Source organism: Oncorhynchus gorbuscha, unplaced genomic scaffold, assembly GCF_021184085.1.
Source record: "Oncorhynchus gorbuscha isolate QuinsamMale2020 ecotype Even-year unplaced genomic scaffold, OgorEven_v1.0 Un_scaffold_745, whole genome shotgun sequence".
Taxonomy (NCBI): domain Eukaryota; kingdom Metazoa; phylum Chordata; class Actinopteri; order Salmoniformes; family Salmonidae; genus Oncorhynchus; species Oncorhynchus gorbuscha.
In genome coordinates, this window is record NW_025745790.1 from 37,160 (window position 1) to 160,822 (window position 123,663).

The following is a 123,663-nucleotide window of genomic DNA, read 5'->3' on the forward strand; positions in this document are numbered from 1 at the left end:
TGTGCATTTACTGTAAAACGGCTTAATCTGTATTTTATGAGTTGTGTGTGTCTTTGTAGCTTGTGTTGCGTGCGTGCGTAAAGGCTCAATTCAGCTCAGGCCGTGGGAGGAAGTTGAGAGCTGCCCAGCCACCGCCGCCCTGTGGCCACAAAGGATATGATGTCACGCCCCCAGACACACTACCCACCTTGTCTCACACACACACTCTTAAGACGTGTGTGTTTTATAATGAGTTCCCTCCTTATGAAAGAAGAGCAATATCATGGAGGAATATTCCACCCACACTCTGGAAGCTGCTCAGCACTTCCTGGTTCCCATGAAGCTCCACCGACATTAACATATAGAGACCAATCCAGTGTCAAATCAAATCAAATTTGATTTGTCACATACACATGGTTAGCAGATGTTAATGCGAGTGTAGCGAAATGCTTGTGCTTCTAGTTCCGACAATGCAGTGATAACCAACAAGTAATCTAACTAACAATTCCAAAACTACTGTCTTATACACAGTGTAAGGGGATAAGGAACATGTACATAAGGATATATGAATGAGTGATGGTACAGAGCAGCATACAGTAGATGGTATCGAGTACAGTATATACATATGAGATGAGTGTGTAGACAAAGTAAACAAAGTGGCATAGTTAAAGTGGCTAGTGATACATGTATTACATAAGGATGCAGTCGATGATGTAGAGTACAGTATATACATATGCATATGAGATTAATAATGTAGGGTAAGTAACATTATATAAGGTAGCATTGTTTAAAGTGGCTAGTGATATATTTACATCATTTCCCATCAATTCCCATTATTAAAATGGCTGGAGTTGGGTCAGTGTCAATGACAGTGTGTTGGCAGCAGCCACTCAATGTTAGTGGTGGCTGTTTAACAGTCTGATGGCCTTGAGATAGAAGCTGTTTTTCAGTCTCTCGGTCCCAGCTTTGATGCACCTGTACTGACCTCGCCTTCTGGATGATAGCGGGGTGAACAGGCAGTGGTTTGGGTGGTTGATGTCCTTGATGATCTTTATGGCCTTCCTGTAACATCGGGTGGTGTAGGTGTCCTGGAGGGCAGGTAGTTTGCCCCCGGTGATGCGTTGTGCAGTCCTCACTACCCTCTGGAGAGCCTTACGGTTGAGGGCGGAGCAGTTGCCGTACCAGGCGGTGATACAGCCCGCCAGGATGCTCTCGATTGTGCATCTGTAGAAGTTCGTGAGTGCTTTTGGTGACAAGCCGAATTTCTTCAGCCTCCTGAGGTTGAAGAGGCGCTGCTGCGCCTTCTTCACGACGCTGTCAGTGTGAGTGGACCAATTCAGTTTGTCTGTGATGTGTATGCCGAGGAACTTAAAGCTTACTACCCTCTCCACTACTGTTCCATCGATGTGGATAGGGGGGTGTTCCCTCTGCTGTTTCCTGAAGTCCACAATCATCTCCTTAGTTTTGTTGACGTTGAGTGCGAGGTTATTTTCCTGACACCACACTCCGAGGGCCCTCACCTCCTCCCTGTAGGCCGTCTCGTCATTGTTGGTAATCAAGCCTACCACTGTTGTGTCGTCCGCAAACTTGATGATTGAGTTGGAGGCGTGCGTGGCCACGCAGTCGTGGGTGAACAGGGAGTACAGGAGAGGGCTCAGAACGCACCCTTGTGGGGCCCCAGTGTTGAGGATCAGCGGGGAGGAGATGTTGTTGCCTACCCTCACCACCTGGGGGCGGCCCGTCAGAAAGTCCAGTACCCAGTTGCACAGGGCGGGGTCGAGACCCAGGGTCTCGAGCTTGATGACGAGCTTGGAGGGTACTATGGTGTTGAATGGCGAGCTGTAGTCGATGAAAAGCATTCTCACATAGGTATTCCTCTTGTCCAGGTGGGTTAGGGCAGTGTGCAGTGTGGTTGAGATTGTATTGTCTGTGGACCTATTTGGGCGGTAAGCAAATTGGAGTGGGTCTAGGGTGTCAGGTAGGGTGGAGGTGATATGGTCCTTGACTAGTCTCTCAAAGCACTTCATGATGACGGAAGTGAGTGCTACGGGGCGGTAGTCGTTTAGCTCAGTTACCTTAGCTTTCTTGGGAACAGGAACAATGGTGGCCCTCTTGAAGCATGTGGGAACAGCAGACTGGTATAGGGACTGATTGAATATGTCCGTAAACACACCGGCCAGCTGGTCTGCGCATGCTCTGAGGGCGCGGCTGGGGATACCGTCTGGGCCTGCAGCCTTGCGAGGGTTAACACGTTTAAATGTCTTACTCACCTCGGCTGCAGTGAAGGAGAGACCGCATGTTTTCGTTGCAGGCCGTGTCAGTGGCACTGTATTGTCCTCAAAGCGGGCAAAAAAGTGATTTAGTCTGCCTGGGAGCAAGACATCCTGGTCCGTGACGGGGCTGGGTTTCTTCTTGTAGTCCGTGATTGACTGTAGACCCTGCCACATGCCTCTTGTGTCTGAGCCATTGAATTGAGATTCTACTTTGTCTCTGTACTGACGCTTAGCTTGTTTAATAGCCTTGCGGAGGGAATAGCTGCATTGTTTATATTCGGACATGTTACCAGACACCTTGCTCTGATTAAAAGCAGTGGTTCGCGCTTTCAGTTTCACGCGAATGCTGCCATCAATCCACGGTTTCTGGTTTGGGAATGTTTTTATCGTTGCTATGGGAACGACATCTTCGACGCACGTTCTAATGAACTCGCACACCGAATCAGCGTATTCGTCAATATTTCCATCTGACGCAATACGAAAAATGTCCCAGTCCACGTGATGGAAGCAGTCTTGGAGTGTAGAGTCAGCTTGGTCTGACCAGCGTTGGACAGACCTCAGCGTGGGAGCCTCTTGTTTTAGTTTCTGCCTGTAGGCAGGGATCAGCAAAATGGAGTCGTGGTCAGCTTTCCCGAAAGGGGGGCGGGGCAGGGCCTTATATGCGTCACGGAAGTTAGAGTAACAATGATCCAAGGTTTTACCACCCCTGGTTGCGCAATCGATATGCTGATAAAATTTAGGGAGTCTTGTTTTCAGATTAGCTTTGTTAAAATCCCCAGCTACAATGAATGCAGCCTCCGGATAAATGGTTTCCAGTTTGCAAAGAGAGTTAAATAAAGTTCGTTCAGAGCCATCGATGTGTCTGCTTGGGGGGGATATATACGGCTGTGATTATAATCGAAGAGAATTCTCTTGGAAGATAATGCGGTCTACATTTGATTGTGAGGAATTCTAAATCAGGTGAACAGAAGGATTTGAGTTCCTGTATGTTTCCTTCATCACACCATGTCTCGTTAGTCATGAGGCATACGCCCCCGCCACTCTTCTTACCAGAGAGATGTATGTTTCTGTCGGCGCGATGCGTGGAGAAACCCGTTGGCTGTACCGCCCTGGATAGCGTCTTCCCAGTAAGCCATGTTTCCGTGAAGCAGAGAACGTTGCAGTCTCTGATGTCCCTCTGGAATGCCACCCTTGCTCGGATTTCGTCAACCTTGTTGTCGAGAGACTGGACATTGGCAAGAAGAATGCTGGGAAGCGGTGCGCGATGTGCCCCTTTTCGGAGTCTGACCAGAACACCGCCGCGTTTCCCTCTTTTTCGGAGTCGTTTCCTTGGGTCGCTGCATGCGATCCATTCCGTTGTCCTGTTTGTAAGGCAGAACACAGGATCCGCGTCGCGGAAAACATATTCTTGGTCGTACTGATGGTGAGTTGACGCTGATCTTATATTCAGTAGTTCTTCTCGACTGTATGTAATGAAACCTAAGATGACCTGGGGTACTAATGTAAGAAATAACACGTAAAAAAAAACAAAAAACTGCATAGTTTCCTAGGAACGCGAAGCGAGGCGGCCATCTCAGTCGGCGCCGGAAGTCGTGTTCAGCCTCCTGTGGTGTGGTGGTATATTCTGTTACTCATCAGCTGCTCAGAGTCGTGTGGTGGTATATTCTGTTACTCATCAGCTGCTCAGAGTCGTGTGGTGGTGGTATATTCTGTTACTCATCAGCTACTCAGAGTGGTGTGGTGTGGTGGTATATTCTGTTACTCATCAGCTGCTCAGAGTCGTGTGGTGGTATATTCTCAGAGTTGTGTCGTGTGGTGGTATATTCTCAGAGTCGTGTGGTGGTATATTCTCAGAGTTATATCATCAGAGTCGTGTGGTGGTATATTCTCAGAGTCGTGTGGTGGTATATTCTCAGAGTCGTGTGGTGGTATATTCTCAGAGTCGTGTGGTGTGGTGGTATATTCTCAGAGTCGTGTGGTGGTATATTCTCAGAGTCGTGTGGTGGTATATTCTCAGAGTCGTGTGGTGGTATATTCTCAGAGTCGTGTGGTGGTATATTCTCAGAGTCGTGTATATTCTCAGAGTCGTGTGGTGGTATATTCTCAGAGTCGTGTGGTGGTATATTCTCAGAGTCGTGTGGTGGTATATTCTCAGAGTCGTGTGGTGTGGTGGTATATTCTCAGAGTCGTGTGGTGTGGTGGTATATTCTCAGAGTCGTGTGGTGGTATATTCTCAGAGTCGTGTGGTGTGGTGGTATATTCTCAGAGTGTGTGTGGTGGTATATTCTCAGAGTCGTGTGGTGGTATATTCTCAGAGTCGTGTGTGGTGGTATATTCTCAGAGTCGTGTGGTGTATATTCTCAGAGTGGTGGTATATTCTCAGAGTCGTGTGGTGTGGTGGTATATTCTCAGAGTCGTGTGGTGGTATATTCTCAGAGTCGTGTGGTGTGGTGGTATATTCTCAGAGTTGTGTGGTGGTATATTCTCAGAGTCGTGTGGTGTGGTGGTATATTCTCAGAGTCGTGTGGTGGTGGTATATTCTCAGAGTCGTGTGGTGTGGTGGTATATTCTCAGAGTCGTGTGGTGTGGTGGTATATTCTCAGAGTTGTGTGGTGTGGTGGTAAATTCTGTTACTCATCAGCTGCTCAGAGTCGTGTGGTGTGGGGGTATATTCTGTGGGGGTCATTGGGGGGTTCTATGCACCATAAATATGTTATTTTAGACTGAAGCTCCAGACAACAACAAAACAGCTGCTAAACGCTATTGATACTGGCCTGTTATTTAGGGTCCAAAAATGTGGTCCAAAAGTTCTGAATTGGTCACTAGGGGTCTGTTTACACTGACCGTGCAGGACTCAACCAGCACAGAGGTTAGTTACTGACCTGGTACGACTCACCTGGTAGAACCTGGTAGAACAGTGGTACTGACCTGGTAGAACTGACCCAGTAGGACTGACCCGATAGGACTGTGGTACTGACCTGGTAGGACAGTGGTACTGACCCGGGAGCACAGTGGTACTGACCCGGTAGGACTGACCCGGTAGGACTGACCCGGTAGCACAGTGGTACTGATCTGGTAGGACTGACACGGTAGGACTGACCCAGTAGGACAGTGGTACTGACCCGGTAGGACTGACCCAGTAGGACAGTGATACTGACCCGGTAGGACTGACCCAGTAGAACTGACCCAGTAGGACAGTGGTACTGACCTGGTAGGACTGACCCGGTAGGACTGACCCAGTAGGACTGACCCAGTAGGACAGTGGTACTGATCTGGTAGGACTGACCTGGTAGCACAGTGGTACTGACCTGGTAGGACTGACCCAGTAGGACTGACCCAGTAGCACAGTGGTACTGACCTGGTAGGACTGACCTGGTAGGACTGACCCAGTAGGACAGTGGTACTGACCTGGTAGGACTGACCCAGTAGGACTGACCCAGGAGGACAGTGGTACTGACCTGGTAGGACAGTGGTACTGACCTGGTAGGACAGTGGTACTGACCCGGTAGGACTGACCCAGTAGGACAGTGATACTGACCCGGTAGGACTGACCCGGTAGGACTGACCCAGTAGGACAGTGGTACTGACCCGGTAGGACTGACCCGGTAGGACTGACCCAGTAGGACAGTGGTACTGACCCGGTAGGACTGACCCAGGTAGGACTGACCCGGTAGGACTGACCCAGTAGGACAGTGGTACTGACCCGGTAGGACTGACCCGGTAGGACAGTGATACTGACCCGGTAGGACTGACCCGGTAGGACAGTGGTACTGACCCGGTAGGACTGACCCGGTAGGACAGTGGTACTGACCTGGTAGGACTGACCCAGTAGGACAGTGGTACTGACCTGGTAGGACTGACCCGGTAGGACTGACCCAGTAGGACAGTGGTACTGACCCAGTAGGACAGTGGTACTGACCCAGTAGGACGGTGGTACTGACCTGGTAGGACTCGACCAGCACGGTGGTACTGACCTGGTAGGACTCGACCAGCACGGTGGTACTGACCTGGTAGGACTCGACCAGCACGGTGGTACTGACCTGGTAGGACTGACCCAGTAGGACAGTGGTACTGACCTGGTAGGACTCGACCAGCACGGTGGTCTCCAGAGCCAGTTTCTGCTCCTGTTCGATGTTGTAACCCACATAGCACAGCTTCTCCTTCATCATCCGCACCGTCTCAAAGTCTGCAGAGTGGTTGAACGCATAGCCCCTCAGCAACAACAGCTGGAGATCAGAGAGGTGTTTCCACCAAGCTTATTAGGGAAAGGGGGATACCGTGTCGGTTGTACAACTGAAATGTGTCTTCCACATTTAACCCAACCCCTCTGAATCACCCTTAATCAACATCCACGTCTTCAGCACCCGGGGAACAGTGGGTTATACTGCCTTGCTCAGTGACAGAATGACAGATTTTTACCATTAGCTTGGGGATTCGATCCAGCAACCTTTCAGTTACTGGTCCAACACTCTAACCACTAGGCTACCTGCTGGTTACTGGCCCAACGCTCTAACCACTAGGCTACCTGCTGGTTACAGGCCCAACACTCTAACCACTAGGCTACCTGCTGGTTACAGGCCCAACACTCTAACCACTAGGCTACCTGCTGGTTACTGGTCCAACACTCTAACCACTAGGCTACCTGCTGGTTACTGGCCCAACGGCTACCTGCTGGTTAACCACCACTAGGCTACCTGCTGGTTACTGGCCCAACGCTCTAACCACTAGGCTACCTGCTGGTTACTGGCCCAACGCTCTAACCACTAGGCTACCTGCTGGTTACTGGCCCAACGCTCTAACCACTAGGCTACCTGCTGGTTACTGGCCCAACGCTCTAACCACTAGGCTACCTGCTGGTTACTGGTCCAACACTAACCACTAGGCTACCTGCTGGTTACTGGTCCAACACTCTAACCACTAGGCTACCTGCCTCCGGTCCTTTTCCACAGGACAGAGAACTGGGACACAGTGAATGAGGACCGTAGATGGATGGAGTACAACTACAGACCAAAAGCTGCATGTTCCAGTCGCATCGGGGACAACCATAACCCAATTCTCCTAACCTGCCGCGTTCCATTCTCCTAACCTGCCGCGTTCCATTCTCCTAACCTGCCGCGTTCCATTCTCCTAACCTGCCGCGTTCCATTCTCCTAACCTGCCGCGTTCCATTCTCCTAACCTGCCGCGTTCCCTTCTCCTAACCTGCCGCGTTCCCTTCTCCTAACCTGCCGCGTTCCCTTCTCCTAACCTGCCACAATCAATGTGTATGAGATCCAGGTGTCAGAGGTGGTCAGAGGTACCTTAATGAGGTAGCGGGTTATGTCCCTCCCAGCGATATCCAGGCGTCGTGTCAGATGGGGCAAGCTGAAGCCCTCGTACACCGGACAGATGTGTGTCACACCGTCCCCAGAGTCCACCACAACACCTGTCAGCAGGCCTGAGGGCAGAAACACACAGAGAGGTCAGACACGCGCACAGAGAAATCAGACACGCACACAGAGAAATCAGACACGCACACAGAGAAATCAGACACGCACACAGAGAAATCAGACACGCACACAGAGAAATCAGACACGCACACAGAGAAATCAGACACGCACACAGAGAAATCAGACACACACACACACACACACACACAGGTCAGACACACACACACACACAGGTCAGACACACACACACACACACACAGAGGTCAGACACACACACACAGACACACACACACACACACACACACACACACACAGGTCAGACACACACACACACACACACACACACACAGGTCAGACACACACACACACACACACACACACACACACACACACACACACACACACACACACACACACACACACACACACACACACACACACACACACACACACACACACACACACACACACACACACACACACACACACACACACACACACACACACACACACACACACAGAGGTCAGACACACACACACACAGAGGTCAGACACACACACACACACAGAGGTCAGACACACACACACAGAGGTCAGACACACACACACACACAGGTCAGACACACAGAGTAACATAATTAACCCCCCCCCTCGATATGTTTCACACACCTCTGAATGGGAGGGAGTAAGCTGTGTTGAGTTGGGGCTTAAAGTGAACCAGAGAGAGTTGAAGAGGCTGTGTGTTCCTCTAGTCTAGTACCTTGGGCGTAGAGCGTCAGCACAGCCTGGATAGCAATGTAGACCCCTGAGAACTGATACGTCTCAAACATCACCTACCAGAGACAGAGAGACAACTTTAAAAGACTGTAATGATGACTAATGATGAAAATGTGTAACACTCACACAGCTTTAGAGCTCTGTTAATGATGAACCCAACTGACCCTCACACAGCTTTAGAGCTCTGTTAATGATGAACCCAACTGACCCTCACATAGCTTAGAGCTCTGTTAATGCTGAACCCAACTGACCCTCACATAGCTTAGAGCTCTGTTAATGCTGACCCTCACACAGCTTTTAGAGCTCTGTTAATGCTGAACCCAACTGACCCTCACACAGCTTTAGAGCTCTGTTAATGCTGACCCTCACACAGCTTTTAGAGCTCTGTTAATGCTGAACCCACTGACCCTCACACAGCTTTAGAGCTCTGTTAATGCTGAACCCAACTGACCCTCACACAGCTTTAGAGCTCTGTTAATGCTGAACACACTGACCCTCACACAGCTTTAGAGCTCTGTTAATGATGAACCAACTGACCCTCACACAGCTTTAGAGCTCTGTTAATGCTGAACACACTGACCCTCACACAGCTTTAGAGCTCTGTTAATGCTGAACACACTGACCCTCACACAGCTTTAGAGCTCTGTTAATGCTGAACACACTGACCCTCACACAGCTTTAGAGCTCTGTTAATGCTGACCCTCACACAGCTTTAGAGCTCTGTTAATGCTGAACACACTGACCCTCACACAGCTTTAGAGCTCTGTTAATGCTGAACACACTGACCCTCACACAGCTTTAGAGCTCTGTTAATGCTGAACACACTGACCCTCACACAGCTTTAGAGCTCTGTTAATGCTGACCCTCACACAGCTTTAGAGCTCTGTTAATGCTGACCCTCACACAGCTTTAGAGCTCTGTTAATGCTGAACCAACTGACCCTCACACAGCTTTAGAGCTCTGTTAATGATGACCCTCACACAGCTTTAGAGCTCTTGTTAATGCTGAACCCAACTGACCCTCACACAGCTTTAGAGCTCTGTTAATGATGAACCAACTGACCCTCACACAGCTTTAGAGCTCTGTTAATGATGAACCCAACTGACCCTCACACAGCTTTTAGAGCTCTGTTAATGATGAACCAACTGACCCTCACACAGCTTTAGAGCTCTGTTAATGCTGAACCCAACTGACCCTCACACAGCTTTAGAGCTCTGTTAATGATGAACCAACTGACCCTCACACAGCTTTAGAGCTCTGTTAATGCTGAACCCAACTGACCCTCACACAGCTTTTAGAGCTCTGTTAATGCTGAACCCACTGACCCTCACACAGCTTTAGAGCTCTGTTAATGCTGACCCTCACACAGCTTTAGAGCTCTGTTAATGCTGACCCTCACACAGCTTTAGAGCTCTGTTAATGCTGACCCTCACACAGCTTTAGAGCTCTGTTAATGCTGAACCCAACTGACCCTCACACAGCTTTAGAGCTCTGTTAATGCTGACCCTCACACAGCTTTATAGCTCTGTTAATGCTGAACCCAACTGACCCTCACACAGCTTTAGAGCTCTGTTAATGCTGACCCTCACACAGCTTTATAGCTGTGTTAATGCTGAACCCACTGACCCTCACACAGCTTTAGAGCTCTGTTAATGCTGACCCTCACACAGCTTTAGAGCTCTGTTAATGCTGACCCTCACACAGCTTTAGAGCTCTGTTAATGCTGAACCCACTGACCCTCACACAGCTTTAGAGCTCTGTTAATGCTGACCCTCACACAGCTTTAGAGCTCTGTTAATGCTGACCCTCACACAGCTTTAGACCTCTTAATGCTAAACCCACTGACCCTCACACAGATGTTCCTACATTAGTTCTCATACGGTAATGAGGTCAGAGTGGTGGCTAGCTGTTGCTATGCACTTGGAGTCAACTTGCTACAACCCCCCCCGACATACACACCTCGATGATTTTCTCTCGGTTCTTGGTGGGGTTCATGGGCGGCTCGGTGAGCAGGATCTTGCAGTTCCTGGAGTCGATGTTGAGCTTCTCAGGCCCGAAGGTGTAGTCCCACAGGTGCTTCATGTCATCCCAGTTCCTGACGATGCCGTTCTCCATGGGGTAGTTGACCTCTAGCATGGAGCGCAGCTCGCTGGCCTCGTCGCCCACCATCAGGTCCTATAGACGTTAAGGGGTTTAAAGGTTCAGATAGACACCCCTGGGTCGTGTTCATTAGCACACGACGTGACAAAGCATTTTGCAACCGTAAACAGAAACAAGCGTTTTTCTTATTGGGAAAAGTTGTGTTGTTCTCCGTGGGATAGTTTGGGTTCGATCGGTGGAGGGTCTTATGAATACGGCCCTGGAGAAATCACCTTTCACCAGCAGTAACAGAGGGGCATGTCAACACTGCCTCCATGACGGCTCCATGAGGGTCTTATGAATACGGCCCTGGAGAAATCACCTTTCACCAGCAGTAACAGAGGGGCATGTCAACACTGCCTCCATGACGGCTCCATGAGGGCCTTATGAATACGGCCCTGGAGAAATCACCTTTCACCAGCAGTAACAGAGGGGCATGTCAACACTGCCTCCATGACGGCTCCATGAGGGCCTTATGAATACGGCCCTGGAGAAATCACCTTTCACCAGCAGTAACAGAGGGGCATGTCAACACTGCCTCCATGACGGCTCCATGAGGGCCTTATGAATACGGCCCTGGAGAAATCACCTTTCACCAGCAGTAACAGAGGGGCATGTCAACACTGCCTCCATGACGGCTCCATGAGGGCCTTATGAAACGGCCCTGGAGAAATCACCTTTCACCAGCAGTAACAGAGGGGCATGTCAACACTGCCTCCATGACGGCTCCATGAGGGCCTTATGAATACGGCCCTGGAGAAATCACCTTTCACCAGCAGTAACAGAGGGGCATGTCAACACTGCCTCCATGACGGCTCCATGAGGGCCTTATGAATACGGCCCTGGAGAAATCACCTTTCACCAGCAGTAACAGAGGGGCATGTCAACACTGCCTCCATGATGGCTCCATGAGGGCCTTATGAATACGGCCCTGGAGAAATCACCTTTCACCAGCAGTAACAGAGGGGCATGTCAACACTGCCTCCATGATGGCTCCATGAGGGCCTTATGAATACGGCCCTGGAGAAATCACCTTTCACCAGCAGTAACAGAGGGGCATGTCAACACTGCCTCCATGACGGCTCCATGAGGGCCTTATGAATACGGCCCTGGAGAAATCACCTTTCACCAGCAGTAACAGAGGGGCATGTCAACACTGCCTCCATGACGGCTCCATGAGGGCCTTATGAATACGGCCCTGGAGAAATCACCTTTCACCAGCAGTAACAGAGGGGCATGTCAACACTGCCTCCATGACGGCTCCATGAGGGCCTTATGAATACGGCCCTGGAGAAATCACCTTTCACCAGCAGTAACAGAGGGGCATGTCAACACTGCCTCCATGACGGCTCCATGAGGGCCTTATGAATACGGCCCTGGAGAAATCACCTTTCACCAGCAGTAACAGAGGGGCATGTCAACACTGCCTCCATGACGGCTCCATGAGGGCCTTATGAATACGGCCCTGGAGAAATCAGACCGTTAGCTTAGCTGTACCGTCACCTTTCACCAGCAGTAACAGAGGGGCATGTCAACACTGCCTCCATGACGGCTCCATGAGGGCCTAAAGAGACACAGTAATGGGATATACACATACGCAGCAGCGCTAAAAAAAAAAGAGGCAAGTCACATCCGTTAGCAATTACCCAGCATGCATTCTTTAAAAAAACAGCATGTTCCCATGCATTCACTCTTAAAACCTGTTCCCTTTCTGACCAGAGCACAGGGCTACAATCCTAAACTTGAGAAACATGCAAGTAACTTACACGGACACCATTGATGTCAATGAGAAGTTTGCCTGACAATCTGCATGCAGGTCAAGTTCGGATTCAGTCTCATTTGAGCAAAGCTCAGTCAGAGTTACATGCAAACCAGGCATTGGGAATCACTACATGATTGGTTAGCCAAGTGTTAGTCACACAGTACAACGTTTCCTATTTCACTGGCAGACACTGAGCCTGACGGTCAGCAGTGCAGACTAGAAAACTGTTGCCCACGGAAGCTACTTGACACGTTTAGAAACCGTAGCCTGGTCCCAGATCTGTTTGTATTGGTTTGACTTGTGCCAACTGCTATGGTCAATGGTTGGGACAAACAGATCTAGGACCAGGTTAGAGAAACAGTTGATACAGTGTGTGTTTAGGCACTGAAGGAACCCCCGTCTGGCAGTGCCATGTGTTTTCAATGAAGACCTGCTGCTTCCATCCTGTCTGTTCTGCCAATCAACAGCTATGTACACACACCATCACACACACCATGTACACACACAACACCATCACACACCATCATCCCACACACACACACACCATCATCACAAACACACACACACCATCATCACAAACACACCATCATCACAAACACACCATCATCACAAACACACCATCATCACAAACACACCATCATCACAAACACACCATCATCACAAACACACCATCATCTCAAACACACCATCACAAACACACCATCATCTCAAACACACCATCACAAACACACCATCATCACAAACACACCATCTCAAACACACCATCATCACAAACACACCATCATCACAAACACACCATCATCTCAAACACACCATCATCTCAAACACACCATCATCTCAAACACACCATCAAACAAACACACCATCACAACTTTCAATTCATGATCTGAAAGCTGATTGACATTTGCTGTACTACTACTGTTGTTAATAAATTCAACTTGTCTTCCTAAACCAAGACAGTTTCAAATCTCCCTCTACTGTTGTATTAAAGGTACCGGTGGGGGACCATAAAACACAATATGACAAGACCCCCAGCTAAAAGTGCACGAGTAGTCTCCCAATAGTCATCTCATTGTCCCTCATTTGTTTGCATGTTCGTCCACCACTTGTAGGTCTTCCACCACTGATGTCACTCAACCCTGATCATCTTCTTCTCTCTCTGCATCAACCTGTCCACTCCAAACATCTTGGAGAGAGTACCGAGGTTTCTAATCTTGGTGAAGGCACCGAGGTTTCTAATCTTGGTGAAGGCACCGAGGTTTCTAATCTTGGCGAAGGCACCGAGGTTTCTAATCTTGGCGAAGGCACCGAGGTTTCTAATCTTGGCGAAGGCACCGAGGTTTCTAATCTTGGCGAAGGCACCGGGGTTTCTAATCTTGGCGAAGGCACCGGGGTTTCTAATCTTGGCGAAGGCACCGGGGTTTCTAATCTTGGCGAAGGCACCGGGGTTTCTAATCTTGGCGAAGGCACCGGGGTTTCTAATCTTGGCGAAGGCACCGGGGTTTCTAATCTTGGCGAAGGCACCGGGGTTTCTAATCTTGGCGAAGGCACCGGGGTTTCTAATCTTGGCGAAGGCACCGGGGTTTCTAATCTTGGCGAAGGCACCGGGGTTTCTAATCTTGGCGAAGGCACCGGGGTTTCTAATCTTGGCGAAGGCACCGGGGTTTCTAATCTTGGCGAAGGCACCGGGGTTTCTAATCTTGGCGAAGGCACCGGGGTTTCTAATCTTGGCGAAGGCACCGAGGTTTCTAATCTTGGCGAAGGCACCGAGGTTTCTAATCTTGGTGAAGGCACCGAGGTTTCTAATCTTGGCGAAGGCACCGAGGTTTCTAATCTTGGTGAAGGCACCGAGGTTTCTAATCTTGGTGAAGGCACCGAGGTTTCTAATCTTGGTGAAGGCACCAGGGTTAGATAAACAATATGCACAACTGTAGTGTTTGTGTTTTAATCAATTTAAAACGACGACAAAAGACAGTTATGCTCATGTTCATTGATTAGGGATATCAATCATTGATTAGGGATATCAATCATTGATTAGGGATATCAATCATTGATTAGGGATATCAATCATTGATTAGGGATATCATCATTGATTAGGGATATCATCATTGATTAGGGATATCATCATTGATTAGGGATATCATCATTGATTAGGGATATCATCATTGATTAGGGATATCATCATTGATTAGGGATATCATCATTGATTAGGGATATCATCATTGATTAGGGATATCAATCATTGATTAGGGATATCAATCATTGATTAGGGATATCATCAACATCCACATGCGTTTCAAAATAAACATACGCTAATTAAAACACCCTGTTTTATGAGAATTCTTTCAAATGATTAGAACATCGAAACACCTTAAAACGCCGTTCCAGGGGTGTGATCTGCACATGAGCTAGCACCAGGGGTGTGATCTGCACATGGGCTAGCACCAGGGGTGTGATCTGCACATGAGCTAGCACCAGGGGTGTGACCTGCACATGAGCTAGCACCAGGGGTGTGATCTGCACATGAGCTAGCACCAGGGGTGTGATCTGCACATGAGCTAGCACCAGGGGTGTGATCTGCACATGAGCTAGCACCAGGGGTGTGATCTGCACATGGGCTAGCACCAGGGGTGTGATCTGCACATGAGCTAGCACCAGGGGTGTGATCTGCACATGGGCTAGCACCAGGGGTGTGATCTGCACATGAGCTAGCACCAGGGGTGTGATCTGCATCTGCACCAGGGGTGTGATCTGCACATGAGCAAGCACCAGGGGTGTGATCTGCACATGAGCTAGCACCAGGGGTGTGATCTGCACATGAGCTAGCACCAGGGTGTGATCTGCACATGGGCTAGCACCAGGGGTGTGATCTGCACATGAGCTAACACCAGCCGGGACAGTCTCCCTCTAGCGCAAGTGAAGTGAGTTGAGAACAGCTGAATGGGTCTTAAGAAGTTGTTCACATACAAAAAAAAAATTTTTTTGTGGTAGAACATTTATATTCATCGCTGATTTTAAATGATTTATACTTTTACTGTTGATACTTGATACTATATTTTAGCAATAACATTTACTTTTGATACTTAAGTATATTTATTTACTCAAGTAGTATTTTACTAGGTGACTTGAGTCATTTTCTATTAAGGTATATTTACTTTTACTCAAGTATGACCATTGAGAACCTTTTCCACAACTGCATGTGCATATAGGCACATTCATTTCTTAATTTTAAATGAAAGTATGATCACTTATCTGAGAAGGTACCAAAAAATGTCTGAACAATTGGTTACCTGAGGGTTGACTCAACACCAACGTTTTTTCTTCAGGTTTGAAATTGGCCACTAATTGCACACAACTCAATAACTTACTAATAAAACATCTGATTGGCTAAGAATAAAAAAAACTGTTATGGATATAACAACCAGATTAATTGGCTGAAACATAAAACAGCGGAAAAAGTTGATTATAAAACTAGTTTTTTATTATACATTTGAATCCAAAGCTGGAAGTGGGCTTAATGGGTACGTGGGCTTAATGGGTACGTGGGCTTAATGGGTACGTGGGCTTAGTGGGCTTAATGGGTACGTGGGCTTAGTGGGCTTAATGGGTACGTGGGCTTAATGGGTACGTGGGCTTAATGGGTATGTGGGCTTAATGGGTACGTGGGCTTAATGGGTGCGTGGGCTTAGTGGGCTTAATGGGTACGTGGGCTTAGTGGGCTTAATGGGTACGTGGGCTTAGTGGGCTTAATGGGTACGTGGGCTTAATGGGTACGTGGGCTTAATGGGTACGTGGGCTTAATGGGTACGTGGGCTTAATGGGTACGTGGGCTTAATGGGTACGTGGGCTTAATGGGTACGTGGGCTTAGTGGGCTTAATGGGTACGTGGGCTTAGTGGGCTTAATGGGTACGTGGGCTTAGTGGGCTTAATGGGTACGTGGGCTTAGTGGGCTTAATGGGTACGTGGGCTTAGTGGGCTTAATGGGTACGTGGGCTTAGTGGGCTTAATGGGTACGTGGGCTTAATGGGTACGTAGGCTTAATGGGTACGTGGGCTTAGTGGGCTCAATGGGTACGTGGGCTCAATGGGTACGTGGGCTCAATGGGTACGTGGGCTCAATGGGTACGTGGGCTCAATGGGTACGTGGGCTCAATGGGTACGTGGGCTCAATGGGTACGTGGGCTCAATGGGTACGTGGGCTTAATGGGTACGTGGGCTCAATGGGTACGTGGGCTTAATGGGTACGTGGGCTTAATGGGTACGTGGGCTTAATGGGTACGTGGGCTTAATGGGTACGTGGGCTTAATGGGTACGTGGGCTTAATGGGTACGTGGGCTTAATGGGTACGTGGGCTTAATGGGTACGTGGGCTTAATGGGTACGTGGGCTTAATGGGTACGTGGGCTTAATGGGTATGTGGGCTTGATGGGCATGCTGACCCTATATAGGGAACAGGATGTCATTTCAGACACAGTCCATGTAGCATTCAAGTTCCTTCTGCTAAACTAACTTGAGATGAAAAACAGGAACAGCAAAACAGTGAAATGAGTGGACTAGATTTCTGTCCGCCTAGTCATTAGGAATCCATTTTTCTCCACAGAAGTACTTAAAATGTTATAATTAGCCAAATATTTAGCCAAATAAAAACACCAATTAGAGACTAATTAAATATAGAAAACAACAAATGCACTCCAAATGTAGTAAAAAACACAGCATCACTCGCTCTCCCCGTTAGGCAACCAGGGAGGGCATGGGCCTGCACACGCCAGCCAGGAACTCACACCACTTACCATCTTCTGAATATTCTACTTCATCATGTGATGACAGGTGAAGGAGGCAGAGCATAAAGTTGAGAGTCAGCCAGTAAAACAAAGAGAGAGGAAGGGATGTCATTTTAAAAATAGGTGTTACTGGACTCAGGGAGTCAGTATGACAGACATACATGAGATTAAGTCTAGTCCATGCTTCTTGGTCCAGGAATAGGGTTGTTGTGTCAGGGTAACTTTTGAACCAACGTTGGAGTGTTGCACAGGAGAGGATAGCTTCGTAGTATTACCTTAATCTCAATGTTGCCCACTTTGGCTGTGGAGCGAATGATTGGCCTGCCCACCAAGGCAGGGAAGATGTGCTCGGGGAAGTTGGAGCCTGCATAGCCACACTTCACAAACTGAGAGAGAGAGAGAGAGAGAGATATTTATATATTTTCTTTAGTTAAAATATTTTACTAGGCAAGTCAGTTAAGAACAAATTCTTATATACAATGTCGGCCTACCAAAAGGCCTCCTGGGGATTAAAAATAAAGATACAGAGAGCGAGAAAGAGATAATATACTCAAATATATATATATATTAACACTGTATATTGCCCTGGCAATACTGGTCTGTTCCTTCCATGTGAATAAATATTGTTTGTATTGGACTGGTTTGAATTAAAAGACAGGAGGAAGAGAGAGTGAGCACGGGTGGAGAGGAGGCAAATGTGGAAGACAAGGGCTTTATTTGAACTCCCCAAAGCAAAATAGCCTAGTTATTATGCCTAATCTCAGTTACCCAGAAGTAACAAGAGATTAAGTTAAAGCAAAATTATAGTCCACACTTCTTCGGGCATCAGAAAGCAATTACTGACAATATTTGTGACGTTCGCTTCAGTAGACTTGAGTAAGGGTCACAAGCTGTAGCCTAGCAGTGAATGTGTGTATATTAGAATCCTCGCTGTGGTTAAGAAACTAGTCTCACTTCCGCTTGACTCATTTCTTCAGCCCTTCACAGTGAGCACTTTTTAGCTGCATACACACTATGCCAGCAACGCTTCAAATCGCTGAGAGTCAGAAGTACAATCCAAAAACAACCACTAAGACCCCTTTGGTGTATCCAGATTTGAAGGATCCAAGTACTGTAAGCTATTTTTACTATCTATGTCCTAAATGACGGAGGGACCTCAGAATCCCTAGAAACAGTTGTCAGGAGGAGCGCAGCCCAGATGCAACTATTTTATAGCCTTCCATAAAAAACATTGGAAATCCTACCGGATATTGCCAGTTAGCTATTAACACACAGGCATGGGTTATGGTTAACGTGAACTAGCTTAACTCATTCTGTCGTTATGACCTGAGGCATAAGGACCAGTAGAAACAAATGTGAATTTACAAAACATTCAAAACATGTCGACATCAACATTGAGTAAAAATGTAGTTAGTTGGCTAACGCTAGTTGGCTGACCTAACTAGACTAGCTAACCAGCTAACTAACTAACTAACACGAAAGCTGGGTCAAACGATTTAATAGGTTTGAATTAACAGGCCGATTTAATTTTTGCACCGTGAAATTGATTTTTAGTGCATGTATTGGGAGATGACAACATAGCTAGCCAGCGGTAGATAATTGTAAAAACGGACAGACATTCCTGCCTAGCGTTTACCCACCGACTTAACTAGCTAACGTTAGAGAGCTAGCAACACATCATCCACTTCCTGTTTCAGATAAAAATGTTCTCCTGCCATTCTGCCTTGGAAAAATATAGCATGAATAGAACTCGATAATATGCAGCTTTCCACTCATAAACTTACCCCGGTTCCATTGTCACAAACCACCACTTTCCTTCCCTGGCTATCCATTTTGCAAAACCCAGGAGCCAGCAAACCTCCCCAGCTCAACTTTCTTCAGCAAGCCGGAAGTCACCACCCAGACTGTCTTGGCATCTTCCGGGGGGGGGGGGGTATTCGAGTACTTTTCGATGGCATTCATCCTTTTTTCCTTCCTAGAAATGCCACAGAACAAAATAAGTATGAAATCCAGGGGCCAAGTAGGCTACTGTGGCTATTTGATCGTAATGTAGACCTACCAGAGTGGCCTACCATAAAACAACAATGGAGAAAATGCATCCCATAACACTTTAATAGCTATTCTATCGTACAGCCGACAGCAGCAGCCGATGTGTTGTGTTCAATGCCTACATTCCATGATACTTTTTGGGGAAAAAATGCAGGGCTTGACATTCAGACAAGGTGACTGAAAATGTTGTGTTGTTTAATGCAAGAAACCACTTTACAAAATAAAATGCATTATTATTCCCATACCATTATTGAATGGATCAGACAAATTAAGCTACCCTCTGCCCATTCAAGCCTGTTTCAAAATACAACACTGCCCCTTTAAGACAAAAAAAGCTCTTTACTTGACTTGCTTTTAGAGATGTATAGAAATGTACATGTTTTGTGCTCTTTTAGGAAACAATCACTCTCCTATTGCTGACTAATAATGATCTATAACTGGGCTAATAACTCACTAACAATCACTCTCCTATTGCTGACTAATAATGATCTATAACTAGGCTAATAACTCACTAACAATCACTCTCCTATTGCTGACTAATAATGATCTATAACTGGGCTAATAACTCACTAACAATCACTCTCCTATTGCTGACTAATAATGATCTATAACTGGGCTAATAACTCACTAACTAGCAAAGGATATGAACAAAATGTACACAAGTGGCTACATGCAGTTCTTTCTTTGATCTCAAAACAAGCGCATCTACTCAGGACCACAGCTGTAAACACAGTCCAGTTCAAAGTAAATGGCATAGATCCATATATGACAATAGTCTATTTGCATATAGACCTACTGCAGATGTGATTGGCTATGACACATTGGTCTGTGTAGATTACGGCTCTGTCATGTGCATGTACTCTGATGAGAGGAAACATTGGTGCCAAAGCACAATCCTAAACAGTAACATAAACATTGATCTCTGACATAGACTCTACAATTATTACTTTAAAAAAAATACCATCCGATGTACTGTACAGGTGGGCTTGAGACCTTTTATTTATTTTTGAAAATGTATTTCACCTTTATTTAACCAGGTAGGCCAGTTGAGAACAAGTTCTCATTTACAACTGCGACATGGTCAAGATAAGCAAAGCAGTGCGACACAAACAACAACACAGAGTTACACATGGAATAAACAAACGTACAGTCAATAACACAATAGGAAAAACATCTATATACAGTGTGTACAAATTAGGTAAGATTAGGGAGGTAAAGGCAATAAATAGGCCGTAGTGGCGGAGTCATTACAATTTAGCAATTAAACACTGCAGTGATAGATGTGCAGAAGATGAATATGCAAGTAGAGATACTGGGGTGCAAAGTAAATAACAATATGGGGATGAGGTAGTTGGATGGGCTATGAACAGATGCAGTGATCTGTGAGCTAAGGTGTGTACCTCCGTGGGTTCAAAACCATGCATAATTGGTTTGAACCCCAACTGCCTAGGTAAGCAAGTGTAAAGAACATCATGTTGCTAGTTTAGCCAATACCACTTCCCCCTGATTCAGCTCATACTGAGACTTGAACCAAGAATCTCTGCCCACCCAAACACACTTGGCTTTTCTCTTGAAACATTCCAGCCCATCAAGCTATTGAAAAAGGCCTTCTTCAACAGCACGAGGGGCGACACTTCAGGCTGAGCAGTGAGTTTCACAGCTCCCCATCTGATACACTGGCTCTGGCCTACCCCAGGAGGATTCACTTTATTACAGCAGTGGCTAATAACAAGTGTGCCTATGGTCTGGGAGACCTACGGTGTATTGCTCTGTCAGAACAGGGAAGGTGTCTGTGAGGCCTTGAACCCCACTAAATGGTCATGTAGCTGGAGAATAAAAAAACAAATGAGAATATTTCATTAGACAAGTCAGTTAAGAACAAATTCTTATTGACAATGACGGCCTAGGCACAGTGGGTTAACTGCCTTGTTCAGAACAACAGATTTTTACCTTGTTAGCTCAGGAATTTGATCTAGCAAACTTTCGGTTAGTGGCCCAACGCTCTAACCACTTAGATACATTTTACATTATTCCCTCTCTTAAGACATATCCTTGAGCACATAGCCCCCAAGTGCTGTGAGATGTTTCCCCAGCACCATGTAAGACCACTGGACATGATCCCATCGCTGCCACTAATGTAGTAGGAGAAAATGAGAGCTGCAGTGGGGACTCGAACTATGACTAAAAAGAGCCTAATGCAGCCTATGCCACAAAGGGAAGATGCAGTACAAACACTAGGTGTTACAGTCTTTTAAAATACGTTCTTTGTCATTACAGACGTTTCAAATACTGTAGTATGCTCACAAACTTAATGAAGACCAGGTCCCATGCCATCCTCATACACTGCAGTAGCATGGCATCATACACTTTATTATAACAAAATAATGTAATTTGACACATTTGTTTACATGGCTTTTTCAAAATGTTCCCTCAAAAACTCACTGGATTATTGATGAACAAGTTCTACCCATACGGTGGGTCGTGAGTATAACTACCGTATACATAATTTTATTGTAGCAACTCAAAGTCAGTACACACACAAAAAAAAAAGTCCATTGCGGATGTTTATGGATTTATGACCGGAAATGATGAGAGAATCTCACTGCGCAAAGCTTGTCGGGATACAGAGACGGCTTGAGCGCCATATTGGAGTGTAACTAACTAGCTATTGTTATAAATAGGGTCGGGGCTGCTGCTGGCTGAGTTTACATGTTTTCTACAAGTTTGTTCTAAGGAAAAGAGAAAGTTATCGGTTGGTCATGAAAGAAATGTCAGCGTAAGTTGCACACATGCTTAAGACATTGTAATCGTGTTCACTCTTCAACATGTGTGATATTCTATCATATTTCTAACGTTAGCTCGCTAGGCTAACACTGCTAGCTAGTTGCTAACGAACGGCTATCATCACAACAATGCGAGGCTGAGGGAGTTAGCGTAGCTAACAAAGGCCTAGCTATTTGGTGCATCTGTTAACTTCGCTAACTTGCTCCCAGACATCATATATATTTCTAAAGTAGATTGATGACTCGATGTGTTTTTAGATGTTGTTGTTTTGTATTTTCATTGTAGCTAACTAACGTTATCTAGCTAATTGTTGATTTAACGGTATTTTGTTTATAATCAGCGCTAGCTAACTTGTTAGCTAACGACGTTAACGTTAGAGCCTTTGAGTTCCTGTTTTATAACTAGATGGTCATATAGATGTATTGTCGTTAACGTGTGCTAGTTACCCGACTTAATAGCCAACGTTGTTGCTAACTAACTTTCTTACAAATGCGCTAACATTAGCTGGCTGGCTTATTTTGTTGTGAACGTCCCTGTCTGTGTAGTGACCTATACCAGGTAATTTGGAGCTGACGCCGGCGTCATGTCCGACAGATACTGACCTCTTTAGTTACCTATTTGTGCTTAATCTATCCAGACCAGCTCAATGAATCGGAAATGAATGAAGCACCATCAAAGTAACTTTAAGTTAGTCCCCGGGGTTGTGTCTTTGTGTGTTTGCTTTTCATCCAGTGTGTGCACTAAACATAGGATGGCTCTTCAAATGTAAATATTGTTTATGGCATGTAGCTCACTATAGAGTAAATGTGATGGCTTGGGGAAACAAAGCAAACAAAAATGATTGCTAACGTTTAGGTAGCTACGTGATAACTAGTAAACAGATTGCTCAAGAAAGTATTGACCTCAGGTGAATCAATGTAGTCAGGGATGAATTTCACAAAGCCTGGTCTGCTCAACTCCTTTGGTGGAGTTAATCAGGAACTACCTTCACTGTTGCGTTTAGTCAGCTAGACTGCAAGACTACTTTGAACAATTCAACAGGGCATCTATCATATCTATAACATACTATTCCTCCTCTCTGTATTCACTTGTACAGGAACAGTAACAGTATGCATGGCGGGCAGCAGCCTCAGAAACACTATGGCATTACCTCATCCATTAGCATGGCCTTCCCCAGGGAGGTGGACCATCAGTACACACACAAGCTCAGCGATGCCATGAAACCCTTTGGCGTGTTTGAGGATGAGGACGAACTCAACCACAGGTGAGATGCTTTTCACATGAAATAACAAAAAATGCCTGCACAGAGATTAATACTCCCATAGTTTATTTGTATTTTTTATTGTGCAATGTTTCCACCTGGAGGTCTTTGTCAGACTTAACCCAACTAAGTTAAAAAATATATATATGTTTACTTACACGCCTGGGCCCGTATTCAAAAAGTGTCTCAGAGGAAGCGTGCTGATCTAGGATCAGCCCCCCACCTCTCCTTATAATCTTATTCATTAAGATCTAAAACATAAAACTGATCCTGTATCAGCCGCACTCGAGACTTTCAGTGAATACAGGCGCTGGTTGAAGTTAAGTGGTATTTGTTCATTTAGATGCCCTTTATTTTGCTGAAATGTTTTCCAGGTTAAAGAGTTACAGGTTTTTCATTCTTTTCATATGCGTGTTTGGGATATGCTGGGTTTCGTAGTGGACAGGTGAATTGATTGACATTATGCTACTTCCCACAGACTCGCAGTTCTTGGGAAGTTGAATACATTTGTCAAGGAATGGATTGCAGAGATCAGTGAAACGAAGGTAGGTTCCTTGAAGAACAACGATGACTGAACGGTGTGTGCATTAGTGGTTGCTTTACAGAGAGCAAATCATTCCTACTCTGCTATGATATCAATGGGAGAATGTGTAATACATGCAGAGTGATATTGACATTAATTCCCCTCAGAACCTCCCACCATCAGCGATAACCAATGTGGGGGGAAAGATCTTCACCTTTGGGTCTTACCGGCTTGGAGTTCACACTAAAGGTAATGTCCTATCCTGACTCTTAAAGAGAACACGTCTGCATGAGACACCTGTTGTGTGCTGTCAAACGTGTAGCTAAGTTTTGTGTGTTTGCGTTGCAGGGGCGGATATTGATGCCTTGTGTGTATCGCCGCGACACGTGGAGAGGACAGATTTCTTCGACTCATTCTTTGCAAAGCTCAAACTGCACGAAGAGATCAAAGACCTACGGGTGAGGTTAAATAAAATAAACATTCTCAGGATAATATTCGGATAGTTAAAAAAGAAAAGAAAGGAATCATATTTTATTGAACAGTGTACGAGAGGATGACAGTGTAGGAAAAATTAAGAGCGATTGTGTCAAAAGGCAGTAGACCGGATTGTAACCTACGTTGACACTGTAAATGTGCTGGAGGCTGAGGCATGACCACTAAAATTGCCAGTCCTCAAGATATTTTCTTAATGTATATTATGGCGATCATCTCTGTTCTGCTTTACCTTTGACTCGGCCTGTCAAATTGCTTTAAACATGACGCACTTCTTCTTTCAGGCGGTGGAGGATGCCTTTGTACCTGTGATCAAATTCAAGTTTGACGGCATCGAGGTAAAGGGGTTTTGCATGTACAAATGGTGTCTATTTCAACACTGTGAGATAGGTATACCATCAGAGTGGATTTTCACCAACCCAAATCTTTAACAGTGGAGCGAACACATTCATTCAACATTCACATCCAACATTCACATCCAACACATTTATGTTCATATTGAACTAGAACAGAACCCAGGTCAGGCTGTAGATCAACCTCAACACAGTCTTGAAGTTAAGAACAGACCCTGGAAATGAGAGGTTTATGATGCACCTCGTTTCTGACCAATTTTTCACATATTTGAACAGAATGCATAGGTAGCTATAGTATACTATTGGCAGAAACATAATTATAACATAATCACTATTTAATCATCACCCAAAATCACAATATCCTGTCGTAGATACAGACTAAATATTGGACCCCAACATTTTATAATTCACAAACCTTCAATAGGAGTACTGATCTAGGATCACGTTTGGCCTCTTTTAAAAAAAAGTCTTACTGAATTAGCGGGTGGTCCCACTTTATCCTAGATCTGTACTTCTTCTGAATTTGAGCCCAGTGTAATTAAAGTGGACCTGCTCTGTCTTGTTGCTGGGCAGATTGACCTGCTGTTTGCGCGGCTGGCTCTGCAGTCCATCCCAGATAACCTGGATCTGAGAGGAGACTCCCACCTGAGGAACCTGGACATCCGCTGTATCCGCAGCCTCAATGGTACGAATGCTCTCTTCCTGGGGTGCGAATGCTCTCTCCCTGGGGTGTGAATGCTCTCTCCCTGGGGTGCGAATGCTCTCTCCCTGGGGTGCGAATGCTCTCTTCCTGGGGTGCGAATGCTCTCTTCCTGGGGTGCGAATGCTCTCTCCTGGGGTGCGAATGCTCTCTTCCTGGGGTGCGAATGCTCTCTTCCTGGGGTGCGAATGCTCTCTTCCTGGGGTGCGAATGCTCTCTTCCTGGGGTGCGAATGCTCTCTTCCTGGGGTGCGAATGCTCTCTTCCTGGGGTGCTAATGCTCTCTTCCTGGGGTGCGAATGCTCTCTTCCTGGGGTGCGAATGCTCCTCTTGCCTGGGGTGCGAATGCTCTCTTCCTGGGGTGCGAATGCTCTCTTCCTGGGGTGCGAATGCTCTCTTCCTGGGGTGCGAATGCTCTCTCCCTGGGGTGCGAATGCTCTCTCCCTGGGGTGCGAATGGGGTGCTCTCTCCCTGGGGTGCGAATGCTCTCTCCCTGGGGTGCGAATGCGGGGTGCGAATGCTCTCTCCCTGGGGTGCGAATGCTCTCTCCCTGGGGTGCGAATGCTCTCTCCCTGGGGTGCGAATGCTCTCTCCCTGGGGTGCGAATGCTCTCTCCCTGGGGTGCGAATGCTCTCTCCTGGGGTGCGAATGCTCTCTCCCTGGGGTGCGAATGCTCTCTCCCTGGGGTGCGAATGCTCTCTCCCTGGGGTGCGAATGCTCTCTCCCTGGGGTGCGAATGCTCTCTCCCTGGGGTGCGAATGCTCTCTCCCTGGGGTGCGAATGCTCTCTCCCTGGGGTGCGAATGCTCTCTCCCTGGGGTGGGGTGCGAATGCTCTCTCCCTGGGGTGCGAATGCTCTCTCCCTGGGGTGGGGCTCCCTCTCCCCTGGGGTGCGAATGCTCTCTCCCTGGGGTGCGAATGCTCTCTCCCTGGGGTGCGAATGCTCTCTCCCTGGGGTGCGAATGCTCTCCCCTGGGGTGCGAATGCTCTCTCCCTGGGGTGCGAATGCTCTCTCCCTGGGGTGCGAATGCTCTCTCTCCCTGGGGTGCGAATGCTCTCTCTCCCTGGGGTGCGAATGCTCTCTCTCCCTGGGGTGCGAATGCTCTCTCTCCCTGGGGTGCGAATGCTCTCTCTCCCTGGGGTGCGAATGCTCTCTCCCTGGGGTGCGAATGCTCTCTCCCTGGGGTGCGAATGCTCTCTCCCTCCCTGGGGTGCGAATGCTCTCTCCCTGGGGTTCTAGTAGTAATAATCATACATGCCATTTAGCTGATGCTTTTATCCAAAGCAACTTATGCAAACATATGTTTTACACTGGAATTGTACCCACAACCCTTGGTGTTCAAACACTATTCTCTACCTACAAAGCCACACAGGACTAGTACATAGGGTTCAGAAAAGAAATGCTATTGCAACCTTTGCAATAAGGAATTGAGACTAAAAGCTCAAGAGAAGTTTCAAGTGCTTTAATACAAAGGATGCCATCAGCTGAGTACATGCATTTAGAAAGATCACAAAAGATCTGGTCTTCCCTCCTTGTAGGTGTCACCTCCACAGCTATACATTTTGTAATCCCAATGAGTTTCCCCTCCTTTCTCCTGTGGAGTGTCCATGGTCCTCTCTTTGTTTAGCTAGATAGTCAGAATCACACCCCCGTCCGTCTTCATTGTCCTGGGTCTGACCCTGCTCTCTGATCATAGGCAATTTCCTCTTATCTGATTAGGTCAACCTTTCTAAATTAGCGTACACACAGTTTCATGTCCTGAACTCCATTAATACTCACAGTAATCATTCACTAAACAGGAGACACACTACAGTTTATCTTGAAACATGTTACACTGTAATAGAATCCATCAACAGTAATATACTGAACAACCAATTAAGAGGGTATGAATACTTTCTGAAGGCAATGTATATATTACATGGTACTACTTAGAACATTGTACTGTACTAGTATGTAGTAATACATGGTACTACTTAGAACATTGTACTGTACTAGTATGTAGTAATACATGGTACTACTTAGAACATTGTACTGTACTAGTATGTAGTAATACATGGTACTACTTAGAACATTGTACTGTACTAGTATGTAGTAATACATGGTACTACTTAGAACATTGTACTGTACTAGTATGTAGTAATACATGGTACTACTTAGTACTAGGACTGTAATACATGGTACTACTTAGAACATTGTACTGTACTAGTATGTAGTAATACATGGTACTACTTAGAACATTGTACTGTACTAGTATGTAGTAATACATGGTACTACTTAGTACTAGGACTGTAATACATGGTACTACTTAGAACATTGTACTGTACTAGTATGTAGTAATACATGGTACTACTTAGAACATTGTACTGTACTAGTATGTAGTAATACATGGTACTACTTAGTACTAGGACATAGTAATACATGGTACTACTTAGAACATTGTACTGTACTAGTATGTAGTAATACATGGTACTACTTAGTACTAGGACATAGTAATACATGGTACTACTTAGTACTAGGACTGTAATACATGGTACTACTTAGAACATTGTACTGTACTAGTATGTAGTAATACATGGTACTACTTAGTACTAGGACATAGTAATACATGGTACTACTTAGAACATTGTACTGTACTAGTATGTAGTAATACATGGTACTACTTAGAACATTGTACTGTACTAGTATGTAGTAATACATGGTACTACTTAGTACTAGGACATAGTAATACATTGGTACTAGTATGTGGGCCAATACGTGAGTCAGCACTAGAACCTGTCATATATTAGCACATGGTACTACATTTTAACCATTGTACTGTACATAGTAATAGTATAACACCATACCTGTAGTCAGGTTAAACTCTGTTATAGTATAACACCATACCTGTAGTCAGGTTAAACTCTGTTATAGTATAACACCATACCTGTAGTCAGGTTAAACTCTGTTACCCAACTACAGCACCAGCTTTGGAATGACATCAGTGTGGAACTAACACCCCTCCCTTTACTCTTGTTGTGAGCAATTAGACTTTTCTGAGACTAGTGATTTCTTCTCTCTCCTCCTCCTCCAGGCTGCAGAGTGACAGATGAGATCCTGTACTTGGTACCAAACAAGGAGAACTAATACATTGGTCCAAACAAGGAGAACTTCATGGCCTACCCTAGGGCCATCAGGACTGTAATACATGGTACTACCTAGAATAGAATGTCATATATTTGTCATTTCATATCTACCATTTTAATATTATAGGCTGTAATGTATGATATTTTACTAGGACTGTTATCCAAAGAGGCTTACTGTAAGTATGTAATGGTACTTGAACATTTTACTAGTATGGTCCTGGGAATGGAACACACTTAGTACTAGACATAGCTGATACATGGTACCACCCTGCATCCCACTGCTGGCTTGCCTCTGAAGCTAAGCAGAGTCTTTCTGGATGGGAGACCAGAAGCTGCTGGATGTGTTGTCGGAGAGCCAATAGTCAGGTTAAACTCTGTTATCTGGTCTAACACCATCCCTGTAGCAGTGAAGGGGACGTTGCCTCTGTGTATAGTATAACACCATACCTTAGTCAGGTGGGACTGTTACCCAACTACAGCACCAGACTTTGGAATGACATCTGTGGAACTAACACCCCTCACCTCGTACACTTGTTGTGAGCAATTAGACTTTTCTGAGACTGATGTGATGGTCATTCTCTCTCCTCCTCTGATAGCTGATGTGTGGTCATCGTGCTCCAGGCTGCAGAGTGACAGATGAGATCCACCTGTCCACTTGGTGTGGTCAAGGAGAACTTCACCTCTCCCTGATAGCTGATGTGGGTCATCGTGCATCACTCCTCTCCTCTCCATAGTGTGTGGTATTTGTCATCACTCCTACCATTTTAATATGATAGCTGATGTGTGATATTTTGCATCACTCCTCACCTCTCCAAAGATAGCTGATGTGTGGTCATCGTGATCATTTTTCCTCTGATAGCTGATGTGTGGTCCTGGGATGGAACATCACTACCTCACCATCTGATAGCTGATGTGTGGTCATCGTGCATCACTCCTCTGGCTCTCCTCTGATAGCTGATGTGAGTCATTCTGGATCACTCCCAGAAGCTCTGGATAGTGTTGTGGTGATCGTGCATCACTCCTCACCTCTCCACTAGAAGATCCCAGCTGGCAGTGATCAGGGGACGTCTCCACTGTGTGGGTGCCATCTTCACTACCTCTCCACTAGTGATGGGATCGTGAAATGGGTGTCCTGACTCTCCACTGTGTGTCATCTAAATCACTCCTCATGGCCACTAGTCACATCAGGGGTGCATCACTCCTCACCTCTCCTCTGATAGCTGATGTGTGGTCATCGTGCATCACTCCTCACCACTGATAGCTGATGTGTGGTGATCGTGCATCACTCCTCACCTCTCCTCTGATAGCTGATGTGTGGTCATCGTGCATCACTCCTCACCTCTCCTCTGATAGCTGATGTGTGGTGATCGTGCATCACTCCTCACCACTCCTCTGATAGCTGATGTGTGGTGATCGTGCATCACTCCTCACCTCTCCTCTGATAGCTGATGTGTGGTGATCGTGCATCACTCCTCACCTCTCCACTAGTGTGTGGTGATCGTGCATCACTCCTCACCTCTCCACTAGTGTGTGGTCATCGTGCATCACTCCTCACCTCTCCACTAGTGTGTGGTCATCGTGCATCACTCCTCACCTCTCCTCTGATAGCTGATGTGTGGTCATCGTGCATCACGCCTCACCCCTCCACTGATAGCTGATGTGTGGTGATCGTGCATCACTCCTCACCTCTCTACTGATAGCTGATGTGTGGTCATCGTGCATCACTCCTCACCTCTCCTCTGATAGCTGATGTGTGGTGATCGTGCATCACTCCTCACCTCTCCACTGATAGCTGATGTGTGGTGATCGTGCATCACTCCTCACCTCTCCACTGATAGCTGATGTGTGGTGATCGTGCATCACTCCTCACCTCTCCACTGGTAGCTGATGTGTGGTCATCGTGCATCACTCCTCACCTCTCCTCTGATAGCTGATGTGTGGTGATCGTGCATCACTCCTCACCTCTCCACTGATAGCTGATGTGTGGTGATCGTGCATCACTCCTCACCTCTCCACTGGTAGCTGATGTGTGGTGATCGTCCATTCTGTGTAAACAGCTGTGACTACATGGGCTGATAGAAAGTCACTATATATGTGGTCCTTCTGTAGCTCAGTTGGTAGAGCATGGCGCTTGTAACGCCAGGGTAGTGGGTTCGATCCCCGGGACCACCCATACGTAGAATGTATGCACACATGACTGTAAGTCGCATTGGATAAAAGCGTCTGCTAAATGGCATATATTATTATTATATATTACTATATAAATCTATTATAACCAGCTGAGTTACAGAGGACCTCTCTATACATCTATTATAACCACCATTGCAGACAGTTGACCCTGACGTGCTGTAGGGTGCTGTGTGGCGTGCTGTAGGGTGCTGTGTGGCGTGCTGTAGGGTGCTGTGTGGCGTGCTGTAGGGTGCTGTGTGGCGTGCTGTAGGGTGCTGTGTGGCGTGCTGTAGGGTGCTGTGTGGCGTGCTGTAGGGTGCTGTGTGGCGTGCTGTAGGGTGCTGTGTGGCGTGCTGTAGGGTGCTGTGTGGCGTGCTGTAGGGTGCCGTGTGGCGTGCTGTAGGGTGCCGTGTGGCGTGCTGTAGGGTGCCGTGTGGCGTGCTGTAGGGTGCCGTGTGGCGTGCTGTAGGGCGCTGTGTGGCGTGCTGTAGGGCGCTGTGTGGCGTGCTGTAGGGCGCTGTGTGACGTGCTGTAGGGCGCTGTGTGACGTGCTGTAGGGCGCTGTGTGACGTGCTGTAGGGCGCTGTGTGACGTGCTGTAGGGCGCTGTGTGACGTGCTGTAGGGCGCTGTGTGACGTGCTGTAGGGCGCTGTGTGACGTGCTGTAGGGCGCTGTGTGACGTGATGTGCTGTAGGGCGCTGTGTGACGTGCTGTAGGGCGCTGTGTGACGCGCTGTAGGGCGCTGTGTGACGCGCTGTAGGGCGCTGTGTGACGCGCTGTAGGGCGCTGTGTGACGCGCTGTAGGGCGCTGTGTGACGTGCTGTAGGGCGCTGTGTGACGTGCGTGCTGTAGGGCGTGCTGTGCGCTGTGTGCTGGCGCTGTGTGGCGCTGTAGGGCGCTGTGTGTGACGCTGTGTGACGTGCTGTAGGGCGCTGTGTGACGTGCTGTAGGGCGCTGTGTGACGTGCTGTAGGGCGCTGTGTGACGTGCTGTGGCGCTGTGTGACGTGCTGTAGGGCGCTGTGTGTGCGCGCTGTGTGACGCGCTGTAGGGCGCTGTGTGACGCGCTGTAGGGCGCTGTGTGACGCGCTGTAGGGCGCTGTGTGACGTGCTGTAGGGCGCTGTGTGACGTGCTGTAGGGCGCTGTGTGACGTGCTGTAGGGCGCTGTGTGACGTGCTGTAGGGCGCTGTGTGACGTGCTGTAGGGCGCTGTGTGACGTGCTGTAGGGCGCTGTGTGACGTGCTGTAGGGCGCTGTGTGACTGCGGGCGCTGTGTGACGTGCTGTAGGGCGCTGTGTGGCGCTGTGTGCGTGGGCGCTGTAGGGCGCTGTGTGACGCGCTGTGTGGGCGCTGTAGGACGCGCTGTGGGGCGCTGTGTGACGGGCGCTGTGTGACGCGCTGTGTGGACTGCTGTGGGGCGCTGTGTCGGGCGCTGTGTGACGCGCTGTAGGGCGCTGTGTGACGCGCTGTAGGGCGCTGTGTGACGCGCTGTAGGGCGCTGTGTGACGCGCTGTAGGGCGCTGTGTGACGCGCTGTGGGCGCGCTGTGACGCTGTAGGGCGCTGTGTGACGCGCTGTGGGGCGCTGTGTGACGCGCTGTGGGCGCTGTGTGACGCGCTGTGGGCGCTGTGTGACGCGCTGTAGGGCGCTGTGGGACGCGCTGTAGGGCGCTGTGGGACGCGCTGTAGGGCGCTGTGGGACGCGCTGTAGGGCGCTGTGGGACGCGCTGTAGGGCGCTGTGGGACGCGCTGTAGGGCGCTGTGGGAAGTGCTGTGGGACACTGTATGTGGGGCACTGTGGGCACTGTGACGTGTTGTTGGGGCACTGTGACGTGCTGTAGGGCGCTGTGGGGCACTGTGTGACGTGCTGTGGGGCACTGTGTGACGTGTTGTGGGGCACTGTGTGACGTGTTGTGGGGCACTGTGTGACGTGTTGTGGGGCACTGTGTGACGTGTTGTGGGGCACTGTGTGACGTGTTGTGGGGCACTGTGTGACGTGTTGTGGGGCACTGTGTGACGTGTTGTGGGGCACTGTGTGACGTGTTGTGGGGCACTGTGTGACGTGTTGTGGGGCACTGTGTACGTGCTGTGGGGCACTGTGACGTGCTGTGGGGCACTGTGACGTGCTGTGGGGCACTGTGACGTGCTGTGGGGCACTGTGACGTGCTGTGGGGCACTGTGACGTGCTGTGGGGCACTGTGTGACGTGTTGTGGGGCACTGTGTGACCTGGGACGTGCTGTGTGACGTACTGTGGGACGTGCTGTAGGGCACTGTGGGACGTGCTGTAGGGCACTGTGGGACGTGCTGTAGGGCGCTGTGTGACCGGGGACGTGCTGTAGGGCACTGTGGGACGTGCTGTAGGGCACTGTGGGACGTGCTGTAGGGCACTGTGGGACGTGCTGTAGGGCGCTGTGGGACGTGCTGTAGGGCGCTGTGGGACGTGCTGTAGGGCACTGTGGGACGTGCTGTAGGGCACTGTGGGACGTGCTGTGGGACTGGGGACGTGCTGTAGGGCGCTGTGGGACGTGCTGTAGGGCGCTGTGGGACGTGCTGTGGGGCGCTGTGGGGGACGTGCTGTAGGGCGCTGTGGGACGTGCTGTAGGGCGCTGTGGGACGTGCTGTAGGGCGCTGTGGGACGTGCTGTAGGGCGCTGTGGGACGTGCTGTAGGGCGCTGTGGGACGTGCTGTAGGGCGCTGTGGGACGTGCTGTGGGGCGTGCTGTAGGGCGCTGTGGGGCGTGCTGTAGGGCGCTGTGGGGCGTGCTGTAGGGCGCTGTGGGGCGTGCTGTAGGGCGCTGTGGGGCGTGCTGTAGGGCGCTGTGGGGCGTGCTGTAGGGCGCTGTGGGGCGTGCTGTAGGGCACTGTGGGGCTTGCTGTGGGGCTTGCTGTAGGGCACTGTGGGGCGTGTTCATTGAGGCACACCTAACATTTCTAGATGTATTTTAAGACTGGGAAACTAAATGTAGCTTTTATTTTGTACTTCCCCTTTTCTGACTGGTCTTTTCTGACTGGTCTTTTCTGGCTGGTCTTTTCTGGCTGGTCTTTTCTGGCTGGTCTTTTCTGACTGGTCTTTTCTGGCTGGTCTTTTCTGGCTGGTCTTTTCTGGCTGGTCTTTTCTGTTTTGAACCTACTGAATATGACCCATTTTGTTAACACATTTTATGCACATGAATGTTAGTTGCTTTGCAATAAAGCATCTGGTAAATGGCATATATGATATGATTCTCCCTGTCCCCCAGGCCGTGGGATCTACTCCAACATGTTGGGCTTCCTGGGTGGAGTCTCCTGGGCCATGCTGGTAGCCAGGACCTGCCAGCTCTACCCCAACGCTGTGGCCGCCACTCTCGTACACAAGTTCTTCCTCGTCTTCTCCAAATGGTACACAAGGAGCCCAATACCCTCAATTTACATTCCACATCCAGGACTCACAAAGCATCTCAGAGCAGGAAAACTCATCTAGGATTGTGCCTTTTTTATTAAATCACAATGTATAATGGAGATCTGACTCTAGATCAGCACTAATCTGAGGCACTGTGTGTATGGGCTCTGATTAGTTTAAATGGGTGATGATGATGTGGGCTCTGATTAGTTTAAATGGGTGATGATGATGTGGGCTCTGATTGGTTTAAATGGGTGATGATGATGTGGGCTCTGATTGGTTTAAATGGGTGATGATGATGTGGGCTCTGATTGGTTTAAATGGGTGATGATGATGTGGGCTCTGATTGGTTTAAATGGGTGATGATGATATGGGCTCTGATTGGTTTAAATGGGTGATGTGGGCTCTGATTGGTTTAAATGGGTGATGATGATATGGGCTCTGATTGGTTTAAATGGGTGATGATGTGGGTAGCCTGTATAGTCGATGACCCGCTATGATAAAGAAACATTGTTGCTTTGAAATCTCCATTGTTTTGAAAGGATATCAATTCACTGAATCTGTTCTGTAGGGAATGGCCAAATCCTGTGCTTTTGAAACAGCCTGAAGACAGCAATCTGAATCTCCCTGTTTGGGATCCACGAGTAGGTGTCTGCTGTTGAGTTTGTGTGTTCAAGTTGCATAAATTCCACAAGAAATATATGGAATGAACAAAACAAATGGATAAAAATGCTTATTTTGAAGATTCTGTGTGTGTGTCTGTGGGAGATGCTGCTCTTGGCCTGATTCAACTCTCCTCTCCACCCGTCTCCAGGTGAATCCGTCAGACCGGTACCACCTGATGCCCATCATCACGCCAGCCTACCCCCAGCAGAACTCTACCTACAACGTCTCCTCTTCCACACGCACCATCATGAACGAGGAGTTCAAATACGGTGGGTACCTAACTCCTGATCTAGGATCAGGTCCTCCCACCACCATCCCTCTGTCCATATTATTGTGTTCATTATGAGCTAAAAGGCACAACTGATCCTGGTTCAGGCCACCAATACATAAATATTTAGGCAGATGTGACTGCGAGTCGCTTTGGATAAATGTGTCGTCTAAATGGCCAAAACAATAAATCAATATTTCTCCCTATATTTGCAGCAGGATTCATCTCAAAATGCTTTCTTTTACATCCTATTATTACACTGTGCAGTGAGGAAGGCTTTGTGCTAATTCTGTATAGTGGTCCTGTATGACTCTGATAGAACAGGTGGTGTTCATTCTAAATGTCTCATCTGGGAAACCTAGAAGTAGAATCTTGTGTAATCGTGTCAGATGTTTGATTATGTTCTGGGGGTATCTGTATGAGAGGAGACCCTAACCAGCCTATAGAATCCCCCCCTCCCCTAAACGGAGACCCTCTCAGGAAAAGCAATGTCCAAATGTCCCTTCCACTTCTGAAATACAGAAGATGTGAAGTCCTGATTTTGTCCAAATGATCAGTGAGGGAGGGGGGGGGGGGTCTGCGCCACCGGAAGGAAGTTCCTCGTTAATCGCTGCATCCCACATTCTGTTGACTGATGCTATGACACCATCCTATGTTACATGCGTCTGTCCACAAGAGATGGCTGAATGTGTTCCACCAACAGGTCTCAGTGTTACAGATGACATCCTTCAGGGGAAAACAGACTGGTCCAAACTGTTCCAGCCACCCAACTTTTTCCTCAAGTACAAGTACGTATTTATATATTTATTTTTTTAATGTTTAAGACTTTAATTGGTTATGAATGTTGTAATAGTTGGTGTTTATTTGCATGCCAATGTGTTTTTGTCTTTAACAGGCATTATATTGTTCTGACTGCCAGTGCATCCACAGAAGAAAATCAATTAGAATGGTAAGTGTTTAGTTTTACACGGGAATGTGGCGCTCCTAAAGTCCTACAAAATATCTGTGTATTTTAACCCGGGCATTTTAACCCCGGGCATTTTAAGCCTGGTTATTTTACCCTGGGCATTTTAACTTTGGTTATTTTACCCCGGGCATTTTACCCCAGGCAAACGAGTCAAAGGGGTAAAAGCAACGCTTTTCTATCATATTGGCGAGATGGTCGAGCGACTGCTCTGACAATGGAAATACTTGTCCTCAAAGATGAAAGGCATTGGGCCTTTATTTTTTATTTCACCTTTATTTAACCAGGTAGGTTATTTGAGAACAAGTTCTCATTTACAAATGCGACCTGGCCAAGATAAATCATAGCAGTGTGAACAGACAACACATGGAGTAAACAATGGAGTAAACAATTAACAAATCAATAACACAGTAGGAAAAAGAGTCTATATACATTGTGCGCAAAAGGCATGAGGAGGTAGGCAAATAATTACAATTTTGCAGGGCCTGAATGAAATTGTTTGTTGTTTCCAGTGTTTGTTTTTTGCCAGGCATAATGTGACACATGTGGCCCAAAAACGTTACTTTTGACTCACCTGTCCATAGAACATTCTTCCTAGATTCTTGATGATCATCCAGGTGTTTTTTTTGCAAAACTTGAGTCAACTTGCTGGATGAGATGGGTTCTATTATGTCTGGCGAAAACCAAACCCTGCATTCCACAGAAAGAACCCCATACCAACGCTCAAGCGTTGTGATGGTTTGGGGTCAGCGTGGTGGTGGTAGTGTGATGGTTTGGGGTCAGCGTGGTGGTGGTAGTGTGATGGTTTGGGGTCAGCGTGGTGGTGGTAGTGTGATGGTTTTGGGGTCAGGTGGTGGTAGTGTGATGGTTTGGGGTCAGTGGTGGTGGTGGTTTGGGGTCAGCGTGGTGGTGGTGGTGATGGTTGGGTGGTGGTAGTGGGTTTGGGGTCAGCGTGGTGGTGGTGTGATGGTTTGGGGTCAGTGTGGTGGTTTGGGGTCAGCGTGTGGTGGTGGTTTGGGGTCATGGTTTGGGGTCAGCGTGGTGGTAGGTGGTTTGGGGTCAGCGTGGTGGTGGTAGTGTGATGGTTTGGGGTCAGCGTGGTGGTGGTAGGTGGTGGTGGTGGTGGTAGTGTGTGATGGTTTGGGGTCAGCGTGGTGGTGGTAGTGTGATGGTTTGGGGTCAGCGTGGGGTCAGCGTGGTGGTGGTAGTGTGATGGTTTGGGGTCAGCGTGGTGGTGGTAGTGGTTTGGGGTCAGCGTGGTGGTGGTAGGTTTGTGGTGGGGTCAGCGTGGTGGTGGTAGTGTGGTGGTTTGGGGTCAGCGTGGTGGTGGTAGTGTGATGGTTTGGGGTCAAGCGTGGTGGTGGTGGTAGTGTGATGGTTTGGGGTCAAGCGTGGTGGTGGTGGATGGTTTGGGGTCAGTGTGATGGTTTGGGGGTCAGCGTGGTGGTGGTAGTGTGATGGTTTGCGTGGTGGTGGTGGTGGTGGTTTGTGATGGTTTTGGGGTCAGGGGTCAGCGTGGTGGTGGTGGTTTGGGGTCAGTGTGATGGTTTGGGGTCAGCGTGGTGGTGGTGGTGAGTGGGGTCAGCGATGGTTTGGGGTCAGCGTGGTGGTGGTAGTGTGATGGTTTGGGGTCAGCGTGGTGGTGGTAGTGTGATGGTTTGGGGTCAGCGTGGTGGTGGTAGTGTGATGGTTTGGGGTCAGCGTGGTGGTGGTAGTGTGATGGTTTGGGGTCAGCATGGGGGTGGTAGTGTGATGGTTTGGCCATACTTTGCTGCCTCAGGACCTGGGCGACTTGCTTTAATAAAAGGAACCATGAATTCTGCTCTGTATCAGAGAATTCTACAGGAGAATATCAGGCCATCCGTCTGAGAGCTGGAGCACATCTGGTTTATGCAATGAGCCAAAACACACAATCAAGACTACATGAAAAGGGCTAAAAAACATCAAATTTGAGGTTTTGGAATGGCCTAGTCAATGTCCAGATCTACTCCCAATTGAAACGAGCAGTTCAGGCTTGAAAACCCACAAATGTTGCTGAGTTAAACCAGTTCTGCATGGAAGAGTGGGCCAAAATTCCTCCACAGCAACGTGAGATACTGATCAACAACTACAGGAAACATTTGGTTGCTGTCATTGCAGCTAAAGGAGGCACAACCAGTTAGGTTAAGGGGGCAATTACTTTTTCACACCTGTGATTTGCATTGCACAATTTTGTTAATTTAATAAATAAGTATATTTTGGGGGGGTTATTTGTAAACTCAGGTTCCCTTTTATATAATATTAGGTTTTGATTGAAGATCTTATAACATTCAGTATCACAAATATACAAAAATAGAGGGAATCAGAAAGGGAGCAAATGCTTTTTCACACCACTATGTATTTGCACCCCTGTGTCACCTCTGGTTGCTATTTACAGCTGTGGGTCTTTCTGGATCTCGAAGAGCTTTGTGCACCGGGATTGTACAATATTTTAACATTCTTTTTAACATTCTTCAAGCTCTGACAAGTTGGTTGTTGATCATTGCTATACAATCGTTGAAGTTTTGCTGTAGATTTAAGACAATTTAACTGTAACTAGGCTACTGAGGAACATTCCATGTCTTTCTTGGCAAACAACTAGTGTATATTTGGCCTTGTTTTAGTTTATTCTCCTGCTGAAAGGGAGTTTGTCTCCCAGTGTATGTAGGTAAGCAGACTAAACCAGGTTTTCCTCTAGGATTTTGCCTGAGCGTAGCTCAATTCGTTTTTTTTTTTATTTTTTTACTCTCCAGTCATTGCCGATTACAAGCATACCCATAACATGATGCAGCCACCACCGTGCTTGAAAGTATGAAAAGTGTGATGTGTTGAATTTGCCCCAAACATAAAGCTTTGTATTCAGAACATACTACAATTTTTTGGGGGCCTAATTTTTGGCAGTTTTATTTTACTGCCTTGTTGCAAACAGGATGCATGTTTTAGAATATTTTAATTCTATACGGGCTTCCTTATCAATTTGTTTAGGTTAGTATTGTGGAGTAACTACATTGTTGATCCATCCTCTTTTCTCCCAATACGGCAATTCAACTCCAGCTGTTTTGGTCACAATTGGCCTCATTGTCAAATCCTTGAGCGGTTTCCTTCCTCTCCAGCAACTGAGTTAGGAAGTATGCCTGTATCTTTGTTAGTGACAGAGTGTTTTGACATGCCATCCAAAGTATAACTTCACCATTCTCAAAGGGATATTGAATCTCTGCTTTAAAAAAAAAAAAAGATCTACAATAGGTGCCCTTCTTTACGAGGCATTGGAAAACTTCCCTTTAATTTGTAAACATTTAAAGAAACAAAATTCACTTAGACATTATGGGTATTGTGTGTAGGCCAGTGACACAAAAACGGAACTTTATCATATTTAAATTCATGCTGTAACTCAATAAAACGTGTAAAAAGTCGAGGAGTGTCAATATTATGCCTTCAGAAAGTATTCAAATAGCCGTTCACAACATTTTCAGAAACATAAACAGTGCTTTGTACAATATTCCACGTTCTCGTCATGACTGGATAAATGGAATGCTCAAAGGCGCTAACAAGGCGTCCATTCTAAAAGGTGGCCCAAACCTAAAGATATGTCTTTGACCCCAGTAATGTTATGAACCTCCTGTCTGTTCCTCTCCCTCTAGGATTGGTCTGGTGGAGTCTAAGATCCGTGTCCTGGTGGGGAACCTGGAGAGGAATGAGTACATCACCCTGGCACACGTCAACCCCACATCCTTCCCCGGGAACAAGGAGAGCTGTAGCGAGTGAGTCTTTAGACTCTACACCTTTTGAAGTTTGAAGGCACCAGAAATATTGGGGTTGTGTTCATTAGGGCACAAGACGGAAGGAAGCCTTTTTTAAAAACCTTTTTGCACTGAGCGAGTTTATATTGCATGGCCTTGTGCCCTGCGTCGGTGGATATTTGAGGTTTTGGCACCGAGGCCCATCTGACGCAGAGTCAGATGAACTCGTGAATATCATTTTGCGTGCAGTTTGAAGGAAGTTGCTAATTAGCGCTAGCGTAATTGCTAACTACAATTAGCACAATGACTGGAAGGCTATGGGGATCTGTTCTGTTACGCTAATGCTAGTTAGCATTTTTACATATACATTTTTAGTAATTTAGCAAACACTCTTATCCATAGCGACTTAGTTATTGGATCGATCTTACGGTAGCTAGGTGAAACAACCACATCTTAGTCATAGTAATTACGTTTTTCCTCAAAGTAGCGACAAGCAAAGTCTGTGCTAGTCGGAGAAGTGCTAGTGCAAAGCAGGCAAGGGTGTTTGTTTTTTAGTGAGACCCCCACAGGGTGAACTGACCCAAGCTACCACCAGGGAGCACATGGAGACTATTTGGATCTTGTCTGTCTTGAATGATCAGATTGAAGCATTTTTAGATGTTTGGTAAATGTCAGACAAATATACCCAGCTGATGTTAGTGGTGGGTCTTCCAACAGAAACCCGTTTATCTCCTTGTACCCAGCTGATATTTTTGTTGTCTTCCAAAAGGAATGAGTTTGTGTCCATGTGGTTCATTGGAATCATCTTCAAGAAAGTGGAGAACGCAGAGAGCGTCAACATCGACCTGACCTACGACATCCAGTCCTTCACAGATACAGGTAATACCACACACGCACTCGCACGGTTATTTCACCCAAATTACAAAATGGCCTATTGGTTTCCTTCGGCTGTAACAGACTGCTGACAACAGTCCTTGCTTTGGTTTAGTGTCCCCGGCACTGTTATCACATTACATTTACATTTAAGTCATTTAGCAGACGCTCTTATCACATGCTCACGTTTTAGCATTTGTGGCACAAATCCCATTCAAGTCATGGGGCTGATATTAGCATTTTTGGCGTGTCATGTTCAAATCATCTATAAGTGATTTCATTGAGCTTCACAATCAATTCTAGATACTTTTGGATGATTTGAATATGAAAAATGCTAATAGCGGTTCCATGACTTGAATGGGATTTGTGCCACAAATGCTAAAACGTTAGCATGTGGTAACCGTGCCAGGGAAACTAAACCAAAGCATGAATTGCTGTCAAATTGTGTCCGTAGAACTGCTTCTATGCTAAAGAAACTCATGTGTAATTTAATAATCCCTTCTACATCTGTCTATGCTGGTAGAGGGAGCTCTAAATGACCCCATGACCCCTTTCTGCAGTTTACAGGCAGGCCAACAACATCAACATGCTGAAGGATGGGATGAAGATCGAAGCGACGCACGTGAAGAAGAAGCAGCTCCACCAGTACCTTCCTGTTGAGCTGGTGCAGAGGAAGAAGAGGGTAGGGTGGATGCTCTCTTCAGGCAGAGGCTCTAGCTTCATTCCTTGTCTCCTTCTCAACCCCTATTTCAAGGGCCCTCCCCTCGCCCTTGTTCTCAATGCGTTTTGAAAAGGGGGCCAGGAGAGGGGATATTGAGGGGAGCTACATTGAGAAAAGCCAATGTGTAGTTTAGACATATATATTTATTTTAGGAAATGCATTTGAACAAATCACCATCATGTGATTGGCTTTGTATTTAAGTTCTCTCTCCTTGTCCCTCTGGCTTCCCCCTCTCCACACCCATCTTTCCCCACTGCCCTCCCTACAGAGCATAGTGGAGCTGAACCGGAACTCCAACGGCGGGAGTTCCAAGCGGTCCTCTCTCGACGGCAGTCAGCTGGACAGTTCCAGAGACACCGACTCCGGGACTCCCTTCAGCTCTCCCACCTCCGCCTGCAAGCCGTCCAGGCCGGCCACCTCAGACACAGACGACAGGTGGGTACTCCTCGCGTAGAACGGTGGGAGAACAAGGGAGACTTGTATAATTAAGCAATAAGTCACGAGTGTGGTATATGGCCAATATACCACGGCTAATGGCCGTTCTTACACACGACGCAAAGTGGAGTGCCTGGATACAGCTCTTACCAGAAACCCCCAATGTGCCTTATTGCTATTATAAACTGGTTACCAACGTAATTACAGCAGTAAAAATACATGTTTTGTCATACCCGTGGTATACAGTCGGATATACCACAGCTGTCAGCCAATCAGCATTCAGGACTCGAGCCACCCAGTTTATAATATGTTCAATGCTACAGCAGAAGATCGGTCACATGTAGGTTATGCTTGTACCTCATCACTACTGAACGTAATGGTACCGTTTGACACTACAAGTTTTAGGATTTTGTTTCCTGAGAAATGTATTATTCCCAGATACAATTTTCTTTCCACAATTTACAAAATAAATGAAATGTGTATTTTTATTATTTCATGTTCCTTGTTTCAGGTCATCATAACATGTTTAACTTAATAACGCAATTATCTTGTTGTTCTGTCCCGTGCAGTTTGACACCCCCCAAGCTGCCAGCCAATCATCTTGTTGTTCTGTCCCGTGCAGTTTGACCCCCCCCCCCCCAAAGCTGCCAGCCAATCATCTTGTTGTTCTGTCCCGTGCAGTTTGACACCCCCCCAAGCTGCCAGCCAATCATCTTGTTGTTCTGTCCCGTGCAGTTTGACACCCCCCAAGCTGCCAGCCTCTCTGTTTGTGGAGAACAGCTCCTCGGGGCCAGACGTCTCTCCACCCAGGGCCGATCAGGAGAAGGGGTTGTCCATCCCCGTCATTGGATCAAGTGAGTGTCCAGCATTCGTCTCTCCTCTCAGATATACATGGTCAACATACTAGTGTTGTTGAAAGTCACTGCTGTGAAAAATGACACTAAAGGAGTGTTGAAATGTGGTTGATTGAGAGGGGAGACTGATTGGGTTATCAACCTCTCTCCCCCTCGCTCTTTTTTTCCCCCTCATTTCTCTCCCCCTCATTTCTCTCACTCCTTTCTGTCTCTTTCTCCCTTGCCTTCTGTTTCTCCTAACCTCCTCTTTCCTCCTGTCTCCCTCTAGAGTCCAAGCCCTCTGCCCCAACGGGCCCAGTCGGTAGCACCATTCCTACAGTAGTGGGTAGGAGCGTGGTCTCTCTCCCTGGCAGTACCAGCACTACAGAGCAGAACCAGAACGGATCCAAGAGACTCCACTCCCCTACGCTGGAGGATCAGTCCAAGAGACTGAAAGACAGCGCAGAGCCGGTGAGTTGAATTTGTATTGTAAAATCGACTCCCCAGAACACCGGTTACATCTAGATTACTCAACAGAACCATGGAAACATATTGCAGGTTTGCTAGAGCTCCCGTAGAAAACGATGACTCCTGTCAGTTTGAACAGAAACGATGTGCACCGGTCATGGTGCACACACTCTTATCGTCTCTGTCCTTTGTGTACAGCTGGCTGATGTCTTGACCTTCAAGGAGCCGTTCCCTCCGTCTGGCGACGGCAGGGAGCAAGGGGACGGAGTCCAAGTGGTGAGAACCCCTGTTTTACCCCCCCCCTGTTAACGCGATTCAAGAAATACACACGACAGCCCCACACAATACCCCATTTAAAAAAAGACAAAATGTCCTTTGTTGGTGTGAATGCCACTTTGTGATTTTGACACAGGACACAATTAGAATGTTCAGTCACTCATTGGGTCTTTTCACCCCCAGGTGAGTCCTCCAGCAGGCAGCACCATTCCTACAGTAGTAGGCAGGAGCGTTGTACCCTGCCTGGGCTCCTCTAGAGATACATCCAGCCCGACAGAGCAGAACCAGAACGGAGCCACCGCTGCAGCCAAGAGACCTCACTCCCCCACACAGGACGGACCCCCCAAGAGGATACGAGACCCTGCAGATCTGGTGAGGAGAGGGAGTGGTCCCTGGATAGATATGTCATATCCAGACTAAATCCTGCCAAATGCTTCGTAGACGAACAGTGAAATGCTTTCTTATGACTTATTTTCCAACCATGCAGAGATAAAGATCAAATATAGTGACATGAGGAATAAATACAAAGTGGATAACAATGAGTAAAAATAACATGGATATATATATATACAGGAAGTAGAGGGTAATAGGGCTGTATACAGGAAGTAGCTATGTATGTATAGGAAGAGGTAAAGTGACTAGGTAACAGGATAGATAATAGACTGTAGCCGAGTCCAGGGTGTGGTCCAAGTTCTCTCGTGCATGGCTCAGTGTTGCTTGCCTTGGAAGCGAGCATACGGCATTTAGCTGCTCTGGTAGGCTCACGTTGCTGGGCAGCTTGCGGCTGGCTTTCCCTTAGTAATTCGTGATTGTCTGCAAGCCCTGCCACATCCGCCGAGCGTCAGAACCAGCGTAGTGGGATTCAATCTTTAGTCCTGTATTGCCGCTTTGCCTGTTTAATGGCTTGTCGGATCATAACGGGTTTTCCTGTAAGCTTCCGGATTAGTGTCCCACTCATTGAAAGCGGCAGCTCTAGTCTTCCGTGTGGATGTTGCCTGTAATCCACTGTTTCTGGTTGGGATATGTACGTACGGTCACTGTGGGGACGACGTCGTCGATCCACTTATTAATCACCCTTTACACTATTGTCTCACTGGAGCTGTATAAATATAAATGAAAATGTTTTTGCACAGGTTAATGAGGTCATGATGTTGTCAAGTCTCTCACTTTCTCTCCCTCTCTCTCTCCAGCTGGTGTCCGGTGATGACTCTGCATTCAAGGAGCCGTTCCCTTTATCTAGCGACGGCCAGGAGCAAGGGGACGGAGTGAACGTCGTGAGTACCCTCCTTTCAACCCACTGCACTCCGAACACCAACTGAACTCTGGAAATACACACCTCACATTATTCAGAGATTTTATGTCAGTTGATTATTGCATTTCATACATTTTTTTTGTTTTGTTTCTCTTAACAGGAAAGTCTTGGTGGGGTAAAGGCTATGCCTATTCCAACTATCGACACATCAAGAACACAGGTACTTTACTGATTTTTATTAGCTAGAATGCATGAAAGCAGTCTTCAAATTAATAGTTGATTTTGAAATCTTATAATGTGTGTGCGTGCGTGCGTGTGTGTGTGTGTGTGTGTGTGTGTGTGTGTGTGTATTCTCCAGAGACTTCCCAGTATGGAGCTGCCGGACGTGACTTCTCCCCTCCCCAGCAGTAACCACCAGCGAGTGGTTAAGAACTCCATCAGACTAGCCCTCAACAGGCACAGGTAACCCCAGGTAACGCCCCCCCCCCCCAAACCCCTTCCTTCACGAGGCCAGGACCTACAACACTGACTAGCTCCAGACCTGAGAGATCCAAAATCAAGACGACTGTGGTAAAAACCTAGTGAGGAAGCCCATTTTTAACTCTCCCGCTCACCCCACCCTGTCACTGGACGATGTGCAACGACAGTCCCTTGTTCCCCCCAAAAAATGTCATCTCTGTTTCTATGGTCCCCTTCCCAGTTGAGCCTGAAGCAGAAATTAAAATGCTGATTTAAGATTGGGTTGGAGAAGAGTTGGATTTATTTATTTATTTTTTTGTACATTTCCCCCCTCTTCCTTTACTGTGTGTAGTTTTAAATGGCCTTAACGTGTCGATGCTTGCTACTACACCTGTCTGTACCACACTGATGTTTTGACAAATGGAGAAGTTCTACAGTAGGTGTAGTTTATTGTACATAGCTCGTCTTTAAAAAATAAAAAAAAAGAATCACAGACGTTTAGTCTAATCCATACAGCTGTTATAGTTTTATGATCTAAAATGAAAAGAAAAAAAAAGTTTAAAAATGTATTGTCCCCCCCACTGTTTGTCAACCACATTACAACGTGACCTTGATAGCCAATCTCAGCCTTCCCACCCAGTAGACTCAGCAACTTGGGTTGTGTTCATTTGGGCCCAACATATGAAAATGTTTTGCAACAGAAACCTGAAATGAGCATTCATTTTTGGATAAGTTCAGATGATACCTCCCTTTTTTCTTCCTGTATATTCCCCCCTCTAGGTTAACAGGACCTCCTGTGTATATCCCCCCTCTAGGTTGGTTAACAGGACCTCCTGTGCGTGTCCCACCCCCTAGGTTGGTTAACAGGACCTCCTGGTTGGTTAACAGGACCTCCCCCCCCCCTAGGTTGGTTAACAGGACCTCCTGTGTGTGTCCCCCCCTAGGTTGGTTAACAGGACCTCCTGTGTGTCCCCCCTAGGTTGGTTAACAGGACCTCCCGTGTGTGTCCCCCCTCTAGGTTGGTTAACAGGACCTCCTGTGTGTCCCCCCTCTTCGTTAAAGGGTCTACTGGCCCCCCTCTAGGTTGGTTAACAGGACCTCCTGTGTGTCTCCACCCCCTCTAGGTTAACAGCACCTCCTGTGTGTCTCCACCCCCTCTAGGTTGGTTAACAGGACCTCCTGTGTATATCCCCCTCTAGGTTAACAGCACCTCCTGTGTGTGCCCCCCCAGTTTGGTTGGCAGGACCTCCTGTGTGTGCCCCCCCCCTAGGTTGGTTAACAGGACCTCCTGTGTGTGTGTCCCCCCCTAGGTTGGTTAACAGGACCTCCTGTGTGTCTGTCCCCCCCTAGGTTGGTTAACAGGACCTCCTGTGTGTGTGTGTCCCCTAGGTTGGTTAACAGGACCTCCTGTGTGTCTCCCCCCCCCCCCTAGGTTGGTTAACAGGAAGTCCTGTGTCCCCCCCCCCCCTAGGTTGGTTAACAGGAACTCCTGTCCCCCCCCAGGTTGGTTAACAGGACCTCCTGTGTATATCCCCCTCTAGGTTAACAGGACCTCCTGTGTGTGTGTGTCCCCCCTAGGTTGGTTAACAGGACCTCCTGTGTGTGCCCCCCCCTAGTTTGGTTGGCAGGACCTCCTGTGTGTGTCCCCCCTAGGTTGGTTAACAGGACCTCCTGTGTGTGTGTGTGTGTGTGTGTGTGTGTGTGTGTCCCTAGGTTGGTTAACAGGACCTCCTCTGTGTGTGTGTGTGTGTCCCCCCAGGTTGGTTAACAGGAACTCCTGTGTGTGTGTGTGTGTGTGTCCCCCTCTAGGTTGGTTAGCAGGACCCCTGTCCCCCCCCCCCCTCTAGTTTGGTTAACAGCACCTCCTGTGTTTCCCCCCCTAGGTTAACAGCACCTCCTGTGTATATCCCCCCTCTAGGTTGGTTAACAGGACCTCCTGTGTATATCCCCCCTCTAGGTTGGTTAACAGGACCTCCTGTGTACGTCCTCCCTCTTCGTTAAAGGGTCTCCTGTATGTTCTCTCTCAAGCTTTGACACCCACTAGAATAGAGAACCAACTCTCCTGGAGATCTACTGGGTATTGTAGGCTTTTGCTCCAGCCCTGCACTAGATTCACACACCTGATACAGCCAACCAGGGTCCTGAGGGGCAGATCATTAGTAGAATCAGGTGTTTTATAGTAGGGCTGGAACACAACCCTGCGTGCGGTAAGCTGCTGTTCCCCAGACAGCTCTAGAACCCAGGGAATGTACTAAACCTGAGGGACTGGATGGTTGTGTTGCGCTAGCAGGGTCATGGTTGTGAAGTGGTTCACAGCTGGATTTGTGTTACGGAAAGGGTTTCAAGCTTTTGCTGGTGTGTGTGTGTGTGAGGATGTTTGTGTACATGAGTTAGTGTGTGTGTTGTAATTCCCTCAGTGTGGGGTGTTGATCCTCTGCACCTCCCGTGGAGGTTCTTAAACATGGCGTCTCCTGGGGTCATCCTGGGCTGAGTCCCAAATAGCACCCTATTCTATATATAGTGTACTACTTTTGACCAGCGCCATAAACGGCCCTGGTCAATAAGGCCCTGGTCAATAGAAGTGTCCTCTGTAGGGAATAGGGTGCAATTTCAGATGCAGTCTGGTCGAGGAGTTGACATCTCAAATCAAATTTCAGGACTCATACTCACAAAATTTCTGAGTACGAGTGCTGATCTAGGATCAGGTCCCCCTTGTCTATATAATGTTTGTTTTAAGCAATCAGGCACGAGCGGGTGTGGTATACGGCCAATATTCTGCGGCTATGGGCTGTTCTTATGCGCAACGAGGAGGGCATGGATACAGCCCTTAGCCGTGGTATACTGTCCATATTCCACAAACCCCCGAGGTGCTTAATTGCTATTATAAACTGATTATCAACGTAATTACAACAGTAAAAAATAAATGTTTTGTCATAACCGTGGTGTACGGTCTGATATACCACGGATGTCAGCCAATCAGCATTCAGGGCTTGAACCACGCAGCTTATCTGATTTTTAAATGTCAAAACTGACTGTAGATCAGCTGTGGTGCTCTGAGGCCCTTTTGAGTACAAGCCCTGCTCTCTGTTAAACAGTGATCTCTCTCTCCATTCTACCCTGGCTCGGTGTACAGAAAGCATCTGTTTGCATCCCAAATGGCACTCTATTCCCTACATGGGGCTCTGGTCAAGAGTAGTGCACTAAATAGGGAATAGGGTGTTATTTGGGACTCGCCCTATGTATTATAACAGGTGTATTCTCTTCATATTTTTTGTTTTCTTATTGCTTTGTGTGTATTTGTACGGTTTTGTATCTGTTCTAACAGCTGAAGGATCTCAATGACTTTTACACCACTCTGTTTTCCAACAACTTTCTCTGTGCTTTTTGAGAAACAATTAAACAGGTCATTTATCAGTTGTTTTTTTTGTAGGGCAACAAGTTGTATTGGAAAAGGTATTTTTGTATGTATTGTCTATCACCTTTAAACGAGACCATTAAATCCATAAAACCCCTAGTTCTCCTTTGTCTTGTTTTGTCATCTCATTGACTGCGTTCCCTGTAGACTCTAGAGAATCATTGTATCACCTAAACTGTTGTGAATTATCTTTCCAATAACCTAAAACTTTGTATTTTCAGCTTTTTGAAACTGAAAGTAAAATGCACAGAACGGATCTACCGCTTACTAGATTGTCTTTAAATGGGAATGACAGGTCTATAACTCACATTTCTATGTGAAGCTGAAATGATTCACAACTACATAATGTTTATGATCATACAGATTCTAATAAGAATCAATGAATTAGGCACCACTAAAATCACCCTGACACTCTTAAGGCTTTCGGTCCAGCGGCACGGAATGTTTGACTGGACTGGTTTTAGATGAATGGTGTACTGGACTGGTTTTAGATGAATGGTGTACTGGACTGGTTTTAGATGAATGTTGAAATGGAACTGGACTGGTTTTAGATGAATGTTGTAATGGGACTGGACTGGTTTTAGATGAATGTTGTAATGGGAATGGACTGGACTGGTTTTAGATGGTTGTAATGGGACTGGACTGGTTTTAGATGAATGTTGTAATGGGACTGGACTGGACTGGTTTTAGATGACTGTTTTAGTAATGGGACTGGACTGGTTTTAGATGACTGTTGTAATGGGACTGGACTGGTTTTAGATGAATGTTGTAATGGGACAGGACTGGTTTTAGATGAATGTTGTAATGGGACTGGACTGGTTTTAGATTAACCTTGTAATTGGACTGGTTTTAGATGAATGTTGTAATGGGACTGGACTGGTTTTAGATGAATGTTGTAATGGGACTGGACTGGTTTTAGATGAATGTTGTAATGGGACTGGACTGGACTGGTTTTAGATGAATGGGACTGGACTGGTTTTAGATTAATGGGACTGGACTGGACTGGTTTTAGATGAATGTTGTAATGGGACTGGACTGGTTTTAGATTAATGTTGTAATGGGACTGGACTGGTTTTAGATGAATGTTGTAATGGGACTGGACTGGTTTTAGATGAATGTTGTACTGGACTGGTTTTAGATGAATGTTGTAATGGGACTGGACTGGTTTTAGATGAATGTTGTAATGGGACAGGACTGGACTGGTTTTAGATGAATGTTGTAATGGGACTGGACTGGTTTTAGATGAATGTTGTAATGGAACTGGACTGGTTTTAGATGAATGTTGTAATGGGACTGGACTGGTTTTAGATGAATGTTGTAATGGAACTGGACTGGTTTTAGATGAAATGTTGTAATGGGACTGGACTGGTTTTAGATTAATGTTGTAATTGGACTGGTTTTAGATGAATGTTGTAATGGGACTGGACTGGTTTTTAGATGAATGTTGTAATGGGACTGGACTGGTTTTAGATGAATGTTGTAATGGGACTGGACTGGTTTTAGATGAATGTTGTAATGGGACTGGACTGGTTTTAGATGAATGTTGTAATGGAACTGGACTGGACTGGTTTAGATGAATGTTGTAATGGAACTGGACTGGTTTTAGATGAATGTTGTAATGGGACTGGACTGGTTTTAGATGAATGTTGTAATGGGACTGGACTGGTTTTAGATGAATGTTGAACTGGACTGGACTGGTTTTAGATGAATGTTGTAATGGAACTGGACTGGTTTTAGATGAATGTTGTAATGGGACTGGACTGGTTTTAGATGAATGTTGTAATGGAACTGGACTGGTTTTAGATGAATGTTGTAATGGAACTGGACTGGTTTTAGATGAATGACTGGACTGGACTGGTTTTAGATGAATGTTGTAATGGAACTGGACTGGTTTTAGATGAATGTTGTAATGGGACTGGACTGGTTTTTAGATGAATGTTGAAATGGACTGGACTTTTTAGATGAATGTTGTAATGGAACTGGACTGGTTTTAGATGAATGTTGTAATGGAACTGGACTGGTTTTAGATGAATGTTGTAATGGGACTGGACTGGTTTTAGATGAATGTGGACTGGTTTTAGATGAATGGTAATGGACTGGACTGGTTTTAGATGAATGTTGTAATGGAACTGGACTGGTTTTAGATGAATGTTGTAATGGAACTGGACTGGTTTTAGATGAATGTTGTAATGGGACTGGACTGGTTTTAGATGAATGTTGTAATGGACTGGACTGGTTTTAGATGAATGTTGTAATGGAACTGGACTGGACTTTTTAGATGAATGTTGTAATGGGACTGGACTGGTTTTAGATGAATGTTGTAATGGAACTGGACTGGACTGGTTTTAGATGAATGTTGTAATGGAACTGGACTGGTTTTAGATGAATGTTGTAATGGGACTGGACTGGTTTTAGATGAATGTTGTAATGGAACTGGACTGGACTGGTTTTAGATGAATGTTGTAATGGAACTGGACTGGACTGGTTTTAGATGAATGTTGTAATGGAACTGGACTGGTTTTTAGATGAATGTTGTAATGGGACTGGACTGGTTTTAGATGAATGTTGTAATGGGACTGGACTGGACTGGTTTTAGATGAATGTTGTAATGGAACTGGACTGGTTTTAGATGAATGTTGTAATGGACTGGACTGGTTTTAGATGAATGTTGTAATGGACTGGACTGGTTTTAGATGAATGTTGTAATGGGACTGGACTGGACTGGTTTTAGATGAATGTTGTAATGGGACTGGACTGGTTTTAGATGAATGTTGTAATGGAACTGGACTGGTTTTAGATGAATGTTGTAATGGGACTGGACTGGACTGGTTTTAGATGAATGTTGTAATGGGACTGGACTGGTTTTAGATGAATGTTGTAATGGAACTGGACTGGTTTTAGATGAATGTTGTAATGGGACTGGACTGGTTTTAGATGAATGTTGTAATGGGACTGGACTGGTTTTAGATGAATGTTGTAATGGAACTGGACTGGTTTTAGATGAATGTTGTAATGGAACTGGACTGGTTTTAGATGAATGTTGTACTGGACTGGACTGGTTTTAGATGAATGTTGTAATGGACTGGACTGGTTTTAGATGAATGTTGTAATGGAACTGGACTGGTTTTAGATGAATGTTGTAATGGACTGGACTGGTTTTAGATTAATGTTGTAATGGGACTGGACTGGACTGTTTTAGATGAATGTTGTAATGGGACTGGACTGGTTTTAGATTAATGTTGTAAGGGACTGGACTGGTTTTAGATGAATGTTGTAATGGGACTGGACTGGTTTTAGATGAATTTGTAATGGGACTGGACTGGACTGGTTTTTAGATGATGAATGTTGTAATGGGACTGGACTGGTTTTAGATGAATGTTGTAATGGAACTGGACTGGTTTTAGATGAATGTTTAATGGGACTGGACTGGACTGGTTTTAGATGAATGTTGTAATGGGACTGGACTGGTTTTAGATTAATGTTTGTTTCATGGAAACTGGACTGGTTTTAGATGAATTCCATGTAAGACTGGACTTTTTAGATGAATGTTGGCAATGGGACTGAAACTGGTTTTAATTGGCAATAAGGTGCCATGGCCTTTTAGATGAAGATGGTGGGATCATCTGGTGGAGCTGGTTTTACAAAATGTTGAGAATGACACAAATATTTTTAGAAAGTTTGCTGCTTGGGAGATGGTTTTGGTCAGATGTTACTATGTTGAAGTAATGGGATTAGTGGAAAGGGTTTTATTGACAATTACATGATGTTGATAAAAGGGTCAATATTTGCAGTGTTGACCCTGGTTTTAAGACCTGTGCAATTCGACCTGGCACTGGTTTTCTGGGCCACATCCTGATTAACAATCAATGCTTGTTATGGGACTGGTTTTAGATGAATGTTGTAATGGGATGGACTGGTTTTAGATGAATGTTGTTCAATGCTTGAACTGAACTGGTCCACCTGGTTGGCCAGATTCTCAATGGGAATGTCTGTAAGTGGGACTGGCCTGGACCCAAAATATTGATGTTTTGTTCCCTGAGCCACTTAGTTATCACTTTTGCCTTATGGCAAGGTGCTCCATCATGCTGGAAAAGGCATTTTAGATTCACCAAACTGTTCCTGGATAGTTAGGAGAAGTTGCTCTCGGGATGTGTTGGTACCATTCTTTATTCATGGCTGTTTTCTTAGGCAAAATTGTGAGTTAGCCAACTCCCTTGGCTGAGAAGAAACCCCACACATGAATGGTCTCAGGTTGCTTTACTGTTGGCATGACACAGTTCTGATGGTGCGCTCACCTTGTCTTCTCCAGACAAGCTGTTTTCCAGATGCCCCAAACAATCGTAAAGGGATTCATCAGAGAAAATGACTTTACCCCAGTCCTCAGCAGTCCAATGTACCTGTATATGTCCCAGATGTTTTTCACTGGACATACCCTCTCCTAGATGAATGTGTAATGGGACTGGACTGGTTTTAGATGAATGTTGTTCTGGACTGGTGATGTTTTAGATGAATGTTGTCCACTGGACTCTTTCAACAAACTGGGATGCAGTTTTCAGATGAATCCGTTTTGTAAAAGCCCCATACATTACCCACCTGGACTGGTTTTAGATGCTCTGTTGTAATGGCCCTGGACTGGTTTTAGATGAATGTTGTACCCACTGGCTACAGGTTTTACAATGTTTCCTCCTGGACTGGACTGGTTTTCCAGTTCTCTGCTGCCACTGACTGGAACGAACTGCAAAATTCTCTGAAGCTGAAGACTCATATCTCCTCACTAATGGTTTAAGCACCAGCTGGAGCAGTTTTACAGATCACTGCACCTGTACACAGCCCATCTATCTACCTGGTTTCCCCATACAGTATTTATTTATTTATCTGGCTGGTTTTAGAGTATCTCTACTTGCACATTCATCTTCTGCACATCTACCACTCCAGTTTTAATTGCTATATTATAATTACTTCACCACCATGGCCTATTTATTGCCTTAACTGGATCTTACTCATTTGCACTCACTGTTGTCACAGGAACTGGACACGTGGTTTTCTTTATTATAAACCAAACTATGAGGGGACATGAAACAGGTATCGGCCAATCAAAAAGGTTCTTTATCAACCATGGTTTGCACCTATGAACAATGGTTGATCCCTGACATCAGTGTTGTTTATTAGTATGGAAATCAAAAGGTCCTTTATTATAAACCAAAGATACTGAGGGGACAGAACAACAGGTTCAGCAAAAAGGTTCTTTATTATAAACCAAACTATGAGGGGACACGAACAACAGGTATCAGCCAATCAAAAAGGTTCTTTATTATAAACCAAACTATGAGGGGACACGAACAACAGGTATCAGCCAATCAAAAAGGTTCTTTATTATAAACCAAACTATGAGGGGACACGAACAACAGGTATCGGCCAATCAAAAAGGTTCTTTATTATAAACCAAACTATGAGGGACACTGAACAACAGGTATCAGCCAATCAAAAAGGTTTTTATTATAAACAAAACTATTAACATTAAACAAAAAAAGGAATCAGGTCTTTAAAAATTTCGTATCATAATGTTACTATGGAAACTGAGGGATAAACAACCTTTCATTGAGTGTCAAAACTTTTATTGAAACAATACATGAAGTTGAACAAAACAGTGTTGATCATACCTGGATGCTGTCAATTAACTTCTGGGCCACATCCTGACTGATTGGCAGAAACAAAACAATGCTTGGAGTTTGAGAGAAGAGTGATTAGAGAAGCCGTTTAAATGCCCTGAGCCCAGGTGACTCCAATCACCAACACACCTCTGCCTGCAGGAGGAACCACCCCTGCACTGCAGAGGAGGAGCCATGACACTGTATATAGACTTTTTGTTTTCTTTTGTTCTACTGTATTATTGACTGTTTTGTTTATTCCATGTGTAACTCTGTGTTGTTGTATGTGTCAAATTGCTATGCTTTATCTTGGCCAGGTCGCAGTTGCAAATGAGAACTTGTTCTCAACTAGCCTGCCTGGTTAAATGAAAGTGAAATAAATTTTTGAAAATAAACATAGTGATCTCCAGCCTTGTCCTCGCCAACTCACACCTGTGTTAACGGAGAATCACTGACATGATGTCAGCTGGTCCTTTTGTTGCAGGGCTGAAATGCATGGAAATGTGATTCAGTTCTCAGGATTTGCTTTTCACTCTTATAACATGATAACACACCTGTGTTAACGAGAGAATCACTGACACAGGAGTAAATGATTTTGGGGATTCAGTTGTTTTCAAAGAAGGACTTTGTTTTGAAATTCATCTGAACACTCTTCATAACATTCACAGAGTAAATGCAAATTGCCATCATACAAACTGAGGCACAGATTAATATTTGTGTCTTCTCAAAACTTTTGGCAATGACTGTACACACAATCACATTAGTGTAAACAGAGGGTGTTCTCAGGGCAGACCTGGTTGTAGCTAGATCCTAACCCATTTCCTAACCTTAACCGAATTCGCCAAACATGCCACTTTAATTATACTACATTTAACATTTACATTTAAGTCATTTAGCAGACGCTCTTATCCAGAGCGACTTACAAATTGGTGCATTCACCTTATGACATCCAGTGGAACAACCACTTTACAATAGTGCATCTAAATATTTTAAGGTCATCTTTACTTTATCCAGTATCCTAGGTGTTCCTTAAAGACTGGGGTTTCAGGTGTCTCCGGAAGGTGAAGACTCATATCTCCCTCACTGGGGTTTCAGCTTTAATTGTCCTGGCGCAGCTCAGTTTGTTCCACCATTGCACCAGAGCAGCGACACAGTTTTGACTGAGCTGAGGGGAACTGTACTTCCTCAGTGGTAGGGAGGCGAGCCCAGAGGTGGATGAACAGTGCCCTTATTTGGGTGTATCTGGCTGATTTGAGCCTGGAGGTACTGAGGTGCACGTTCACCTTCTCACAGCTCCGTAGGCAAGCACCATGGTCTTGTAGCGGATGCGAGCTTCAACTGGAAGCCAGTGGAGAGAGCGGAGGAGCGGGGTTATCGTGAGAGAACTTGGGAAGGTTGAACACTAGGGGCTGCATAAAGCGTTCTGGATGAGTTGTAGGGGACACGAATGGCACAGGCAGGGAGCCCAGCCAACAGGTTCTTTATTGCAGTAATCCAGACTATGAGATGACAAGTGCCTGGATTCTTTACCTGCGCCAAACTTCCTGTGTGAGGCAGGGTCAACTATGCCAATGGTTGTTTATTATGAACAAAACTATTAACATTAAACAAAGAAAAAGGAGGTGTGAGGAAGGGCCACCGCCTTGATGTTAGTTGTAGAACGGTTTGTTGTCCAGGATCACGCCAAGGTTCTTAGCGCTCTGGGAGGAGGACACAATGGAGTTGTCAAACGTGATGGCAAATCATGGAACGGGCAGTCCTTCCCCGGGAGGAAGAGCAGCTCCGTCTTGCCGAAGTTCAGCTTGAGGTGGTGATCCGTCATCCACACTGATATGTCTGCCAGACATGCAGAGATGCGAGGAGCCACCTGGTCATCAGAAGGGGGAAAGGAGAAGATTAATTTTCTTCTGCATAGCAATGATAGGAGAGACCATGTGAGGTTATGACAGAGCCAACTGACTTGGTGTATAGTCAGAATAGGAGAGGGCTTTAACAGAGCCCTGGGGGACACCAGTGGTGAGAGCAAATGAGAGACTTGATTCTCAACAGCCACCTGGTTAAATGAAAGCGAAATGTCAGGTTTTAAAATAAACATAGTGATCTCCGCCGGAGATGCCCAACACTCGGAGAGGGTGGAGAGGAGGATCTGATGGTTCACAGTATCGAAGGCAGCCGATCCTTTTGTCTAGAAGGATGAGAGCAGAGGAGAAAGTTTTTTAGCGGTGCGGAGCGCATCCGTGATAAGAGAAGAGCAGTCTCAGTTGAATGACTAGTCTTGAAACCTGACTGATTTGGATCAAGAAGGTCATTCTGAGAGAGATAGCGGGAGAGCTGACCAAGGACGGCACGTTCAAGAGTTTTGGAGAGAAAAGAAAGAAGGGATACTGGTCTGTAGTTGTTGACATCGGAGGGATCGAGTGTAGGTTTTTTCAGAAGGGGTGCAACTCTCGCTCTCTTGAAGACGGAAGGGACGTAGCCAGCGGTCAGGGATAAGTTGAACTAACCTGCGTAAGTTCTCCTAACCTGCTACAAACAGTCACTTCTAGTCAAAACCAGCATGCCTGCCCTGAGAACAGCGTGGGTTGTGAATAACGCGATACTCCTGCATATGCACCATTCAACCCAGGTATTTCTGCTGCGTTTCACAAACTAGTTGAAATTAGGGAACTCTTTTTTTTGTGTGTGTGAACACGTTTTAATGCGGTTTATGAAAGTTCAGTAAGTACGGCTGGTCTGAATGGCTTGTCATTTTCACATTTTTATCTAGTAAGCACAATATAATTCACATGGTTTCCTATCCCAGTGGCATTGCGAGTAATCACATGGTAGTGTTTACAATGTTACCTCATTAGCAGAGCAGGTGTTTTACATGGTAGCTTTTAGTTCACCTTGGAAGCATAGCGTCACATCTCTCCTTCACTGGTAGCAAGCTTGCGGAATGTCACTCGCCTTTTCACTTCAGCCTATGAGCAAGGCACACTAAGGCAATTCCACCACACTTCCTGAATAACCTATGACCACACTTGTACAATAATCACTCGGTTCTTTCAACCAATGGGCATAAGCCTATGGGAGTATTGATGCCAACTCACCTCTTGTCTCTCACTTGCTGTTTTGCAGCAACAGTCTTCAAACGACCTTCCACCACCAACTAAATGTCCGTCATCAGATGCATGTTCTCCCAGACGGGGGGGGTCGATGCCAGCTGCTCAGCAGTCCTCTGAGACGAGGCCTACCCCAAACTATTCAAGAAAATTCCATGTTGCGTTTTGGCTTTGTTGTCATTCAGTAAAGCCTGTACTCCCGGAAGTCCTCACCAGAACAGTGAACCAACCGGAAGACCTCACCAGAACAGTAAACCAACCAGAAGACCTCACCAGAACAGTAAACCAACCAGAAGTCCTCACCAGAACAGTGAACCAACCGGAAGTCCTCACCAGAACAGTAAACCAACCGGAAGTCCTCACCAGAACAGTGAACCAACCGGAAGTCCTCACCAGAACAGTGAACCAACCGGAAGACCTCACCAGAACAGTAAACCAACCGGAAGTCCTCACCAGAACAGTGAACCAACCGGAAGTCCTCACCAGAACAGTAAACCAACCGGAAGACCTCACCAGAACAGTAAACCAACCAGAAGTCCTCACCAGAACAGTAAACCAACCAGAAGACCTCACCAGAACAGTAAACCAACCAGAAGACCTCACCAGAACAGTAAACCAACCAGAAGTCCTCACCAGAACAGTAAACCAACCGGAAGTCCTCACCAGAACAGTAAACCAACTAAAATTCAGAGTACTGAGACTTTTTCTGGTCCTCACTTCTAAAGACTATTTTAGGGGTTAGGGAAAATAGGATTTTGAATTGGAATCAATTGTTGGTCCTCAAGTATAGTAAGACATAGCTGTGTGTGTAGCTGGTTGACACAGTGGAGGCAGGCAGTCCCTGATGGAGTCTCAGTACCCAGGATTTTCTGTCCTTTAGTATTGGTCACATTAAAGCCACAGAGCCTGTTTCATGGAAACCAATTCCACTAAGACAGAGTTACTTAGAAACACTTACTGTACAGTAGTACCATGGCCTGTAGACTAAGGGGTTAAGGAGCTAAGGTGTTGGGATCATCCACTGTACGTCTGGTCTGCTACGTACACACATAATCACATTAGTGGAAACGGAGGGTGATTTCAGGACAGATTGTAAAACTAGATATTTCCGAGTCGCTTCAGGGAGAATTTGAGCATTTTAGGTCATCCTAAACTTTGCCTGACCTTAACCTAATTCTCCTAACCTGCTGTGTAAGATCTCCTAACCTCTGCAAAAGTCACTTATTGTAGACAAAACCGGCATGCCTGCCCTGAGAACAGCGTGGGTTGTGAATAACACGATACTCCTACATATGCACCATTCAACCCTGGTATTTCTGCTGTTCACGTACGAGTCGGAACTCTGAAAAATCCGCCTTGCTAACTGGTGGAACGTGGCACGTGTATAACTACAACCAGTTAGCAAGTTGGAAATGTCTGAGTTGCGTCTAAAATGTGAACGTGTCAGAAATCATGTCACAGAGTTTAGCGCTCATATCCACTTCTAATAGGCTTGCCAGGCTACCACTACAGCTTCTCAGAAAGAGATTCCGCAATGAAACCCAGAAAAGAAGCTACGTGGTGACAGTCCCATCTGTTACTTTAATTTTTTCTACACTAATGTCCTCTGCCTCGCCAGCCCACCAGGAGCGTCTAGTTCTAATCGAGCGTGGAGGGTACGGACAGAGCACTCCCTTCCACATCAAAATCCACAAATAAATAGTTATTTGACCATCTCGGTCTCAGGACTTTAACCCCATTGATAACCTGTTGGTTTGAGTTTAAGAGGACAGGACATAAGTGCAGATTAATGACATGAAAGATCGGGAAAGATTGGAGGAATGGTCTAAGATTAGTGGAGGCTGGTGAGAGGAGCTTTAGGAGGATGGGCTCATTGTAATAGCTGGAATGGAATAAAATCAAACCAATGTGTCCAATCTCATAAAAAATGATCCTTCCAAAGTAAGGTATTGAAAGTTATTGAAACAGGGGTGCCAAGAATTTTGATAACTCTTTTTGTAAGAAATTATACTATGTTAAACAAAATGTCTTTCTCCGAGCAATTGTATTAGTATAAATATATATATATATTTATATATATATATTATTGCTTGCAATATACACTACATGACCAAACATCTCATTCCAAAATCATGGGCATTAATATGGAGTTGGTTCCCCCTTTGCTGTTGTAACTGTCTCTTCTGGGAAGGCTTTCCACTAGATGTTGGAACATTGCTACTGGTGTCACGCCCTGACCTTAGTATTCTTTGTTTTCCTTGTTATTTTGGTTAGGTCAGGGTATGACAATGGTGATGTATGTGTTTTTGTATTGTCTAGGTTTTTTTTGTATGTTTATGGGGTTCACTAGTCTAGGTGTGTTTTTTTATGTCTATGGTTGCCTAGATTGGTTCTCAATTAGAGGCAGCTGTTTATCGTTGTCTCTGATTGGGAACCATATTTAGGCAGCCATATTCCTTGGGTAATTTGTGGGTTATTGTCTATGTCTAGTTGCCTGTGTCTGCACTAGTATTATTATAGCGTCACGTTTGGGGTTGTTGTTTTTGTATAGTTTGTTAAGTGTTCTTTGTCTTAAAAAGACTTACGATGAACGTGACAGCGGGGACTTGCTTCCAATCAGCCACAAGAGCATTAGTGAGGTCGGACACTTGTGTTGGACGATTAGTCGGCGTTCCAATTCATCCCAAAGGTGTTCTATGGGGTTGAGGTCAGGGCTCTGTGCAGGCCAGTCAAGTTCTTCCACACCCATCTCGACAAACCATTTCTGCATGGACCTCCCTTTGTGCACAGGGGCATTGTCATGTTGAAACAGGGAATGTCCTTCCCCAAACTGTTACCACAAAGTTGGAAGCACAGAATCGTCAAGAATGTCATTGTATGCTGTAGCGTTAAGATTTCCCTTCACTGGAATTACTGGCCCGAACCATGAAAAACAGCCCCAGACCATTATTTCTCCTACAGTAAACTTTACAGTTGGCACTATGCATTCGGGCAGGAAGCGTTCTCCTGGCACCTGCCAATGGCAGTGAGCTTTACACCTCTCCAGACGATGCTTGGCATTGCGCATGGTAATATTAGGCTTGTGTGTGGCTGCTCAACTATAGAAACCCATTTCATGAAGCTCCCGACGAACAGTTATTGTGCTGATGTTGCTTCCAGAGACAGTTTGCAACTCTGTAGTGAGTGTTGCAACCGAGGACGGATGATTTTTATGCGCTACTCGCTGAACCGTTATTGGTCCTAGACATTTCCACTTCACAATAGCAACACAGTTGACAGAGGCAGCTCTAGCAGGGCAGAAGTTTGACAAACTGACTTGTTGGAAAGGTGGCATCCAATGACGGTGCAACGTTGAAGGTCACTGAGCTCTTCAGTGAGGCCATTCTACTGCCAATGTTTGTCTATGGAGATTGCATGGCGGTGTGCTTGATTTTTATACACCGGCCAGCAACATGTTTGGCTGAAATAGCCGACTCCAATCATTTGAAGGCATGTCCACATACTTTTGTATATATAGTTTATCTCAGTATTTTTATTGTTATTTTATACTGTCTTTTTTGCAAATCTTTATCAAGGGTGCTAATACCTAACTGTATGTGCTTTCTTAATTTGGTCACTGCACAGCAGGAAATGCACACTTGTACTTTATTCAACATTTAAAGAGGCTACCAAAGTTAGTAATTTCTACTTTAAAATATCAGACTTGATTTACCCTAACAATTTTTTTAATCAACCCTTACAAAAATGTTCATTCATTATAATTCCCATTTCCTGTTGATGTAGGATTCATTTCCTGCTGTGAGAAACTGGTAAAAAGATGACACACCTGAAGGTCTTAGAAGCTACAACGTTGACCTTACCTCCTCCAACTGGGCCACAAGATTAGGGCAGGCACCTAAAGGTCTTAGGAGCTACAACGTTGACCTTACCTCCTCCAACTGGGCCACAAGATTAGGGCAGGCAGCCAAGAGAGGGAGGAACTCCACTGCTCTGTTACAGAGAATTTCAATACTTATTACATTGCTCACGTATATGCTTGCAGACTTTCAAGGACTTAGCTGGTTGGGAGGACCAGGTGCACTGCTACCAGAACTCCCATCTGCTGTCATTTACAACTTGTCAGATAGAGGAACCACAATGCACGGCTCAGCATTGGAAGAGGATTTGTGTACTGTAAGTTACCTGGATAGAGGTAAGTATATTTACACATGCTGCTACTGATATTATTGCTGTTTATTTTGAGTTGATAGTACTACTACCACTTAGTTACAACCACTATTTGTTGTTGAAGATATCATTATTGGTCAAATAAATGTTCATTTCATTGCAGTCTGTTTTTCCAATGGCAAAAAGTATATAGGCTACTTCATTTGAATACATCTATTGTCTCTTCTTAAAAATAAAATCAAAGACAGATTTAGATGGGTTTTTTTTGGGGGGGGGGAGTAACTACAGTATTTATTAATAGACCTATGTTTCAAGGGTCAAAGATTTACGGTTTCATCTTTCAACTGGTCCATTCCATACTTTATTGGTCTTGTTGATAAATGTAGCTAGCTGTACATAAGATATGATTTGGTCTTGTTGATAAATGTAGCTAGCTGTACATAAGATATGATTTGGTCTTGTTGATAAATGTAGCTAGCTGTACATAAGATATGATTTGGTCTTGTTGATAAATGTAGCTAGCTGTACATAACATATGATTTGATAAACACATGTTGATAATTCCAGATCAGATTTTTTAACTAACTGGCAAATGGACATTGTTTTTATGAAAGAGATACTATATGTTAAATGCGAACCGGTGCACATGTGACAAAGCAAGATACAGAAATAAGTCCAGGTACCTTCATGCATTGAACATAATGAATAAATGTCAAGTAGTATCAGATGTGAATTGTTCATATCAGCGTCAAATATACCCAGATGTTTTCCAACTGAAGGGAAATGGATTGTTACCGTAGTAATATGCATTACAACCAATAGAATATGTCATTGCATAACCTTTTACTGCAGTGGGGCTAAATCAGTGTCACACAGTGATTCTTGGTAGTCTTAAACAAATCTACTTTGAAACAAAAGTATACACCTCACACACATGGTTATGGGCATTAAAATAAAGAAGACACCTGCACCATGTCAGATATAGAGTTTAACTGGATTACATTTTGAGTTTGCATCCCAATATTACACTTTATATACATCACAGAAGACTGACATATAACAAAACTGTTTGACATAAAAACACTGGATTTTCGGTGCGTAAAAAAAATATATGTTGACTAATTATGAAAAATATGAATAACATTCCACACTTGAGGCCACTAGATGGCATTTCTGGTCATTCGACTGCAGGAAAGGGCTACGACACAATATTAACAAGAGGCATATGCAAGTGGCACATGTCCACTTTCACAACAGAACCGTTCTGCAAAACACTGTGTTCATGAGATCAACGTGTCTAACTTTCCCTGTTTTGCAGACTGACAGGAAGTCCAAGGACAGACAGATCTGCATCCCCCATCAAAGTGCTCTTTGACAACATACTGCTTTTCTTGGACATATTTGTCAATGGATACCTTGGGAATGATGAACGATGGCTGCTTGCCACCAGACAATGACATGGTGACGGGAGGAGGGTCAAGCGGAGGAGGCCGGCTCCGCAGCACTGACCTGATCCTGGGCAGTAAGGACCAGTACCTCCTGCTCACTCCCGTAGGGTCCGAACGGACCCATGAGGTGGACACTGAGGGCCACCAGGGGAAGCAGGGCCAGTCAGACCCCTACAGATACCTGGCCAGCCTGGAGGATCACCAGGGGAAGCAGGGCCAGTCAGACCCCTACAGATACCTGGCCAGCCTGGAGGACCACCAGGGGAAGCAGGGCCAGTCAGACCCCTACAGATACCTGGCCAGCCTGGAGGACCACCAGGGGAAGCAGGGCCAGTCAGACCCCTACAGATACCTGGCCAGCCTGGAGGACCACCAGGGGAAGCAGGGCCAGTCAGACCCCTACAGATACCTGGCCAGCCTGGAGGACAGCACCCAGCACTCTGCCTTTCACGGTCAGTACCTTGGTTGTTATTGATTTATAGGTTAATTGATTGATTCATCGATTGATTAGGTGATGTTGTTTATTACATGAAGACAAGGTAAAGGGCGGCAGGTAACCTAGTGGATAGAGAGTTGGGCCAGTACCGAAAGGTTGCGAGATCGAATCCCCGAGTTTACAAGGTAAAAATCTGTCGCTCTGCCCCCGAACAAGGCAGTTAACCCACTGTTCCTCGGCCGTCATTGTAAATAAGAATTTGTTCTTAATTGACTTGCCTAGTTAATTAAAGGTTAAATCAAATAAATAAAAGTAACACTTCCTATGAATACCCTCTTATGAGACCTGCATAATGCATTATAATGGACAGCATAGGCACTAATAACTGCTCATAAACATCTGTAACATATACAGCAACCACATCAGTGAAATAGCAGTTCATATAAGACTTATATCCAAGACTTTCACTTCTCCATGAGTAGTCACAATGTTTACTTAGATTACCTCATCCAGGAGGAAACACCGAGACAGTTGAAAGCACACGGTGCTGACCTCATCCAGGAGGAAAGGCAGGGACAGTTGAAAGCACACGGTGCTAACCTCATCCAGGAGGAAAGGCAGGGACAGTTGAAAGCATACGGTGCTAACCTCATCCAGGAGGAAAGGCAGGGACAGTTGAAAGCATACGGTGCTAACCTCATCCAGGAGGAAAGGCAGGGACAGTTGAAAGCATACTGTGCTAACCTCATCCAGGAGGAAAGGCAGGGACAGTTGAAAGCACACTGTGCTGACCTCATCCAGGAGGAAAGGCAGGGACAGTTGAAAGCATACTCTTAGATCATCAGGAGGAAAGGCAGGGACAGTTGAAAGCACACTGTGCTAACCTCATCCAGGAGGAAAGGCAGGGACAGTTGAAAGCACACGGTGCTAACCTCATCCAGGAGGAAAGGCAGGGACAGTTGAAAGCACACTGTGCTTAGATTGTCATTTTCTCAAGATCCAGAGACTACAGTTTATCACTACAGTATAGCTACATCTTAACGTTTCCACCTTTACACAACCAGATCTAGGACCAGGCTTGGATAAGAAATGGCAGGTTGGAAATCGACTGACTGACTAATTAGGCCTGGCTGGGATGAATAAGGGACTGGTGTACCAAGTATATTGTTTATTAGATCATAACATTACATCCTTCTATTACTGTAACATTACAGCATAGTAACTTAAGGAGACCACTTTTCCTGCCTCACATGTTTGTTACCAAGTCAACGATCTGATGATAATCTTGAGCCTCAATTGATTTGGATTAATAAATTAACAAACTCGGATTAGATCTACCATCTGTCAGCCATGTGTAGAGGGGCTTCAACCTCACCCTGTTTTCTACCATCCATCAGCCATGTGTAGAGGGGCTTCAACCTCACCCTGTTTTCTACCATCCATCAGCCATGTGTAGAGGGGCTTCAACCTCACCCTGTTTTCTACCATCCATCAGCCATGTGTAGAGGGGCTTCAACCTCACCCTGTTTTCTACCATCCATCAGCCATGTGTAGAGGGGCTTCAACCTCACCCTGTTTTCTACCATCCATCAGCCATGTGTAGAGGGGCTTCAACCTCACCCTGTTTTCTACCATCCATCAGCCATGTGTAGAGGGGCTTCAACCTCACCCTGTTTTCTACCATCCATCAGCCATGTGTAGAGGGGCTTCAACCTCACCCTGTTTTCTACCATCCATCAGCCATGTGTAGAGGGGCTTCAACCTCACCCTGTTTTCTACCATCCATCAGCCATGTGTAGAGGGGCTTCAACCTCACCCTGTTTTCTACCATCCATCAGCCATGTGTAGAGGGGCTTCAACCTCACCCTGTTTTCTACCATCCATCAGCCATGTGTAGAGGGGCTTCAACCTCACCCTGTTTTCTACCATCCATCAGCCATGTGTAGAGGGGCTTCAACCTCACCCTGTTTTCTACCATCCATCAGCCATGTGTTTCAACCTCACCCTGTTTTCTACCATCCATCAGCCATGTGTAGAGGGGCTTCAACCTCACCCTGTTTTCTACCATCCATCAGCCATGTGTAGAGGGGCTTCAACCTCACCCTGTTTTCTACCATCCATCAGCCATGTGTAGAGGGGCTTCAACCTCACCCTGTTTTCTACCATCCATCAGCCATGTGTAGAGGGGCTTCAACCTCACCCTGTTTTCTACCATCCATCAGCCATGTGTAGTGGGGCTTCAACCTCACCCTGTTTTCTACCATCCATCAGCCATGTGTAGAGGGGCTTCAACCTCACCCTGTTTTCTACCATCCATCAGCCATGTGTAGAGGGGCTTCAACCTCACCCTGTTTTCTACCATCCATCAGCCATGTGTAGAGGGGCTTCAACCTCACCCTGTTTTCTACCATCCATCAGCCATGTGTAGAGGGGCTTCAACCTCACCCTGTTTTCTACCATCCATCAGCCATGTGTAGAGGGGCTTCAACCTCACCCTCACCATCCATCAGCCATTTTCTACCATCCATCAGCCATGTGTAGAGGGGCTTCAACCTCACCCTGTTTTCTACCATCCATCAGCCATGTGTAGAGGGGCTTCAACCTCACCCTGTTTTCTACCATCCATCAGCCATGTGTAGAGGGGCTTCAACCTCACCCTGTTTTCTACCATCCATCAGCCATGTGTAGGGGGCTTCAACCTCACCCTGTTTTCTACCATCCATCAGCCATGTGTAGAGGGGCTTCAACCTCACCCTGTTTTCTACCATCCATCAGCCATGTGTAGAGGGGCTTCAACCTCACCCTGTTTTCTACCATCCATCAGCCATGTGTAGAGGGGCTTCAACCTCACCCTGTTTTCTACCATCCATCAGCCATGTGTAGAGGGGCTTCAACCTCACCCTGTTTTCTACCATCCATCAGCCATGTGTAGAGGGGCTTCAACCTCACCCTGTTTTCTACCATCCATCAGCCATGTGTAGAGGGGCTTCAACCTCACCCTGTTTTCTACCATCCATCAGCCATGTGTAGAGGGGCTTCAACCTCACCCTGTTTTCTACCATCCATCAGCCATGTGTAGAGGGGCTTCAACCTCACCCTGTTTTCTACCATCCATCAGCCATGTGTAGAGGGGCTTCAACCTCACCCTGTTTTCTACCATCCATCAGCCATGTGTAGAGGGGCTTCAACCTCACCCTGTTTTCTACCATCCATCAGCCATGTGTAGAGGGGCTTCAACCTCACCCTGTTTTCTACCATCCATCAGCCATGTGTAGAGGGGCTTCAACCTCACCCTGCCCATCCATCAGCCATGTAGAGGGGCTTCAACCTCACCCTGTTTTCTACCATCCATCAGCCATGTGTAGAGGGGCTTCAACCTCACCCTGTTTTCTACCATCCATCAGCCATGTGTAGAGGGGCTTCAACCTCACCCTGTTTTCTACCATCCATCAGCCATGTGTAGAGGGGCTTCAACCTCACCCTGTTTTCTACCATCCATCAGCCATGTGTAGAGGGGCTTCAACCTCACCCTGTTTTCTACCATCCATCAGCCATGTGTAGAGGGGCTTCAACCTCACCCTGTTTTCTACCATCCATCAGCCATGTGTAGAGGGGCTTCAACCTCACCCTGTTTTCTACCATCCATCAGCCATGTGTAGAGGGGCTTCAACCCACCCTGTTTTCTACCATCCATCAGCCATGTGTAGAGGGGCTTCAACCTCACCCTGTTTTCTACCATCCATCAGCCATGTGTAGAGGGGCTTCAACCTCACCCTGTTTTCTACCATCCATCAGCCATGTGTAGAGGGGCTTCAACCTCACCCTGTTTTCTACCATCCATCAGCCATGTGTAGAGGGGCTTCAACCTCACCCTGTTTTCTACCATCCATCAGCCATGTGTAGAGGGGCTTCAACCTCACCCTGGCGGTGCAGAGGACAAGTACAGTCTTGGTGTAGATTAGAGCTATCTATTCCCACATGAGGACACTCAGGTTTAACAGGTGGCATCTGTCCCCATGGGACTATGAGATCAACCGTAGAGAGAGCAGCATATTAGGTCGCCTTTTGGTAAGTAGAGCTGGCACTGCCGAAGGACCCGAGCGCAAGAAGACAGATACCTAAACACACACGTCTCTCCTGTTCCACTGTCTCCTCTTCAGAGTCGGGCCTTTTCTCCAGGGACGAGTGTGACGGGGACCTGGGAGATCTCCAGAAGGGGGTGGGCAGCGGGGAAAAGTCCCCCGAGCCTCCAGAGGAGGACCGCCCTAGGAAGAAGCACCGGCGTAACCGCACCACATTCACCACCTTCCAGCTCCATGAGTTGGAGAAGGCCTTTGAGAAGTCCCACTACCCTGACGTCTACAGCCGGGAGCTTCTGGCCATGAAGGTCAACCTCCTTGAGGTCCGTGTCCAGGTATTCAACCTCCACCTATCTACTACTACTACCACTATACACTATTCATACTGTAGTCTCTACCTATCTACTACTACTACTACTATACACTATTCATACTGTAGTCTCTACCTATCTACTACTACTACTACTATACACTATTCATACTGTATAGTCTCTACCTATCTACTACTACTACTACTATACACTATTCATACTGTAGTCTCTACCTATCTACTATACTACTACTACTACTACTATACACTATTCATACTGTAGTCTCTACCTATCTACTACTACTACTACTATACACTATTCATACTGTAGTCTCTAACTATCTACTACTACTACTACTATACACTATTCATACTGTATAGTCTCTACCTATCTACTACTACTACTACTACTACTACTATTCATACTACTGTATAGTCTCTACCTATCTACTACTACTACTATACACTATTCATACTGTATAGTCTCTACCTATCTACTACTACTACTACTACTACTACTACTATTCATACTGTATAGTCTCTACCTATCTACTACTACTACTACTACTACTACTGTATAGTCTACTACTACTACTACTACTACTATACACTACTAATACTGTATAGTCTCTACCTATCTACTACTACTACTACTACTATACACTATTAATACTGTATAGTCTCTACCTATCTACTACTACTACTACTACTACTACTACTACTACTACTATACACTATTCATACTGTATAGTCTCTACCTATCTACTACTACTACTACTACACTATACACTATAGTCTCTATTCATACTGTATAGTCTCTACTACTACTACTACTACTACTACTACTACACTATTACTACTGTACTAGTCTCTACCTATCTACTACTACTACTACTATACACTATTCTACTACTACTACTCTCTACCTATCTACTACTACTACTACTATACACTATTCATACTGTATAGTCTCTACCTATCTACTACTACTACTACTATACACTATTCATACTGTATAGTCTCTACCTATCTACTACTACTACTACTACACTATTCATACTGTAGTCTCTACTATCTACTACTACTACTACTACTACACTATTCATACTGTATAGTCTCTACCTCTACTACTACTACTACTATACACTATTCATACTGTATAGTCTCTACCTATCTACTACTACTACTACTATACACTATTCATACTGTATAGTCTCTACCTATCTACTACTACTACTACTACTACACTATTCATACTGTATAGTCTCTAACTATCTACTACTACTACTATACACTATTCATACTGTATAGTCTCTAACTATCTACTACTACTACTACTACTACACTATTCATACTGTATAGTCTCTACCTATCTACTACTACTACTACTATACACTATTCATACTGTATAGTCTCTACCTATCTACTACTACTACTACTATACACTATTCATACTGTATAGTCTCTACCTATCTACTACTACTACTACTACTATACACTATTCATACTGTATAGTCTCTACCTATCTACTACTACTACTACTATACACTATTCATACTGTATAGTCTCTACCTATCTACTACTACTACTACTACTACTACCTATCTACTACTACTACTATACACTATTAATACTGTATAGTCTCTACCTATCTACTACTACTACTACTATACACTATTCATACTGTATAGTCTCTACCTATCTACTACTACTACTACTACTATACACTATTAATACTGTATAGTCTCTACCTATCTACTACTACTACTACTATACACTATTAATACTGTATAGTCTCTACCTATCTACTACTACTACTACTACTATACACTATTAATACTGTATAGTCTCTACCTATCTACTACTACTACTATACACTATACACTGTATAGTCTCTACCTATACTGTATAGTATAGTCTCTACCTATCTACTACTACTACTACTATACACTATTAATACTGTATAGTCTCTACCTATCTACTACTACTACTATACACTATTAATACTGTATAGTCTCTACCTATCTACTACTACTACTATACACTATTAATACTGTATAGTCTCTACCTATCTACTACTACTACTACTATACACTATTAATACTGTATAGTCTCTACCTATCTACTACTACTACTATACACTATTAATACTGTATAGTCTCTACTATCTACTACTACTACTACTACTATACACTATTAATACTGTATAGTCTCTACCTATCTACTACTACTACTACTATACACTATTAATACTGTATAGTCTCTACCTATCTACTACTACTACTATACACTATTAATACTGTATAGTCTCTACCTATCTACTACTACTACTACTACTACTATACACTATTAATACTGTATAGTCTCTACCTATCTACTACTACTACTACTACTACTATACACTATTAATACTGTATAGTCTCTACCTACTACTACTACTATACACTATTAATACTGTATAGTCTCTACCTATCTACTACTACTACTACTACACTATTATTATACTGTATAGTCTCTACCTATCTACTACTACTACTACTACTACTATACACTATTAATACTGTATAGTCTCTACCTATCTACTACTACTACTACTATACACACTATTAATACTGTATAGTCTCTACCTATCTACTACTACTACTACTATACACTATTCATACTGTATAGTCTCTACCTATCTACTACTACTACTACTACTACACTACTTAATACTGTATAGTCTCTACCTATCTACTACTACTACTATACTACTATTAATACTGTATAGTCTCTACCTACTACTACTACTACTATACACTATTCATACTGTATAGTCTCTACTATCTACTACTACTACTACTATACACTATTCATACTGTATAGTCTCTACCTATCTACTACTACTACTACTACTACTATTCATACTGTATAGTCTCTACCTATCTACTACTACTACTACTATCTACTACTACTACTATACACTATTCATACTGTATAGTCTCTACCTATCTACTACTACTACTACTACTACTATACACTATTACATACTGTATAGTCTCTACCTATCTACTACTACTACTACTATACACTATTCATACTGTATAGTCTCTACCTATCTACTACTACTACTACTACTACACTATTCATACTGTATAGTCTCTACTACTATCTACTACTACTACTACTACTACACTATTCATACTGTATAGTCTCTACCTATCTACTACTACTACTACTACTATACACTATTATTCATACTGTATAGTCTCTACCTATCTACTACTACTACTACTACTACTACTACTACTACACTATTCACTACTAATACTCTATAGTCTCTACCTATCTACTACTACTACTACTATACACTATTCATACTGTATAGTCTCTACCTATCTACTACTACTACTACTACTACACTATTACATACACTATTCATACTGTCTCTACCTATCTACTACTACTACTACTACTACTACTACTACTACTATACACTATTCATACTGTCTCTACCTATCTACTACTACTACTACTATACACTATTACTGTATACTACCTATACTACTACTACTCTACACTATTCTACTACTACTATCTACTACTACTACTATACACTATTCATACTGTATAGTCTCTACCTATCTACTACTACTACTACTATACACTATTCATACTGTATAGTCTCTACCTATCTACTACTACTACTACTACACTATTAATACTGTATAGTCTCTACCTATCTACTACTACTACTATACACTATTCATACTGTATAGTCTCTACCTATCTACTACTACTACTACTATACACTATTAATACTGTATAGTCTCTACCTATCTACTACTACTACTATACACTATTCATACTGTATAGTCTCTACCTATCTACTACTACTACTACTATACACTATTCATACTGTATAGTCTCTACCTATCTACTACTACTACTACTACTACTACACTATTCATACTGTATAGTCTCTACCTATCTACTACTACTACTACTACACTATTCATACTGTATAGTCTCTACCTATCTACTACTACTACTACTACTACTACACTATTATACATACTACTGTATAGTCTCTACCTATCTACTACTACTACTACTACTACTACTACTATACTACTACTATACACTATTCATACTGTATAGTCTCTACCTATCTACTACTACTACTACTACTATACACTATTCACTACTATACTATAGTCTCTACCTATCTACTACTACTACTACTACTATACTACTATACACTATTCATACTGTATAGTCTCTACCTATCTACTACTACTACTACTACTACACTATTAATACTGTATAGTCTCTACCTATCTACTACTACTACTACTATACACTATTAATACTGTATAGTCTCTACCTATCTACTACTACTACTACTACACTATTAATACTGTATAGTCTCTACCTATCTACTACTACTACTACTACTACTACACTATTCATACTGTATAGTCTCTACCTATCTACTACTACTACTATACACTATTAATACTGTATAGTCTCTACCTATCTACTACTACTACTACTACTGTACTATTAATACTGTATAGTCTCTACCTATCTACTACTACTACTACTATACACTACTAATACTGTATAGTCTCTACCTACTACTACTACTACTATACACTATTAATACTGTATAGTCTCTACCTATCTACTACTACTACTACTATACACTATTAATACTGTATAGTCTCTACCTATCTACTACTACTACTACTACTAATACACTATTAATACTGTATAGTCTCTACCTATCTACTACTACTACTACTACACTATTAATACTGTATAGTCTCTATTAATACTATAGTCTCTACTATCTACTACTACTACTATACACTATTAATACTGTATAGTCTCTACCTATCTATACTACTACTACTGTACTCTACTACTACTACTACTACTATACACTATTAATACTGTATAGTCTCTACCTATCTACTACTACTACTACTACTACACTATTAATACTGTATAGTCTCTACCTATCTACTACTACTACTATACACTATTAATACTGTATAGTCTCTACCTATCTACTACTACTACTACTACTATACACTATTAATACTGTATAGTCTCTACCTATCTACTACTACTACTACTACTATACACTATTAATACTGTATAGTCTCTACCTATCTACTACTACTACTATACACTATTAATACTGTATAGTCTCTACTACCTACTACTACTACTACTATACACTATTAATACTGTATAGTCTCTACCTATCTACTACTACTACTACTACACTATACACTATTACTGTATAGTCTCTACCTATCTACTACTACTACTACTATACACTAATAATACTGTATAGTCTCTACCTATCTACTACTACTACTACTACTACTATACACTATTAATACTGTATAGTCTCTACCTATCTACTACTACTACTACTACACTATTAATACTGTATAGTCTCTACCTATCTACTACTACTACTACTATACACACTATTAATACTGTATAGTCTCTACCTATCTACTACTACTACTATACACTACTAATACTGTATAGTCTCTACCTATCTACTACTACTACTACTATACACTATTCATACTGTATAGTCTCTACCTATCTACTACTACTACTATACACTATTAATACTGTATAGTCTCTACCTATCTACTACTACTACTATACTACTATTAATACTGTTAATACTGTATAGTCTCTACCTATCTACTACTACTACTATACACTATTAATACTGTATAGTCTCTACCTATCTACTACTACTACTATACACTATTAATACTGTATAGTCTCTACCTATCTACTACTACTACTATACTACTACACTATTACTACTACTATACTATATAGTCTCTACCTATCTACTACTACTACTATACACTATTAATACTGTATAGTCTCTACCTATCTACTACTACTACTATACACTATTAATACTGTATAGTCTCTACCTATCTACTACTACTACTATACACTATTAATACTGTATAGTCTCTACCTATCTACTACTACTACTACTACTACTATACACTATTAATACTGTATAGTCTCTACCTATCTACTACTACTACTATACACTATTAATACTGTATAGTCTCTACCTATCTACTACTACTACTACTATACACTATTAATACTGTATAGTCTCTACCTATCTACTACTACTACTATACACTATTAATACTGTATAGTCTCTACCTATCTACTACTACTACTATACACTATTAATACTGTATAGTCTCTACTATATAGTCTCTACTATCTACTACTACTACTACTATACACTATTAATACTGTATAGTCTCTACCTATCTACTACTACTACTACTACTATACACTATTAATACTGTATAGTCTCTACCTATCTACTACTACTACTACTACTATACACTATTAATACTGTATAGTCTCTACCTATCTACTACTACTACTACTACTATACACTATTAATACTGTATAGTCTCTACCTATCTACTACTACTACTACTATACACTATTAATACTGTATAGTCTCTACCTATCTACTACTACTACTATACACTATTAATACTGTATAGTCTCTACCTATCTACTACTACTACTATACACTATTAATACTGTATAGTCTCTACCTATCTACTACTACTACTATACACTATTAATACTGTATAGTCTCTACTACTATACACTACTTAACTACTGTATAGTCTCTACCTATCTACTACTACTACTATACACTATTAATACTGTATAGTCTCTACCTATCTACTACTACTACTATACACTATACACTATATACTGTATAGTCTCTACCTATCTACTACTACTACTACTATACACTAATAATACTGTATAGTCTCTACCTATCTACTACTACTACTATACACTATTAATACTGTATAGTCTCTACCTATCTACTACTACTACTATACACTACTTAATACTGTATAGTCTCTACCTATCTACTACTACTACTATACACTATTAATACTGTATAGTCTCTACCTATCTACTACTACTACTATACACTATTAATACTGTATAGTCTCTACCTATCTACTACTACTACTATACACTATTAATACTACTATACACTATACACTATTAATACTGTATAGTCTCTACCTATCTACTACTACTACTATACACTATTAATACTGTATAGTCTCTACCTATCTACTACTACTACTACTATACACTATTAATACTGTATAGTCTCTACCTATCTACTACTACTACTATACACTATTAATACTGTATAGTCTCTACCTATCTACTACTACTACTACTATACACTATTAATACTGTATAGTCTCTACTACTACTATACACTATTAATACTGTATAGTCTCTACTACTACTACTATACACTATTAATACTGTATAGTCTCTACCTATCTACTACTACTACTATACACTATTAATACTGTATAGTCTCTACCTATCTACTACTACTACTACTACTATACACTATTAATACTGTATAGTCTCTACCTATCTACTACTACTACTACTATAATACTGTATAGTCTCTACCTATCTACTACTACTACTATACACTATTAATACTGTCTCTCTATAGTACTCTACTCTACCTATCTACTACTACTACTATACACTATTAATACTGTATAGTCTCTACCTATCTACTACTACTACTACTATACACTATTAATACTGTATAGTCTCTACCTATCTACTACTACTACTACTACACTATTAATACTGTATAGTCTCTACCTATCTACTACTACTACTACTACTATACACTATTAATACTGTATAGTCTCTACCTATCTACTACTACTACTATACACTATTAATACTGTATAGTCTCTACCTATCTACTACTACTACTATACACTATTAATACTGTATAGTCTCTACCTATCTACTACTACTACTATACACTATTAATACTGTATAGTCTCTACCTATCTACTACTACTACTATATCTACACTATTAATACTGTATAGTCTCTCTACTACTACTACTATCACTAATAATACTGTATAGTCTCTACCTATCTACTACTACTACTATAACTACTGTATAGTCTCTACCTATCTACTACTACTACTACTACTATACACTATTAATACTGTATAGTCTCTACCTATCTACTACTACTACTATACACTATTAATACTGTATAGTCTCTATCTACTACGACTACTACTACACTATTAATACTACTATACACTATTAATACTGTATAGTCTCTACCTATCTACTACTACTACTATACACTATTAATACTGTATAGTCTCTACCTATCTACTACTACTACTACTACACTACACTGTATTCTCTACCTATCTACTACGACTACTACTACTATACACTATTAATACTGTATAGTCTCTGCCTACTACTACTACTATACACTATTAATACTGTATAGTCTCTACCTATCTACTACTACTACTATACACTATTAATACTGTATAGTCTCTACCTATCTACTACTACTACTATACATAGTCTCTACCTATCTACTACTACTACTACTATACACTATTAATACTGTACTACTACTATACACTATTAATACTGTATAGTCTCTACCTATCTACTACTACTACTATACACTATTAATACTGTATAGTCTCTACCTATCTACTACTACTACTATACACTATTAATACTGTATAGTCTCTACCTATCTACTACTACTACTATACACTAATAATACTGTATAGTCTCTACCTACTACTACTACTATACTATAAACTGTATACTCTCTATAGTATCTACTACTACTACTACTACTATACACTATTAATACTGTATAGTCTCTACCTATCTACTACTACTACTACTATTAATATACACTACCTATCTAACTACTACTATAGTACTGTATAGTCTCTACCTATCTACTACTACTACTATACACACTATTAATACTGTATAGTCTCTACCTATCTACTACTACTACTATACACTATTAATACTGTATAGTCTCTACCTATCTACTACTACTACTACTATACACTATTAATACTGTATAGTCTCTACCTATCTACTACTACTACTACACACTATTAATACTGTATAGTCTCTACCTATCTACTACTACTACTATACACTATTAATACTGTATAGTCTCTACCTATCTACTACTACTACTACTATACACTATTAATACTGTATAGTCTCTACCTATCTACTACTACTACTATACACTATTAATACTGTATAGTCTCTACCTATCTACTACTACTACTACTATACACTATAAATACTGTATAGTCTCTACCTATCTACTACTACTACTACTATACACTATTAATACTGTATAGTCTCTACCTATCTACTACTACTACTACTATACACTATTAATACTGTATAGTCTCTACCTATCTACTACTACTACTATCTACTATTAATACTGTATAGTACCTATCTACTACTACTACTATACACTAATAATACTGTATAGTCTCTACCTATCTACTACTACTACTACTACTATACACTATTAATACTGTATAGTCTCTACCTATCTACTACTACTACTACTATACACTATTAATACTGTATAGTCTCTACCTATCTACTACTACTACTACTATACACTATTAATACTGTATAGTCTCTACCTACTACTACTACTTAATAATACTGTATAGTCTCTACCTATCTACACTATTATACTATACTGTATAGTCTCTACCTATCTACTACTACTACTATACACTATTAATACTGTATAGTCTCTACCTATCTACTACTACTACTACTATACACTATTAATACTGTATAGTCTCTACCTATCTACTACTACTACTATACACTATTAATACTGTATAGTCTCTACCTATCTACTACTACTATACACTATTAATACTGTATAGTCTCTACCTATCTATACTACTACTATACACTATTAATACTGTATAGTCTCTACCTATCTACTACTATTACTGTATAGTCTACTACTACTACTACTATACACTATTAATACTGTATAGTCTCTACCTATCTACTACTACTACTACACACTATTAATACTGTATAGTCTCTACCTATCTACTACTACTACTACTACTATACACTATTAATACTGTATAGTCTCTACCTATCTACTACTACTATACACTATTAATACTGTATAGTCTCTACCTATCTACTACTACTACTATACACTATAAATACTGTATAGTCTCTACCTATCTACTACTACTACTACTATACACTATTAATACTGTATAGTCTCTACCTATCTACTACTACTACTATACACTATTAATACTCTATACTACTACTATACACTATTAATACTGTATAGTCTCTACCTACTACTACTATACACTAATAATACTGTATAGTCTCTACCTATCTAATACTACTACTACTACTATACACTATTAATACTGTATAGTCTCTACCTATCCACTACTACTACTACTACTATACACTATTAATACTGTATAGTCTCTACCTATCTACTACTACTACTACTATACACTATTAATACTGTATAGTCTCTACCTATCTACTACTACTACTACTATACACTATTAATACTGTATAGTCTCTACCTATCTACTACTACTACTACTATACACTATTAATACTGTATAGTCTCTACCTATCTACTACTACTACTATACACTATTAATACTGTATAGTCTCTACCTATCTACTACTACTACTATACACTATTAATACTGTATAGTCTCTACCTATCTACTACTACTACTATACACTATTAATACTGTATAGTCTCTACCTATCTACTACTACTACTACTATACACTATTAATACTGTATAGTCTCTACCTATCTAATACTACTACTACTCTATACACTATTAATACTGTATAGTCTCTACCTATCTACTACTACTACTACTACTATACACTATTAATACTGTATAGTCTCTACCTATCTACTACTACTACTACTATACACTATTAATACTGTATAGTCTCTACCTATCTACTACTACTACTATACACTATTAATACTGTATAGTCTCTACCTATCTACTACTACTACTACTACTATACACTATTAATACTGTATAGTCTCTACCTCTACTACTACTACTACTACTACTATAACTATTAATACTGTCTATAGTACTCTACCTATCTAATACTACTACTATTACTATACACTATTAATACTGTATAGTCTCTACCTATCTACTACTACTACTATACACTATTAATACTGTATAGTCTCTACCTATCTAATACTACTACTACTACTACACTATTAATACTGTATAGTATCTACTACTACTACTACTATACACTATTAATACTGTATAGTCTCTACTACTACTACTACTACTATACACTATTAATACTGTATAGTCTCTACCTATCTACTACTACTACTACTACTACTACACTATTAATACTGTATAGTCTCTACCTCTATCTACTACTACTACTACTACTATACACTATTAATACTGTATAGTCTCTACCTATCTACTACTACTACTACTATACACTATTAATACTGTATAGTCTCTACCTATACATCTACTACTACTACTACTATACACTATTAATACTGTATAGTCTCTACCTATCTACTACTACTACTATACTACTAATACTGTATAGTCTCTACCTATCTACTACTACTACTACTACTATACACTATTAATACTGTCTATAGTCTACTACTACACTATTATCTATAGTCTACTACTACTACTATACTATACACTAATAATATAGTCTCTACCTATAGTACTACTATACACTCTAATACTACTACTATACTACTACTACTACTATTACTAATACTGTATAGTCTCTACCTATCTAAAACTACTACTACTACTAATACATAGTCTCCATTACTACTACTACTATACACTATTAATACTGTATAGTCTCTACCTATCTACTACTACTACTATACACTAATAATACTGTATAGTCTCTACCTATCTACTACTACTACTACTACTATACACTATAAATACTGTATAGTCTCTACCTATCTAATACTACTACACTACTACTATACACTATTAATACTGTATAGTCTCTACCTATCTACTACTACTACTATACACTATTAATACTGTATAGTCTCTACCTATCTACTACTACTACTATACACTATTAATACTGTATAGTCTCTACCTATCTACTACTACTACTACTATACACTATTAATACTGTATAGTCTCTACCTATCTACTACTACTACTACTATACACTATTAATACTGTATAGTCTCTACCTATCGACACTATACTATACACTAATTAATACTGTACTGTACTACTACTACTATACACTATCTACTGTATAGTCTCTACCTATCTACTACTACTATACACTATTAATACTGTATAGTCTCTACCTATCTAATACTACTACTACTACTACACTATTAATACTGTATAGTCTCTACCTATCTACTACTACTACTACTATACACTATTAATACTGTATAGTCTACCTATCTACTACTACTATACACTACTATACACTACTACTCTACTATACTGTACTCTATTAATACTGTATAGTCTCTACCTATCTACTACTACTACTACTATACACTATAAATGCTATAGTCTCTACCTATCTAATACTACTAATACTACTATACACTATTAATACTGTATAGTCTCTACTATCTACTACTACTACTACTACTATACACTATTAATACTGTATAGTCTCTACCTATCTACTACTACTACTAATATACACTATTAATACTGTATAGTCTCTACCTATCTACTACTACTACTACTATACACTATTAAATGCTATACACCTATCTACTACTACTACTACTATACACTATTAATACTGTAGTCTCTACCTATCTCTACTACTACTACTATACACTATTAATACTGTATAGTCTCTACCTATCTAATACTACTACTACTACTACTATACACTATTAATACTGTATAGTCTCTACCTATCTACTACTACTACTATACACTACTAATACTGTATAGTCTCTACCTATCTACTACTACTACTATACACTAATAATACTGTATAGTCTACTACCTACTATCTAATACTACTACTACTACTACTACTACTATACACTATTAATACTGTATAGTCTCTACCTATACTACTACTACTACTACTATACACTATTAATACTGTATAGTCTCTACCTATCTACTACTACTACTATACACTATTAATACTGTATAGTCTCTACTCTATCTACTACTACTACTACTATACACTATTAATACTGTATAGTCTCTACCTATCTACTACTACTACTACTACTACTACACTATTAATACTGTATAGTCTCTACCTATCTACTACTACTACTACTATACTATACACTATTAATACTATAGTCTCTACCTATCTACTACTACTACTATACACTATTAATACTGTATAGTCTCTACCTATCTACTACTACTACTATACACTATTCATACTGTATAGTCTCTACCTATCTACTACTACTACTACTATACACTATTAATACTGTATAGTCTCTACCTATCTACTACTACTACTACTATTCACTATTCTAATACTACTATAGTACTACTACCTATCTACTACTACTACTATACTATACACTATTCTACTACTACTACTACTATACACTATTCATCTACCTATCTACTACTACTACTACTATACACTATTCATACTGTATAGTCTCTACCTATCTACTACTACTACTACTATACACTATTCATACTGTATAGTCTCTACCTATCTACTACTACTACTACTACACTATTCATACTGTATAGTCTCTATATCTACTACTACTACTACTATACACTATTCATACTGTATAGTCTCTACTATCTACTACTACTATACACTATTCATACTGTATAGTCTCTACCTATCTACTACTACTACTACTATACACTATTCATACTGTATAGTCTCTACCTATCTACTACTACTACTACTATACACTATTCATACTGTATAGTCTCTACCTATCTATCTACTACTACTACTACTATACACTATTCATACTGTATAGTCTCTACCTATCTACTACTACTACTACTACTACACTATTCATACTGTATAGTCTCTACCTATCTACTACTACTACTACTATACACTATTCATACTGTATAGTCTCTACCTATCTACTACTACATTTACTACTACTATACATACTGTATAGTCTCTACATATCTACTACTACTACTACTATACACTATACACTATTCATACTGTATAGTCTCTACCTATCTACTACTACTACTACTATACACTATTCATACTGTATAGTCTCTACCTATCTACTACTACTACTACTACTATACACTATTAATACTGTATAGTCTCTACTATCTACTATTCATACTTACTATCTACTACACTACTACCACTTACTATTCGCTGTATAGTCTCTACCTATCTACTACTACTACTACTACACTATTAATACTGTATAGTCTCTACCTATCTACTACTATACACTATTAATACTACTACTACTACTACTACTACTACTATACACTATTAATACTGTATAGTCTCTACCTATCTACTACTACTACCACTATACACTATTCATACTGTATAGTCTCTACCTATCTACTACTACTACTATACACTATATTACTAGTCTAAATATCTACTACTACTACTACTATTAATACTGTATAGTCTCTACCTCTACTATTACTACTACTATACACTATTCATACTGTATAGTCTCTACCTATCTACTACTACTACTACTATACACTATTCATACTGTATAGTCTCTACCTATCTACTATTACTACTACTATACACTATTCATACTGTATAGTCTCTACCTACCTATCTACTACTACTACTACTATACACTATTAATACTGTATAGTCTCTACCTATCTACTACTACTACTACTACTACTACTACTACTACTATACACTATTCATACTGTATAGTCTCTACCTATCTACTACTACTACTACTACTACTACTACTACTATACACTATTCATACTGTATATTCTCTACCTATCTACTACTATCTACTACTACTACTACTACTACTACTACTATACACTATTCATACTGTATAGTCTCTACCTATCTAATACTACTACTACTACTATACACTATAAATGCTGTATAGTCTCTACCTATCTACTACTACTACTACTACTATACACTATTCATACTGTAGTCTCAACCTATCTACTACTACTACTACTATACACTATTAATACTGTATAGTCTCTACCTATCTACTACTACTACTACTATACACTATTCATACTGTATAGTCTCTACCTATCTACTACTACTACCACTATACACTATTCATACTGTATAGTCTCTACCTATCTACTATTACTACTACTACTATATACACTATTAATACTGTATAGTCTCTACCTATCTACTACTACTACTATACACTATTAATACTGTATAGTCTCTACCTATCTACTACTACTACTATACACTATTCATACTGTATAGTCTCTACCTATCTACTACTACTACTACTATACACTATTAATACTGTATAGTCTCTACCTATCTACTATTACTACTACTATACACTATTCATACTGTATAGTCTCTACCTATCTACTACTACTACTACTATACACTATTCATACTGTATAGTCTCTACCTATCTACTATTACTACTACTATACACTATTCATACTGTATAGTCTCTACCTACCTATCTACTACTACTACTACTACTATACACTATTCATACTGTATAGTCTCTACCTATCTACTACTACTACTACTACTATACTACTACTATACACTATTCATACTGTATAGTCTCTACCTATCTACTACTACTACTACTACTACTACTACTACTACTATACACTATTCATACTGTATAGTCTCTACCTATCTACTACTACTACTACTACTACTACTACTATACACTATTCATACTGTATAGTCTCTACCTATCTAATACTACTACTACTACTATACACTATAAATGCTGTATAGTCTCTACCTATCTACTACTACTACTACTACTATACACTATTCATACTGTAGTCTCTACCTATCTACTACTACTACTACTACTATACACTATTAATACTGTATAGTCTCTACCTATCTACTACTACTACTACTATACACTATTAATACTGTATAGTCTCTACCTATCTACTACTACTACTACTATACACTATTAATACTGTATAGTCTCTACCTATCTACTACTACTACCACTATACACTATTCATACTGTATAGTCTCTACCTATCTACTACTACTACTACTACTACTACTACTATACACTATTAATACTGTATAGTCTCTACCTATCTAATACTACTACTACTATACACTACTAATACTGTATAGTCTCTACCTATCTACTACTACTACTATACACTAATAATACTGTATAGTCTCTACCTATCTAATACTACTACTACTACTATACACTATTAATACTGTATAGTCTCTACCTATCTAATACTACTACTACTATACACTACTAATACTGTATAGTCTCTACCTACCTACTACTACTACTATACACTAATAATACTGTATAGTCTCTACCTATCTAATACTACTACTACTACTATACACTATTAATACTGTATAGTCTCTACCTATCTACTACTACTACTATACACTATTAATACTGTATAGTCTCTACCTATCTACTACTACTACTATACACTAATAATACTGTATAGTCTCTACCTATCTAATACTACTACTATACACTATTAATACTGTATAGTCTCTACCTATCTACTACTACTACTATACACTATTAATACTGTATAGTCTCTACCTATCTACTACTACTACTATACACTATTAATACTGTATAGTCTCTACCTATCTACTACTACTACTATACACTAATAATACTGTATAGTCTCTACCTATCTAATACTACTACTACTACTATACACTATTAATACTGTATAGTCTCTACCTATCTACTACGACTACTACTACTACTACTATACACTATTAATACTGTATAGTCTCTACCTATCTACTACTACTACTACTATACACTATTAATACTGTATAGTCTCTACCTATCTACTACTACTACCACTATACACTATTAATACTGTATAGTCTCTACCTATCTACTACTACTACTATACACTATTAATACTGTATAGTCTCTACCTATCTACTACTACTACTATACACTATTAATACTGTATAGTCTCTACCTATCTACTACTACTACTACTATACACTATTAATACTGTATAGTCTCCACCTATCTACTACTACTACTATACACTAATAATACTGTATAGTCTCTACCTATCTACTACTACTACTACTACTACTATACACTATTAATACTGTATAGTCTCTACCTATCTACTACTACTACTACTATACACTATTAATACTGTATAGTCTCTACCTATCTACTACTACTACCACTATACACTATTCATACTATATAGTCTCTACCTATCTACTACTACTACTATACACTACTAATACTGTATAGTCTCTACCTATCTACTACTACTACTACTATACACTATTAATACTGTATAGTCTCTACCTATCTACTACTACTACTATACACTACTAATACTGTATAGTCTCTACCTATCTACTACTACTACTATACACTAATAATACTGTATAGTCTCTACCTATCTAATACTACTACTACTACTATACACTATTAATACTGTATAGTCTCTACCTATCTAATACTACTACTACTATACACTACTAATACTGTATAGTCTCTACCTATCTACTACTACTACCATACACTAATAATACTGTATAGTCTCTACCTATCTAATACTACTACTACTACTATACACTATTAATACTGTATAGTCTCTACCTATCTACTACTACTAATATACACTATTAATACTGTATAGTCTCTACCTATCTACTACTACTACTATACACTAATAATACTGTATAGTCTCTACCTATCTAATACTACTACTATACACTATTAATACTGTATAGTCTCTACCTATCTACTACTACTACTATACACTATTAATACTGTATAGTCTCTACCTATCTACTACTACTACTATACACTATTAATACTGTATAGTCTCTACCTATCTACTACTACTACTATACACTAATAATACTGTATAGTCTCTACCTATCTAATACTACTACTACTACTATACACTATTAATACTGTATAGTCTCTACCTATCTACTACTACTACTATACACTAATAATACTGTATAGTCTCTACCTATCTAATACTACTACTACTACTATACACTATTAATACTGTATAGTCTCTACCTATCTACTACGACTACTACTACTATACACTATTCATACTGTATAGTCTCTACCTATCTACTACTACTACTATACACTATTAATACTGTATAGTCTCTACCTATCTACTACTACTACTATACACTATTAATACTGTATAGTCTCTACCTATCTACTACTACTACTATACACTATTAATACTGTATAGTCTCTACCTATCTACTACTACTACTATACACTATTAATACTGTATAGTCTCTACCTATCTACTACTACTACTACTACTATACACTATAAATACTGTAGTCTCTACCTATCTACTACTACTACTATACACTATTAATACTGTATAGTCTCTACCTATCTACTACCACTACTACTACTATACACTATTAATACTGTATAGTCTCACCTATCTACTACTACTACTATATACACTATTAATACTGTATAGTCTCTACCTATCTACTACTACTACTATACACTATTAATACTGTATAGTCTCTACCTATCTAATACTACTACTACTATACACTAATAATACTGTATAGTCTCTACCTATCTACTACTACTACTATACACTATTAATACTGTATAGTCTCTACCTATCTACTACTACTACTATACACTATTAATACTGTATAGTCTCTACCTATCTACTACTACTACTATACACTAATAATACTGTATAGTCTCTACCTATCTACTACGACTACTACTACTATACACTATTAATACTGTATAGTCTCTACCTATCTACTACTACTACTATACACTAATAATACTGTATAGTCGCTACCTATCTACTACTACTACTATACACTATAAATGCTGTATAGTCTCTACCTATCTACTACTACTACTACTACTATACACTATTCATACTGTATAGTCTCTACCTATCTACTACGACTACTACTACTATACACTATTAATACTGTATAGTCTCTGCCTATCTACTACTACTACTATACACTATTAATACTGTATAGTCTCTACCTATCTACTACTACTACTATACACTATTAATACTGTATAGTCTCTACCTATCTACTACTACTACTATACACTATTAATACTGTATAGTCTCTACCTATCTACTACTACTACTACACACTATTAATACTGTATAGTCGCTACCTATCTGCTACTACTACTATACACTATTAATACTGTATAGTCTCTACCTATCTACTACTACTACTATACACTATTAATACTGTATAGTCTCTACCTATCTGCTACTACTACTACTATACACTAATAATACTGTATAGTCGCTACCTATCTACTACTACTACTATACACTATAAATGCTGTATAGTCTCTACCTATCTAATACTACTACTATACACTATTCATACTGTATAGTCTCTACCTATCTACTACTACTACTATACACTATAAATGCTGTATAGTCTCTACCTATCTACTACTACTACTACTACTATACACTATTAATACTGTATAGTCTCTACCTATCTAATACTACTACTACTACTATACACTATTAATACTGTATAGTCTCTACCTATCTACTACGACTACTACTACTATACACTATTCATACTGTATAGTCTCTACCTATCTACTACTACTACTACTATACACTATTAATACTGTATAGTCTCTACCTATCTACTACTACTACTATACACTATTAATACTGTATAGTCTCTACCTATCTACTACTACTACTATACACTATTAATACTGTATAGTCTCTACCCATCTACTACTACTACTATACACTATTAATACTGTATAGTCTCTACCTATCTACTACTACTACTACTACTATACACTATAAATACTGTAGTCTCTACCTATCTTTACTACTACTACTATACACTATTAATACTGTATAGTCTCTACCTATCTACTACGACTACTACTACTATACACTATTAATACTGTATAGTCTCTACCTATCTACTACTACTACTACACTATTAATACTACTCTATATCTACTACTACTACTATACACTATTAATACTGTATAGTCTCTACCTATCTACTACTACTACTATACACTAATAATACTGTATAGTCTCTACCTATCTACTACTACTACTATACACTATTAATACTGTATAGTCTCTACCTATCTACTACTACTACTATACACTATTAATACTGTATAGTTCTACCTATCTACTACTACTGCTATACACTAATAATACTGTATAGTCTCTACCTATCTACTATTCACTACTATACACTATTAATACTGTATAGTCTCTACCTATCTACTACTACTACTATACACTAATAATACTGTATAGTCGCTACCTATCTACTACTACTACTATACACTATAAATGCTGTATAGTCTCTACCTATCTACTACTACTACTACTACTATACACTATTCATACTGTATAGTCTCTACCTATCTACTACGACTACTACTACTATACACTATTAATACTGTATAGTCTCTGCCTATCTACTACTATTACCACACTATTAATACTGTATAGTCTCTAATTTATCTACTACTACTACTATACACTATTAATACTGTATAGTCTCACCTATCTACTACTACTACTACACTATTAATACTGTATAGTCTCTACCTATCTACTACTACTACTACACACTATTAATACTGTATAGTCGCTACCTATCTGTTACTACTACTATACACTATTAATACTGTATAGTCTCTACCTATCTACTACTACTACTATACACGTTAATACTGTATAGTCTCTGCTACCTATCTGCTACTACTACTACTATACACTAATAATACTGTATAGTCTACCTATCTACTACTACTACTATACACTATAAATGCTGTATAGTCTCTACCTATCTACACTACTACTACTATATATACACTATTCATACTGTATAGTCTCTACCTATCTACTACTACTACTATACACTATAAATGCTGTATAGTCTCTACCTATCTACTACTACTACTACTACTATACACTATTAATACTGTATAGTCTCTACCTATCTACTACTACTACTATACACTATTAATACTGTATAGTCTCTACCTATCTACTACTACTACTATACACTATTAATACTGTATAGTCTCTACCTATCTACTACTACTACTACACACTATTAATACTGTAATAGTCTCTACCTATCTACTACTACTACATATACACTATTAATACTGTATAGTCTCTACCTATCTACTACTACTACTATACACTATTAATACTGTATAGTCTCTACCTATCTACTACTACTACTACACACTATTAATACTGTATAGTCTCTACCTATCTACTACTACTACTACTACTACTATACACTATTAATACTGTATAGTCTCTACCTATCTACTACTACTACTATACACTATTAATACTGTATAGTCTCTACCTATCTACTACTACTACTACTATACACTATAAATGCTGTATAGTCTCTACCTATCTACTACTACTACTACTATACACTATTAATACTGTATAGTCTCTACCTATCTACTACTACTACTATACACTATTCATACTGTATAGTCTCTACCTCATCTACTACTATTTACTACTATACACTATTAATACTGTATAGTCTCTACCTATCTACTACTACTACTATACACTAATAATACTGTATAGTCTCTACCTATCTAATACTACTACTACTACTATACACTATTCATACTGTATAGTCTCTACCTATCTAATACTACTACTACTATACACCATTAATACTGTATAGTCTCTATCCTATCTACTACTACTACTACTATACACTATTAATACTGTATAGTCGCTACCTATCTACTACTACTACTACTATACACTATTAATACTGTATAGTCTCTACCTATCTACTACTACTACTACTATACACTATTAATACTGTATAGTCTCTACCTATCTACTATTACTGCTACTATACACTATTAATACTGTATAGTCTCTACCTATCTACTACTACTACTATACACTGCTAATACTGTATAGTCTCTACCTATCTACTACTACTATACACTATTAATACTGTATAGTCTACTGCCTATCTACTATACACTATTATACTGTATAGTCTCTACCTATCTACTACTACTACTATACACTATTAATACTGTATAGTCTCTACCTATCTACTACTACTACTATACACTATTAATACTGTATAGTCTCTACCTATCTACTACTACTACTATCACTATTAATACTGTATAGTCTCTACCTATCTACTACTACTACTACACACTATTAATACTGTATAGTCTCTACCTATCTACTACTACTACTACTACTGTATGGTCTCTACTCTACTACTATCACTATTAATACTGTATAGTCTCTACCTATCTACTACTACTACTATACACTATTAATACTGTATAGTCTCTGCCTATCTACTACTACTACTACTATACACTATAAATGCTGTATAGTCTCTACCTATCTACTACTACTACTACTATACACTATTAATACTGTATAGTCTCTACCTATCTACTACTACTACTATACACTAATAATACTGTATAGTCTCTACCTATCTATCTACTACTTACTATACACTATTAATACTGTATAGTCTCTACCTATCTACTACTACTACTATACACTATTAATACTGTATAGTCTCTACCTATCTAATACTACTAACTACTATACACTATTCATACTGTATAGTCTCTACCTATCTAATACTACTACTACTACTAATACACTATTAATACTGTATAGTCTCTACCTATCTACTACTACTACTACTATACACTATTAATACTGTATAGTCTACTACCTATCTGCTACTACTACTACTATATACACTATTATACTGTATAGTCTCTACCTATCTACTACTACTACTACTATACACTATTAATACTGTATAGTCTCTACCTATCTACTACCACTACTACTATACACTAAATACTGTATAGTCTCTACCATCTACTACTACTACTATACACGATTAATACTGTATAGTCTCTACCTATCTACTACTACTATACACTATTCATAATACTGTATAGTCTCTACCTATCTACTACTACTATACACTATTAATACTGTATAGTCTCTACCTATCTACTACTACTACTACTATACACTATTAATGTATAGTCTCTACCTATCTAATACTACTACTACTACTATACACTATTAATACTGTATAGTCTCTACCTATCTACTACTACTACTACTACTATATACACTATTAATACTGTATAGTCTCTACCTATCTACTACTACTACTACTATACACTATTAATACTGTATAGTCTCTACCTATCTACTACTACTACTATACACTAATAATACTGTATAGTCTCTACCTATCTACTACTACTACTACTATACACTATAAATGCTGTATAGTCTCTACCTATCTAATACTACTACTACTACTATACACTATTAATACTGTATAGTCTCTACCTATCTACTACTACTACTATTACTATACACTATTAATACTGTAGTCTCTACCTATCTACTACTACTACTATACACTATTAATACTGTAGTCTCTACCTATCTAATACTACTACTACTACTACTATACACTATTAATACTGTATAGTCTCTACCTATCTAATACTGCTACTACTATACACTAAATGCTGTATAGTCTCTACCTATCTACTACTACTACTACACACTAATAATACTGTATAGTCTCTACCTATCTAATACTACTACTATACTACTACTATACACTATTAATACTGTATAGTCTCTACCTATCTACTACTACTACTGCTACTACTATACACTATCAATACTGTATAGTCTCTACCTATCTAATACTACTACTACTATACACTATTAATACTGTATAGTCTCTGCCTATCTGCTACTACTACTATACACTAATAATACTGTATAGTCTTCTACCTATCTACTACTACTACTATACACTAATAATACTGTATAGTCTCTACCTATCTACTACTACTACTACTATACACTATTAATACTGTATGGTCTACCTATCTAATACTACTACTACTATACACTATTAATGCTGTATGGTCTCTACCTATCTACTACTACTACTATACACTATTAATACTGTATAGTCTCTCTGCCTATCTGCTACTGCTACTACTATACACTAATAATACTGTATAGTCTCTACCTATCTACTACTACTATACACTACTAATACTGTATAGTCTCTGCCTATCTACTACTACTACTATGCACTACTAATACTGTATAGTCTCTACCTATCTAAACTACTACTACTATAGACTATTAATACTGTATAGTCTCTGCCTATCTACTACTACTACTACTATACACTATTAATACTGTATAGTCTCTACCTATCTACTACTACTACTATACACTAATAATACTGTATAGTCTCTACCTATCTACTACTACTACTACTACTATACACTATTAATGCTGTATGGTCTCTACCTATCTAATACTACTACTACTACTATACACTATTAATACTGTATAGTCTCTACCTATCTACTGCTACTACTATACACTATTAATACTGTATAGTCTCTACCTATCTACTACTACTACTATACACTATTAATACTGTATAGTCTCTACCTATCTACTACTACTACTATACACTATTAATACTGTATAGTCTCTACCTATCTACTGCTACTACTACTATACACTACTGCTAATACTGTATAGTCTCTACCTATCTACTACTACTACATACACTACTAATACTGTATAGTCTCTACCTATCTAAACTACTACTACTACTATACACTATAAATGCTGTATAGTCTCTACCTATCTAATACTACTACTACTACTATACACTATTAATACTGTATAGTCTCTACCTATCTACTACTACTACTACTACTATACACTAATAATACTGTATAGTCTCTACCTATCTACTACTACTACTACTATACACTATTAATACTGTATAGTCTCTACCTATCTACTACTACTACTATACACTATTAATACTGTATAGTCTCTACCTATCTACTACTACTACTACTACTATACACTATTAATGCTGTATAGTCTCTACCTATCTAATACTACTAATACTACTATACACTATTAATACTGTATAGTCTCTGCCTACTACTACTACTACTACTATACACTATTAATACTGTACACTGCTTCTACTACTACTACTATACTGTAAATACTGTATAGTCTCTACCTATCTACTACTACTACTACTATACACTATTAATACTGTATAGTCTCTACCTATCTACTACTACTACTATACACTATTAATACTGTAGTCTCTACCTATCTAATACTACTACTACTACTATACACTATTAATACTGTATAGTCTCTACCTATCTAATACTACTACTACTACTACTATACACTATTAATACTGTATAGTCTCTACCTATCTAATACTACTACTACTATACACTACTAATACTGTATAGTCTCTACCTATCTAATGCTACTACTACACTACTAACTAATACTGTATAGTCTCCTACCTATCTAATACTACTACTACTACTAATACTGTATAGTCTCACCATTCAATACTACTACTATTAATACTGTATAGTCTCTACCTATCTACTACTACCCTACTACTACTACTATACACTATTAATACTGTATAGTCTCTACCTATCTAATACTACTACTACTATACACTATTAATACTGTATAGTCTCTACCTATCTACTACTGTACTACTATACACTAATAATACTGTATAGTCTCTGCCTATCTACTACTACTACTATACACTATTAATACTGTATAGTCTCTACCTATCTACTACTACTACTACTACTATACACTATTAATACTGTACTCTATCTTATTACTACTACTACTACTACTACACTATTAATACTGTATGGTCTCTACCTATCTACTACTACTACTATACACTACTGTATAGTCTCTGCCTATAGTCTCTACTACTATCTACACTACTACTGTATAGTCTACTACTATACACTACTACTACTATACTATTAATATAGTCTCTACCTATCTACTACTACTACTATACACTACTAATACTGTATAGTCTCTACCTATCTAATACTACTACTACTATACACTATTAATACTGTATAGTCTCTACCTATCTACTACTACTACTACTATACACTATAAATGCTGTATAGTCTCTACCTATCTACTACTACTACTATACACTATTAATACTGTATAGTCTCTACCTATCTACTACTACTACTATACACTATTAATACTGTATAGTCTCTACCTATCTACTACTACTACTACTATACACTATTAATACTGTATAGTCTACCTATCTAATACTACTACTACCATACACTAATAATACTGTATAGTCTCTGCCTATCTATTACTACTACTACTATACACTATTAATACTGTATAGTCTCTACCTATCTGCTACTACTACTACTATACACTAATAATACTGTATAGTCTCTACCTATCTACTACTACTATACACTACTAATACTGTATAGTCTCCACCTATCTACTACTACTACTATACACTACTAATACTGTATAGTCTCTACCTATCTAAAACTACTACTACTATAGACTATTAATACTGTATAGTCTCCACCTATCTACTACTACTACTACTATACACTATTAATACTGTATAGTCTCTACCCATCTACTACTACTACTATACACTAATAATACTGTATAGTCTCTACCTATCTACTACTACTACTACTATACACTATAAATGCTGTATAGTCTCTACCTATCTAATACTACTACTACTACTACTATACACTATTAATACTGTATAGTCTCTACCTATCTACTACTACTACTACTACTATACACTATTACTACTGTATAGTCTCTACCTATCTACTACTACTACTACTACACTATTAATACTGTATAGTCTCTACCTATCCTACTACTACTACTATACACTAATACTGTATAGTCTCTACCATATCTACTACTACTACTACTATACACTATAAATGCTGTATAGTCTCCACCTATCTAATATTAACTATTACTACTACACTACTATTAATACTGTATAGTCTCTACCTATCTACTACTACTACTACTATATTACACTATTAATACTGCTATAGTCTCTACCTATCTACTACTACTACTACTATACACTATAAATACTGTAGTCTCTACCACTATCTACTACTACTACTACTATACACTATTAATACTGTAGTCTCTACCTATCTACTACTACTACTACTATACACTAATAATACTGTAGTCTCTACCTATCTACTACTACTACTATACACTATTAATACTGTATAGTCTCTGCCTATCTAATACTACTACTACTACTATACACTATTAATACTGTATAGTCTCTACCTATCTAATACTACTACTACTATACACTACTAATACTGTATAGTCTCTACCTATCTACTACTACTACTACACACTAATAATACTGTATAGTCTCTACCTATCTAATACTACTACTACTACTACTATACACTATTAATACTGTATAGTCTCTACCTATCTACTACTACTACCTACTACTACTACTATACACTATCAATACTGTATAGTCTCTACCTATCTAATACTACTACTACTATACACTATTAATACTGTATAGTCTCTACCTATCTGCTACTACTACTACTACACTAATAATACTGTATAGTCTCTACCTATCTACTACTACTACTACTATACACTATTAATACTGTATAGTCTCTACCTATCTACTACTACTACTACTACTATACACTATTAATACTGTAGTCTCTACCTATCTACTACTATGGTACTACTACTACTATACACTATTAATACTGTATAGTCTCTACCTATCTACTACTACTACTATACACTATTAATACTGTATAGTCTCTACCTATCTAATACTACTACTACTATACACTACTAATACTGTATAGTCTCTACCTATCTACTACTACTACTACTATATACACTATTAATGCACTGTATGTCTCTACCTATCTACTACTACTACTATACACTACTAATACTGTATAGTCTCTACCTATCTGCTACTACTATACTACTATACACTATTAATACTGTATAGTCTCTACCTATCTACTACTACTACTACTATACACTATAAATGCTGTATAGTCTCTACCTATCTACTACTACTACTATATACACTATTAATACTGTATAGTCTCTACCTATCTACTACTACTACTATACACTATTAATACTGTATAGTCTCTACTATCTACTACTACTACTACTACTATACACTATTAATACTGTATAGTCTACCTATCTAATACTACCACTATTATACTACTATCTAATACTACTATACTACACTATAAATGCTGTATGGTCTCTACCTATCTACTACTACTACTACTATACACTAATAATACTGTATAGTCTCTGCCTATCTACTACTACTACTACTATACACTATTAATACTGTATAGTCTCTACCTATCTACTACTACTACTAATACACTACTAATACTGTATAGTCTCTACCTATCTACTACTACTACTATACACTATTAATACTGTATAGTCTCTACCTATCTACTACTACTACTACTATACACTATTAATACTGTATAGTCTCTACCTATCTACTACTACTACTATACACTATTAATACTGTATAGTCTCTGCCTATCTACTACTACTACTACTATACACTATTAATACTGTATAGTCTCTACCTATCTACTACTACTACTACTACAACTATACACTATAAATACTGTATAGTCTCTACCTATCTACTACTACTACTACTATACACTATTAATACTGTATAGTCTCTACCTATCTACTACTACTACTACTACTATACACTATTAATACTGTATAGTCTCTACCTATCTACTACTACTACTACACACTAATAATACTGTATAGTCTCTACCTATCTACTACTACTACTACTATACACTATAAATGCTGTATAGTCTCTACCTATCTAATACTACTACTACTACTATACACTATTAATACTGTATAGTCTCTACCTATCTACTACTACTACTACTACTATACACTATTAATACTGTATAGTCTCTACCTATCTACTACTACTACTACTATACACTATTAATACTGTATAGTCTCTACCTATCTACTACTACTACTATATACACTATTAATACTGTAGTCTCTACCTATCTACTACTACTACTACTATACACACTTAACACTACTGTAGTCTCTACCTATCTACTGCTACTACTATACACTATTAATACTGTATAGTCTCTACCTATCTTTACTACTACTACTACTATACACTATTAAATTGTATAGTCTCTGCCTATCTGCTACTACTACTATACACTACTAACAGTATGGTCTCTACCTATCTACTACACTACTACTACTATACACTACTGCTGTATAGTCTCTGCCTATCTACTACTACTACTATACACTATTACTGTATAGTCTCTACCTATCTACTACTACTACTATACACTATTAATACTGTATAGTCTCTACCTATCTACTACTACTACTATACACTATTAATACTGTATAGTCTCTACCTATCTACTACTACTACTATATGCACTATTAATACTGTATAGTCTCTACCTATCTACTACTGCTACTACACACTATTAATACTGTATAGTCTCTACCTATCTACTACTACTACTATACACTATTAATACTGTATAGTCTCTACCTATCTACTACTACTACTATACACTATTAATACTGTATAGTCTCTACCTATCTGCTACTACTACTACTATACACTAATAATACTGTATAGTCTCTACCTATCTAATACTACTACTACTATACACTATAAATGCTGTATAGTCTCTACCTATCTACTGCTACTACTACTACTATACACTATTCATACTGTATAGGTCTCTGCCTATCTACTACTACTACTATACACTATAAATGCTGTATAGTCTCTACCTATCTACTACTACTGCTACTACTATACACTATTAATACTGTATAGTCTCTGCCTATCTACTGCTACTGCTACTACACTATTAATACTGTATGGTCTCTGCCTATCTACTACTGCTACTGCTACACTATTAATACTGTATGGTCTCTACCTATCTACTACTACTACTACACTATTAATACTGTATAGTCTCTACCTATCTACTACTACTACTATACACTATTAATACTGGTCTCTACCTATCTACTACTACTACTATACACTATTAATACTGTATAGTCTCTACCTATCTACTACTACTACTATGCACTATTAATACTGTATAGTCTCTACCTATCTACTACTACTACTACTACTACTATACACTATTAATACTGTATAGTCTCTACCTATCTACTACTACTACTATACACTATTAATACTGTATAGTCTCTACCTATCTACTACTACTACTACTATACACTATAAATGCTGTATAGTCTCTACCTATCTACTACTACTACTACTACTAATATACACTATAAATGCTGTATAGTCTCTACCTATCTACTACTACTACTATACACTATTCATACTGTATAGTCTCTACCTATCTAATACTACTACTACTACTATACACTATTAATACTGTATAGTCTCTACCTATCTAATACTACTACTACTACTATACACTAATAATACTGTATAGTCTCTACCTATCTACTACTACTACTACTATACACTATTATACTGTATAGTCTCTACCTATCTATCTGCTACTACTACTACTATACACTATTAATACTGTATAGTCTCTACCTATCTACTACTACTACTACTATACACTATTAATACTGTATAGTCTCTCCTATCTACTACTACTACTATACACTAATAATACTGTATAGTCTCTACCTATCTAATACTACTATTACTACTACTATACACTATTAATACTGTATAGTCTCTACCTATCTACTACTACTACTATACACTAATAATACTGTATAGTCTCTACCTATCTACTACTACTACTATATACACTATTCAATACTGTATAGTCTCTACCTATCTAATACTACTACTACTACTATACACTATTAATACTGTATAGTCTCTACCTATCTACTACTACTACTATTACACTATTAATACTGTATAGTCTCTACTATCTGCTACTACTACTACTATACACTATTAATACTGTATAGTCTCTACCTATCTACTACTACTACTACTATACACTATTAATACTGTATAGTCTCTACCTATCTACTACTACTACTACTATACACTATTAATACTGTATAGTCTCTACCTATCTACTACTACTACTATACACGATTAATACTGTATAGTCTCTACCTATCTACTACTACTACTATACACTATTAATACTGTATAGTCTCTACCTATCTACTACTACTACTATACACTATTAATACTGTATAGTCTCTACCTATCTACTACTACTACTACTATACACTATTAATACTGTATAGTCTCTACCTATCTACTACTACTACTACTATACACTATTAATACTGTATAGTCTCTACCTATCGACTACTACTACTATACACTAATAATACTGTATAGTCTCTACCTATCTACTACTACTACTACTACTATACACTATAAATGCTGTATAGTCTCTACCTATCTAATACTACTACTACTACTATACACTATTAATACTGTATAGTCTCTACCTATCTACTATACTACTACTACTATACACTATTAATACTGTATAGTCTCTACCTATCTACTACTACTACTACTATACACTATTAATACTGTATAGTCTCTACCTATCTACTACTACTATACACTAATAATACTGTATAGTCTCTACCTATCTACTACTACTACTACTACTATACACTATAAATGCTGTATAGTCTCTACCTATCTAATACTACTACTACTACTATACACTATTAATACTGTATAGTCTCTACCTATCTACTACTACTACTACTACTATACACTATTAATACTGTAGTCTCTACCTATCTACTACTACTACTAATATACACTATTAATACTGTATAGTCTCTACCTATCTACTACTACTACTATACACTATTAATACTGTATAGTCTCTACCTATCTACTACTACTACTACTATACACTATTAATACTGTAGTCTCTACCTATCTACTACTACTACTATACACTATTAATACTGTATAGTCTCTACCTATCTAATACTACTACTATACTACTCTGCCTATCTACTGCTATAATATACACTATTAATACTGTATAGTCTCTACCTATCTAATACTACTACTACTATACACTATTAATACTGTATAGTCTCTACCTATCTACTACTACTACTACTATACACTAATAATACTGTATAGTCTCTACCTATCTAATACTACTACTACTACTATATACACTATTAATACTGTATAGTCTCTACCTATCTACTACTACTACTACTACTATACACTATCAATACTGTATAGTCTCTACCTATCTAATACTACTACTACTATACACTATTAATACTGTATAGTCTCTACCTATCTGCTACTACTACTACTACACTAATAATACTGTATAGTCTCTACCTATCTACTACTACTACTACTATACACTATTAATACTGTATAGTCTCTACCTATCTACTACTACTACTACTACTACTACTACACTATGGTAATACTGTAGTCTCTACCTATCTACTACTACTACTACTACTACTATACACTATTAATACTGTATAGTCTCTACCTATCTACTACTACTACTATACACTATTAATACTGTATAGTCTCTACCTATCTAATACTACTACTACTATACACTACTAATACTGTATAGTCTCTACCTATCTACTACTACTACTACTACTATACACTATTAATACTGTATAGTCTCTACCTATCTACTACTACTACTATACACTACTAATACTGTATAGTCTCTACCTATCTACTACTACTACTACTATACACTATTAATACTGTATAGTCTCTACCTATCTACTACTACTACTACTATACACTATAAATGCTGTATAGTCTCTACCTATCTGTACTACTACTACTATACACTATTAATACTGTATAGTCTCTACCTATCTACTACTACTACTATACACTATTAATACTGTATAGTCTCTACCTATCTACTACTACTACTACTACTATACACTATTAATACTGTATAGTCTACCTATCTAATACTACTACTACTATACACTAATAATACTGTATAGTCTCTACCTATCTAATACTACTACTACTATACACTATTAATACTGTATAGTCTCTACCTATCTGCTACTACTACTACTATACACTAATAATACTGTATAGTCTCTACCTATCTACTTACTACTATACACTACTAATACTGTATAGTCTCCACCTATCTACTACTACTACTATACACTATTAATACTGTATAGTCTCTACCTATCTAAAACTACTACTACTATAGACTATTAATACTGTATAGTCTCCACCTATCTACTACTACTACTACTATACACTATTAATACTGTATAGTCTCTACCTATCTATCTACTACTACTACTATACACTAATAATACTGTATAGTCTCTACCTATCTACTACTACTACTACTACTATACACTATAAATGCTGTATAGTCTCTACCTATCTAATACTACTACTACTACTACTATACACTATTAATACTGTATAGTCTCTACCTATCTACTACTACTACTACTATACACTATTAATACTGTATAGTCTCTACCTATCTACTACTACTGCTACTATACACTATTAATACTGTATAGTCTCTACCTATCTACTACTACTACTATACACTAATAATACTGTATAGTCTCTACCTATCTACTACTACTACTACTACTATACACTATAAATGCTGTATAGTCTCTACCTATCTAATACTACTACTACTACTATACACTATTAATACTGTATAGTCTCTACCTATCTACTACTACTACTACTACTATACACTATTAATACTGTAGTCTCTACCTATCTACTACTACTACTACTATACACTATTAATACTGTATAGTCTCTACCTATCTACTACTACTACTATACACTATTAATACTGTATAGTCTCTACCTATCTACTACTACTACTATACACTATTAATACTGTATAGTCTCTACCTATCTACTACTACTACTATACACTATTAATACTGTATAGTCTCTACCTATCTACTACTACTACTACTATACACTATTAATACTGTATAGTCTCTACCTATCTACTACTACTACTATACACTATTAATACTGTATAGTCTCTACCTATCTACTACTACTACTACTATACACTATTAATACTGTATAGTCTCTACCTATCTACTACTACTACTACTATACACTATTAATACTGTATAGTCTCTACCTATCTACTACTACTACTACTATACACTATTAATACTGTATAGTCTCTACCTATCTACTACTACTACTACTACTATACACTATAAATGCTGTATAGTCTCTACCTATCTACTACTACTACTACTATACACTATTAATACTGTATAGTCTCTACCTATCTACTACTACTACTACTACTATACACTATTAATACTGTATAGTCTCTACCTATCTACTACTACTACTATACACTATTAATACTGTATAGTCTCTACCTATCTACTACTACTACTACTATACACTAATAATAATGTATAGTCTCTACCTATCTACTACTACTACTACTACTATACACTATAAATGCTGTATAGTCTCTACTACTATCTAATACTACTACTACTACTATACACTATTAATACTGTATAGTCTCTACCTATCTACTACTACTACTACTACTACTACTATACACTATTAATACTGTATAGTCTCTACCTATCTACTACTACTACTAATATACACACTATTAATACTGTATAGTCTCTACCTATCTACTACTACTACTACTATACACTATTAATACTGTATAGTCTCTACCTATCTGCTACTACTGCCTATCTACTATACACTATTAATACTGTAGTCTCTACCTATCTACTACTACTACTATACACTATTAATACTGTATAGTCTCTACCTATCTAATACTACTACTACTACTACTATACACTATTAATACTGTATAGTCTCTACCTATCTAATACTACTACTATACACTACTAATACTGTATAGTCTCTACCTATCTACTACTACTACTACACACTAATAATACTGTATAGTCTCTACCTATCTAATACTACTACTACTACTACTACTATACACTATCAATACTGTATAGTCTCTACCTATCTAATACTACTACTACTATACACTATTAATACTGTATAGTCTCTACCTATCTGCTACTACTACTATACACTAATAATACTGTATAGTCTCTACCTATCTACTACTACTACTACTATACACTATTAATACTGTATAGTCTCTACCTATCTACTACTACTACTACTACTACTATACACTATTAATACTGTAGTCTCTACCTATCTACTACTACTACTACTACTACTATACACTATAAATGCTGTATAGTCTCTACCTATCTACTACTACTACTATACACTACTAATACTGTATAGTCTCTACCTATCTAATACTACTACTACTACTATACACTATTAATACTGTATAGTCTCTACCTATCTACTACTACTACTACTATACACTATAAATGCTGTATAGTCTCTACCTATCTATTACTACTACTATACACTATTAATATGCTGTATAGTCTCTACCTATCTACTACTACTACTATACACTATTAATACTGTATAGTCTCTACCTATCTAATACTACTACTACTACTATACACTATTAATACTGTATAGTCTACCTATCTAATACTACTACTACTATACACTAATAATACTGTATAGTCTCTACCTATCTAATACTACTACTACTATACACTATTAATACTGTATAGTCTCTACCTATCTGCTACTACTACTACTATACACTAATAATACTGTATAGTCTCTACCTATCTACTACTACTATACACTACTAATACTGTATAGTCTCCACCTATCTAATACTACTACTATACACTACTAATACTGTATAGTCTCTACCTATCTAAAACTACTACTACTATAGACTATTAATACTGTATAGTCTCCACCTATCTACTACTACTACTACTATACACTATTAATACTGTATAGTCTCTACCTATCTACTACTACTACTATACACTAATAATACTGTATAGTCTCTACCACTACTACTACTACTACTATACACTATAAATGCTGTATAGTCTCTACCTATCTAATACTACTACTACTACTACTATACACTATTAATACTGTATAGTCTCTACCTATCTACTACTATTACTACTACTATACACTATTAATACTGTATAGTCTCTACCTATCTACTACTACTACTACTATACACTATTAATACTGTATAGTCTCTACCTATCTACTACTACTACTATACACTAATAATACTGTATAGTCTCTACCTATCTACTACTACTACTACTACTATACACTATAAATGCTGTATAGTCTCTACCTATCTAATACTACTACTACTACCACTACACTATTAATACTGTATAGTCTCTACCTATCTACTACTACTACTACTACTATACACTATTAATACTGTAGTCTCTACCATCTACTACTACTAAACTAACCATACACTATTAATACTGTATAGTCTCTACCTATCTACTACTACTACTACTACTATACACTATTAATACCGTAGTCTCTACCTATCTACTACTACTACTACTATACACTATTAATACTGTAGTCTCTACCTATCTACTACTACTACTATACACTATTAATACTGTATAGTCTCTACTACTCTAATACTACTACTACTACTATATACACTATTAATACTGTATAGTCTCTACCTATCTAATACTACTATTACTACTACTATACACTATTAATACTGTATAGTCTCTACCTATCTAATACTACTACTACTATACACTACTAATACTGTATAGTCTCTACCTATCTACTACTACTACTACACACTAATAATACTGTATAGTCTCTACCTATCTAATACTACTACTACTACTACTACTATACACTATTAATACTGTATAGTCTCTACCTATCTACTACTACTACTACTACTACTATACACTATCAATACTGTATAGTCTCTACCTATCTACTACTACTACTATACACTATTAATACTGTATAGTCTCTACCTATCTGCTACTACTACTATACACTAATAATACTGTATAGTCTCTACCTATCTACTACTACTACTACTATACACTATTAATACTGTATAGTCTCTACCTATCTACTACTACTACTACTACTACTATACACTATTAATACTGTAGTCTCTACCTATCTACTACTACTACTACTACTACTATACACTATTAATACTGTATAGTCTCTACCTATCTAATACTACTACTACTATACACTACTAATACTGTATAGTCTCTACCTATCTACTACTACTACTACTACTATACACTATTAATACTGTATAGTCTCTACCTATCTACTACTACTACTACTATACACTATAAATGCTGTATAGTCTCTACCTATCTACTACTACTACTATACACTACTAATACTGTATAGTCTCTACCTATCTAATACTACTACTACTACTATACACTATTAATACTGTATAGTCTCTACCTATCTACTACTACTACTACTATACACTATAAATGCTGTATAGTCTCTACCTATCTACTACTACTACTATACACTATTAATACTGTATAGTCTCTACCTATCTACTACTACTACTATACACTATTAATACTGTATAGTCTCTACCTATCAACTACTACTACTATACACTATTAATACTGTATAGTCTACCTATCTAATACTACTACTACTATACACTAATAATACTGTATAGTCTCTACCTATCTAATACTACTACTACTATACACTATTAATACTGTATAGTCTCTACCTATCTGCTACTACTACTACTATACACTACTAATACTGTATAGTCTCTACCTATCTAATACTACTACTACTACTATACACTATTAATACTGTATAGTCTCTACCTATCTACTACTACTACTACTATACACTATAAATGCTGTATAGTCTCTACCTATCTACTACTACTACTATACACTATTAATACTGTATAGTCTCTACCTATCTACTACTACTACTATACACTATTAATACTGTATAGTCTCTACCTATCAACTACTACTACTATACACTATTAATACTGTATAGTCTACCTATCTAATACTACTACTACTATACACTATTCATACTGTATAGTCTCTACCTATCTAATACTACTACTACTACTATACACTATTAATACTGTATAGTCTCTACCTATCTACTACTACTACTACTATACACTATTAATACTGTATAGTCGCTACCTATCTGCTACTACTACTACTATACACTATTAATACTGTATAGTCTCTACCTATCTACTACTACTACTACTATACACTATTAATACTGTATAGTCTCTACCTATCTACTACTACTACTATATACACTATTAATACTGTATAGTCTCTACCTATCTACTACTACTACTATACACTATTAATACTGTATAGTCTCTACCTATCTACTACTACTACTATACACTATTAATACTGTATAGTCTCTACCTATCTACTACTACTACTATACACTATTAATACTGTATAGTCTCTACCTATCTACTACTACTACTACTATACACTATTAATACTGTATAGTCTCTACCTATCTACTACTACTACTACTATATACACTATTAATACTGTATAGTCTCTACCTATCTACTACTACTACTAATATACACTATTAATACTGTATAGTCTCTACCTATCTACTACTACTACTACTATACACTATTAATACTGTATAGTCTCTACCTATCTACTACTACTACTACTATACACTATTAATACTGTATAGTCTCTACCTATCTACTACTACTACTATACACTATTAATACTGTATAGTCTCTACCTATCTAATACTACTACTACTACTACTATACACTATAAATGCTGTATAGTCTCTACCTATCTAATACTACTACTACTACTATACACTATTAATACTGTATAGTCTCTACCTATCTACTACTACTACTACTACTATACACTACTAATACTGTATAGTCTCTACCTATCTACTACTACTACTACTATACACTATTAATACTGTATAGTCTCTACCTATCTACTACTACTACTACTACACTAATAATACTGTATAGTCTCTATCTACTACTACTACTACTACTATACACTATAAATGCTGTATAGTCTCTACCTATCTATACACTATTAATACTGTATAGTCTCTACCTATCTACTACTACTACTATACACTATTAATACTGTATAGTCTCTACCATCTACTACTACTACTACTACACTATTAATACTGTATAGTCTCTACCTATCTACTACTACTACTACTACACTATTAATACTGTATAGTCTCTACCTATCTACTACTACTACTACTATACACTATTAATACTGTATAGTCTCTACCTATCTACTACTACTACTACTATACACTATTAATACTGTATAGTCTCTACTATCTACTACTACTACTACTATACACTAATAATGCTGTATAGTCTCTACCTATCTACTACTACTACTACTACTATACACTATTCATGCTGTATAGTCTCTACCTATCTAATACTACTACTACTACTATACACTATTAATACTGTATAGTCTCTACCTATCTACTACTACTACTACTACTATACACTATTAATACTGTATAGTCTCTACCTATCTGGTTTACTACTACTACTATACACTATTAATACTGTATAGTCTCTACCTATCTACTACTACTACTATACACTATTAATACTGTATAGTCTCTACCTATCTACTACTACTACTACTATACACTATTAATACTGTATAGTCTCTACCTATCTAATACTACTACTACTATACACTATTAATACTGTATAGTCTCTACCTATCTACTACTACTACTACTACTATACACTATTAATACTGTATAGTCTCTACCTATCTACTACTACTACTAATATACACTATTAATACTGTATTCTCTGTATCTACTACTACTAAAAATAAAAATAAAAAATATATGCCATTTAGCAGACGTTTTATCTATCTACTACTGGCGTTACTACTACTCTACCAACTAGCTACACCATTAATACTGTATAGTCTCTGCCTATCTACTACTACTACTACTATACACTATTAATACTGTAGTCTCTACCTATCTACTACTACTACTATACACTATTAATACTGTATAGTCTCTACCTATCTAATACTACTACTACTACTACTATACACTATTAATACTGTATAGTCTCTACCTATCTACTACTACTACTACTATACACTATTAATACTGTATAGTCTCTACCTATCGACTACTACTACTATACACTAATAATACTGTATAGTCTCTACATATCTACTACTACTACTATACACTAATAATACTGTATAGTCTCTACCTATCTACTACTACTACTACTACTACTACTATACACTATCAATACTGTATAGTCTCTACCTATCTAATACTACTACTACTATACACTATTAATACTGTATAGTCTCTACCTATCTGCTACTACTACTATACACTAATAATACTGTATAGTCTCTACCTATCTACTACTACTACTACTATACACTATTAATACTGTATAGTCTCTACCTATCTACTACTACTACTACTACTACTATACACTATTAATACTGTAGTCTCTACCTATCTACTACTACTACTACTACTACTATACACTATTAATACTGTATAGTCTCTACCTATCTAATACTACTACTACTATACACTACTAATACTGTATAGTCTCTACCTATCTACTACTACTACTACTATACACTATAAATGCTGTATAGTCTCTACCTATCTACTACTACTACTATACACTACTAATACTGTATAGTCTCTACCTATCTAATACTACTACTACTACTATACACTATTAATACTGTATAGTCTCTACCTATCTACTACTACTACTACTATACACTATAAATGCTGTATAGTCTCTACCTATCTACTACTACTACTATACACTATTAATACTGTATAGTCTCTACCTATCTACTACTACTACTATACACTATTAATACTGTATAGTCTCTACCTATCTACTACTACTACTACTACTATACACTATTAATACTGTATAGTCTACCTATCTAATACTACTACTACTATACACTAATAATACTGTATAGTCTCTACCTATCTAATACTACTACTACTATACACTATTAATACTGTATAGTCTCTACCTATCTGCTACTACTACTACTATACACTAATAATACTGTATAGTCTCTACCTATCTACTACTACTATACACTACTAATACTGTATAGTCTCCACCTATCTACTACTACTACTATACACTACTAATACTGTATAGTCTCTACCTATCTAAAACTACTACTACTATAGACTATTAATACTGTATAGTCTCCATCTATCTACTACTACTACTACTATACACTATTAATACTGTATAGTCTCTACCTATCTACTACTACTACTATACACTAATAATACTGTATAGTCTCTACCTATCTACTACTACTACTACTACTATACACTATAAATGCTGCATAGTCTCTACCTATCTAATACTACTACTACTACTACTATACACTATTAATACTGTATAGTCTCTACCTATCTACTACTACTACTACTACTATACACTATTAATACTGTATAGTCTCTACCTATCTACTACTACTACTACTATACACTATTAATACTGTATAGTCTCTACCTATCTACTACTACTACTATACACTAATAATACTGTATAGTCTCTACCTATCTACTACTACTACTACTACTATACACTATAAATGCTGTATAGTCTCTACCTATCTAATACTACTACTACTATACACTATTAATACTGTATAGTCTCTACCTATCTACTACTACTACTACTACTATACACTATTAATACTGTAGTCTCTACCTATCTACTACTACTACTAATATACACTATTAATACTGTATAGTCTCTACCTATCTACTACTACTACTACTACTATACACTATTAATACTGTAGTCTCTACCTATCTACTACTACTACTACTATACACTATTAATACTGTAGTCTCTACCTATCTACTACTACTACTATACACTATTAATACTGTATAGTCTCTACCTATCTACTACTACTACTACTACTATACACTATTAATACTGTATAGTCTCTACCTATCTAATACTACTACTACTACTATACACTATTAATACTGTATAGTCTCTACCTATCTAATACTACTACTACTACACTACTAATACTGTATAGTCTCTACCTATCTACTACTACTACTACACAGTAATAATACTGTATAGTCTCTACCTATCTAATACTACTACTACTACTACTACTATACACTATTAATACTGTATAGTCTCTACCTATCTACTACTACTACTACTACTACTATACTATACACTATCAATACTGTATAGTCTCTACCTATCTAATACTACTACTACTATACACTATTAATACTGTATAGTCTCTACCTATCTGCTACTACTACTATACACTAATAATACTGTATAGTCTCTACCTATCTACTACTACTACTACTATACACTATTAATACTGTATAGTCTCTACCTATCTACTACTACTACTACTACTACTATACACTATTAATACTGTAGTCTCTACCTATCTACTACTACTACTACTACTACTACTATACACTATTAATACTGTATAGTCTCTACCTATCTAATACTACTACTACTATACACTACTAATACTGTATAGTCTCTACCTATCTACTACTACTACTACTACTACTATACACTATTAATACTGTATAGTCTCTACCTATCTACTACTACTACTACTATACACTATAAATGCTGTATAGTCTCTACCACCACCACCACTACTATTACCACCCTCACCACTACTATTACCACCCTCACCACTACTATTACCACCACCACCACTACTATTACCACCACCACCACTACTATTACCACCACCACCACTACTATTACCACCACCACTATTATTACCACCACTACTATTACCACCACTACTACTATTACCACCACCACTACTATTACCACCACCACTACTACTATTACCACCACCACCACCACTACTATTACCACCACCACTACTATTACCACCACCACTACTATTACCACCACCACTACTATTACCACCACTACTACTATTGCCACCACTACTATTACCACCACCACTACTATTACCACCACCACTACTATTACCACCACCACTACTATTACCACCACTACTACTATTGCCACCACTACTATTACCACCACCACTACTATTACCACCACCACTACTATTACCACCACCACTACTATTACCACCACTACTACTATTGCCACCACCACCACTACTATTACCACAACCACCACTACTACTACTATTACCACCACTACTACTATTGCCACCACTACTACTATTGCCACCACCACCACTACTATTACCATTACAACCACTACTACTGTAATCAGCACCACCAGCACACATTTTTGGACAAGTGTTCTCCTCTTGCAAATGTTGGAACGGGATGGGAAATTTGGCCCATGCTTTGGCTGAGAGATTCTATTTAGGAGGTGGAGACTTCTCATACATTTTCTCATACAGTTGCCGTCAAATATATTGGTACACTGGCACTTTAAACTGGAGTGAAGAAAATGTTTTCTCTTTTAAAAACTGGTTCACTACTATGTTTAACCTGTAGGCACCAGTAGCTTACCACAGGTTAAATAAATTACACAGAATTACACAGCCTCTAACTAAATTACTCAGCCTCTAACCAAATTACACAGGCTCTTACACAGCCTCTAACCAAATTACACAGAATTACAACAGCCTCTTACACAGCCTCTAACCAAATTACACAGAATTACACAGCCTCTTACACAGCCTCTAACCAAATTACACAGAATTACACAGCCTCTTACACAGCCTCTAACCGAATTACACAGAATTACACAGCCTTTAACTAAATTACACAGCCTCTTACACAGCCTCTAACTAAATTACACAGCCTCTTACACAGCCTCTAACCGAATTACACAGAATTACACAGCCTCTTACACAGCCTCTAACTAAATTACACAGCCTCTTACACAGCCTCTTACACAGCCTCTAACTAAATTACACAGCCTCTTACACAGCCTCTAACTAAATTACACAGCCTCTTACACAGCCTCTAACTAAATTACACAGCCTCTAACTAAATTACACAGCCTCTTACACAGCCTCTAACTAAATTACACAGCCTCTTACACAGCCTCTAACCAAATTACACAGCCTCTTACACAGCCTCTAACTAAATTACACAGCCTCTTACACAGCCTCTAACCAAATTACACAGCCTCTTACACAGCCTCTAACTAAATTACACAGCCTCTTACACAGCCTCTAACTAAATTACACAGCCTCTTACACAGCCTCTAACCAAATTACACAGCCTCTTACACAGCCTCTAACTAAATTACACAGCCTCTTACACAGCCTCTAACCAAATTACACAGCCTCTTACACAGCCTCTAACTAAATTACACAGACTCTTACACAGCCTCTTACACAGCCTCTAACTAAATTACACAGACTCTTACACAGCCTCTTACACAGCCTCTAACTAAATTACACAGCCTCTTACACAGCCTCTAACTAAATTACACAGCCTCTAACTAAATTACACAGCCTCTTACACAGCCTCTAACTAAATTACACAGCCTCTAACTAAATTACACAGCCTCTTACACAGCCTCTAACTAAATTACACAGACTCTTACACAGCCTCTTACACAGCCTCTAACTAAATTACACAGACTCTTACACAGCCTCTTACACAGCCTCTAACTAAATTACACAGCCTCTTACACAGCCTCTAACTAAATTACACAGCCTCTTACACAGCCTCTAACTAAATTACACAGCCTCTAACTAAATTACAGCCTCTTACACAGCCTCTAACTAAATTACAGCAGCCTCTAACCAAATTACACAGCCTCTTACACAGCCTCTAACCAAATTACACAGCCTCTTACACAGCCTCTAACTAAATTACACAGCCTCTTACACAGCCTCTAACTAAATTACACAGCCTCTTACACAGCCTCTAACTAAATTACACAGCCTCTTACACAGCCTCTAACCAAATTACACAGCCTCTTACACAGCCTCTAACTACAGCCTCTTACACACAGCCTCTAACCAAATTACACCTCTTACACAGCCTCTAACTAAATTACACAGACTCTTACACAGCCTCTAACCAAAAATACACAGCCTCTAACTAAATTACACAGACTCTTACACAGCCTCTTACACAGCCTCTAACTAAATTACACACACAGCCTCTTACACAGCCTCTAACTAAATTACACAGCCTTACACAGCCTCTAACTAAATTACACAGCCTCTCTAACTAAATTACACAGCCTCTTACACAGCCTCTAACTAAATTACACAGCCTCTAACTAAATTACACAGCCTCTTACACAGCCTCTAACTAAATTACACAGACTCTTACACAGCCTCTACACAGCCTCTAACTAAATTACACAGACTCTACACAGCCTCTTACACAGCCTCTAACTAAATTACACAGCCTCTTACACAGCCTCTAACTAAATTACACAGCCTCTTACACAGCCTCTAACTAAATTACACAGCCTCTAACTCTAATTACACAGCCTCTTACACAGCCTCTAACTAAATTACACAGCCTCTACACAGCCTCTAACCAAATTACACAGCCTCTTACACAGCCTCTAACTAAATTACACAGCCTCTTACACAGCCTCTAACTAAATTACACAGCCTCTTACACAGCCTCTAACTAAATTACACAGCCTCTTACACAGCCTCTAACCAAATTACACAGCCTCTTACACAGCCTCTAACTAAATTACACAGCCTCTTACACAGCCTCTAACCAAATTACACAGCCTCTTACACAACTAAATTACACAGCCTCTCTACACAGCCTCTAACTAAATTACACAGACTCTTACACAGCCTCTTACACAGCCTCTAACTAAATTACACAGCCTCTTACACAGCCTCTAACTAAATTACACAGCCTCTAACTAAATTACAGAGCCTCTTACACAGCCTCTAACTAAATTACACAGCCTCTAACTAAATTACACAGCCTCTTACACAGCCTCTAACTAAATTACACAGACTCTTACACAGCCTCTTACACAGCCTCTAACTAAATTACACAGCCTCTAACTAAATTACACAGCCTCTTACACAGCCTCTAACTAAATTACACAGCCTCTTACACAGCCTCTAACCAAATTACACAGCCTCTTACACAGCCTCTAACCAAATTACACAGCCTCTTACACAGCCTCTAACTAAATTACACAGCCTCTTACACAGCCTCTAACTAAATTACACAGCCTCTTACACAGCCTCTAACCAAATTACACAGCCTCTTACACAGCCTCTAACTAAATTACACAGCCTCTTACACAGCCTCTAACCAAATTACACAGCCTCTTACACAGCCTCTAACTAAATTACACAGACTCTTACACAGCCTCTTACACAGCCTCTAACTAAATTACACAGACTCTTACACAGCCTCTTACACAGCCTCTAACTAAATTACACAGCCTCTTACACAGCCTCTAACTAAATTACACAGCCTCTAACTAAATTACACAGCCTCTTACACAGCCTCTAACTAAATTACACAGCCTCTAACTAAATTACACAGCCTCTTACACAGCCTCTAACTAAATTACACAGACTCTTACACAGCCTCTTACACAGCCTCTAACTAAATTACACAGACTCTTACACAGCCTCTTACACAGCCTCTAACTAAATTACACAGCCTCTTACACAGCCTCTAACTAAATTACACAGCCTCTAACTAAATTACACAGCCTCTAACCAAATTAATTTGAATTCTGAATAATTTAGTCCAGGTCATAAAAAAAAAAAAATATTTAAGCAAAACATCAACAACAAAATCTACAAATACTATTATTACTACCATTATTGTGATGTGACTAGTGTGACACTGTGATGTAGTGTGCACTACTGGTGACTACTGTAGACTAATACCATTACTACCATTATTGTGATGTAGTGTGCACTGCTGAGTGACTACTGTATAATACCATTACTACCATTATTGTGATGTAGTGTGCACTGCTGAGTGACTACTGTAGACTAATACCATTATTACTACCATTATTGTGATGTAGTGTGCACTGCATTGATGTAGTGTGCACTGCTGAGTGACTACTGTAGACTAATACTACGGTATCCTCTCTGTCCGTGTCCAGGTGTGGTTCCAGAACCGTCGGGCTAAGTGGAGACGTCAGGAGAAGATGGACTCCAACTCAACAAAGCTCCATCACTCCCCCATGTTGTCTTTCAACCGGTCGCCCTCCAATGTGGGGCTCATGTCCAACCCATTACCCCTGGACCCCTGGCTGGCATCTCCCATGTCCAGTGGCAACCCGATGCACACTATCCCTGGATATGCAGGCCCAGGGCAGGGCCCTCACTTTCAGCCTGCCTACACCAGCCACTCCCACTCTCACAGCCACAGCCACAGCTTCCTCGACAGTCTCACAGGACATGGCATGGTGCACAAAGGGATGGTACAGGGCATGCAGGGGATGCAGTCTGTGGCCACGCCACTCTACCAGTGCCTCTGCAGCTTCAATGATAAGTACCCTCTGCTAAGGACCTGGAACATGGTTCCAGCATCGCAGCACTGAGGTTGAAGGCTAAGGAGCACATCCATTCCATGGATAAAACCTGGAAGCCCGACATTTATTTAAGGATGGTCAACCACAACAGGTGATCACAACAAAGATATTATGTTAACGATAGTCAACTTCAACATGATCAAAACAAAGACATTCTAATAAGGATGCTAAACTTCAACATGATCAAAACAAGGACATTCTATAAAGGATGGTCAACCACAACAGGTGATCAAAACAAAGACATTCTAATAAGGATGCTAAACTTCAACATGATCAAGACAAAGACATTCTAATAAGGATGCTAAACTTCAACATGATCAAGACAAAGACATTCTAATAAGGATGCTAAACTTCAACATGATCACAACAAAGACATTCTATAAAGGATGATTACCTCAGCAGGTAATCAAAACAAAGACATTCTGTAAAAGGGATGGTGAACTTCAGAACAAAGACATTCTGTAAAGTTTATACATTTTTTTTGTTAATTTTATTTCACCTTTATTTATTTAAGTCAGATAAAGAGAGATGGTCAAAAGTAATACATTATAGAGGGAATAGGGTGCCATTGGCCACAGGACTCTGGTTAAAAGTAGTGCACTATATAGGGAATAGGGTGCCATTTAGGTTGTGTTCTGTGTATCTAAAAGGCTTATTGTCTCCATTGAGGGTTTTTTTCTTATCACTTATTTATATTTGCATATTTGTACACTGTAAATTCTTTCTGGATGTGAAATAAAATGAACTTATGTTTTAGTTTTTTTTAAACGAATAATTCAGAGGTGCTACCATATTGAAAAGTCAGTACTAGTGATCCTGTGAAATGTCATATTGGCATTGATTAAAGATGGTTTACACCTAATATTAGCTTTGTGTTACAGTAACTAGATGGGGGCAGGGTGGGGTGTGTTACAGTAACTAGATAGGGGCAGGGTGGGGTGTGTTACAGTAACTAGATGGGGGCAGGGTGGGGTGTGTTACAGTAACTAGATGGGGGCAGGGTGGGGTGTGTTACAGTAACTAGATAGGGGCAGGGTGGGGTGTGTTACAGTAACTAGATGGGGCAGGGTGGGGTGTGTTACGGTAACTAGATGGGGCAGGGTGGGGTGTGTTACGGTAACTAGATGGGGGCAGGGTGGGGTGTTACGGTAACTAGATGGGGCAGGGTGGGGTGTGTTACAGTAACTAGATGGGGCAGGGTGTGTTACAGTAACTAGATGGGGGCAGGGTGGGGTGTGTTACAGTAACTAGATGGGGCAGGGTGGGGTGTGTTACAGTAACTAGATGGGGACAGGGTGTGTTACAGTAACTAGATGGGGGCAGGGTGGGGTGTGATACAGTAACTAGATGGGGCAGGGCAGGGTGTGTTACAGTAATTAGATGGGGACAGGGTGGGGGTGTTACAGTAACTAGATGGGGACAGGGTGTGTTACAGTAACTAGATGGGGCAGGGTGGGGTGTGTTACAGTAACTAGATGGGGCAGGGTGGGGTGTGTTACAGTAACTAGATGGGGCAGGGTGTGGTGTGTTACAGTAACTAGATGGGGACAGGGTGTGTTACAGTAACTAGATGGGGCAGGGTGGGGTGTGTTACAGTAACTAGATGGGGCAGGGTGGGGTGTGTTACAGTAACTAGATGGGGGCAGGGTGTGTTACAGTAACTAGATGGGGGCAGGGTGGGGTGTGATACAGTAACTAGATGGGGCAGGGCAGGGTGTGTTACAGTAACTAGATGGGGCAGGGTGTGTTACAGTAACTAGATGGGGCAGGGTGTGTTATAGTAACTAGATGGGGGCAGGGTGGGGTGTGTTACAGTAACTAGGGTGTGTTACAGTAACTAGATGGGGCAGGGCAGGGTGTGTTACAGTAATTAGATGGGGACAGGGTGGGGGGTGTTATAGTAACTAGATGGGGGCAGGGTGGGGTGTGTTACAGTAACTAGATGGGGCAGGGTGGGGTGTGTTACAGTAACTAGATGGGGCAGGGCAGGGTGTGTTACAGTAACTAGATGGGGCAGGGCAGGGTGTGTTACAGTAACTAGATGGGGCAGGGTGTGTTACAGTAACTAGATGGGGCAGGGCAGGGTGTGTTACAGTAACTAGATGGGGCAGGGCAGGGTGTGTTACAGTAACTAGATGGGGCAGGGCAGGGTGTGTTACAGTAACTAGATGGGGCAGGGCAGGGTGTGTTACAGTAACTAGATGGGGCAGGGCAGGGTGTGTTACAGTAATTAGATGGGGACAGGGTGGGGGGTGTTACAGTAACTAGATGGGGGCAGGGTGGGGTGTGATACAGTAGCTAGATGTGGGGTATATGTGGAAATGTGTGTTGTGTGTGTGTGTGGGTGGGGGGGGGGGTATGTCTGGTAGGTGTGTGTGTGTGTGTGTGTGTGTGTGTGTGTGTGTGTGTGTGTGTGTGTGTGTGTGTGTGTGTGTGTGTGTGTGTGTGTGTGTGTGTGTGTGTGTGTGTGTGTGTGGGTATGTGGTAGGTGTGTTGTGTGTGGGATGGGTTTGTATGGGAAGTGTGTAGGGTGTGTGTGTGTGTATTGGGTGCATGTGGGAGGTGGGGGGGTGTGTGTTGGGTGTGTGTGGGAGGTGTGTGTATTCGGTGTGTGTGTATTGGGTGCATGTGGGAGGTGTGTGTGTTGGGTGTGTGTGGGGTGGGTTTGTATGGGAGGTGGGCGGGTGTGTGTGGGGGGTATGTGTTGGGTGTGTGTGTGGGAGGTGTGTGGGGTGGGTTTGTATGGGAGGTGGGTGGGTGTGTGTGGGGGGTATGTGTGGGGTGTGTGTCGGAGCTGTGTGGGGTGTGTGTGTGTGTGGTGGGTGTGTGCATTGGGTGTGTGTGGGAGGTGTGTGTGTATTGGGTGTGTGTCGGAGCTGTGTGGTGTGTGTGTGTGTGTGTATTGGGTGTGTGTGTATTGGGTGTGTGTGCATTGGGTGTGTGTGGGAGGTGGATGGGTGGGTGTGTGTGGGGGGTATGTGTGGGGTGGGTGTGTTGGGTGTGTGTGGGGTGGGTTTGTATGGGAGGTGGGTGGGTGTGTGTGTATTGGGTGTGTGTGCATTGGGTGTGTGTGGGAGGTGTGTGTGTTCTGTAGATAACAGTATGTGCTGTATAACCTCAGCTGATACCAGTGTGTAACTGTCAGAGCAGCAGTAGTTGCTAATATTAAGGGATATGCCTATAATAAATATTATTATTGCATTGCAAGGACAATCTGTCTCCAAAATGTACTTTCATATTGCTATTTATAACAAAGGGCCACAATATTATGCCTTGGTGTTAACATTTCTACAGACCTAATTACCAAATGGACACATTTCTACAGACCTAATTACCAAATGGACACATTTCTACAGTAAGCAGGGTTCTACAAACATGTCAATTGAAAATGTGTTTTTTTGTAATAAGTGTCTGGCTGGGTTGAAGTTTAATACTAAATAATAACAAAACATTGAGTTTGTAACTCGCTGTTCATTGAAAAACATGATGCAGGGAGGGGTGTGTTACAGGGTTGGGTGTGTGTGTGTGTGTGTGTTCTAATGTGGCGGCTGTGTAGCCCACGTCTGTGTGCGTACGTGGGTGGGCTGTGTGTGTAGGCTGAAGATCTGTTGACAGTCCAAGAGGGGTTGTTTGTGTAACGTGACAGGGGTTATCTATCTTGGCATTTCAAGTCCACGGGTCTGCAAAAATGTCCTTTGAAAATGTTTTTGTGTCATAAATGTATGGCTGAATGAGGGTTGTAATTTAATATTAAATACTAACAATACATTGAATTTGTAACGCACTGTTCATTGAAAAATAATCTCAAAGTTCTATAGTGTGTGTGTGTGTGTGTGTGTGTGTGTGTGTGTGTGTGTGTGTGTGTGTGTGTGTGTGTGTGTGTGTGTGTGTGTGTGTGTGTGTGTGTGTGTGTGTGTGTGTGTGTGTGTGTGTGTGTGTGTGTGTGTGTGTGTGTGTGTGTGTTCAGGTATCCCTGCCCATGGGGATGGGTCTGGAATAAGCAGGGCTTTCTCCTATAGAGCTCCATTTTTATGGAATGGTCTGCCTACCCATGTGAGAGACGCAAACTCGGTCTCAACCTTTAAGTCTTTACAGAAGACTCATCTCTTCAGTGGGGTCATATGATTGAGTGTAGTCTGGCCCAGGAGTGGGAAGGTGAACGGAAAGGCTCTGGAGCAACGAACCGCCCTTGCTGTCTCTGCCTGGCCGGTTCCCCTCTTTCCACTGGGATTCTAACCCTATTACAGGGGCTGAGTCACTGGATTACTGGTGCCCTTTCATACCATCCCTAGGAGGGGTGCGTCACTTGAGTGGGTTGAGTCACTGATGTGATCTTCTTGTCTGGGTTGGTGGCCCCCCTTGGGTTGTGCCGTGGCGGAGATCTTTGTGTGCTATACTCGGCCTTATCTCAGGATGGTAAGTTGGTGGTTGAAGATATCCCTCTAGTGGTGTGGGGGCTGTGCTTTGGCAAAGTGGGTGGGGTTATATCCTTCCTGTTTGGCCCTGTCCGGGGGTATCATCGGATGGGGCCACAGTGTCTCCTGACCCCTCCTGTCTCAGCCTCCAGTATTTATGCTGCAGTAGTTTATGTGTCGGGGGCTAGAGTCAGTCTGATATATCTGGAGTATTTCTCCTGGCTTATCCGGTGTCCTGTGTGAATTTAAGTATGCTCTCTCTAATTCTCTCTTTCTCTCTCTGAGGACCTGAGCCCTAGGAGCATGCCTCAGGACTACCTGGCCTGATGACTCCTTGCTGTCCTCAGTCCACCTTTGCCGTGCTGCTGCTCCAGTTTGAACTGTTCTGCCTGCAGTAATGGAACCCTGACCTATTCACCGGATGTGCTACCTGTCCCAGACCTGCTGTTTTCAACTCTCTAGAGACAGCAGGAGAAGCCGAGATACTCTCAATGATTGGCTATGAAAAGACACCTTTACTCCTGAGGTGCTGACTTGTTGCACCCTTGACAACTACTGTGATTATTATTATTTGACCATGCTGGTCATTTTTGAACATCTTGGCCATGTTCTGTTATAATCTCCATCCGGCACAGCCAGAAGAGGACTGGCCACCCCTCATAGCCTGGTTCCTCTCTAGGTTTCTTCCTAGGTTTTGGCCTTTCTAGGGAGTTTTTCTGAGCCAATGTGCTTCAACACCTGCATTGTCACGTTCTGACCTTAGTTCCTTTTTTATGTCTTTGTGTTAGGTTGGTCAGGTCGTGAGTTGGGGTGGGTAGTCTATGTCCTTTTTCCACCCTCTCCGAGTTGGGCATCTCCGGCGCGGCCCACGCTTGGATTGCGTCCTACCTGACAGGTCGCTCCTACCAGGTGGCGTGGCGAGAATCTGTCTCCTCACCACGCGCTCTCACCACTGGTGTCCCCCAGGGCTCTGTTCTAGGCCCTCTCCTATTCTCGCTATACACCAAGTCACTTGGCTCTGTCATAACCTCACATGGTCTCTCCTATCATTGCTATGCAGACGACACACAACTAATCTTCTCCTTTCCCCCTTCTGATGACCAGGTGGCGAATCGCATCTCTGCATGTCTGGCAGACATATCAGTGTGGATGACGGATCACCACCTCAAGCTGAACCTCGGCAAGACGGAGCTGCTCTTCCTCCCGGGGAAGGACTGCCCGTTCCATGATCTCCCCATCACGGTTGACAACTCCATTGTGTCCTCCTCCCAGAGCGCTAAGAACCTTGGTGTGATCCTGGACAACACCCTGTCGTTCTCAACCAACATCAAGGCGGTGGCCCGTTCCTGTAGGTTCATGCTCTACAACATCCGCAGAGTACGACCCTGCCTCACACAGGAAGCGGCGCAGGTCCTAATCCAGGCACTTGTCATCTCCCGTCTGGATTACTGCAACTCGCTGTTGGCTGGGCTCCCTGCCTGTGCCATTAAACCCCTTCAACTCATCCAGAACGCCGCAGCCCGTCTGGTGTTCAACCTTCCCAAGTTCTCTCACGTCACCCCGCTCCTCCGTTCTCTCCACTGGCTTCCAGTTGAAGCTCGCATCCGCTACAAGACCATGGTGCTTGCCTACGGAGCTGTGAGGGGAACGGCACCTCAGTACCTCCAGGCTCTGATCAGGCCCTACACCCAAACAAGGGCACTGCGTTCATCCACCTCTGGCCTGCTCGCCTCCCTACCACTGAGGAAGTACAGCTCCCGCTCAGCCCAGTCAAAACTGTTCGCTGCTCTGGCCCCCCCAATGGTGGAACAAACTCCCTCACGACGCCAGGACAGCGGAGTCAATCACCACCTTCCGGAGACACCTGAAACCCCACCTCTTTAAGGAATACCTAGGATAGGATAAGTACCCCCCCCCCTTTAAGATTTAGATGCACTATTGTAAAGTGACTGTTCCACTGGATGTCATAAGGTGAATGCACCAATTTGTAAGTCGCTCTGGATAAGAGCGTCTGCTAAATGACTTAAATGTAAATGTAAATGTAAATGTTGTTATATTTCTATGTGTTTGGCCTAGTATGGTTCTCAATCAGAGACAGATGTCGTTCGTTGTCTCTGATTGAGAATCATACTTAGGTAGCCTGTTTTCCCCATTTGGGTTGTGGGTGTTTGTCTTCTGTTTAGTGTCTGCACCAGACAGGACTGTGTCGGTTTCATTTTCGGTCTCTTGTTGTTTTTGTCATTCAGTGTTCTGTTCTATGAAATAATCATGAACACTTATAATATATAACACATCATGAACACTCACCACCACGCTGCACTTTGATCCTCACCTTCTTCCACCTACGAAAACTGTTACATGCATTGCTTGCTGTTTGGGGTTTTAGGCTGTGTTTCTGTGCAGCACTTTGAGATATCAGCTGATGTACGAAGGGCTATATGAAATCAATTTGATTTGGAATACTCCATTGCTCCTGGTTGACTCGGCCACTAAGTACGGCTTGTTTGAAAGACGGTTTCAGCTGTCGTGGGCTGCCAGCTGTTTGGAGGAGGAGGTGCTTTCTGTGCCACGCATACAGGGGGACCTTTGAAATGTCCGGATCCTTTTATTTGTCAATTTGATTAGTGGATTCAAAGTATGGTAGGGTTTGAGCACAGCCTGAAAGAAGGGAGGGCGTCCGTCTGTGGTGAGTTTATGAACCATTGGCAACAGACAGCCACAATTCTTTTAAACCTTTATTTGACTAGGCAAGTCAGTTAAGAACAAATTCTTATTTACAATGACGGTCTACACCGGCCAAACCCGGATCAAATGTGCACCGCCCTATGGGACTCCCAATCACGGCCGGATGTGATGCAGCCTGGATTCGAACCAGGTGCCTTAGACCCACTAGTAACACTTGACTTACTATAAACCACCTGTTTCTAATTGACAGTTCAGTCATTTAGCAGACGCTCTCATCCAGAGAAACGTACAGTTAATGCATTAAGATAGCTAGGTGAGACAACAACACATCACTGTCGTATCAAGTACATTTTCCTTCAATGAAGTAGCTATAAGCAGTCAGTAAATAGTGAGTTATTTAAGAGAGTCTTCAAAGAGGGAGGGTTTCAGATGTTCTCTGAAGATGGGCAAGGACACCACTGTCCTATCTTCAAGGGGAAGCTGGTTCCACCATCAGGGTGCCAGGATAGAGAAGAGTTTTGACTGGGGCTGAGCGGGATGGGAGGACCAAGAGACCAGCGCTGGCGAGATGGAGTGCTTGGGATGGGGTGTAGGGTTTGAGCACAGCCTGAAGGAAGGGAGGGCGGTTCTCCTTGCTGCTCTGTAGACAAGCACCATGGTCCTGAAGATGATGCGAGCTTCGAATGGAAGCCAGTGGAGTGTGCGCAGGAACGGGGTGACATGGGAGAACTCAGGAAGGTTGAACACCAGGTGGGCTGCGGCATTCTGGATGAGTTACAGGGGTTTGATGGCACAATCTATCATTTAGATGGTGGGTTAGCATGGGAACAGTTTGGAGACATATTATCTGGTTAGCTGGTTAGCTGGCTGGTTAGCTGGCTGGTTAGCGTGGGGAAGATTGAATCATAGCATCTCCGACACTCGTCAGATGTGGCAGGGCTTGCAAACTATTACAGACTACAAAGGGAAGCACAGCCGAGAGCTGCCCAGTGACATAAGACTACCAGACGAGCTAAATCACTTCTATGCTCGCTTAGAGGCAAGCAACACTGAGGCATGCATGAGAACACCAGCTGTTCCAGACGACTGTGTGTTCACGCTCTCCGTAACCGACATGAGTAAGACCTTTAAACAGGTCAACTTTCACAAGGCTGCGGGGCCAGACGGATTACCAGGACGTGTGCTCTGGGCATGTGCTGACCAACTGGCAG

General features: G+C 40.8%; 2 protein-coding genes, 1 long non-coding RNA gene and 1 pseudogene across 4 annotated transcripts in view; 3 read left to right on the forward strand and 1 right to left on the reverse strand.

Moving 5' to 3' along the window:
- The window catches only part of LOC124020008 (actin-related protein 2-A-like), a 20,825-nt gene extending 1,747 nt beyond the window's left edge, over positions 1 to 19,078 (reverse strand). The window contains exons 1-7 of one of the 2 annotated variants that reach the window (XM_046335420.1): positions 18,923 to 19,078; positions 17,414 to 17,524; positions 17,148 to 17,162; positions 10,417 to 10,632; positions 8,441 to 8,513; positions 7,552 to 7,688; positions 6,329 to 6,478 (exon numbers count right to left, since the gene is read on the reverse strand). In XM_046335420.1, the coding sequence (XP_046191376.1) occupies positions 6,329 to 6,478; positions 7,552 to 7,688; positions 8,441 to 8,513; positions 10,417 to 10,632; positions 17,148 to 17,162; positions 17,414 to 17,524; positions 18,923 to 18,970 (750 nt within the window). In that variant the 5' untranslated portion in view covers positions 18,971 to 19,078. The remainder of the gene's footprint in view (positions 1 to 6,328; positions 6,479 to 7,551; positions 7,689 to 8,440; positions 8,514 to 10,416; positions 10,633 to 17,147; positions 17,163 to 17,413; positions 17,525 to 18,922) is intronic. The other variant, XM_046335422.1, reaches the window with a different exon arrangement.
- A 2,729-nt stretch (positions 19,079 to 21,807) lies between these two features.
- Positions 21,808 to 45,682, forward strand: papolg (poly(A) polymerase gamma). The gene is given in 24 exon segments (XM_046335415.1): positions 21,808 to 21,963; positions 23,068 to 23,235; positions 23,711 to 23,777; positions 23,923 to 24,004; positions 24,104 to 24,213; positions 24,532 to 24,585; positions 25,174 to 25,285; positions 28,370 to 28,486; positions 33,826 to 33,964; positions 34,537 to 34,609; positions 34,780 to 34,900; positions 35,603 to 35,687; positions 35,795 to 35,848; positions 39,523 to 39,642; positions 40,391 to 40,500; positions 41,055 to 41,176; positions 41,484 to 41,650; positions 42,386 to 42,504; positions 42,773 to 42,954; positions 43,150 to 43,227; positions 43,411 to 43,599; positions 44,418 to 44,501; positions 44,640 to 44,699; positions 44,838 to 45,682. Coding segments are annotated over 24 exon segments (2,538 nt in total). The 5' UTR covers positions 21,808 to 21,946; the 3' UTR covers positions 44,946 to 45,682.
- Positions 45,683 to 46,739: 1,057 nt separating this feature from the next.
- On the forward strand, positions 46,740 to 48,452 carry LOC124020001. The gene is made up of 2 exons (XR_006835882.1): positions 46,740 to 46,789; positions 46,822 to 48,452. It is a non-coding gene; the product is annotated as an uncharacterized LOC124020001 (long non-coding RNA).
- Positions 48,453 to 61,090: 12,638 nt separating this feature from the next.
- LOC124020009 lies at positions 61,091 to 116,108 on the forward strand (annotated as a pseudogene).
- Positions 116,109 to 123,663: the final 7,555 nt, after the last annotated feature.